The sequence below is a fragment of the Syzygium oleosum genome, unplaced genomic scaffold (genome assembly GCF_021117445.2).
Source record: "Syzygium oleosum isolate NSW1041296 unplaced genomic scaffold, Sole_v2.1 Sole_v2.15, whole genome shotgun sequence".
Classification (NCBI taxonomy): Eukaryota; Viridiplantae; Streptophyta; class Magnoliopsida; order Myrtales; family Myrtaceae; genus Syzygium; species Syzygium oleosum.
In genome coordinates this window covers 4325908-4444154 of record NW_026607499.1, presented here as the reverse complement: position 1 = coordinate 4444154, position 118247 = coordinate 4325908, and the positions used below count along the sequence as shown (strand labels likewise).

At 41.2% G+C, this 118247-nt stretch overlaps 12 protein-coding genes and 1 pseudogene across 31 annotated transcripts; 5 read left to right on the top strand and 8 right to left on the bottom strand.

Moving 5' to 3' along the window:
• Positions 1-22836: 22836 nt before the first annotated feature.
• On the top strand, positions 22837-28412 carry LOC115687788 (putative glucuronosyltransferase PGSIP8). The gene is made up of 5 exons (XM_030613456.2): positions 22837-23616; positions 26410-26668; positions 26858-27059; positions 27147-27294; positions 27590-28412. Exons 1-5 carry the CDS (start codon positions 23315-23317, stop codon positions 28128-28130), a joined length of 1452 nt encoding a protein of 483 aa, XP_030469316.2. The 5' UTR covers positions 22837-23314; the 3' UTR covers positions 28131-28412.
• An 847-nt stretch (positions 28413-29259) lies between these two features.
• Positions 29260-32078, top strand: LOC115687846 (steroid 5-alpha-reductase DET2). Of its 3 annotated transcripts, none has more exons than XM_056318525.1 (4): positions 29260-29934; positions 30586-30638; positions 30821-30856; positions 30950-32078. In XM_056318525.1, the coding sequence occupies exon 4, from the start codon at positions 31025-31027 to the stop codon at positions 31826-31828; it is 804 nt and encodes a 267-aa protein (XP_056174500.1). In that variant the 5' UTR covers positions 29260-29934; positions 30586-30638; positions 30821-30856; positions 30950-31024; the 3' UTR covers positions 31829-32078. The 3 variants fall into 3 exon arrangements, with proteins under 3 accessions (XP_056174500.1, XP_056174499.1, XP_056174498.1); XM_056318524.1 differs by having other exon boundaries at positions 30583-30638; XM_056318523.1 differs by having other exon boundaries at positions 29262-29934; positions 30821-32078.
• Positions 32079-33035: 957 nt separating this feature from the next.
• On the top strand, positions 33036-38702 carry LOC115687838 (asparagine--tRNA ligase, chloroplastic/mitochondrial). Of its 2 annotated transcripts, XM_030613520.2 has the most exons (15): positions 33039-33540; positions 33889-33957; positions 34178-34288; positions 34406-34510; positions 35647-35784; positions 35866-35946; positions 36096-36173; positions 36248-36316; positions 36413-36487; positions 36586-36669; positions 36793-36879; positions 37083-37178; positions 37357-37431; positions 38209-38335; positions 38435-38702. In XM_030613520.2, the coding sequence occupies exons 1-15, from the start codon at positions 33124-33126 to the stop codon at positions 38548-38550; spliced, it is 1728 nt and encodes a 575-aa protein (XP_030469380.2). In that variant the 5' UTR covers positions 33039-33123; the 3' UTR covers positions 38551-38702. The 2 variants fall into 2 exon arrangements, with proteins under 2 accessions (XP_056174481.1, XP_030469380.2); XM_056318506.1 differs by lacking the exons at positions 38209-38335; positions 38435-38702 and adding an exon at positions 37501-37612 and having other exon boundaries at positions 33036-33540.
• Positions 38703-39390: 688 nt separating this feature from the next.
• On the bottom strand, positions 39391-48401 carry LOC115687785 (protein transport protein SEC16B homolog). 3 transcript variants are annotated; one of them, XR_008818083.1, is made up of 14 exons: positions 45996-48401; positions 45428-45748; positions 44662-44790; positions 44451-44573; positions 44170-44337; positions 43729-43854; positions 43482-43616; positions 42003-42130; positions 41821-41929; positions 41380-41685; positions 41123-41272; positions 40728-41026; positions 39683-40428; positions 39391-39537 (listed from the first exon to the last, which is right to left on the bottom strand). XR_008818083.1 is itself a non-coding variant. In XM_030613451.2 (13 exons), the coding sequence occupies exons 1-13, from the start codon at positions 47853-47855 to the stop codon at positions 39909-39911; spliced, it is 4374 nt and encodes a 1457-aa protein (XP_030469311.1). In that variant the 5' UTR covers positions 47856-48401; the 3' UTR covers positions 39391-39908. The 3 variants fall into 3 exon arrangements, 2 of the variants coding, with proteins under 2 accessions (XP_030469311.1, XP_030469312.1); XM_030613451.2 differs by having other exon boundaries at positions 39391-40428; XM_030613452.2 differs by having other exon boundaries at positions 39391-40428; positions 41123-41233.
• Positions 48402-59083: 10682 nt separating this feature from the next.
• On the bottom strand, positions 59084-60145 carry LOC115687774 (zinc finger protein ZAT9-like). The gene has a single exon (XM_030613431.2). It carries the CDS (start codon positions 60143-60145, stop codon positions 59084-59086), a length of 1062 nt encoding a protein of 353 aa, XP_030469291.2.
• A 5929-nt stretch (positions 60146-66074) lies between these two features.
• Positions 66075-68276, bottom strand: LOC115687777 (WAT1-related protein At5g47470-like). The gene is made up of 7 exons (XM_030613435.2): positions 67966-68276; positions 67828-67893; positions 67576-67692; positions 66978-67197; positions 66691-66852; positions 66411-66562; positions 66075-66305 (listed from the first exon to the last, which is right to left on the bottom strand). Exons 1-7 carry the CDS (start codon positions 68163-68165, stop codon positions 66173-66175), a joined length of 1050 nt encoding a protein of 349 aa, XP_030469295.2. The 5' UTR covers positions 68166-68276; the 3' UTR covers positions 66075-66172.
• A 9397-nt stretch (positions 68277-77673) lies between these two features.
• On the bottom strand, positions 77674-80264 carry LOC115687856 (protein NONRESPONDING TO OXYLIPINS 2, mitochondrial). 7 transcript variants are annotated; one of them, XR_004006507.2, is made up of 5 exons: positions 79991-80263; positions 79715-79833; positions 79130-79167; positions 78332-78370; positions 77674-77963 (listed from the first exon to the last, which is right to left on the bottom strand). XR_004006507.2 is itself a non-coding variant. In XM_030613551.2 (4 exons), exons 1-3 carry the CDS (start codon positions 80155-80157, stop codon positions 78351-78353), a joined length of 306 nt encoding a protein of 101 aa, XP_030469411.2. In that variant the 5' UTR covers positions 80158-80264; the 3' UTR covers positions 77674-77963; positions 78332-78350. The 7 variants fall into 7 exon arrangements, 6 of the variants coding, with proteins under 6 accessions (XP_030469411.2, XP_030469413.2, XP_030469409.2 ...); XM_030613551.2 differs by lacking the exon at positions 79130-79167 and having other exon boundaries at positions 79991-80264; XM_030613553.2 differs by lacking the exon at positions 78332-78370.
• Positions 80265-81934: 1670 nt separating this feature from the next.
• Positions 81935-83648, bottom strand: LOC115687825 (metalloendoproteinase 1-MMP-like). Its single transcript, XM_030613506.2, has one exon. The coding sequence runs from the start codon at positions 83207-83209 to the stop codon at positions 82130-82132; it is 1080 nt and encodes a 359-aa protein (XP_030469366.2). The 5' UTR covers positions 83210-83648; the 3' UTR covers positions 81935-82129.
• An 864-nt stretch (positions 83649-84512) lies between these two features.
• Positions 84513-97109, bottom strand: LOC115687827 (uncharacterized). 3 transcript variants are annotated; one of them, XM_030613508.2, is made up of 17 exons: positions 96952-97109; positions 96741-96837; positions 93840-95455; positions 93585-93721; positions 93245-93512; positions 91962-92332; positions 91313-91782; positions 91074-91126; positions 90889-90996; positions 89066-90807; positions 88250-88358; positions 87512-87692; positions 87118-87185; positions 86922-87037; positions 85912-86769; positions 84929-85026; positions 84513-84849 (listed from the first exon to the last, which is right to left on the bottom strand). In XM_030613508.2, exons 3-17 carry the CDS (start codon positions 95443-95445, stop codon positions 84843-84845), a joined length of 6192 nt encoding a protein of 2063 aa, XP_030469368.2. In that variant the 5' UTR covers positions 95446-95455; positions 96741-96837; positions 96952-97109; the 3' UTR covers positions 84513-84842. The 3 variants fall into 3 exon arrangements, with proteins under 3 accessions (XP_030469368.2, XP_056174465.1, XP_030469367.2); XM_056318490.1 differs by having other exon boundaries at positions 84948-85026; XM_030613507.2 differs by having other exon boundaries at positions 96768-96837.
• A 3664-nt stretch (positions 97110-100773) lies between these two features.
• Positions 100774-102225, top strand: LOC115687830 (probable aquaporin TIP-type). The gene is made up of 3 exons (XM_030613512.2): positions 100774-100994; positions 101213-101463; positions 101571-102225. The coding sequence occupies exons 1-3, from the start codon at positions 100868-100870 to the stop codon at positions 101943-101945; spliced, it is 753 nt and encodes a 250-aa protein (XP_030469372.1). The 5' UTR covers positions 100774-100867; the 3' UTR covers positions 101946-102225.
• A 704-nt stretch (positions 102226-102929) lies between these two features.
• LOC115687786 (uncharacterized) lies at positions 102930-104723 on the bottom strand (annotated as a pseudogene).
• Positions 104724-106805: 2082 nt separating this feature from the next.
• Positions 106806-111111, top strand: LOC115687839 (VAN3-binding protein). Of its 6 annotated transcripts, XM_056318468.1 has the most exons (8): positions 108010-108246; positions 108439-108596; positions 108806-109178; positions 109532-109955; positions 110053-110229; positions 110364-110413; positions 110503-110560; positions 110644-111111. In XM_056318468.1, the coding sequence occupies exons 3-8, from the start codon at positions 108900-108902 to the stop codon at positions 110886-110888; spliced, it is 1233 nt and encodes a 410-aa protein (XP_056174443.1). In that variant the 5' UTR covers positions 108010-108246; positions 108439-108596; positions 108806-108899; the 3' UTR covers positions 110889-111111. The 6 variants fall into 6 exon arrangements, with proteins under 6 accessions (XP_056174446.1, XP_056174444.1, XP_056174443.1 ...); XM_056318471.1 differs by lacking the exons at positions 108010-108246; positions 108439-108596 and adding an exon at positions 106806-106827; XM_056318469.1 differs by lacking the exons at positions 108010-108246; positions 108439-108596 and adding an exon at positions 107765-108003.
• A 64-nt stretch (positions 111112-111175) lies between these two features.
• LOC115687840 (formyltetrahydrofolate deformylase 1, mitochondrial) lies at positions 111176-115386 on the bottom strand. Of its 2 annotated transcripts, none has more exons than XM_030613523.2 (8): positions 115095-115386; positions 114689-114801; positions 113714-113864; positions 113557-113630; positions 113317-113476; positions 113021-113119; positions 112832-112918; positions 111176-111548 (listed from the first exon to the last, which is right to left on the bottom strand). In XM_030613523.2, the coding sequence occupies exons 1-8, from the start codon at positions 115233-115235 to the stop codon at positions 111402-111404; spliced, it is 972 nt and encodes a 323-aa protein (XP_030469383.1). In that variant the 5' UTR covers positions 115236-115386; the 3' UTR covers positions 111176-111401. The 2 variants fall into 2 exon arrangements, with proteins under 2 accessions (XP_030469383.1, XP_056174448.1); XM_056318473.1 differs by having other exon boundaries at positions 113557-113594.
• Between the last annotated feature and the right edge of the window lie 2861 nt (positions 115387-118247).

The following is a 118247-nucleotide window of genomic DNA, read 5'->3' as shown; positions in this document are numbered from 1 at the left end:
ATAGGGCTGGCGACCCTCATTGGCCACAGGTGAGGGTGTCCCGACCCTTGCTGGCCTCGAGCATGGGCTTCGCGGCCTCACCTAGCCCCTCACCTAGATCTGGCAAGGGTTGCGACCCCCTCGCCTGTGGCCCCCGAGGGTTGGCGAGAGTTAAAAAAAAAACAAGTAAAGAAAATAAAAGGAAAAAGAAAAAATGATAAAAATTCAAAAAATACTAAAAGATTATTTAAAATGTCTACGTTAGCGTCAGCTATACTACATGTGACGGTTGGTGTACACATCAGCAATTCCTAGCCAATGGACTCAATTGGCAAAAAGTAAAAATGTCTATGATTTAATTGACACAATTAAAATGTTTAAAACTGAATTGGCATAGATGCAATAAGTTTATGATTTTTTTGGTGATTTTTCCGTTCTTATTGAATTGGGTTTCACGATGCTCGATTCAACATTGATGATGGATTGGTCGGCTCCACTTAGGAGTGCCCGGACGACCTAAAATTACCTGGGTATTGGCAGCTCCCACGCTAAGAAAAATATAGTGGCTGGGTTAACACCGTAGGATATTCGGTCCTAAGTAAAATCTTAAAAGGCTCAAAGGAAAATAGGAAAAAAGTAAAATCTTAAAAGGCTCAAGGGAAGACAGGAAAATGAATTTTTCGTTATGATAGAAGGATTTCTCTGTAAGTTATCTCAATATTTTTTCTCTTCAGGATGACAAAGATATAAAAGGAACTTATGGGCCTCTTGGGTGACTCTTGGATAGAGAAGGTAGATTTTACTTCAGTTTCGATTAATTATCTCTAGATAAGTAAATATAATAGCCTGCCACGTTCGCGGGGCGACAAAGAGGGAGCTTCGGCTCCTGCAAGCAAGCTGGCTTGTGCTACCCACAATGTCTACTTAACCTACCTGCCAGCCTGTACCCCTGGTAAAAAATGCGTAGCAAGATTTCACTTGCTCGATTCAACATTGATGATGGATGGGATTGATATTATTCTCTCCCTTCGCTTTGGAAGTATCACACCACGAAGCTTCCTGGAAATTTCCCGAGTGGTGTGTCCCACCGTCTCCTCCAGTTGGTACTGGGTTCCAATCTTTTCTTTGCGCCGTACATGGTGATAACCCCTGAAAAAAAACCAAATTTTCTTCATCTGACAAGACTCGAACAATTTCACGGAGGAGGAGACAGGTTAGACGCCTGCAAGGGGGACTCTCTGCTTTTACGTCTTTCCATGATTGGGACTCGCGTTGCCTTTTGAAATATCACCTCGCACTTGGGAAAATCAATCTTCATCCGTGAAAGCTTTTGAGCATATGGGCTCTGTAAAAGAAGGTCCTCATGATTGATAGGCCTGAGAAGTCTTCCATCTTTGAAATGGTTTTTGGCATTTGAACTAAATTCACGGTTTGGGTTTTGTTGAGTTTGAAATACTCGTGATCTCTTCGAATATTCAAAAGATTTAACATGGAATCGTGTATAATGATTTGATGACTTCTTTTTATACTTCTCTACGTATATTTTTTTTTTGTTTTCCTTTGTCGAATCTGGAGGGAAAGTCATAAATAGAATAGAAGGTGTAGCCAATAAGTGTAGGTAAGCGTCCAGAGCTCCGATTGAATCGGCGCGATCGCGTTGGCCATTCGGCATAATAAGTGTGGCTAAAGCTCATTAGGGACATTTTCTTTCTAGTAGATTTGGTCTAACAAGCCGGAGAAATTATTGGGCATAAAACATTGGTTCAGACTGATATGCCAAGATGTCATTTTTGTTTATTTTTGCTTTCTAAGATAGTCAAAATAATATGAGTCATGAGCATAAAAAAAATGAGAGAGGTGACATTACAAAGATATTGTAGTGCCTTGGACTAACTTGCACAATAATATATGGATTTTATAAAATCGACTAACAAATTATTTGTGCGAATCGAGATACTCTGTGCCCATGATGCGTTCCGTTTCCTTTCTACTTATCTCAACAATAAAGCGAGACCATTTTCGTTACAGGCTCCGTCTAATTCCCGAAGAATCAACGAATCGAAAAAGATTTTCCTAAATTTGATAAACAGAAAATATTCTCATTATCAATAAAAATGTTTAAACATGAATAATTGTTGATAGTAAGAAATAATTTTCATCGACTCGTTTTTCTAAGCAACAACAATAATTAAAGTTAGGAAAATATTTTCCAAAATATTGATTTTTTACCAAACAAACGGAACCTGATATTGTAACCGCGTTACCAAAATTCTGTCAAAACTAGCCGGGAAAATTCCAATTAAGGACCCCAAGTGAGGTCAAATTCTCAAAAAATGGTCCAAAGTGAACATTGTGTCAAATAAGGGCCTGAAGTGCTCAATCAGTCTCAAATAAGGACTGAAGTGCCCAAAAAGTCTCAAATAAGGACACGGGTCCCAGTGAAAAATACCTGCCGGCCGTAGAAAGACTTGTTAAGACGGGAACGGTGACTTTTAATTTTTTTTTATTTTCTTTCTTTTTTTCCTTTTCTTTTTTTCTTTTCCTTTTCCTTTTCTTCTTTTTTTTTTCTTCTCTTCCTCCGCCGACCTCAGGCGAGGCCGCCCTCGCCGGCTTCGGGCGAGGGCCGCCCTCGCCTGGGTTGGGCGAGGTCGGCCTCGCCAGTTACCGGCGAGGTCAAGCCTCGCCGTGTCGGGCAAGGTCGAGCCTCGCCGCTCGAGGCGGCCGCCTGCCGGCGAGGCCGACCCCGGTTGCGAGCGAGGTCGAGCCTCGAGCCTCGCCGGCGTCGGGCGAGGGCCGCCCTCGCCTGGGCTGGGCGAGGTCGGCCTCGCCGACGTCGGACGAGACCGGCCTCGCCAGTTGCAGGCGAGGTCGAGTCTTGCCAGATCTGGCGAGGGCTCGGCCTCGCCGGCCGTTGGCGAGGGTCGACCTTGCCGGCCTCGCTCGACGCCGACGAGGGCGACCTCGCCCAGCCCAGGCAAGGGCGGCCCTCGCCCGACGCCGGCGAGGGCGGCCCTCGCCTGAGTCCGGCGACCTCCGCCGGCCCCGGCTATGGCCGGCGGAGGAAGAGAAGAAAAGAAAAAAGAAAAGGAAAAGGAAAAGAAAAAAAAGAAAAGGAAAAACAGAAAGAAAATAATAAAAAAATTAAAGTCACCGTCCTCAGTCTTTAACAAGAACTTTCTGGCCACGGCAGTATTTTGGCTACGGACCCAGTCCTTATTTGAGAGTTTTTGGCATTTCTGCCCTTATTCGAGATCGATTAAGATTTACGTCCTTATTTGACACAATATTCACTTTGGACCTTTTTTTGAGAATTTGACACCACTTGAGGTCCTTAATTGAAATTTTTCCAAACTAGCTTATCACACTTTTGCATGCATGTGGGGCGTCCTTCAAAATTGAGAGAGGGACCATGCCCTCCAACCGAAATAATTAATGCCAAGGACGAGGATGGGCCACAACTTCTGTCAAAGCTTTCTTAGTAGTTAAGAAAATTATAAAGTGAAAGATAGGATCGAGGAATTTATATACAATTCGATATGTATAAAAGTGTACATGGAGAGCCTATTTATATATAGGCTTAAACGGAAAAAATGAAAAACAAAAAATTAAATGTGATATGTATAATCAAAACGGATATAGAAAGTTATAGGAAATATCCAAAATATTCTAATATTGCTAGCATCGGTATTGCCTTTTCCTCATCCTCGTAACATAGAATCGATCGGTATTCCAATTCAAATGCGCATCGAAAACATGCGACCGATGCTCGTGTCAGGAAATGTAAATGACGGATTTTCGTATGAAATTTGGTTGGACCCCATCAGATTTAACGGTGCACATGGATCCACAATGCCCATCGAGTCGGATCGTGGCCGATTCAAACTTCACAGGCCTCTCCCGTCTCCACCATCCCCTCTTCCTCCTCCTTCGCAAGAAAGCTTCAGCTCCGAGAGCGCATATGGGGATTCACGTGGTCGCTCTCGCGAAGCTCAACCACCTCATCTCCGCCGCCTCCCGGAGCTCGAGCCCCGCCGCGGTCTCGTGCCTGGTCTGGCCCTTCCTGCTCCGGCTCGCCACGTGCTGCGAGCGCGTCTGGCGCGGCTACCCCGACGCGGTCTACGCCTCCAGGCTCTTCTTGTTCCAGCTGAGACGGATCGTGCTTCCCCCCGAAGGCGGCGGCGGCGGCCGAGATCGCGACGCCGGCACGAGATGGGAGAGAGCTCTGCGGCTGGTCTGCCGGAGATTGATCGGCGGGTGGCAATCGACGGCCGTGCTGGTCGATGAGGATAGCTTCCACACTCTCTCCATTCTTGCTCTTTGAGCCCTTTTCGGTTCATGCTTCGCATTCCATGTAACTCCACTGTAGATTGAGCAATGGTAGAGATACGGACAATTTTTTCTGAGGTCACGTTTGTGTGGACAAGTAAGTCTGATCAGAGTAGCATGTCAGAACATTTTAATCAATCGATTTGAAAAACGCTAGTAAAGAGTAACGTGCAATTGATTTCAAAAACTTTCTATTAACATGTGTTAACGAACTCGGGCACGTGAACCCGACTGCACATGTTTTTCATACTTATCATCCGATGGGTACGATTGCTCGATCAGAAAATCTCGTGCCTTTCTCGTAAACAATCTTTCGCAAATGCACATCTTTTCCTACATTGACTTACCGAGCAATCTATTCTTATGTTTGCGTGATTTTGAATCTCGATTTCTTTAGCAGCAAAACCAATTAACCAATCAGATGTCAAAGGATCATGACCAGTCGTTAGTAGAAAGTTACATGAACAACTTGGCACGGACAAAGAAGGGAGTGTGCCACAGTTGCGGTCATGATCATTTGCGCAAACTTCGTGTCTTTTCGGATCAAGTCCAGCTTTTGAGTTCGTGTCTGTCTCTGCCCACAGTTTCCTTTTCATTCCTTGGGCCTTGAATTCAATTCGTAATCGACATTTCCAGGCTCTTTCCCAAGAGAGTACAGGCCCAAAGCCCAGCACTGATTTGTAGGGGCACGACAGATACCGTTTCCCACTTCTTCTTTTGATTAGATTGCATTTCAAGCATTGGATTATAATAATAATACTATGATACTTATTTTGCCTCAGCAAAGCATGAATTGAGCTTTAATACAGTGATGAGATCTGATTGAGTAGGATGAGGACTGTATGGGAGATTATTGGGTGCCTCTTTCATCGGGTCGTATGCGCAATAATTAACGAGAATAACGATAGTTTCTTTTATGTCCGATTGATCCGGTTCATTCTTGTCCAAGTTCTATGTATGTAGGACATTGCGGAACCAAGATCGAGGGGTCAAATTGAGTAGAGATCCGACCCCGACCAGACCCGGAAATCACTTGAATTTGTCGAGATGCATGTGTGAGGCGATGTTAGGTGAAGCCCCGCAATGGAGCAATTCGTATATCCTGATCGGTTATGACTCATTAACTTGAATTTTTAATTGACTGTGAGTCCAACATGATATTTTTAATGGGTTTGGACTTGATCTCCCCTCTTAGTTTCAAATTACGCCGCTCAGTTTACTACGAGTGCTATTATTGGTGCTGATGCGAAACAGTACCGTAAAGAGATCACGTTGCAGCTGCACCCGGATTTACATGGCTATCAAGAAGACTGCTCTTTAATGCTCTTTAATTTCACTATCCTAGGAATAAGAGAGCTTATCTAAAGAAGATCCATATGTTGACTGTGCCTTCACGTTCATTCTCATCTCTAATTGGATATACTCATGTGCTGGTTGCCATAGTTGAACAACCAAAGCTTTTAAACTCATGCCTAATCACGAAAGAACTCGTGAGCAAAAAATACTTTGTGAGTGTTGTGATTTGATAGATCAAGAACGAAACAGAGAAGGTCTCACGACTTGACATGTGACGACTTGATCTGGCCGAATCGGTTTGAACAATTATTTCTCGGTGTGCTTTGAAAGTTTCTGCTGAAGATGAGTGGATCGACAAATCAACTAATTTTTATTTATTTTGGGTAGGTAAGTTAATTCTTTCGTTGCTCAACCAGAAGAGATAATCTGGGTGGGACTAATTCCAAGATATAAGCTCAAAACACTATCCCATATTATAGTCCATCCACGGTTTATTGGGCCAATAGAAAGCAAATATACCAAAATTTTTCCACACTTTGAGGTGTAATATTAAACCCAACACGATTCTCGGCCGAAACCATAATATACTAACCCAAGAATCAACCTGATTGAAAATTTCACCCTCCCTCGCGCGCAAGCCGAACTCGCGGTTGAATCTCATCAGCAGGAAACCCACCGAGCGACACGGAATCGGGTACTCCCGAATAATCGAGGACGGACGGTCAATTCTGAATTCGCATAAATTCCACTAGAGGCCAATTTGTACTGAGTTCGTGTAGTGGTCGGGTCATATCGTGGATGCCTTTGAGATCTATAGAAAAAAGGCTTAGACCTTGGTTGTGACTTTAATTAATGTTTGTCTCGAAAACGTCCTTGTCTAAACGCACAAAGAAAACATCAACAACAAGGTAATGGTCTTCATACCACACGGTCCAATACACAACCGAGTCAATTTATCCGGGACGCAAAGCGACTCATCTGGTGAAGGGCTTTGCTTGACCCCATCACCAACTTGTCAGAATTTTGTCGATTAATTAATCAACCAATTAATTGCTTAATTAATTAATCAGTTGCATTTATAGAGTCGTGTATGTCTGATTAATTAATTATTAATCAGGCTTGACTCCATGTGTTGCCTCCTGCTCTATTCAGAAGTCTACATTCAAATAATACTAATGATAATGACAAACATATGGAGCTGTGCGTGTCTGATTATCATCAGGCTTGACTCCATCTTGTTGCCCTCCTACTATATTCAGAAGTCTACAAAATAATAATAATAATAAGTGAGATTCGATCAGCTGGACCAATTTTTATACCCTAAATTTAAGAGAATTGAATGTAAAGTTATGCAAATCTCTGCCCCCGAAGAAACCCCCAAAATAAAACCCTAAAATAGTCACGGACGGCACTCCCATTCCCATCTTTCGTTGACGAAAAATACTTATTGCTTGCTGATATTTTCTGGGTTTTTTTTTTTTTATCATAGACCAATGTTTTTTTATAAAAAAAAATTTATTCCAACTATCATTTACTCGATCCTAACAATGTCTGACTTATATATCATATTGTTTTTACAAGGTACTTGTCGTATTTTAATTCGTACGTATTCGGCCACCCCAGCTGCACCCTTAGCTTTCGCCATCAGTGCTGCACGAAAAACACTGGCGACGGCAGAACTGAGGGAACAGTAAATGTTTCGTGCTCGTGTGACTTATTTTAGGGATTGGTTGATAATTGGAAAATCAATTTTTGGTAACTTTGGTTTCCATCCGAAGGAAGGCTCTTGAAAAAATAAAATATTAAATTTGGCCCTCGACAGCTTGGGTAATAATATTGATAGTCTTGCATTCAATAACTTCATAATTTTGATTCAATTAGATTCCTGAATGTTTGTTCTGATTCACTCAATATGATCGGTGGCCATCGTGCGTGGGCATGTTCTTTTCTTTTTTATAGTCTTGCATTTAATTAGTTCGTAATTTCATCGTTATTAAATTAAAGTCTACTCGCGACCCAAAAGAAAAAAGTAAGGTCTACCCAACAGCATGACATGTCTTTAGTAGAAATTGTTATTGTTGATGTGTCAATAGGGCGAGTAATGGGTTGAATGAATAATCATTACGAAAATTCAAGCATGCAATCGAATCAAAATAATTAATATTACGTTGTGCCAATTGAGTCCATCTGGACAATTTAGGCCGAAAATTGCTGATAATGGACGTTGGCCTTCTTACGTTGTACAATTGACACTGACGCAAACATTTTTTTTCGAAATTTTGAGTTTTGTTTTTTTTTTCCTTTTTCTTTTCTTCTCTTTTCCTTCTCTTCTCTCTCTGTTTTTTTTTTCCCATCGTGAGGGTCGCCAAAGCTCGCCGGCCACTGGGTGAGGCCATGGCTACCTTCGCCTGCGACCGGCGAGATGCAGGCAACCGCCGACAAGGCCAGCCTCGTCGGCCGTGGGCAAAGGTGGCCCTGGCCTCGTCTAGATCTGGGTGAGCTCTTGTGACCCTTGCCGACCACAGTGGAATAATAAGAAAAGAAGGAAAAGAGAAGGGAAAAAAAAAGAAAAAATGCAAAAAAATATTTAAACATTTAAATAATTATTCACATCAGAGCCAGCCGTGCCACATAGAACGGTCGGCATCCATGTCATCATAGCAAAACGTGAAAAATTTTAATGCTAAATTGATTAAATTAAAAAGTTTAAGATTGAATTTATACTAATACAATAAATTTAAAGCTTTTTTTTTATACTTTTCCCGTTAACTTGCTTACTGCAAGAGATGCTTCCCCCAATGATTGTCACAATCAATCACAATTCCGACGCAGCCGTAATTCGATACCATTCAATATGATGATCCTCTCTTGATACCTTGCGTCCTTGATTGAGCATAATAATAAGCCAAGTTGGAAGCTGAAAGTACGATTTTTAGGTTGGGATTATCCAATTCTACGAAAAAACATGAATAACAAGTACACGAAATAAGCCAATTGGCGTCTTCTTGGTCACTTTTCCACTCCTAAACCCCATCAACAATTTAAAAAAGAAAAGAACGATGAACAAGGAAGAGCCAAGAGGCATAAACCATAGAATCATTCCTTCTTATCAAGTTCACCATTGTTCCTTGCGATGCTCATCCCCAAGGATTTAGAACTCTTTGAAAGTGATTCGATGATAGTCACGACGCACATCGTGTGTCCCAATCGGAAGGATTGCTCTAACGCTGTAAGCTTTTTCTCTAAATCAAGGGGGTTCAAATCAAATCACAAGACAGTGTTGATGATTTTGAGTTAGGGTAGCTTAAAACCCCTATTGCTTAATTGTTTGCGATTGTTAAATGCTTCCTAACAAGTCGAAAATGATCATCATCCGTCAAATGTAATTCATTTACTCTTATCAAAAAATGGCAATTGTTGCAAGTAAGGATGTGGCGGGAGCCGGGGGCAAAGCATAAAGCCTTTCGTATGGTCTCTCGCGAGGGACTGATCCGTCAGGTACCCAATTGTCCTCGACTGCATTTTGTTGGAGCTCCTGTGCAACATAACATACGACGCACACTTACAATAGGTATTCAATGAATGTTCAGAATCTGCCTACTAATGGTCCGATAACGACGGATTCCCGAGGAAAGGTTCATCGAGAAGAGTGTAGAAATATATGTGGTTGGATGGGGGGTGAAAATCCGAGTTGAATTTCGAGGGGAAATCAGATACGAATTTCATTAGCAATTTTATCGATTTTCCATTTGGAAATGGTGACGTGGCATCGTGCTTTTGGAGTGGTTAATGATCTTCTTGCGCTGGCGTGTGGGAGATGAATTAACGTGAGCACGACGACACACGAGTTCTCCAAGTGGGGCATTATCTTTATAAGAAGAAGCGTGTGCTGAGAACGGGGGGTCAAGTCAGGAGGAGGAGGTGGAGGAAGCTGCCTCTGCTGATGGAATCAAAACCATGCTGACCATCGAGAAGAAACCCTCCCTCCCCGCCCCCCCACGATTTCATCGTTAAACATATGTAAATTATTGAAGATGAGATGGCATTTCGTTGTCATTGATGATGTGTATGCCACATGGGGTTAGGATTTCGGTAGGGCAACATGTCAAACCTTAGACAAAAGGGAATAATAAGGCCATAAACCCAAAAGAGCTTTAAGTAAAAAAAAAAAAACGGTCGTCCTTTCCGAAATTTTATATTTCTATTTTCCTTTTCCTTTTCATTTTTTTTTATATTTTTCTTTTTCGGTTCAAAGGGCTGGCCGCCGGCCCCTGGGCGAGGGCGTGGCAGCCCTCGCCAGCCACAATGAGGGCGGGTGAGGGCCGCGACGCCCTCGTTGTGGCTCGTGAGCCCTCGTTGTGGCCGGCGAGGGCCACGACCCTCTCACCCGGCCGACAAGGTCTTTGTGGCCCTTGCCCAGGGATCAGCGGCTCTGCCCGCCTTTTGAACCAAAAAAGAAAATAAAAAAAATTAATGATTATTTATCAAAAATTGGCCGATAGACTCAATTGGCAAAATATGAAAATGTTTAGGACTTAATTGATAAAATTAAAAGGTTTAAAATTGAGTTGATAAAAATACAATAGATTTAAGAATTTTTGAATAATTTCCCCGGTCGGTGCATGCTCTTGCAATTGTACGCTCTTGAAAGATAGACTTCCATGATCTACTATTGATTCGACGCGAATGAGATGAGAGGGCCATCACGCTCGATAGTGTACTGTCAACTGACCCGGACACCTTAATAATGACGTCAAAGACTAATGAACCGGAAAATAATAAAAAAAACATAGAGTCGGACCGACGGTCTTTTGATTAATGTATATATGAGGATGAACCATAGTGTGTGAGAGCTAGGTATGGTTATTTTCCACACAGAAAATGGCCACATGGAGAGGTCCATACGTCATAGTCATATATGCCTATCTCGGCACTACTAGTGGGTGGATCATCCCCGGAGATAAGTAAATTCGCGTCTCGTTTGGTAGGCGGCTGTTGAGTCAAAGACGTCCTCCTTTGAACATGTAACGTTTGACTCGGTCTTGCGGATGTGTGGAGCACAAAATGGGGGACAACTCATGTCAAACGGATAATTGGAACGGAGAGGAGTGATTGTCCCCAAATGGGAAAACTGTACCAAAGGTGCTAAAATTATTGTACGACAATTAGCTCAAGTCTTAAACTTTTCAATTTGGCGAATTTAGTATTGAACATTCCGACAATTTAGCCGATTTGATCCTAAGTCTTAAGACGATTTGCCAATGTAGCTCTTCTGGCCACTTTTGATCGAAAATCGTTGATGCGGTGGTCTTGTCAGTGTCGGCTATCATACATACATCTTACGTGGCATGGTTGGAGCTGAAGTAGATGATTGTTGTAATTTAAAAAAAAAAAACTGTATGAATTTTATCCTTCTTTGCCTTTCCTTTTTATTGTTTTATATTTCCTATTTCCCTCCATCTGTCGCCAAGAAAGAAGAGAAAAGGAAAAAACAAAAAATTATGAAATTTTTTTTAAATTGCAAATCGTCCACGTCAGCGGCAGTCTTACCACGTAAACAGCTAGCGTACAAGTCAATAATTTCCAGGCAAAATTAACTAGAATGACTACATTGGCAAATGAGAGAATATTAGATAGGCTCGTCTTGCCACATAAGTAGTGCATCACTCCACTCATCGATCGTTGCGTGCTCATAACGAACCCACTTGTCAGATTTCTTCTCTCAATATGTCTCCTCCGTCACCCTCTCTCTAAAATCGCTCTTTGTAGCAACAATGATGACGACGTCCATGGACGACGTCGGCATCTCTCCCGAACTGCTCGTCCAGATCTGGCCAGATGATGGTGATGACGGCCATGGACGAGTATCAGCATCACTCGCGGCGTGGCTCTTCCATGACCGTTGACGTTGTTGTCCATGGCTAGCCGGTGATGCGGCTATCCACGATCACAAGCCAATATCGTCCCTGGCCTCAAAAAGCAAAAAGAAAACCAAAGAAAAATAGTGAGTTAAGAGAGAGAGTAATGGCCATGGACTAGCATTAGAGTCACTTGCCAACTGCTCTTCCAAATCTAATCTGGAGAACGCTAGATATAGCCGGACGATGATGACGATGGCCATGGGTTAATTAGTTTGGGATAAATTTATTACAGATATATCAGTTTGGGGTTTTTCGTAATGTTAATCATTTTTTTAATGAAAATGGTTGCATAGTTGTAGCTTGCAAGGTCCATAAAAATTCTCAAATGAGAATTTCAGTTTCCTCAGCAGCGGAAGGGAATGGGACCCAAATAGAATTTTGGAGGCTACACAGATGCCAATGGTTTCTGTTTTTCGGACTTCAGAATCGTTGACCCGATTGCCGTTTTCGCCGGTTTCAAAGCCGAATGTGGCTGACGAAAAGATCCATGTCAAACAGAGTTGAAGTCATCCTCCTCCCTTGCGTCGCCAAAAAATTAAAACAAAAGATGTCAAATTCTCTTTCTTTCTTTTCCCCTTTAGCAGAAATCTATGAAAGTGTGAAAAAATAATTGTATTTTTCTTGATAAACGTGGGAGCGTTTGGATAAGGATAGATTTGTCGTGATGTTTGGGGTCGTGGCAAAACCTTCTCCTCAAGATGGGGGTAGATTCGACTTCACGTGAAAATGAGCTACTCCTTCGCTAAAAATTACCAATTTTGATTATTATCAACATGTGATCGATAGAGTTAGTTTACGAGAGAATCGTTTAATAATTTATGAATAAAATTATCGCATATAAGCGCAATGCGAGCGCATGTTTGCTAGCAAGTATTGAACATATCTCTTAATACTTTTCTTAAATGGGAATTTAGCTACGTGAAAACCAATGACCGGTAGAGGATAAACATCCGTTCAAGAATGTCAAGAAAGAGCAATAAGGATATGATTTACTCACACCTAAGTTTTAATACCATTCCGGGCAACAATCTTCCTATAAGATTTAATTGTTGCAAACATCTTCATACTAGACAAGACTAGCGAAAATGGTACACACATAAGTGTATGCAAAGTATGGAAAATGTTATCATAAGGGAAAAGGAAAAGAAAGTGAGTTGAGTTTCGGAAAATATATTTAAATTATTGTGGTAGCAAGACAGTGACAAGTAATTTATATTTTGTAAGGGTGAGCACGGGTCCAGGGTAGAACTGGGAACCAAAGTACCGGACTGATGGATCCGGTTTGGCTCTCGGTTCTAGGGAGGGAGATTCCGATTTCCGGTTCCATTTTTTTGGGAACCGCCGGTTCCGATTCGATTCCCAGTTCCTATAGGAACTGAAATCAAAACTGAGAATCAGGAATGGAACTGGGAACCTTAAATCTAAAATCTCTAATTTTCTTAGTACTCATCACTTCTCACTTCTTAGTTCTCAAATTCTTATCTCCATCCGTATGCTCATTACTTTGCTTAACTTGTCATGTAAAACATTTCCTAAGGTTTATTTAGATCTTTGATATATTTGTGGTTTTGGAGTACCCACCATTCGCATGCTCATTGCTTTGATTAACTTGTTATGTTTGGGTATTCATTGTCATGTATCTATGCCAAGTTTTTGTTCTTTAGTGAGGAAGATTGTTTTCGTCATTCACATTTTCAAGAAATATCTTAAGCTTGATGGTTGCATAATTGGAACCATGGTGATAATAGATGAGAAGAAAAAGTTGTAGTTGCAGTTGCAAATAATCGATACGTGAAACTTCAATTTTAAATTTAAAACTATTATTAAGTTATCAATTATGATTTTTGTTTCTTTTGATTTTAGGTGGTTAGAATTTGGAACAAATTTTCATGGATGTTTGAGGACCAAAAGTTCATCTTTCTTTCCTTTTTCCCGCTTCCCGTTTTGTTTGTGGTCCTAGATATGGATATTGTTTTGATTGACATGCTAATCGCTTGTGAAATCTATTGCGTATCGATTCACACAATGACTTCTCATTTTAATTGTATTTATTTGAACCGTAATGCTGGGAAAACTAATATTTTGTATTCTCTTTGGTGAATGATAAGCTTATTCGGTATTGTTGCGTTCATTTTCATTTTGTTTAACTAAAAAAGAAAAAAAAAAGAAGAACCTGTTGGATTCTAGAACCTGTGACAAGATAGGTTTCAGGTTCCAAGTTCTGACGAGCAGGTTCCAGGTTTCAAAAAAATGAGGAATTTGTACCCAAAAGTAAGTTCCAGGTGAAATCTGGAACCGCTCACCCTTAATATTTTGAAATGACTAAAAGAGAGATACACAACCATTATTATGGTAATTCTGATTGTTATTGTTGATATGTTAATAGATGGAATGAAAATTTCGAGAAAAAATCAAGGATCCAATCATATCGAAATAATTAAAATTTAGATATTATTGGTCACACGTGTCAGAAGTTCGAGAACTAGCCTCGTCATTCTCTAAATTTAAAAGTACTGAAGTCTAGATAAAATCATTAGTGTGAAGTGGCTTATCCTAGCGAGATGCAATCAACCAAATACAAAAAGACACAATATGGAGACAGACGCAAGGACTTTGATAGGTGACGTCGCAACATCCAAAATGATAAGTTTATTCTAGTTTTGATGATAATGAATCCATCTTAGTTAGCGAATTGAAATTAGTGAATTGTTGCTCTTGTACTAGTTCACATCTATCGATTATTGATTGCGACGTCTAATATATATTACGAGTCTAAATATTGTAAAAAAATATTGGGTTAATGCCACGGAAAACCCAAACTAGTACAACTACGACAAAGTTATCCCAAACTAATTTTTTGACCACCAAAAACCTCAAACTGATATATCCGTGACAATTTTACCCTCCGTTAGTTTCCATTAAATTTTATCATCAAATTTGTGAGTTGAATGACACATGACAGTTGACGGGTATACCAGTTTAGGGTTTTACCTTCCGTTTGTCATAGGTGTATCAGTTTGTGATTTTTCGTAGTATTAATTCAATTTAACGGAGGGTAAATTTGTCACAGGTATACCAGCTTGAGGTTTTTTGTAGTCAAAAAATTATTTTGGGATAAATTTGTCACGGGTGTACCAGTTTGGGGTTTTTCATTGTCAAAAAGTTAGTTTAGGGTAAAATTGTCACAGATGTATCAATTTGGGGTTTTTTGCGGTATTAACCCGAAAATATTTTTAATTGATCGTAAATAAGTAAAATTATGCTAATCAATCGCAATTGAAATAATTTGATACCATTCAATATGTTGATTCTCTCTCGATACCTTGCTTCCTTGATTGAGCATCATCGCAATTCAAAAAATGATTGAGCAGCACACTAAATAAGCCAATTGGCAATCACCTTCCACTCCTACACCCATCAACCATTTTAAAAAAGATTAGAACGAGAAACAAGTAAAAGCCAAGAGGCATAAACCATGGAATCATTCCTTTCTAATCAAGTTCACTAATTTTTTTCCTCAACTATAATAAGAACAGGCGAAACTCTCCTTGCAATATTCATCCCCAGGGATTTTTTTTAGAACCTTTCTTCGAAAGCGATTCGATGATAGTCATATTCAAATCAAATCGCAACACGCATTCAATCGTTTGCCATCGTCGAATGCTTCTCGACGACGGTCGAAGAACCTCGTGATCGTAACGGGTAATCCATTTGCTCCGATCATCGAAGGGGAATTGTCGCGAGGAGGCATTTCGGTGGGGCGGGCATAGCCTGGGGGCCTTTCATATGGTCCTTGGGGTGCTGATCTATCATCGTACCCAATCGTACTCGCTCGAGTACGTTTTTCAACGAATGCTCGGGATCTATTCATCAATGGTCCGGTAATGACAAATTCCTGAGGAGAGTGTAGAAATAGCCGTGGTTGGAGGGGGGGATTTCGGGTAAAGTAAGGCCGAAAAAGTCGAAGACGAATCATATCGGCCCTTCTATTGATATTTTTTTTTTTCTCAAAATGATGACGCGATATTATTTTTGTTTTTGGAATGGCTAAGGATTTTCTTGCGCTCGCGTGCGGGAGAGATGACTTAACGCCGAGTACGACCCGTAAGTTCTCTCTAAGTTGTCATTATCTTTAAGAAGCGTGTGCTGAGAATGTATTCATTGTTTAAGTCATCAGGAGGAGGAGGAGGAGGAGGAGGAGGAAGCTGACTCTACAGAAGGACTCAAACCCATGCTGACCATCAAGAAGAAACCCTCCCTCCCCGATTCAACATTAAACATATGTAAATTAGCGAAGGCAAGATGGCATTTCGCCGTCGTAGGGATAAGACTTCCGCTACCTCGTATCGATTCGACGCGCATGAGATGGGAGGACCGCCGCGCTCAATAAAATATACCCGTCGACCGACGCCGGACGCCTCAATAACGAGTCAATGACATCAAGAATTGATAAACTAAGAAAAGGGGCAAGGCCGGATGGACGGCCTTTTTAAATTATTTGGGTATGTGAGGGCGGACCATCGTGGATGACGGAAACGTCGGAAAGGTATGGTCATTTTGCTCCCAGAAAAATGGCCACAACTCGGAAATCTCTGGCACGTCATGCCCTTCTCGGCACTGTTCTGTTAGATCATCCAGGGAATTTAAATGGGATCTGCTGCGTCAAAAGACATCCCTCTTTGAACGTGTAAAGTTTGACTCGACCTTGCATACACATATGGAACACAAATGTCGAACAGATAATCCGACGGGAATGGAGAGGTACGATTAACTAGGGCTCTCGACGGCTCGGTTCGGTTTGAATCTTCGGTGATATCCGATACGATTTGAACATGAAGGGCGTGTGTTTTTTTCTTTTTTGGGTTTCCTAATCTGTGTGTCGTGAATGTTTTGGGTGTTTAATGAACTTTGTTTACTCTTATCGTCTCGGTTCTGAAACAAGTTCAGTGATGTGTTTTACCGAAACCGAGACCGAGCGGTCATAAGTCTGTACGTTGTTCTACTTATTACCCAAATCGAAGGAAAACCCGCCATGAAAAGAACCAAAATTTTTGGTTCGGTTTGGTTCGTGACTCTTTTCGATACCCCTCGATTGACTCAACCAAATAACGAGAAGAGGCGGCATTCGAGAAACATTTATCGGATGCTTTAAAATTTCGCGGGGACCATTCTTAGAAAAATCGAGGGCGGTCCTACAAAATCTCAAAACTTAAGAGAGTGCACATGGCAAGAAACAAGAGTCTCAAATCCATATATTGAGTACGATAGCTCACCATCTATTTGGGGTCGGGGTTCTACTGGGACTCGGAATACGTCCGTCGGACTCGCGTCTCATGATGTTTAAAGTTCGCAAAAGGTTCGACGTTGATGACGTGAGAAACGCGAATTCCTACGACCCCTTCGAAGTTCCAAATGGTTGTCGTTATTTTCACGAACAAACGGGGCAGCCGATGCGATTCAAACCTAATCCACCTATCCCTGAACGAGTTTATCCACCGCGTCCGGACGTGGAGTGCGATTCAATCTTTTGTCTTTGGGGCCGCGAGATTAAGGATTGCGATTGACAGTTGCTGCAGATTTTGCAGCATGGGAAATGCCACCCTAAAATATACGACGCTTCGTGGTCGGCCAAAGGTGGCATGCAAGTGCACGCTTTCTGCGCATCATTGACTCGAGAAATTGCTGAAATATCCCGCGTCGCTCGACTCTTAGACGGATGCGGTATTTAATAGCATGATTTAGTTTTGGAAAGTTGCGAATATGAAGAATGGGATCCTGCCGTAGTTATGGATTAATGGATCGATTAAAAATAAGCAAAACGAGATATATATCTCTTTAGCTTATTTCTCCAATAACCACGGCCTTGCCGGTTAAAACTAGTTCGAGAGAGTTCAAACTCTTATATTTACAACTAGATTGAAAAAAGAGAGCTCTTAGATCTAATCGGGAGAGAATAAAAAACAGGGGAAAAAAATATATTTAAACACAAATAAAAACAAGGGTCAATACCGTGAAAAATTCCAAACCGGTACACATGCGATAAATTTATCCTAAATTAATTTTTTGACCACAAAAAACCTCAGAATTGATACACTTGTGACAAATTTACTCTTAGTTTGTTTCTGTGACGAATTTTACTATCGTTAAATGACACCCGGCAGTTGATGGATGTACCAATTTTATGTTTAACCCTCCGTTTGTCCAGTTTGCGATTTTTTTTTGTATTAATCCAATTTAATAAAAACTAGCGAAGGGTAAATTTGTCACAGGTGTACCAGTTTGTGGGCTTTTTGTGGTTAAAAAATTAGTTTGGGATAAATTTGTCACAATTGTACCGATTTGGGGTTTTTTGTAGTCAAAAAATTAGTTTGGGATAAATTTATCGCAAATATATCATTTTAAGGTTTTTCATGGTATTAATCCTAAAAACAATAAGAGAGTGAGATTCTGTCCGGTAATAGATGAAAATTCTCCTAGCATAAAGTAATTCAGAGCAGCCGGTTTCAAAATTTCTTAGCAACGAAGGGACCCGAATTTGAAATTTTGGAAGCTACACAGATGCCAAAAGTTTCTGTTTTTGGACTCCAAAGCCATTGAACTGATCGCTATTATCTCCGGTTTGCAGACGATCTTTGCTGAAGAAATATTCCAGTCAAAGAAAGTCGAATTCATTCATACTCCCCTGCCTTGGCCAAAAAAAAAAATAATTATTAATTTTTCCCCTTAATAAAAAATCTAGTTAAGAGCAAAAAGGGTATTTTTCACGATAGATTGGGACTTCTTAATCAACGTCGCAAGATGTGAAAATGAGCAAATATTTATCGCATTTTATTTCCCGATCACTATATAATGAAACATCGATAACTTATCCACGCATCGAATTATTATTTTCTTGCAGCACATTTTATATTTGGAAAGATGCGAATATGAAGAACGGTATCTTACTTACAAAATCAATTTATCGAATGCTTGATTGATAAGAAATCCCAAACATATTATGTTAATTAAGAATATCTGCTCTCCTCACAAGATAGCCTTTATGATTTTTTTTTTTTGTCTCGTTTCACATGGGGTCCCGCGAGATGCGTTGCATGTTTAGTATGATCTATCAAAATCACATTTAGCTTTCCATATGATGATTTCCGTGGCATGCTCGCGCAGGGTACTTATTGAGCTCATGCTAATAAACACAACAAATAAGGAAAAAAACGGAGAATTTATATAAGGGATAATGCCACCAAAATATCCCGGCATGATATACCCGTGATATATTTATCACAAACTAATTTCCATGTCATTAAAAACGTCAAATTTGATATGTCCCACCCTTCGTTAACTTGGGACTGATATTTTTCATCAAATTGCCGACGTCGAAACATACGTGTGTAACAAGCGACTTGTTAGCATGGATCCAACATGAGTATTCATTATAGATGGCTTCTTTGAATGACGTCGTCGTGGGGAAGAGATCCGAAGAAAGTGAATTCATGAGATTGGAATTATGAAAAGTTGAATACTTTTCTCTCTCACTCCAAAATCACCAGGATCAAAGGTCAGAATTAGGGATCTCGGCGGATTTCCGAAATGCAAGGGAGTTTGCTCTCGGGAGGAAAGCTGCTGGCTTGCATCGAATGGACCCAACTAAACTTTTGGAAGTTCTCTCTGCTCTCTCCATCTTCTTCAGCCTTTACCCATGTGGTGGAGGGCTTGAATTAGTCACACCCTCCTCTCCCTCTTCTGTTGATTTTGTTTGAGTTTTCTTGTTGTCTTCTTTTGTCTTGTTTCTCTCCCGATCTACATTTGAGAGCTCTCTTCTCCCGGTCTAATTTTACATTTGAGAGTTTGAACACTCTTGATCTAGTTATAGATCTAAGAGCAATTCTCTTCCGATTTAGATCTGAGAGTTTAATAAATTTTTTGGGGATTCGATATCCCATGTTCTATTTGTGTGCAGGTACGTTGCCTCCCGTTTTAATGGTGATCAAGAGCTATGACGTCTCACTACACTACGAAGATTAAGCTAGATCCGTGTTTATTTAACATTTTTTGACTGTTTTCGTATGGAGACAGTGCGGAGAAAGTCGAACCTAGGCGCACACCGCCAACTGACAACGCCGAAGTTATTGGCAAATGAATTTCCGGCGTATACTTATCACTAACGACGATACGATTTCCGGTAATCGGCCGCTCATTATTTTGCTTGACAGATCCGTTCTTATGGAACAAGTGCGTGTTTAACTCTGTCGGTGCTCTGTTGATCCTCTTTGTTTTCTGAATTTGGTTTTGTTTCGTAGTATTCTTAATTTTGCTCTACTTCGATTTGCTTTCCCATGAAAATTTATGTACTTCTTATATATTCTTTTGAGCAATGAATATAATTTTCTACCTGTCCGACGAAAGATTCAAGTCGAGCAGAGTTTGAATTTATCCTTCCCTTACCTTGACAAAAGATACAAAGTAGTCCGGCCTTTTCCCTGTTTTCTCTCCTCTCTGTTTTCTTTCCGCCCTTCAGCAATAAAAAGTGTGCAGAAAGAAAGTAATTTTCTTGATAAACGTGCGGGCAAAACCTTCCCGTCAAAACGGAGGTAGATTTGGACTTCCAAATCAAGGTCGCAACGTGCGAAGATGAGCTAACACTCAAAATTTTTAATATCCTGAAAATAACTTGATATCAAATCTCGAAATATTCGAACCGTTTCACGTAAATTTATGTACTTCCCTTGCCGTTGTACACCATGGCAATAATTTCTCGATTATTTAAACATTCATAGATTAAATAGGGAAAATGACACAAATAGTCTCGAACTTTGACCCATGTGCAATTTGATCCTCAACTTTTAATTTGTTCAATGTAGTCTCGAACTTTAACCTAATGTTCAATTTGATCCCCGAACTTTTGATTTGTTCAATGTAATCCCGAACTTTTAATATGTGTTCAATTTAGTCCTTGAACTATTTGAAAATGTTCAATATAGTCCTTCCATTAATTCAAGTGCAGGGACTATATTGAACATTTTTATATAGTTCGGGACTAAATTGAACACATATAAAAAGTTCAGGGACCACATTGAACAAATTAAAAGTTCAAGGATCAAATTGAACATTATGTTAAAGTTCGTGTGGACTACATTGAACAAATTAAAAGTTGAGGGATCAAATTGCACATTGGGTGTCATTATCCCGATTAAATAATAGAAGGATTTTAATGTCTTTTTTTTTTTTTGGCATATACGCAAAACCCATGCGCGCATTTACTCGGGTTTATTGAGCATACCTCTTAATACTTTTCCTTGCAAGTAAGCTAATCTTTCCACGTCATCTTATGAAAATGTGAATGTAGCCACGTCGAATCAATGGCCAGTAGAGGGTGAGATCCATTCGAAAATATTAGGAAAGACTTCCGAGGATTTAATTTTACTCACCTAATTTTTAATACCATCCCGGGCAACAATTTTCCTAAAACAATTTAATTATTGCGGACATCTTCATAATATGCAAGACTAGCAAAAACGGTGCGCACTTATGCGTATGCAAAGTCTGGAAAATACTATGATAAGCGAAAGGAAAAAAATCCTACACGCTTATCAAGAAAAATGCTAACCGAACTCGTGATATCGTGAAATGGCGGAAATAAATATGACTTCTTTATGATCAAATGAACCATTTTGGTGGTGGCGATATCCGGATATGCATACAAACAAGGTGGTCTGTTTCGAGGCTGCCCAATTTTGTTTTTCTATTATTTTGCTTCCAGATTATGGTCTTATTAATAAATCACCCTATAGGACAATAATTGAGTTAATTAAAATTATTAATCACAACTTTTCGAGAGGTTTGCTGGAATTGAAGAGGCAAGTATTTCGAGAAAGCTATTGACTTCAAATGAAAAGTTTTACGCTTTTTCCAAGTATGTCCAATGAGACTCAATACGGAGAGAACTTATATGGGAGATTCCATTCACCACACCATAGAGTTCCTTCTCTATCTCTCATCGAGCCTTTTAAGAACTTGCTCGGGTCCACAAGATAGCTATCTACTTCATATGAAAAGTTTTTACAGTTTTTCCAAGCATGTCCAATGAGACTCAGTAAGCGCTGTAAGAACACCTCTTTCAAAATTTTCCGACACGTTTACTTTCTTTTCTTTTTCAATGGATCACTCGCCTCTGAATAAGAAAAAATAGGGATAATATCGCAAATAGTCTATAAACTTTGGCTCGATATATAATATCATCTACAGAATTTTTAATCTGCGCAATATGGTTCGTAAACTTTGACTCAACATGCAATGTCGTTGAACGAATTTTAATTTATTCAACGTGGTCCCTAAATTATCGATAAATGTTTAACGCAGTCCTTCCGATTGTATCATATTTATGTAAATTATGGACTAAATCGAACATTGATTGATAATTCAAAGATCATATCAAATAAATCAAAAAATCGAAGACCACATTCCACGTTAAGTTAGAGTTCGAGGATCACGCTGCGCAAATCAAGATTCCAAGAACGCCATTGCGCGTTGAACTGAGGTCGATCCACCACCATCCGTTGTAAATTTTTTCTCAAGACGAGAAACCAAGCCACTACTGACCAGTCAACTCTCCTCGGAAAGGGACAGAGGAGAGGGGGAGGGGGGGGGGGGGGGAGAGCATCCGAGGGAAGACCCTTCGGACAGGAAACCACGTGGCACGTCACGAGCACATCCCGATTCCTCCTTCTTATTTTCCCCCTTTCTTTCCCTCCAAAATTGATTAGATTAAATTAAATCAAAATCAAAATCAAAATCGAGTTTTTTGCTTCTGCAGAATCGGCAGGGGCCCCACGCACGAAATCCCCCTCCCCCCCACCAAGTACTTTGCAAAAGTCGCTAAAAGCAAAAAAAAGGTGTACCATACCCGAGTACCTTCGCGCTCCAGATATTTTATCGCTAAAGTCTTTTACGAATAATAAAAAATTTCCTAAATCCGAATATTCGATTAATTATTTCCCCGAACATTAAAAAATAATCCCCTTAAAAAGCCCCCCCACCCCCCCAAAAAAAGAAAATATTAAAAATTAATTTCCGGGGACCGTTACTTGTACAAACTTCACCGGCTTCCACCTAATTTCTTCCGTTGGAATCCCGCGGCCCGATCGGGACTCCTCCTCCCAGATGCGCCCTCTCTTTCTTCAAGTTCCGTTATCTTTTCTTTATTTTATATTTTCCTTTGTTATTTATTTATATTTGTTTATATATATATATATATATATATATATATATATATATATTGTGCGATGGAACCCGGAAGACCTAGACAGGAGCAAAGGAGGGGAAGGAAAAAGGAGGCAACTTTAAGGGGCCAAATTGCGTTCTCCTTTTGAGATTTCTTTCACAAACTTCCGAAAGGAGCAAATTCGGAGAGGAAAGCCTGGCTTTTCCGTTTGTGCTCTGCCTTTTCGAGCGCCTTCTCCCCTCCCCCACTTCGTGTCTCTGCTGCTGCGGCTGCTCCTCTTCGTCCTCCTCCTCCTCCTCCTCCTCCGAGCCCCCCAGAAAATCTCTCTGTTTTTCTCTGTTTCGCTCTGTTTCTCTCGAGCGTTTCCCCGTTCCCATGGAAGCTTGAACAGGGGACGGAGGGAACCGAGAACTTAGCTAGAGAGAGCGAGAGAGAGAGGCGAGGAAGATACGCGCGTTCTTCGGGCGTTTCGACGGCGCATTTTCTGTGGGCTTTTTTGCGCCTTCGTATGAGCAGGGAGAGGGAATAAGACGGCTTCCGGAGACGCAGAGACAGAGAGAGACAGAGCGGTTGTTTGATGGGTTGGGAGGAGGGGCCGCGGACATGCAATGGTGGCGGGCTCCTGAGGCGGCTCCTGTTGCTCTCGCTGCTGGCGGCGGCGGCGGAGATGGCGGCGCCGCAGGACGCGGGGCAGGGGGACGGGGCGCCGCGGCGGGGCCGGAACGCCTACGCGACGATGATGTACATGGGGACGCCGAGGGACTACGAGTTCTACGTGGCGACGCGGGTCCTCGTCAGATCGCTCGCGAGGCTCGGCGTCGACGCCGATCTGGTCGTCATTGCCGCCAACGACGTGCCCCTCCGCTGGGTCCGAGCTCTGTAAGTCTGTCCTAACCATATTTCAGCAGACAATAATTACTGCCCTTCTTTTTAACATATCTGCGTCGAGTTCATGTAAGAATCGTAATAAAATAAAAAGCAGCGATTTTTAACCGGTCCGAAATATCTCCACTTCACCCAGTCCACATTCGTTTCCCTGAATCGAGCCGATGAACAAAAATATCGTTCTAGAAACCAAAACAAAAGCTGGATGTTTTCATGGAAAGCGCGTTAGCTTCTCTTCATTTTCTTTACTTTTCTTTTGTTTTGGCTTTTGCGGATATTCTTGCATAGTTCTTTCGTTTTCGTCTGCATTCATGTGGGTACTAAACATGAGCCCCAAGTGGACCAATTTGGACACCTCTGGCAATGATCCCCTGCTCCCGAGTGCGCCGTGAGCGTGGACTCCCGCGTCTTCCTTGCTGTTGGGTTAGCGCCCACTTGTGTATTGTGTCCCACGGTGGTGGATCTGGGGTGATCGTTCGGGGTGCCTTCCGGCGATTCCCTTGTGGAGTTGAGAATATGCTTTTGCGTTTTCAGTGAAAAGAATCGGTTTTTCCTTTTTTTTAATAGTGTGGGGTGTTTAATGTTACTGTCACTTCATTACTTGGCGTGAATCAACGAGGTCTCTTAGATGAGAAAATATATGGCAGGTGGCTTTGTCCTGTCGGAAATTCTAGTTTCTTCTCCGAGTTGGAGGGGGGCATGAGGGGAAAGAACCAACCTTTAGACAACCATCGATGCACTTCTTTCGTATCTGTCGTTCTTCTTGTGTTGGACTCTGTCCTCGGGGCTCGTGACGAAAGTCGCGTCTTTCAGACATTCAAATTTTCGAAAAAGAAGAGAAAATGACCGACCTTCGTGATTCATGACGAGTCTATGTTGAATTTGGCTAGCAATCGATTTTGTATTGATTTGGGGTCGGCCAATGAGCTGGTTCCCGCATGAATTGCATCGCAGAAACGCGGCTCAAAAAGTTATCTTTTTGTTGTCTGTCCCTCCTGTTTCTTACCAATTGATCTGTTCTTGTTTTTTTGTTTTTTGGGGGGCCAGCAAATGATCTGTTCATATGTTATAATAAAAAAAGATTGGGTTTTTGGTGGAGGGAGAGAGACATACAGGATAAGACCCATTTTTGTCTTGTTCATGCTGAGGTTTGGCGGTGTAGGTGGGAATGAAATTCTAATCTGATGGATTCGCAAAACGTAAGTGGGCGACTAGGCCCACGAAGATGATGACTCCAAAAGATCATTTTATGTGCTCAGTGAAGGTGGTCAATTTGACAATATCCTTTATTTTCAAACGAATGCGAAAAGCTCCATCCTTTGAAATTGTCAGTCGCATCTCTTAGGGTAGGCACGTCGCGTGTCTGATGTTTTGTTTGTTTGCGAAGGAGAGAGAGAGATGGAGTTTGGTTCGGGAAGCGATACTTGCTTAGGCTCGAACTCCATCCGTGGTTTTAGATCAGATCAATCTCTTGCAGAGCATGTGGTTTTGGAAATGTGATGAGGTCATTCGTACAGAGCATGTGGTTGGTTTTTCATAATCAAATGACTTTCCACCGATCTACGCCGGCCTCCCCGCAATTCACGAGGAGGTCAACGCTGGACAGAGCACATGCAAGCTAGCAAGCACCAACCCAACCCACAAGCACCACTGTTCTATTGGCGGAATTAACTCCCTCTTTTTTCTCTGGCAACTTGGGACTTTTCCCAACGTTTGTTGACGATCCGTCTGTGCAATTCAGGCACGTCAGATGTAGATAGTGGGCATAGGGAGACTAGTACAGATTTCTGAGAAGAATTGCCGGCGAACAGCTAATTATGTTTCTGGAGTTGATTAGTCTTGAGAGGGCTCATGTGGAGTAGGCTGATATTGGGCAACTCTTTGACTTTCAAGCTTAATGCTAGTGCTCTATGAATCATTCAACGTCGGTTGGTATCAGTAAATTATGGTATTTAAGTGTTGCATTAGAGGACGTCCTTTGCTCCTTTGGTTGACTTTGAGGATTTAAGTAGACCCTACTTCAGGATCTTCGAATCTCATTTATAGGCCACGGCTTCTGCTTTTGATTGGATGAAGCATGTTAGTTAAGGAATAAAATGGGAGAGTAATGAGAAGTACAAGCCGTTTGAAGAGCTAATAAAGGTAGAATCCGGCGAAAGATTCCTACTTGCGTATGCTTTGGGCTTTGCTGAAGTCAACTGTGATTTCTTTGATATCAAAATGATGGTGAAAGCCGTCATTTGTGTAAATTAAGATAGTTAATTGCATGTAAACATCTAAATAGATGTAAAATCTGAAGGCACAGTCAAATGCGCAAAACATTCTGCATGGGTTCCGAGAAAAAAAATCGCAACAGAAATTAACTTATGGATGCAAGTGCTGCTCGAGGCTCTTATTTTAAATTTAGGTGATTGAACGGATGCGAAGCAATTACTTTGTCTTCATAACCGCATTAAATTGAAGTTATCTGCCAAGCATCTGATGCTGCATGGCATTTTCTGGGGAAATAGGAGGGTGCGTGTGGCGTCCTCCTCTGTGAATGGAGTTGGACATGTCAAGGTTCATCTTGGTTGGACCAAAATTTACATGGGTTTGTACCGGTACTGCTTAGGATAGTGGCTTATAAGTACATGCCAAGTGTTGAACTTCATATGTTCTGAGTAAGGAGGCGAAGCTTGCGTCTTGCAATGTTCCCTTCCCATTTTGGCCTCGCGTTTTTTTGCAATGTCGCGTTTAGGATCGAAAGCGACTAAACTAGAAGTAATTGTGTGTGTTTCTATAATCTAGGGAACAGGAAGATGGTGCAAAGGTGGTAAGAGTGGATAACCTCAATAATCCGTACAAGAATCAGCCTCATTTCGATCGCAGATTCAAGTTGTCCCTGAACAAGCTCTACGTGTGGAGCTTGGTAGACTACGAGAGGGTTGTCATGCTCGATGCAGACAACCTCTTCCTTCGAAAAACTGACGAATTATTCCAATGTGGCCAGTTCTGTGCTGTGTTCATCAATCCTTGCATCTTCCACACAGGCCTCTTCGTGTTGCAGGTAGAATTTCGCTCTCGTCCTTCATCCAATTTAGAAATTCGTGTGGCTATCGAAACATATGAGAAAAAAGTTAGGGAAATGATTACCTGCTCATGTCAATATCATTATGAACTTTTTCTTCTAATTTTTACTTTGCAAAATTCTGCATGTAACATTTTTCTAATAGTCCTTATGAATGTGTCTCTGCAGCCGTCAGCTGGGGTGTTCAAGGACATGCTTCATCAGTTGGAAGTTGGTAAAGAGAATCCAGATGGTGCAGACCAGGGTTTCATCAGTGGTTACTTTCCTGATTTGCTCGATCGGCCCATGTTTCATCCGCCTGCGAACGGCACTAAGCTCGACGGAAATTATAGACTTCCATTGGGTTACCAAATGGATGCTTCCTACTACTGTAAGTTAAAGGAAAATAGTCTTTTAGCACAGCCCGTGGAGCACATTAATTTATTGGCCTTAATTGCTCTTATCCTTTTGTTTTCAGATCTTAGACTTCGGTGGAACATCCCCTGCGGTCCAAACAGTGTGATCACTTTCCCAGGCGCGCCGTGGTTGAAGCCATGGTACTGGTGGTCGTGGCCTGTCCTTCCTTTAGGAATATCTTGGCATGAGCAGCGGCGTCGTACTCTTGGGTAAGATCAGGAGGATGAGGAACTTCCTTTCAATGATCTGTCGCACTTCTGTGAACGTCAATACATACTAGCGAAAGAAATTAAGACCACCGTCCTAAATTTCTGGTCCATGTTATTCTGTCGATTTCAACATGATATCGTTTCCTTTTCTTGAAATTTGGAACGACGGGAGAACAGAACAACTCAATTCTCTTTCAACGTAGCACGTTGAACCAATCTGTTATAAATTGACATGTTGCTACTGCGATATCGTGATTTTGCAGAAGCTGATCCACCCATTTGTTCCTATGTGCAGTTACAGCGCAGAAATGCCGTTCGCGCTGATCCAAACTGTCTTTTACCTAGCCATGATCACAATGACGCGTTTGGCACGGCCAAACTTCTCCAAGCTATGCTACAGGCGGACTGACAGGAGCACCTCCTTAATCCAGACGGCCCTCAAATTGGTAGCCATTTGGTCAATCCTCGCCGCCTACACCGTCCCGTTCTTCCTCATCCCTCACACGATTCATCCCTTGCTGGGTTGGAGCCTCTATTTGCTTGGGTCCTTCGCTCTCTTGTCCATCACCATCAATGCCTTTTTGCTTCCTGCACTCACGATTTTGGTCCCATGGTTCGGGATAATCGGAACCCTCGTGGCCATGGCATTTCCTTGGTATCCGGACGGTGTTGTGAGGGCCCTCGCTGTGTTTGCCTACGCATTCTGCTGCGCACCTCTGGTGTGGATATCCTTCGTGAAGGTCATGACGTGCCTTCAGGTATCGCTCGAGAGAGAGGGGTTCCTCCCGAGATTGGGCGAGCCATCCCCAGCCCCGGGGTTCAACAAACTGTACTGAAGGCGCACGTTCTGGACAAACACCTGATGTTTATATAGGATTGCATCCAAAAGGGAATTCCGCGAGGAAAGAACACGGGTTTGGAAGCCGCCAGTCGGAGTGGAGATCAATGGGGGGAAGTTTGAAACTTTTTGCACTCCTGCATTCTGTACCATAATTTTTTTCAAGATTTATTGAAACAGGGAAGATTGCTTCATTTCTGTTGAAATTACTGCATTATTTTTCTTCGGCGAACCGTTCCTATGGGTATTTATTCTTGGAAATGACCATTCATTCTTGGAACTGTTCCTATGGGCATTAGTGAGAACAGGGACACAATACATGGAAGGTTGAACTTGAAATGACCATCTATTCTTTCAAACTTTTAACCAATGTTACTCCCGGAGTGTGCTTTTTAGCCAAATATTTTGCTGCCATCGCCAGACACTCACTGTTCATATATGTTCCAGCAAATGGCTGGAGATACAGACGTTGCATTCAAGCTAAACAACTATACGAAAATCAATTGGTGAGTCCATTTAACTCGGTTCGACCGACCCCATTGGAATCTACCTATGAGGGAGAACATGTACTACAGGCTTATCAGGATTGATCGCTGAAATAGAAGACGAACTTTTGGTGAGTCGGACATGGGGTCGAAACAACACCCTGTTTCGCACACAAAACTTTCCTCTGACACAACCTTAAAACTAGCAATCCTTGATCCAACACGAGGATTTTCTAGCGTGTCTCAATCCGACATGAACATCAGGAACAGAGGAGACCATGCGAATTTTCATTCCTTGCAGCTCCCAAGTGATAAAATTTTAGCACACCAAGACAGTATAAAGGAGTACGATTCCAAGAATTCATCTTTCGCTACACCACTTTTATTTGCAGTGTTTTAATGCTCCATGCTTGGACCTAAGCAGGTCCTCAAAAGGCTTCATTTCCAAAGATTTCTTCTTTGGCTTTTGGGGATGTAAAATGTAAATGGGATATTCCCTTTTTATGGGGATGACCAATATCCAGGGGCTTAGGGCCGCCGAGACATAAAACAAAGTAAGTATGCTACAGGTCAGCCTCTAGTAGAGTTGGCCTGTAGCAGGTTTGTGTTCCATTTAACATCAGACAGCAATAGCTGTTGTTGATAAGAGTGATCAATTTTACGATGAGCCGTTTTCTACCGTGGAACTGAGGAATGGTCCACTTGGTCCTGGAAACGGACCTATCGGACCGACCGGTCCGGTTCCCGGGCAAGCCGAAGGAACCGGTGGAAATTTTCCAAAAATCGGGAGGTGAATAAGGGACGCATATTTGATTATACGATTGGAGAGATTCGTGCCCAATTCTCGGGGACAAATCCGAGCCGAAAATCAGGGATTGTAGATCACCAATCGAATTCTTCGAGGAACGAAAATCCCCACAATCACGAATTCAAATTTTTCGCAACTTCGAATGATGCGTGGGAGAGATGGAAACTTCCAGCTCTCTCTTTTCAAGTTGTCGGAGAGCAAAAAGGAGGTTCTTTTCTCTGAACTCCAGGGGTGGAAAAAAAAGAATAGCAACATCTTGATATCCATCTCGATCTAAAAGGATCGATTTTGATAATTCCCCTGAGCTGAATTCCAAGAATTACAGCTACTCTCAGTCTCCAGTATCCATTGAAAGAGCACCAATCTTTGCTCTCTTGCAGATTCATGGAGTGAGAAAGGGCACACTGATGATGCAGATCCAAGCGAGACCCCACGTTGGGTTCTTCGTCCCGTTTGCCCTGCATCGATCCCTCTCGTCGCTTCCTCCGCATCCAGCCGCCTGACCCACGGTACCGTTTCCGAGCTTGCTCGCTATGTTGTTCGAGCTTCAGTACCCGTACTTCACTGGATGCTGATTTGAGTTTCTGTGTATCTTACCTGCTTGTTGAAATGTCTCCGTGAAGAAAAAGGGGGCTCTTTTTTTTTTTTTGTTTGCTCTAGTGGTTCAAGCGCGACTGATACGTTTGGATGGAGTGGTAGTTGTAGTAGTTGCCAATTTCTTGGGAGTGGTGAGAGAGTGTTCTTAGTTTATGGCACAAACTCAATACAATTTAGGACATCGGCATACGTTGATAGCATATGGACACAGCCACTACTGTTTCATCGACGAGATGAAAGTTTGCTACTACCTTTTGGCTTGACGAATTCCATTTACAAGAAAATGTTCTGGTTACCTTTTCTTTTCAATGTTACTGAAACCACTTTTCTGTAATTTTAACTTCTCTTATCATTGAAGAAAAATGCATTCAAATTCCTAGTTCTGCATTAGGCATTATCTGCTTGCAAATTATGCTCTGATCACAGTGGATCCAATCCTATTTTCGAAATCGTTGTTGTTTTTGTTCTGTTTAGCCGTCTTTTCTTGTATGCTTTTTACTCGACGGATGAAAAATGAAATCTTAGGACTTGTTCTTTTTCTTTGTCTTTTCCCATCATAGCAGGTTCACTCAGTGTGGCATTGACCGGCTTTCTTGTTCTATATGTCGATTACAAGGTTAGATATTTTACCTGACTATCACTGCTCTTTCTTAAGGAAATAGGAGAACTTACTAGTAATTGAGATTTGAATGCAATATATACACCACATGTCAATTGTAGAATGAAAGTTGTAATCTGCCAATTATTTTTCTTCCTCATCCTAAATGCCAATGACAACAATTTAACCTTATCTGGCAGCTACTATATGGAAACTAGCTAGGCACCAGTACAGAGGTATCTGCTTTGGCCAATACTATCTCGATTTGTCAGATCCTATTTATTGCCTGCTTTCAGATTCATACATTAAACTCTCAACTCTTCCCCCAGTTACCACATTATCAACAAGCAAACACATATTCCGACCAAAAAGAGAAAACAAGCAAACACATTCAAAACTCAAAGATGCTCACCATCTCAGACGAGAAACTCTTCCGCACTTGCCTCCTCACTCTCTACCTCATTGCACCACCCACCTTCATCTCCCTACGTTACATCCAAGCCCCTTATGGCAAGCACCACCGCTCGGGGTGGGGCCCCACCATCTCCCCGGCCCTTGCTTGGTTCCTCATGGAAAGCCCCACTCTTTGGCTCACGCTTTTGATATTCCCATTTGGCAGAAACTCCTCCAACCCCAGATCCCTCATTCTCATCTCCCCTTTCCTCTTTCACTACTTCCACCGAACGATCATATATCCTCTACGTATCCGATCAAGCAGTGGACAGAAAAGTACTCAACCGAATGCCGCGAATCGTTTTCCAGTCGCTGTGGCCCTCATGGCATTTGGGTTCAATCTCTTGAATGCTTACGTTCAAGCCAGGTGGGTGTCTAATTACCAGAGTGATGGTGCTGCCGGTGGGTGGTGGTATTGGGGGAGATTTTTGGTGGGGTTGGTGATATTTGTGAGTGGGATGTGGATGAACGTGTGGTCGGACATGGTGCTGGTGGGGTTAAAGAGGGAAGGGAAAGGGTATAGAGTGCCAAGAGGAGGGTTGTTCGAGTTTGTGAGCTGTCCCAATTATTTGGGAGAGATTGTGGAGTGGCTGGGATGGGCTGTGATGACATGGTCTTGGGGCGGGTTCGGGTTCTTCCTCTACACGTGCGCCAACTTGGTGCCTCGGGCTCGTGGAAACCACAGGTGGTATTTGGATAAGTTTGGGGAGGAGTACCCAAAGAGTAGGAAAGCTGTCATTCCATTCTTGTATTGATCATTCATGAGGATACTTGCAAACAGGGGAATGAAAGATATGGATGAAACTGGGAGTGATTTGTACCCAGCGTTTCTTCTTGTTAGAGCTTTTCCAAGAATGATTTGTAATCCCCCTAAATAAGGGAGTTGATATTGATCAGTGGATATTGCTTACTATGTTGTGCAATTCTGAAGTATGAACACCATTGGCAGCCTGATTTTATGTAAGTAAGAGTTGAATCTGGTCATTATTACACCCGATTTTGTTACATGCCATTGTTTTAGTTCTTGGCAAAAGCCAAAAGAAATAATTGCCATGAAATCCAATGCCATGGACTTGAAGATGGTTAACTGCCGTTTCCCTTTCTTTCTGTTTTTGGGTGTCGACGGGTCGGCGATTTTTTTTTCTTTTTCCACTCACCTGAGACTCAAATTGGAATCATTCACCTACCTGACTCTTGTGATAGAAATGGATACAGGAATCAGCATGTTGAGTTCAAAAAAGAAAAAAAAGTGACTTTCTGAGTCTTTTGGCAAGGATGATGTTCGACTTTTTTTTCTCTTCATTCTTCGCATCTAGAGGAAACTCATGCGAAAATTTATTCACACTATCGTCCTAAACGTGAGAAATAGACTGTATTCAGGGGAGATGAAAACACACGCACGCACAATATAGAAAGGAAAGTGGAGTATCCATTACTAATGATGAATATTTTGTCATATTTGCACAACATTGTCAACTAGTCGGTAAAATGATCAGAGTGTTACATAAAGATTCGTCAATTCAAAATGCTGTGTTCCGCAACGAGTTCCCTAAATCAATCTTTTACATTGGTTTAACAAAATGCCAGAAATGAATCCAAAATACTATCTCGTTGTGAATCAAAAAGAAAAGGAAGAGTCTTTTTAACATATGCCATGACTCGTACGACACTTATATAAGCGCTAATATAAATGGACAAATTGCTATACAAGGAGGGCATCATTTCACTTTGCATATGAAAGCTGCACATACAAAAAGCAAATCTCTTTTCCCCCTTACTTTAATTCGATAAATCACGTAGCGTAGCTTAATGCATCTTTTGCTAATTTAGTGTAAATCTCCTCTTCTTTTGACAGAAACTTACATGGACATTGAAATAATTTCACTCCAGTTAATTATACTTTGTGTGGGGGGGGGGGGGCAAAAACTTCACTCCTAATTTGGTAAAACTTCATACATCCTTCATAGGCTCTCCTCACTCCTCTGTGGTCAGAATTCCAACACACGCACGCGGACGGACAAGAGGCCGAGCTCCGAGGTCTCTCTGTCCAATGGCGTTTCCCTTATCGCCTTCCGCCTCCCTCCGCCTAAAACCCTTCTCCACCCTCCGCATCCTCTCCCTCTGCTCCAGTTCCTTCTCAAAGTCCCGGCCTTTCCCTCTCCCCGCCGCCGTCGCCGCCGCCCCCCGCCGCCCCTTCCCTCCCTCCGCCGCCCCGCTCCGGGCATGCTTCTGCACCGCGATCGCCGCCGCTCTCCGGTCCGGCGAGGCGGTCGAGGCCAGGAAACCGGAGCCCGCGGATCCTCCGAGGGGCGAGTTCGGCGGTAGAGTCGGCGAGTTCAGGAAAAGGTTGAGGATTTCGGAGATTAAGGGCGGCGCCGACGAAGGGTTGGGCCTAGTCGGGCGGACGCTGACGGTCATGGGCTGGGTTCGGACCCTTCGTGCTCAGAGTAGCGTCACGTTCATCGAGGTAATGAATGATTCCGTCGGTGAACTTTTGGTTCGTTTCATTGCTTGTTTATTTTGTGGGAAATGGGAATGTTGAGTTCCATGGAGTATTCTATCATTGGTGAATTGAAGCTTTAGTTATTACTTTTTCTTATAGCTAAGCTCGTAAAGCACAGCATTTGCAGGATCACTTCAGAAGGAAACAAAAGGAGTTTAGTATCTCGGATTCTATTAAAAGATTTATTTTTTAAGCTAATATATGATAACATCATAATGCTTGAATCCATTTGTGCCGCGGATGCTTTGTATGGGTTAAGTGTTCAGTGTAATTTTGATGGTGAATTGGTTTTCTCTTCCATTTCCGATGTAGGTTAATGATGGTTCCTGCCTCTCAAATATGCAATGTGTTGTGGATTCGGATGCTGAAGGTTATGATCAGGTAGCCCCACAAGCAATAAAATTTTTGGTTTACATACATTGTGCTAGCTTCATGAGATCGGGAAACTCTCATGCTTCATTTTATCGTGCAGTTATTTTCATGATTATGCTGCATATTTTTTTTTAAAGGAAAAGGTTTCACATGAGACTAGGGCGATATATGCACTTCTTTAAAGGCATCTCAGAGGTGTGTTTGGTTAATTTCTGGGGTAAAATCATAGGTAGAATCTAGCTTGGTGTCAACCGGTGCATCAATATGGATACAAGGGATCCTTGTCGCCAGCCAAGGATCAAAGCAGAAGGTGGAATTGAAGGTCAAAAAAATTATGTTGGTATGGAGCTATCAGAATTCTTTAATATGTTATATGTAAAGTGATCCAATTTCATCACTTCTGCTCAATTTTTTAGCTAAATCAGCGACGCTGTTGTGCTCATAGTTTTCTTGACAGCTTGGCAAGAGCGATCCTTCCTATCCCATTCAAAAGAAAAGGGTTAGCAGGGAGTTTCTAAGAACAAAGGCTCATCTTCGCCCCAGAACAAACACATTTGGTGCGGTAAGAATCTGCTTCTTGTGATTAATAATGCATTATAGCTCCAAGCTTACTGCTCGATGTAATAGCATGTAGAAAATTGGCAGATGTTGTAATGTCCTCCTATCATTTGTATTCCCTCTTCGGTTCACTTTTTTATCGTTATCCGCCCCGTGAGTTCCTCTCGGCAATTTCCATACGGTTTTTAATATGGGTTACTTTGGATCTCTTTCTACTGCTTTTTTATTCAGCCTTGAATTTATAAAAATGTACTTTGGAATTGATTGGGCTGAAAGCATCATTCTCTGTGGTATTATGATTGTTTGAATTTGTATCAATAGTAGATTTAGTACCCATTTTTGTAGAATTCCATTGATACTTTTGATTTTCGAGAATTATTGGGATGGGACAAAACTTTAAAGTTAAGAGCTATAGAAGCAATGCACCCCTCACTTCCTTCTGGGAAGTCGACTGCACCTCCTGGTTTTTAAAGTTTGCTAGATGTTCTGTTGGAATTTGTGCAGCTTTTTTAACACAGAAGCAGTGTCGAAAAGCACATCAAACATGTTATTGCAACTACTTTTCATTTGATTTCTCGTTATAAATTAGTTTCTTGTGCTGCACGGTATCCTTAAAACAAAGATAGTTGGTTATACTTTTTGTGAGATCTCGTCCAAAACATTTGGAGAAAAGAGTGATTTATTCAAGAATGTTCTAAGAACAAACTTTAATCCCATTGGGATTTGCTTGTTTTAGCCACACGTTTAGGATTATGTCGATGTTGTTCCTTGATTTCCAGTTCAAGATGAGAATGTTCAACTCCATTGATGATGTCAAATATAATAATTCCGGTATCGTGATCAAGTTCCTTTTTTAAAATAGATACTTGATATAGGATGTGCTAGTTGACTTAGACAAACTATGAACTAATTTCTTTAATTCTTAGATATTGATGTTTCACTTTTGCAAGAAGCAAGCTTTTATTTTTCTTGTCTACTCTTGTTGAATATCTTGGTTTCAATCGAACTTGATGGCATTGATATAGTGAGATCTTGCAATTATTCAATTTCATGCTCTTACATGCATCATTTGACTGGAATTTATGATGTTGCAAATATTTTAAAGCATCTATTTTCTTCTTCAACTCTCTCCGAGTCTAGGTTGCCAGAGTCAGGAATGCTTTGGCCTATGCTACGCATAAATTTTTTCAAGAAAATGGATTTGTTTGGGTGTCAAGTCCCATTATCACAGCTTCTGACTGTGAAGGAGCAGGAGAACAGTTTTGTGTCACTACTTTGGTATGTATCCTTCTTTAATATTTCGCATATTACAAAAATATGTTCTGCAGTTTATAATGTTATTGTCTATTGCATCCACAGATTCCAAGTTCAGGAGAAGCCACCGCTTCTCCCATCGATGTCATTCCAAAGACTGAAAATGGTTTAATAGATTGGTCACAAGTGAGTTGACTTGCTATTTGGAGATAATATTTTGAAAGGGCTAATCAATGCCCCAATCTGTGGCATACGTGTTTGTTGTCTCCGTATTTGCTAAGTGCTTTCTTTTTTAGCATGATTCTTTCTTTTAATTTCCTTGTGCAACATGTCAGGATTTTTTCGGGAAGCCAGCATTCTTGACTGTCTCTGGCCAACTCAATGCCGAAACATATGCTACTGCTCTCTCCGATGTATGTTTTCATCCTCTCCTCCCTATCAGCATTAAATTTGCGGAAGTAACAGCATGTGTTCATTATATTTGTAGGTGTATACATTTGGACCCACTTTTCGAGCTGAAAATTCTAACACGGCAAGGCATTTGGCTGAATTTTGGGTGAGAAGAGTCTGTTTTCGCTTTCCATTTGTTATTGGAAACAACTCTTTAAGATCATCTTTATTAATAGCTTTGAAATTTGTGTCTGTCCTGTAGATGATTGAACCTGAACTTGCCTTTGCTGATCTGGATGATGACATGGCCTGTGCAACAGCCTATCTCCAGTATGTAGTATGTTACCTTTTCACTTGCCTTTCCTAGTGGGAGCTCTTCTATATGAAGATTTTGTTTCTGGATATTCCTCTAACGAATGCTTTTATCTGTTAAAGGTGAGGCATGTACTTGAAAATTGCCAGGAAGATATGGAATTCTTTAATACCTGGATTGAGAAAGGAATAATCGACCGACTGACGGTATGAGTTATTATTGATGAAGACATATTTGTTTTTCGTGTAGATTTGATGCATTTGATGGTGAAGTGTTTCGGACTAAGGTGTATGGTCTGATGTGTAGGAGATCAATTCTTTGCTTTGCAGGATGTAGTTAATAAAGACTTTGTGCAATTGACTTATACTGATGCTATTGAATTACTTGTCAAATCCAAGAAGAAGTTTGAATTCCCGGTAATTCTCTTTCTTATGCTAAAATAGATCATATTTTTCCATCGTTTAGCTTAACTGTATCTAAAGAGTTTAAAAAAGTATCTTCCCTAGTTAGAAAAGCTTAGCATCATGGAACTCCTTTTTCTTTTAAAACTTTTTTAAACTGAAACACTGCAGAATGATCTTTTCTTGTTATAGAGTGGTTTCACTTCGCTGTTTTATAGGTGAAATGGGGATGCGATTTGCAAAGCGAGCATGAGCGTTATATCACGGAACAGGTCTTTCATGGATGCCCAGTAATCATCAGAGATTATCCGAAGGCATGAGCCATATTCCCCCTGCATTCTTTCTGCTTAAGCATACCCCTGCCCCGCCGGCCCCGCGCCTCCCCACCCAAAAAAAAAAAATCACTTTTCATCCTGCATAATTTCTGTGCATTGTGTTTGCCTATGAAATGAGCATTAATGCACCGAAGTTTCTTTATACTTGATGATTTAGGATATTAAAGCATTTTATATGCGGCAAAATGACGATGGAAGGACAGTTGCTGCTATGGATATGTTGGTTCCTCGGGTAAACTCAACTACTTCCTTTTCTCTTCTATCATATGCCCTTCCTGATTTAAGTCTGCTGGGGGACCAGTTTTAACAGGCATGAGGTGATGAGCATGGCTGATTAATCCACGCAATGAAAATGGAGCCATTAAGGGGTTGGCCCACAGAAAATTGAGATAAAAAGAAAAGGAGGAGAAAAAGAGAACCAAGGCCAAGGGTTCCTCAGTTGCTTAGAACCACCCTTTCCTTGGCCTCAGTCCTTATGCCCAGGTCTGAGTCTTACCATTAGATTTCCCACCTTTACGTATTTGAAGGGAGAAAAGTGAAAATAAGTTAGTTTCTCTCCGTAAAATAGAACCATCAGTTATAAAGTTCTCTAAAATTCGGATATTCAGGAAAAGTGACTTGTACCACCTTACCCAAGGATCAATAGGTTATTCGTGTTCCTGCAATTCTAGCACATTTCTTGTTTCGTAGTTTAAGTGACTCTTGGATGTGTACTGTAACTCGGATGACTAATCAGCATTTCCATTGGAGAGAACACATGAATGAATTTTAGATAATTTCTGTCCACATATCACTAAGTCTTAGCCAAGTTGATGTAAAATCAGCATAAACCGATATGATTACTGGAATATATATAAAACAAATGCCAACAATGGGTCATTCTACAGCCAAATTTTTTCCAAGCCATACCTCTTCACAGATGGGGGTGGGTATAAAGTTGTTTCTGAGCTTTCATGTCTAGTCTAGCTTTTCCTCTTTGTAGTCTCATTAAATGCCGACTCTTTTGCAGATTGGTGAGCTTGTTGGAGGAAGCCAAAGAGAAGAAAGGCTCGAGTATCTGGAAGCTCGTCTAGATGACTTGAAGCTGAATAAAGAGAGCTACTGGTGGTATCTTGATTTGCGCCGCTATGGTTCAGGTGAGTGAGTTTCTGTTTAATCATATATTCTGATGTCGAAAGCAGGCAATTTTAATCAACCATGATTGAAAACTGCGGCTTTTCATCCTCATGTGGCAGTTCCTCATGCGGGATTTGGGTTGGGCTTCGAGAGGCTTGTGCAGTTTGCCACCGGCATAGAGAACATAAGAGATGTGATACCTTTTCCTCGGACGCCCGGTTCATCCGAGTTCTAGCAGGATTATTCTTTTCTCGTGTTGTTACCGAGTTGGAGCTCAAGTTTCTCTGTTTTGACTTCTAAACTAGATAGTCTTTTTGAAGTTTAAACTTGAAAGTCGTTGTATATATATCATTCTTTAAGTGGCCTACCGATGCCATGTTCATTGCATTTGCAATTGCAATTTGGCCCTAGGCTCAATAAGGGTGAGGATCTCTGTAGAGGAAGTGCCCTCAGGAACGTGAATTATCTTTTGCGTCTGACCATTATAATCCATTCCGTTGAATTTAGGCCAAAAAGAAAAGGCTAGCCTCGTTTACTCTTAATCGCCTGCTTGGTGATTAGTCGTCGGCAGACATCAGTGAGCTGATCCTCATAAGCAGGCTTGTGAAATTGTTGTCAAGCATGCAGTGAGTATTAAGTTAGCACACCATTTGCCATTTATAGTAGGCCTTAGATACGCTCGATTATGTGTTCGGGAAGACGTAATTTCAGATCTGACAGATGTTTTTTGGGTGGGTGACGCACCACAATGGCGAAGACGGGTGATGTTGTGGTAGGAGGGAAATTGGCCCCTCTGAGCTTGACTAAGATGCATCATGATGTTTTCGCCTGTTTGAAACTTTTGCGTCTCTGAAACCAGCAAGCAGCGAAGCAAGCTACCGGAATAAAAGAAATCAAAGTTTCAGAAAAGTGACGAAGAGAGCATAAAGAAAGTACCTGATGCGCAATTAATTTGGTGCATCAATCTAACTACGAGAAAATTCTGACTAACATTGGCTAAGCAAAACAAACTTAAGATCTGTGTTACTTTTCTCTCAAAATGAAAAGAATAGAAAAAAGAAAAATACAGCGTCTATGGCAGATCGACTCTATATTTCAGTAGAGCATCGGAATAGGCCCAAAAAACAGTTACAAAAGAAGAAACCACCAAGCCATCTTTACGCTTTTACAATTCAGCAAGGCTCTCCTTCCTCCTTGTGAACTATCTCCTTTCAGGGACTATCTGTTTCCAAATAAATGAACAAATGAACTATACAAAGCCGCCCCTGCAGACTTTTCTATTCTTTGTATATATAGAAACCCATCCCTCGTGCTAATATCAATAGATAATTAAGGAAATTTATCAAGCCTTTAACTGTGAAGAATACCTCGGTATAGATCCACTTTGTAAAGTGCCGGCGTAGGTGGTCCAGATCCAGTGCTTCGAACATCTAAAGCTATTCAAGATACTACAGGAGCTGGCTTGTGTGACCTTTCATCATTTATATAAAGATGAAGCGGCAATGGAACTCAGATTGATCACACAAAACAAAACTTGAATATTTACATGTTCCAACTCTCTGCTCAGAGTTCTTCCAACTGGAAAGTTTCTGCTCAAAGTTCCACTTCGTGAAGGTCATCCGCAAAACCTCCACCATTCATTGGCATGGGCATCGAAGTAGGATTGCTCGGCACATAAGCCGAAGGAGGCATGCCCAATGCCTCACCTAGAGGTTTTACCCCCACATTCTTAGGTGGATGCAATGCATCGTTGAAGCTTCCACTCCATGATGCTGTTCGGCGCGAGTGAGATTCGAAAGAACCGTTTTCATTTGACGTAGTCACTTTGCTTGGGATGTTACCCATGCTTGGGAACCTTTGCATGGCTGTCGAAGGAGGTACAGAAGTCTTGAATAAGTCATAGGCAGAGGATGTCGAAGGTTCTTCCGTAGTTGAGGTTTCCTCTTGTGCACTTTCAGCTATGGCCTCCATGGTATGGTCACCTGATGATACTACTTGGGTTGGAATGAAAAACTTTGCATTGGCAGCGACGGCAGGTTTAACCGCTGGCACAGATGGTGACTTGAATAAGTTTGCAGGGCTACCACCACCTTGGTTGAAGGTGTCAACATACCTGTCAAATCAACACAAAAAGGTTTTACCTGGTTGTTATAAAAGTGGACTAAAAGGAACGAAATCCATCAGTTTCTAAAGGCCAAAAAAAATTATCCATCAGCATTCACTGTCCAGAATGATTTTACGTGAAAGAAACAATGATGAAATATCAACCACACTCATTGTTAGAATAAGATAGTCATCCAACAAACTCATGTCCTCTGACAACAGCAATAACATTAAGTCGTTACAAAAATGGTCCGTTCAAGAAAAAAAAAGCACTGTGGAGTAATCATTTATATATAACTAAGAAAGTACCTTGATCTAACACCCATACGCCCTCGAGCTGAGAACTGATTCGAGCTGGGTGGAATAGGCGGAATTCCTGAGGTGTGGTCTGAAGGTGTTGGACTTGTAAAGTCTGGACTTCCGTTGGGGACAAGTCCTTCACTCTTCAGTGCTGACTTCAGGTTGTAGTCAGGCATTCCGTTCTGGAATGCTGCGGTTGTGGGAGGAGGAGCCAAGGCAGGTTCCTCAGCAGGAGGATCAGCACCTTCCTCTACCCATCTCTTTAGCTTCTCGTCATAGTAAAACTTATTCGTTTCGCCCAGTTTAGCCTTCAGATTAAATGGCAGACGACAGAACAGTCAGATCAGTTGCAGATATTGCTAATACAAAAGATTTAGCATGACATTAGTGCTAAACCAAAGTACCTGACGATCTGAGCGTGGTCTCAACACTAGCCCCACAGTCTTCTGTAAAAGCTGCGAGCCGAAACCAAATCTACCAAAGCGGGATGTCCTCTCTGACGCTGAAGCCTTGCCCTGAGCATTAGCCGAGGTTATTTCATTTGAGGAATCAACCTGATCAGAACTTAAAGTAGCATCAGAAACATTGCAACTTCAACATTAACAGGAGATTTGAAGCAAAAAGCAGAACGCTCCAGAAAGTTAATTGCAAATACCCAAACCTGTCTTGGGGTCCTCCCAAAATCTGGTTCTGAGACACTTCTGTTTTGCATTGTCATTTTGCTGCTATCAGCCGGCCACTCCATTGAAGCAGATGGTATTAAAGATGACATGGTCATTGTTGATTGACTACTCAAAACTTTAGTAGCCACTGGCTGTTGGAATTGTTCAATACCTTGAATACTTGCTTGAGACGTTGATGGTGCAGGGGGTGGTAACCCCCCAACAACCCGATGCGCAGTATTGTCAAAAAAATTGAGCAATTTACCAACTAACTTTGCGGGAGCCATGTTTGCTGAATACCCACCCTACAAACAGGTTGTCTGTCAAAATGGTGATCGTGATAAATAGCCATTACTTACTCGTAATTTAACCAGTCGATGAATGGGACCTCGGTCTATTAACTAGCTATGTGGTGTACGGTCTAAACTAACCAAACTCACCTGTTGATGGGCTCTAATCCTCTCCTCAAGAGATAAAACCGCTTGCTTCCACATATCTACTTCAGGGGCTCGCCCAGTTTTCAGAGATTTCGATAGCGCTTGGCAGTACCTTAAAGACCGTGCTACATTAGACTAAATGCTGTTAAAAATGTTAAAATAACAGGAAAAGGTCCGATGCTTACTTCAGTGAGTCAGAAACTTTTCCCACTTCAGCTAACATATAGGCATATATGAGCTTATATGGCTGGAAGGGTAGCAGGATAAACTGAGAGTTTCCTAGCACTTTTGAATATTCATATAACTCCGTCCTCTGTCCAAAAAACATGGCATGATAAGCTTCACTCATTAAATTCAATTTTCTCACGCTGACAAGATAAAGCAGAGGTGCAAGACTTAGTGTTTATGGTTACATAATAGGAATCTATTTGTCACGACTAATGATTCAAAATCGTCTTAGCCTCCTCTAAGAAGCGCATCAGATCAACTCTGATCTAAGGCATCACAGGGGTAGCAGCCTAAAAAATGTTCATCTCTCCCACAACATTTGTTGCACCAACATCTAAATATCATAATCACAAAGATAGGATCAACCAACGCATTCTTATATAATAAATACGATATCCAACAAGTTCAGAGCCACAGAAAATGTAGCAATGGCTGCATCTGCATCAGTATTGTTGAAAATTTGCTCAAACTCCCCTCTAAACAGCCAAAAGTCAACACTTTCTGAACAGGCACTACTCAAGTAAACAACAGGGCAACAGACAAACTCAAGATGAGCAATGCCATGCAAGATCTAAAAAGGATCTCGAAGCATAAACAAGCCTTCGCCTTGACCATACCTACTGCTTTTGTTAGAACTCTCTCTCTCGCTCTCTGCCCATTTTACATGCCTGCCGACTGTTTTTGTGCGTGCGTGTGTCCTATACTTCCTACCTAATATGAACCACATACAGATAGGCATTAGAAGGAAACCTGTTCCATCCACCTCTTATTCTACCACAAACACATCAAGAAACACAGTGGAGTTCACTATTCTAGGAAATGATCAACATTTCTCATTTCTACAACTGTCGGAATGCATAAATTCAAATCTCTCCTTTCTGAAACAAGATTAACACTAGTCCTGTAAATCAAAGCCCAAGCAAGATATTATGGATGAATAACTAAAAGTAAAAATCACTAGTGCTATGCAAAATTCTCGTCAAAATAGTGCAAGAGATTCTAGTACCCTGATTATATCAAAAGCCAGGAAAGACAAGGATTTTGTGCAAGTTCCAAGCATCTTAATCATGATTTCTTCTGCCAATAAACCTCAACATGGCATCACATTTGTTTAAGGTAGATCTAACAAGATAAAATAGTCAACAGACCTCACAAAAAAAGCAAACAAGAAGAAGGTGGGAAAATAAATAAATAAGCTGCATAGCATGCATATGGCCAACAAAGAGTACAAGACTAGAGACTGAGGTAATCTATTAGTCATAAGAAGTTTATACAGCAACATCACAAAAGATCACCAGTACGCCTGTACCTCCAAGAATTTATGCAACATCATTTCCAGAACACTCATTTAAAGAACATGCAGTCCACTGAATGAATCATGGCATAAAAAAATGAAACAACAATAAAAAGCTGACAGCTAAATGAGACAGTAATACCTGTATAGACCCTGGACTAGCGTAAGTTCGTGGACATTTCCAGTGATCTGCTCCCACAAGGCACAGTCTTGCAGTATCTGAATATGACTCAAAATTTGCTTCGGCCACAAGATAGCATATATGTGCTGCAATAATCTGAACCATAGTTCTTGTGTAAAGGCTCAATGGCAATGATTCTTGCCTAAGACTCAATTGTAAATCTCTCATTCCTGTATGCAGGGAATAAAAGAAATGCTAACATGCATACCTCACTTTTTTCCTTCCATAGGGAATCCCCAAGGTGAATAATCACAAGTTCGTCATCTTTGGTTCTGTTTGCAGCAATTACAGCCAGATTTTCCTCCCAGTCCTCAAGCATTCCATTGGGCCGAGGCTGCAGAAGAAAGCAAAATATGAGTTAATTTTGTACAGATCATAATTAAATTTATAGAGTCAGTTCCTTTTTAATTGCAAATATCAACAGATATGATGCCCATGTCTCCCAACAGAGATACACTGTCAACTGTGAAGATATCACAATGAGATCAATTCAGTCATAACTAATCCAAGAGCATTCGCTCTTTATAATGATATAAATTAGGTGCATTTCCTACAATAAAAACTAGGAAAATTCACCAGACACAAGGTAAAAAAACATGCATAATAAGTTTCAGGACCAACTAAAGATAGAATAACCACCCAAACACACCTGAGCAGGACGTTGAGACATAATCGTGGTAACAGGAGCACTAGCGGGGGTGGTGTCTGCTGAAAAGACTTCAGCCGGTTGACCTGCAATTAGCAAGCACAATGTCCGCAACGGTGATCCAGGTACCATCTGTACGAGTGCCATTTGCTTTACAGTATCAACGTAAAACTGCAAGAAGCCAATTCCAATCCAAGAACCAGAAATACAGCCAAGCATTAGCCACCCAAGATGTGCATCAGTAGAAGAAAGAAAGGAAAAACAACATGAAAGGACCACCTCACCTGATCCCCCAATTGTGAGGCAAGTATAAGGGCTGGTCCCCACAACTGACCTTCTTGTGCGCACTGTAGAGCCTCTTTTTTTCTTCCAGAAACAAGAAGATTCTGCACCTCAGAGGCAGTCGCCTACCAAAAACATCCAAGATCATTTAAAGAACATGAGATTGCTGCTCAAGGTGGAAAAAATGAAAAAAGGTTTGAGAAATTAGCACACCTGAATTTGTTCAGGAGAAGGTAAAAACTGCAAGCAGCGGTTTTCAGAATTATAACCTCCAAATGGTCCATTAGTTTTCTTAGAAGACGCAAAAAGTTTGGCAACTGCTGTTTCAGGACTATCACCTTCCTGTTAGCACGAAAAGATTGACAGGTACCATCTTAATTGTCCAGTATATGATAACACTGAAAATGCAAGGACCCAAAACAGAAAAGAGGAAATATAAAATCAAAGTTATGAAAAAGAACGAGAGTGATAACATTCTCAAACTATGCCACAAACTTCTGATTGAGCATTCCCATCTCCCGCTCAGACTTCTCAGCAAATTAATCACATGAAACCATGTCTAGATGAAAGATATCAATATTTGGAAATTTTTCCAGTAGAGAAACTGACTAAAAATTTAAGCCAGAAGATATGCCATTTTTCTAAATAAAAAGGAACCAAAGCATGGAATATGTACGTACATAAAAACCCTACGCAATGTATTTCTTTAAAGTATACCTACTGCGTCACATGAGATTTAGTTGCTTTTAGAGGAAGCGAGACAACCAATTTTGAAGATCTCAAATTTAAAGAAAAGCTGCCAACCCACAGTTGATCGAGAGAAGAAAAAGCAGAGCAAGAAGCATAAACTTGAAAATACTTTCTTCGTAACAATTTCCTGGCAAAGTATGTAAAGGATGATGTGCATAAACTTCATAGAAATGATAAAATTATCCAAAACAAAGAACTAAAGTTGATAGCAGGTCTGAACAAAATTTACCTTAAAGGCTGTTTCGGTGCCAAAAGGAGATCGAAGTTTACCATAATGCTGACAGGCTATCTTCAGCAAAGACAGAAGCAACTTCAAAGCCTCTGCTTTTTTGTAATCCATATCTGGAGATTCACAGTTCGCAATCCTTTCGTCCATCCATTTGTTCAACTCTTTACTTCCAACACTTCCACCAACTAGAGGACCAGGAAAGGATTGTTGGCACAAAGCATGCAAATAGTTGCAAGCACCAAATCCATTGCCAGAAGCATCATTCTTCTTTTGGAATACTTCAATTATGTTGAGGACAGCAATTGAGCTCCCAGAAGAATCCTTCACACCAAAACGAGGGAAAACAACAAAAAGTGAGTGCTTTTTTCAAGCGAGAGTAGCATGATATTAAATATCAAACTATATCTGAAGGATCTCTAAAATGAATATACTTCAACAGCAAAACACAATCCAGAGGAATTTCAGGAACATAATTTTTCTTCAAAGTATAGAACCATAAAAAAGAGGGGTAATATCCCTTTCAGCTTCCCTAAACCAAATTAACTGAAGGAGAAGTCTAAAGACAGACCTGGCCTCCATATGATGGATTACTGGCAAAAGTTGCATCTTTCATTACTATGAGTTTCCCACCAAATCCAAAAGTAACTAACGCATGGGCAGGACGCCCTGCCGAAGATAGTCCTACGTTAGACGCTGGAGTAAACTGATGAGTACCCTGAAAAGATTGCTGGTAAAAATTTACTGGCTTCTGATTGGCATACAAATCATTGGAGAAATGCAGTTGATCATGCTGCTCAACCATTGCCTGATTGAATGGTTGACTGGGGATAAAGCTCTGTGATCCAAAAGCCCCCTGAACCTCACTCTTATTCCAGCCCGATTTTCCATGTGATTCAACTGCCCCAAAAGAATTAAATGAATTCTGTGGATTGATGTGGTTGTTTGCAGCAACTTCGGAGCCATACAGAGTGTCGAATTGCTGTTGTCCTCCAAAATTTGAAATTGCATCGCTTTTTGCGACTGTTCCTAATTGCCGTGTATCATTCCTGCTCGGTTGACTGTATTCACTATATGACCCATCCCAATGACCATCCTGGCTTTGACCAACATTAATCTGTGACCCATAATTGTTAGCCTGCCCGTAGTCACCATGAACACTATTATGAGCTTGACTTGTTACATCAGTGGCAATCGATCCATCTTGATTCTGGTAACCATGACCTTGACCTGATGATTGTAAAGAAGAAGTATAACTCTCTAGTGTACGCCATTCTTGGGCAATCATATCATAATACCAACCAGGGTACTGAGGATCAAATACCATATGATCCGGATAGCCGTTATTCCCCTCCGAAACCTGATTCATACTATAGACACTCTCAGTTGTCCCAGCCTCCGCAGCAGTTCCCACGATAGACTGAGCAGTTTGTTGCAAATAAGAAACCTCTGATGTTCCATCAGAACTAGCAGGCCATTCCTGAACTGCAGTATTACCAGAGTTCCCTTGGAGATTCATATTGGGGTTGTAACCATCCACTTGATACCACTGTCCGGTATTGGAGTCATATTTCCACCCCGGATATAAATTTTCCCAATACTGACTACCACTAAGATCGTGCACATTAGCGGTTTGGTCATCACCAGCCCCATAGCCTTGGTCCTGCTGATACTGTGCATAATGTGCAGAGTTTTCCAATCCATCGGCCTGATTTTCGGCACTACCTGCTGCAATTACTGACTCATGGTTTGAATCCTCCGGAAAATTACCAGAGAACTCCCCACCACTATTGTCCAAGCTAGTGAAAAAATCGGAGTAGGATCCAAACCCATGGCCCTGGGTATGCTCAACGGCCTCTGCATGAAATGAGCTCCATCCCACTTCCTTGATTCCCTTACCAGATCCACCATCCTTTTCCTTCACTGGATCAACCAAATCTTGAGACCCAGTGCCGTTATCATTAGACTCGATCAGACTGTCAAACTCGAACGAATTGGCCGATGCCAATGCACTGCTCTCACCTGCGGCCACACTCAACGATCCTGAAGCGGCATCCAAATGATATCTGCTCCCCATTGCATCGTGCCCACTTCCATCATTCAAACTCTCCACGGCCGCACCTTTGATCGGCTCCGCACCAACTGCAGAACTGAGATCAAACGAGTTTGGAGGCAGAAGAGCCTTCTTCTCACCTGCAGGTGGCGCGACCTGATCCGCCACTCCAAAATCGGCAGAATCCTCTCTATTCAGCTTCGGATCAGCTCCTTCGCCCGAATCTACAATGCTCAAATTAGAAAATTTCCTCGCCGCATCGGAGCCAGAGGCGGAGGCCGATCCCGGAGGGGCAAAATCATCGTCATCATCCACCAATTTTTCGAAGAAGTCCTCGTCGGTCTGATCCTCCATCTCAAATGGAGGATTGCTAGCCATCGAACCCAAACAAGGGAAACCCTAAACCTCGGCGATCCCCCTCAATCCCCCACCCAAAAAAAACAGGCCACCACCCCCGCCCGAATTACCCTCGGAATCCGGATCGAAACGGCGGCTGCCCCGGCAATCAGAAAACGTCGGCTTCCGGGGCCGTAACGATCGCCGCGGCGGCGGCGACAACCCCCGAGATCCAACCGGGCACGCGCAATCTCACCTCGGAACCGACGGATTGCGATCGCCCGACACCGAATCGCGGGCACAGGGGACCTCGAATTGGGAAGATCTAGGGCTCCTGGAGGCCCTCCGATGCCGGCGCCGTTTCCTGACGGGACGCCTCGAGGATGCGCGGGATCGGACTTGAGATCAACGCATTCAGCATGACGCCCGAAAAGGGGAAAACGGAGAAGGAAACCGAGAATTCAGCTGACGGGAAGAAGAAGAAGCAGCAGCAGCAGCAGCAGAGGAAGAAGAAGAAGAAGAAGAAGAAGTCACTTCATTGAGGTTGAGACTCGCAGAGAGACGGAGAGAGAGAGTTTCGCATTCAGCCAGCCCCCCCACCCGGAAAACCAAAAGGCCTCCTGAGTCAATTTTTTCTTTGTTTTATTTTTTTTTTCGGGTTTATATTCGTTTGATTTTTGGAAGGTATATTTAATTTTTTTTTATTTCTGCCCCAAATTTCACTGCGACGCTGTTTTTTGACCTTCTTCTTTTCTTTTTTTTTTCTTTTCGATAGTCCTAAAACTTACCGTGGAAGTGTAATTGAGTCCTCAAGCTTTCGAAATGTACAATTAAATCCTAAAATTTGTTAGTATTTTCTATTTGTCATATTAGACGGAGCTAATGGAAGAACTCGATTGTGCCGACTTGACAATCTTTAGGACTTCATTGCACTTTTTGAATGATTTAGGACTCGATTGTATTTTTGTGACAAGTTTGTGGACTTTCAATACACTTATCCCTTTTTCATTTCATTTTTCCCCTTGATTTCTTTCTCTACTTACTTTTTCTCTTCTTCTTATTTCATTACTCAATTTGTCCATTTTACTATACCCACGATCAGTTGTGCCATACCTATCTCAATTAATCCTCAACATGACAATCTCTAATATGATACGCATCGGTTATTAGGTAATCATGTGGCCCCGAGAGGATGAAGGGATGATGTTAAAAAATCGACGATCAACAAGTACAAACATATACCACTCGAGATTTCGATTCCTCTTATTAACTAATGGCGAATCTCAAATCGGTTTGAGTTGAACGATGAACGATGAAGTAAATAGCTCAAAATTCAATTATCTAAAGAAGAAATTCACAATTTTCGAACAAGTAAAGTAATCTCTCAAGGGTCAAAGACATAGTAGGTTTGGAAACTTTTCCAACTATCTCAAGTCATTCTTGAACTTTTTTGTGTAATCGAATCTTTAAAGGATTTTTGCAAACAAGTCTTTGTGGGGCAGTTTTTAAATCTTCAAATAACAAAAATTCTTCATCTTCCAAGTACGGTTCTTCTAGTACTATGGATAATCAATGACTGAAAATGTACATCTTGTTATTATTATTTATAGTTAAAAATAATTGAGAGTATTTATTAACACGACTCTTTTTTTAATTATGTGCTTGTTAGTCCGATTATGTTATCCTCTCTTACATGAAAATGATGACATGATCGTCCTTCCAAATCAGCATGTTACTTTAAGTAATTACTGATGTGGAATGAACAAAAGAAACAAAAAAAGGACAAAAGAACACCGATCAGAGAGGGAGGAGGGGGAGATGGGGAAGAGAGGTTGAAGGGAGGCAGATGGCTAACAAGGACCAGCAATGCACGGGCACATGCTTCCACCTAACAATGAAGTTGAAAATTAATTGCATGCATTTGGCATTTTCCCATGTTGTCTTGTGTATATTAGGTGCTTTTGTCTTTAATAAACCTAAAAAAAAAACTTCCATTTTAATGCGTTAAAACATGTTGTAACGAATTATAAAAATTTAAAAATAATTCATATATCAATTATCTTCCTCACATTTCACTGTCATGCCACTAACCTCCTCTGGTTTTATAAAAAATACAAGCTTTAGCAAACTTATCCACCTAATTACTGTAATACCGTTTCCCTTTCTCAAAATACCCTTATCATGTCCCATCCGCCAACAAACAAATCCATTCCCCATATCCGACGCTCGGCCCATTAGTTTATCCAATGCCCCGGATGGCACGGGGCGGGATCGATCTCACAGATGTTGCTCGTGGACCGATAACTGATGTTATCACTGCTCTTCCTGCTTGATTCGGCTCTCACTTTGTTGGAGCTCCAGCCCCCGTGCGCCGGATCGTCATCGACGAAGACGACGTCAGTGGCGTCGGAGGAGGAGATCAACGAGTGGGCTGAGGATGACAACTTGGTCGTGAGTGAGTCCGCTGTTTCGAGGGGACTCGTGTGACTTAGGAGTATGTTTCGGAACTCATCCTCCAGTCTCGCCATTGCAATTCGGACTGTGGAGCTGACCTTGTCACCCTGCTCGTCGCCTCCTCTGCTGTCCAATAAACTGACCGCCAACATTGAGCGGTGGAGCTTGTCCACAGCGCAAAGGTTGCTGTCGATCTATTCGCGATTGACCTCAAAGATCATCTTCTCCCTAGTGTCCTCCCCGGAGGCCATGCTTCAGAACCAGGTCCTATAACCGAGTCACTAGCACTCGACTCAGGCCCATCGAGGCCAAGCTCTGTTCCTTGATGGCTCGGTCAATGTCCACAGAGGCTGGCCCAAGTCCCTCAAGGCTAAGTTAAATCTGGATGCCTGTGCCCGGGTTCCCGCGGACATGCCTGAGTATCTGACTCTCGTACCCACGTCATTAGTGCCCGGCTCGAGTCCATCAAGACAAGCCTATGTACATCGAGGATGGGCCTATTCCTTAGTGACCAAGCCCAAGTCCACAGAGGTCGAGCCTAGGTCTCTCAAGCTAGAGCTAAACCTTGGTGCCCATCCCCGACTCCTCGAAGGCCAATCCGGGGTCCCTTGAGGTCGATCCTTGTTGCTCGGCGATGGGCTTGGGACACCATATGCTCGAGTCGCCAATGGCCATGCTCGAGGTACTCAACTCACATGTCCAAGGCACTTGTGACCAGCCCAATTCCATCGGGGTCAGGCCTAGTTCCTCGGTAGCTTGACCCAAGTCCAAGCTCCTCGAGGTTGGGCCCAAGACCTTGGTGCCCAAGTCCACAATGGTCGGGCTCGGATCCCTCAAGGCTCGGCCCTGGTCCCAGGTTCCTTAAGGTCAAGCCCGAGACCTTGATGCCCAAGTCCACAGAGGTCGGGCCCGGATCCTTCAAGGCTCAGCCCGAGACCTCAGTCCTTGTGCTCGAGTCCCTAGCGGCCATGCCTAGCTACTCGGCTCTTGCGTCCAAGTCACTAGCACCTTGTCCGATCCATTGAGGCAGGCCTAAGTCCAACGAGGCCAAGCTCGGTTCCCTAGCGACAACCCAACTCCTCGCCAGAGTCACTAGCGTTCGACTCAAGTCCATTATGGCTGGGCCCGATTCCTCCCCTCCACAAAGAGAGGGAGTAGGTCCCACAATACTGGGCCTAAAACTTCGATGCCCATGCCTAAGTCCACAAAGGCCGTGCCTGGGTCCCTTAAGGCCGAGCTCGGGAACTTGGTGCCTATGCTCGGGTTGCCAGTGACTATGCCTAGGTACCTAGCTCCCTCGCCCAAGTCACTGGCGCCCTAGCCCATCGAGGCCGGACCAAGGTCCAAAGAGGCTTGGCCCAAGTCCATTGAGGTTGAGCCCGAGACCCTAGTGCCCGTGCCTAGGTCCCTTGAGGCCGATTCTAGAGCTTCTTATTAAAAAAATATATATTATCGCAAACATTAAGAATCAAAGCATGGTCTTCAACATGAACACATAATAACATGACCTAAAGACATTTATATAGTGAAATGGTGTAATTTTTATTTTGTTTTATAAGAATTTGATTTTTTACCCAAAAACATAAAATAGGCCGGTTTCCAAGTAGAAAGAATCAAAACGGAACCCAATGATTCCCAATTCTAAAGCCTCTTTATATTTGTCCGTTAGCATGGTGCTCACTCACGTCTTTCACGTTGCTCATATGCCACACCTACTAGCCCATGGCCCAATCTGAGCACTTGAGATCCGTCACTGATTGATAAGAATTGGAGGTCGGGTTGGGTCCGAATCGAGTCGGATATGACTAAAATTATAATGTAAAAAAATGGATCGATTCAAATTTGACCATTTTTTACCCGATCCACACATTTTTTTTGTCAAAACCCGATTCACCCGATCAATGGGTGTAATGTGAGATGGTTTGGGTTGTGGATGGACTTGTTTCACAGTAGAGGCTCTTTTGGTCAGATGTAGTTTTAAAACTCTGAGGAAGGTGAGTGAAGTGTTGAAGCGTGGCAGGGTAATTGGTATTTTCCCAAAATTTTATGAACATATCCAGATCGTTTTTCCTTTTGCACGAGATCGGCGTAACGACGGTTGAAGAACTTACGTAAAATTAATAAAAGAGAGTGCACTCGAGATACTCGAATGAGTATAATATGGTATTTTGCTACATGACCATGAGTATCGACCGCTTGGAGTTTATTTAGAACGTACTCAATAAGTAAATAGATTTTAATAGTACCTTTTAATTTCAATTTGAGATTAGACGATAACATAAACACCACGGCTCTAGTTCACCCCAATTGGATCAGCATAATTCAGTAAAAGTATGTCTGCGATCTCTTTCAAGTTTTCGAAACTCAACAAATAGAGAATTTGCTGGATAATGACATGGAGCCAACAAAAGTAATCTCGCATTAATTCCGACCAACAAAAGAAGAAGTAATCTGACATTAATCATTTGCTGGCTTTTCCACATTTGGAGACAATTGTTAGGAAGCGATTGACAAATATGGTGAACATAAGTGCACCTCGTTAATTTGGTAGATAATAATGGTCATCTCCATGCTTCGTTGCTTATATAAGAGCTTTCAGTGCCGGAGTCTCTCGATTGTCCGATGGGTCACGAGTCACAACATGTATGGTCGTGGTTATGGACATTCGGGACACGTTTGTCCCGATTCCTAACACGGTGCAAGGATCGTTTTGCCGAATGTTTTATGTGTGATTTCGATGTGCATCGGGCTTGTTTTCATTTTTGGTGGTTCACATGCATCACTGTGGCGGCTCTAGTTTTTTTTTTTTTTGGTCAGTATGCCGGCTCTAGTTCAAGAGTAGTTGCTTGGCCAATATAAATTAAAGAGTGGTTGGTAGTTGAAACTTCACACTACGCGTCACGCCATCGCTTAGTCAAATACTCCCCGTCAATAAGTCAATTCTTCGGCCTTTTTATATATTTTGCGTGTATAAAGATTTTCGTGGAGAAAAAAAATCACCAATTCATTCCTCAACACATTTTATTGATGCCAATTCAGTAGTTTAATGTTTCGATGATATTTAGCGTATCTTTTTAAACTTTAATTCACTGATTAAAGGAAAAAAAATCTTGCAGGTATGTCGGAAATGTACAGAGTGAGACCGCCCATCTTATAACAAGAGATTAGAATAGATCACGAGTTAATTCTCTTTTAAAAGGCCATGGTGACAATTGTGAGATTTGAAAGTTTGATTTAATTTTTTTTTTTCTAAATAACCCAGGGACACGAGCATAAAATCCCGATTATTGGGAGGCCCATAAAACATCATGTAAGCTTCGTGGGCCGGTTAAGTCCCGATCTTTGGCCTGTGTAAGTATTTCTGATCCATAGCGATTTGCAATGTGACTATTCAAACGTTGAATCTGATTGACTAAGTTTGTCAAACGTTGATATTAGGATGCAAAACAATAGCCGCCACCAGAAGTAGTGGGACTTTTGTGGACTTCTTACTAGAAACTATTTGAACTTTGAAGAAGTAGAAGGACGGCTAATGTCCAAGCCTTTACCCAATCGAATTGCCTACCTTTGTACAATAATTTAATATTGGTATCCAAATTCAACAACTACGTTGTCTGAGCAATTATACACAGCCGTGCTCTACAGAAAGTTAGACTTGTGGCCACCAATCTAATGATAAGGGGACTATTTATTGATGTTGACCCGAAATCCTTTTTGCTCTTTATGTAGTATTAACTAAGATGACTACGCACATTAAATATAGGAGAGAGAAATAAATGTATTTTGACTGACTTTTTTTTTCCTTTTGAAGGGAAAAACTAAAGTTAAAAATAATTGTTGCTTTTGATTATTCTTTTTTGAGGAGTATTACAAGATACTCCAAAAGTGCATCTTAAATGTCTTACATTCAACACGATATGAATTGGGTAGCTAAGATCCTTAAAATGAATTCCCTTCCATCTTTTTGGGTAACCCGCCCTTTCAATCCCTTTGTGATTTGCTTTGTTTGGATGCCCTTTCGACGGGTTTTTTGTTTAAAAACTCTTACTATCGATATTATCATCTTTTTTCGATCAAAAAAAAAAAGCACGATATGAATCTCTTTACCATTTTCTGTTTGAATTTTGGAAAGAACAACAATTACATTAACTAGCTAATTAATTGATGAACAGAGATAGTGATTCTTCTCGCGATCAATTGCGGGGCCAAACCTCTCTATAATTCAAGCCAAACCCTAGAAAGGTCTAATTGTGCAACTAACTATGCGTCCGTGCATTTTCGTGCAGCTTTGAAAAGCTTAAGGTTAACTTAACATTATTCTTTAGTACAATTATCTGTCTAAACGCTATCCTTTTGCAGATCAAATGAAGAAAACAATGCCATATGAATTCAATTAATAAGCTTGAGAAATGGCAAGAAAATGGGTAATCACCTGTCGATAATTTCTTTTCATGAGGAAATAGAGTCAAAGGAAATATTGAGCACTACATTAATCCGTTAGACTCATATTGAGTCGAAATGACAAAAACATACAAGTCTCATGATTTTCGGCATTGCCGGCACATATCTCACTTGATTTTACCTATAAGTCGATGAGAATTCCAAACTCATCGAGGCTTCTCGGATACTGATCATCAGTCACCGTCACTTATTTTTGTTAAGATCTCTTCTTCTAACCGGAGAAGATCCAAAAAAGCAGATCCAGATGATGAAGATCTTGTCGCATCAGTGTTGATTTAGTGAGCCATTATCGATTTGGAATGACCCTCTTTGATTAAGTTCAAGAAAGCTGGTGGTTCGAGAGCAAGCATCGGCGTTCAAACAGATCTGAATACACACGCTTCCCTTTCCGCCATTAATCCCGGCACATAATTTCTTAATTGTCTCAGAAAAGTCCCCCAAAAGAGGGCCAAAAAAGAGCGGAAAGAACAGATCCGTGGGGACATATTTGTTAATGTTAGTAGTGCATGCATCTTTCTCTACGTGCCAACAGTTGTCACGCAAAGCTAATATTAATACTTAAAGCGTTGAGCATGGCAAACATTCATTGCCCGTGACACGAGGATTAGGGTTTGCCTCCTTCGGCTAATGGAGGTTGGATTTGCTTGTACCCAAAGGTATCTCCCCACGCACATGAAATCGAGGAGGCTAATTAAATTAGTGCTCGGAAAATGAAATGACATTTAGAGTTGATTTGTGTCGCGGGAAATGAGTGATTTAAAAAATATTTTCTTAAAAATAATCGTGTGTGTCACTCGAAATGATTAGTCAATGGAAAATATTTTCATTACCGACAACAATTTGTGTATAAACATGTGCGTAGACGATGAAAAAAATTTTCGTTCATTATACGGCATTTGTTCTTTCCTCATACATATATTTAGCCACTCACACTTTAAAAGTTCTTCATTTAAAGTGAATTATGACCCTTAACTTTTGCTCCCAACTCTGTGAAGTTTTTCTAGAATCAAAACGAATACAACTATAAATAAATTAGATGATTTAAAAGCTATAAATCTCATGTGATCAAGCATTTGATCCAATCATACACTTTGGGAAATGATCATGCCCTTGATTTGTCCTAGACTTTTATAAGTTCCAACTTTTAAGTCTAGTATGTGGGGCTAATGTCAAGTTGAACTATATATGTGCAAAAAAAAATAAGTAAAGAAACATACAATAATATTATTGAGAAAATTACTAAAATAATCATAATGTGTTGTACGGATATCAATTTCGTTCAAAAACTTTTCAACTTGGCAAATTTGATTCTAAACTAATTTAACGATTTATCAATGTAGTCCTTCCGGTCAATTTTGGCTGAAAATCACTGACTCGGACGTTGACCATCCTACGTGACACGATCAGCACTGACGTTCACGATTTTTATAATTTTAAAAAAAAATTCTAAATTATTTTCTTTTTTTTTCTTTTCTTTCCTTTCCTTTATCTTTTTTTATTCTATTTTATTTCGCTGGCCGCCGACAATAGGCGAGGGGCGGCACCAGTGACGGTGCAAAGGTGGCGAGGGTCTAGCAAGTGTCGCCCTTGCCAAATTTGGCGAGGCCAACCCTCGCTAAAGGTCAGCCCTTGCCCCTGGCCGATGGAGGTCACCAACCATCGTCGAGGCGCGGCGACTAGTGAAGGGAAATATGGAAAAAAGAAAAAATTACAAAAATTATCCACGTCAGCGTTGACCATGCCACATAGCCACATAGGATGGATGGCAGATTGGACCACCGCATTAGCAATTTCCGGTCACAATTGGCAGAATCGTCAAAATGTTCACGACTAAATTGGATAAATTGAAAAACTCTTCACTGAATTGGCATTTTTACAATCGGTTTATGACTTTTTTTTTTGGGTAGTTATCCCTAATATTTTCAATGGCACTAAGAGGGTGAATAATAAATTTTTTTTTTAAAATAGCTCGATTATTTCGCGGAAAATTTGATTGTGTTGAGAAATCAACGGCCGAAATCGTCTGGGAATTCGATGGTGTTGCGGTGAGGTGAGAGGGAAGAGAGGTGGGGCTGGGCCACCGGCTGCTCCGAGAAAGGATGGGAGGAGGAGGGGGGGTTGACCAAAATTCCCGGTCATTTTGCCAACAAAGTCCCGGTTGCCTTCTCGTGAAGGGTGCCTCCAGTCACGCTGACTGAATCCTCCCCCCCCACAATTTCTCAAATTCCATTCCTGCCCCCCCTTCCTCCTTGTCCTTGATCGGCAGAGGGAATGCAAAGCACACATTTGACCCGTTCCTTTCCTATTCTCGAGAACAACCCCCTCGTTCCCTGAACTCGCTCGCTCGACAGTTTCAAAAGAATGGACAACAGCAAAAGGCCAGTCCCCTCAAATTTTCATTAATTCCTTTTACGAAACAAAGCTGAATCGCGTAAGGCCAAGTCATCCGAGTAAATCTCGATCGCGGAAGGATGACAGGGGGTTTCGATCGGATGATAAAGTGAGTCGAGTCATGATATTCTTGATCGCGCCGATCGGTTGAGAAGGGAACAAGGGAGGACACCGATCATCTAGAAGATAAACACCATCGCAATGTCTAGTACTCATCTCTCTTTGGCACGACACGTCCGCGTGAACAGTAACTTTATGCGGGATAGTAAACTGATCCTTGAGCGTGTACCGGGGGAAATAATTCTAGTATAACCTCGTGTACCGGTTAGGAAGCACCGAGTCATCATGTATGGACGCTTCATCAGCCCTAAGCTATTGTACCCAAGTGTTATTTTCTGCAGGAAGAGGCTCTGGTTTGGCCATTGACTGGCAAATTTATCAATATGCTGATAGATACTCCAAAACCATGTGTAATCTCTTTTCCTTTTCATGAACCCTTTGGCCTTTTGAAGGTTCCAAAGAGAGATCCTTGGGAATATGTGATGGCAAAACGGACGATAGTGTCGGGAAAAACTTAAAAGAGCGCTTAAAAATGACATCTTTTTGTTTCTTTCGGGCCAATCCATCTGATCATCGAGGACCTAACCAAGCCCTTGGCTTTGTCTTTTCGCTTTAACTCAGTGATTATCTCTCTCAAATCCCCCAATCTTTATGTAAAGTGAAAAAACAGGAGAGACAGCATATTATCTGAGGATGGAGCATCCCTTAGGAAGCAAGATTCATCACATGCAAAAGGGAAAAAGAATACCCACACACCAACATGAGATGGACGAAAGTGTCCCCAGAACCAAAGCAGTACTGTGCAGTGACTTGCCTCATTCTTTGTTTCTTTTTTTCTGGGGGAATCAGATTAATATAAGCCCTGACTGATGTTTCCATGGGAATATTTACTGTGACAGCTCTCTCTGTCCCTGCCAGCTTACAATGCTTCGTTCTCTCCGAGGCAAACAGCGCTGGTTTAGTGGATCTTCCAGTTCAGAAATTGGAGGGACTCTGCATATTTCTGTCATTCTCATTCGCAGTGGAAGATGTTAACCGTTCTGTTTTTCAAAAAAAACCTTCCTGTGGAGATGGGGGTTATTTGTGTAATTCCAGTTTGGAGCTTCTTGTGGTTCATGCTCAAATGATTGATTCCATGCTTCACGCTTTAGCAACATTAGCTTAGACGGTGGACAAAAGGAAAAGAGCGAAACGGAGAGAGACGAGTCGAGTTCTAAGTTATTTCCAACTAAATTGATGCAATGAGATACCAAGAATTGTATGAGTACTGAATGATGGAAAAAGTTTCATTGAAGAGGTGCACTAAAACAAGAATTGCAGGCGATTGGTAACAGAGGCAGAGCAACACTGCGCATTTCCAGAGCAGAGACCACCATGTCCTGGTCCACAAGCAATCCCCAAATGTACTTACATTGTCAGCAAAATTGCGCCTAACAAAAAGCAAAAAGCCAACCAAAAAGAAAAAAAACAGAGAGAGAGAGAGAGAGAGAGAGAGAGGAGATAAAAGAAACTTGATCGTACTGTTACTTTTCTGATGATGAGGTCCCTCTCAGCCTCTCAGCGAAACGAGCAACAGTTTGTTAGCATTTTCCACAGAGAATTAACTGCTGTCTAAGAGGTGAAGAATATCAAGAAGCCATTTGCAGTCGAAGTGAATGAACTTCGTTGCAAGAAGACGCAACTCGAGAACTAAAAAAGCACCTGATCATTACTCCTAAGTTCTAATGTATCACCAGAAGAGCAAGCAAAGAACTTTTCTTCCTAACCATGACCAATGGGCAAAGATCAAAGGAAATGGAGTGTCAGTCACCTAGCAAAACCAATGATAAAAAAAATAAAAAAATTCTTCTCCGATCTCTCTGTCTCTGTCTCTGTCTCTCTCTCTCTCTCTCTGCGCGTGTTTTTCAATTCTTGATGGTTTGGGTGAATTCTCCATCATCAGACACCACACTGAAGTCGTCCTCCTCCACCGGAGCGGGCAGGTTGAGATCTATCGAATTGGCTGAGACTTTAGACTTGGAGCTCTGAGCACCATCACCATTACCACCGACACTTGATCCTCCTAATCCCATCAAGTGAGATCTCTTGTGCCCACCGAGAGCCTGTCCATTCCCAAACACTCTCCCGCAAAATGGGCACTCATAGACCCTCTCTTTCTTGCGCGCCATAGCCATGTCCTTGCTCGGACCATCACGCCTCGCTCTCTCATCTTCTTGCCTCTTCTTCTCACAACCCATTGACCCAGCAGCCTTCCTGTGAATCACTCTGTGCCCACCCAATGCCTGCGAAGATCTGAACACTTTCTTGCACACCTCGCACTGGTGGTGCTTCCTCTCAGCTTCGTTCCCCAACAGATTACCTTTTTGGCCCTCCTGAACTTCTTCATGATGATCATCATCTCCATCTTCGTCGTGGTGACGTTTTCTTCTCCACCTGTCCCGCGAGAGCATCATGAGGCACATGGCGACATCTTCTTCAGGCGAGGTGTCCGACACCGAGCTCACTGGCTCCGGCTCAGCCGGCGAGCCCGGCTGGCTCGGCTTCGGCTTCGGCTTCGGCTTCCCCTGCTTCTCATCCTCTGCATTGTCGTTGCAGCTGCCCAGCTTTCTTGGGGTCCTCTTGGATCGCCTCCGAGTTGGGTTCCTCGACTCGGTCTCGCTCTCCCGGTCCTGCACGACGACGAACCCGGAACCGCCCGAGAACGAGAACTCGGGATCTGCACACTTGAAGCTCCTCCTGGGGTTCTCCCTCAGTCCGTAAATCAGGGACTTCTCTTCGATCTCCTGATCCCCACGCGACGACTCTTGCTCCTCTTCCCCGGAGGAAGAGGCAGGAGACGAGGTGATCGACTCGACGACGTGGGGTCGGTGAATCTTGAGGCTGGCCAGATGGGCCTTCATGTGGCCACCCAGTGCTCGGCCATTGGCGAAGGTTCTGAAGCAGAGCTTGCATCTGGGTCTCTCCATGGAACTGGAAAACGAAGCCAAGATCAAAACTGTACGAAGCTCGGGTGTTGAACTACTGATCTCTGTCCCTCTCTCTCCCTCTCTCCCTCTCCCTCTCTGAGATGGTGGAGAGATTTGGGAACTGAAAAATGAGTAGGTGACAAGCATTCCTCCACCAAAAAGGACACACACACATTTGTTAAATTTTTCTTGGGTTTTATAAAATTATGTTCGAAAAAGCAAAATGTCGTGTGCCACAAAAAAGATTAATGAAAAAGCAAAAAAGGGGGAGCAGCTAATCTGGCAATTAGGCAAGGATAAAGGAAACGAAAATAACTGATCATGGAAATTGGAACGAGGGACAAGGAAGTGACATGCAAACCTTGCCCCGTTTGGGGGGTACTGAAGCCTTTTTCATGCCTTTCTTTTCATTTGGGTGTCCATCAAATTTCGGCCAATTTAGCAAGGAGGTATACACTAACCTTCAGACATTATCACAAAATTAACACCGTCTCCGGAAAAATACACACAACCCTTGTATCATTATTTGTAAATTTAACACCAATTTTGTAAATGTCTTTGGGAAAAATACACAACCTTTCGCCTATGTTACGAATTTGACGCCGGTTAATATTCTGTATATTCTCGCCGATGTCTCTTTCGCGTGTTTAGTAACATGATCGTTGCTGTGATGACGTGCACGTTAACAACGCGACCCCTCAAGACCACACCGAGCAACTCTATCTAGCCGGCGAGATTAATTTGACAATAGGGCTAAAGAAGACAGGAAATCGGAGCCTAGGGAGAGTTTGGGGGCGTTGTGGGTTAGTGTTGGGATTGCTGCGAGTTAAAGTTATTATCTATATTGGACACCGATAAAAGTAGGGCTGACAATTCGTGTTCACGTCTGATATTCGGGGTTCGTAATCATACCAAATTTTATTATTGAAAAATAACATCGTTTTGTTAATTGTGCGGTAAAACTTGTATATATTAAAATGGTGTCGGTTCATGATTAACATGTGGACGAGATGACGGTGAAAATGGATGAAATATTAATGGATGCCAAATTTGCAACATTTGTAAAAGGCTATGTGTTCTCTCTTTTTTTTTTTTTGGAGATATTTTGTGTTAAATTTGTAACAATGATTATGTTGTGCATTTTTTTGTAAGAGGTTCTAAAGTTTGTATTATTTTTTCACTAATGGTAAAAGTTCTGGTACTTTTTTTGCGAATTGGCCATGAAAATTCTCAGATGGATGAAGGTGTTAGTACAGACAAACGTCTGAAATCCCTCTTCTTTTTTGCAAGCTTTAATCTTGTTCAATAATTGGTTGTAGCCCACAATTGGACTTGAAAGAATAAAGGAGTGTGGTACTTGTCTTCTACACAACTTGAAATGATCAGCTTTCCTTGCCACTATCATGACAAATGCTATTATCATATCCCATGTTATGGCTCTTTTATTATTTGGTTGTTAGATCTTGAAATTTGTACACTACAACTAATACAACTTTGCCAATCTGAATTTTCATCAATCGACCTGATTAATAATCTGATCATCGTTTTCGATAAACGAGTTTCACGAGCTATCAATCACGGTATTAATTTGAGGTCAACAGATTACTAAGCATCATATGACTGTGATACATCCTTTTGATTTTGTTCCTTTAGCTGTTCATCAGAAACTTGTAGGTAAGTTTTGACCTTATTAGAGATTCAGAAGGTTCAAGGTAATTTAAATAAGAACCCCCTCAATGAAGGAGATAATATTTTTTTCATCTGAAAATTCCCAATTATTGAAAAGCCATTTACAGGAAATAGTTAAAGACAAATTATGAAAACAAATTACTACACAATAAAAGCAGAGATAGAGATGAGTGTCTGATTGCTTAGTTTCACCTCATATGGATTGTCTCATCCTGTGGATCTGCTCTGTCTAATATCTTCACATTTCATTTCACCATAATAAAAACTTATTTTTCCGAATGCTATGTTAAACTTTGCTACTATATGAATAATTATATCCTGTCTTCTTGATTTGCATGTAAATTATTTAATTTCTCCAAAAAGAAACTCCTTAATCAACTGCCAAGCATTAAAGCACAAATGAGGCAAGTGGGGACGATGAAATCACGGACATTGCATGAGAGCCCCTATAGCTTTTTCAATATCTTTCTCTTGCCTCCTATGATTATTGACTCAGCCTATGTGAAAAACCAAGCTTAATCACCATTTTAGTCAATTATAATCATGTTATTAATGTACATATCCTACCATATGTCTCGACTTCTGATCGCCGATAGCAAATCCAAATAGATTCGACCCGTCGGATCCAAAAACGAAAGTAAGGTCAATACGCAAGCTAAGTGGGTCGGATACTTTTGATCCACTTCCGGTAATCACAGCTTGTGTTGTGTCCACATAAATAATACAGCATTAATAGCAACTTAGGGAAATAAAAATGGTTAGGTATACCAATGCATGATCTAGGGAAATGATAGTGGCCCGGTTGTTTCCCTAGCAATTGTTAATGCGATGTTGATCGCACAGCAAAGCTAATTAAGAAATCTCTCAATTTTTGCATCCAATCATGGAGGTTAATTAGTAAATTTTCCCACTAATTTCCAATTATGTAGTTGAAAGTATGCGATGGAGCTATGGAGGAGGCAGAACAAATTTTTGGAAATTTTTCATTAAATTATTCTGGTGAAGGCAATTGGAAAAGTGGCAGTGGCTAAATCGAAACACGTGGCGTGGGGAGACAAAGTCAAAGCATGGTTGGGGTTGGTTGCAACGAAGGGGGAGTGAATGATACGATCGCATGGCATGAGAAATCGAAAGCGGAAGCCACCCACAAATTAAATTTTCCTTTCCTATCTAGACATTATTAAATTTAATATAAGTCACACAAGTTTATAAAGCTGCTTATAAGTTTCCAAGTAATTGTAGTTACTCCTTTTCTTCTTTTCCCTCAAGGAGAATGCGGATGAGTATTCGAGAAAAGTAGCAAAAAAGTCCTATTTAGTACCAGTTTGGTCCTAAACCTTTCAATTGGATCAATTTAGTCCTAAATCTTTTCGCGTTGTGCCAATTGAGTTCATCCGACTAAATTAGATAGAAATTGCTGAAGTGGACGTTGGCCGTCCTACGTGGCATAATTGACATGGGATTTTTAAAATAATTTTTCTTCTTTTTTTTCCTTTCTTTTATTTTCCTTTTCCTTTTGCCGGTGGCTGGTCACCGGTGAGGGCTCTCCTTGCTAGATCTGGCGAGGCTGAACCTCGCCTAGGCCAGGGCAGCCTTGGCCAAGTGAGGCTGACCATTGCCTGTGGCGAGCAAGGGCGACCTTTGCCGGTCATGGCCTGTGGTTGACGACCGGCCACTGGCAAAAAGAAAAGGGAAAGAGAAAAAGAGGAAAAAAAAAGAAGAAAAATTATAACAAATAAAAAAAATTATTAACAAATTATAAAAAAAAATTCCACGTCAGCGCCATCTATACCACGTAAGATGCCCAGCTTCTATGCCAGCAATTTTCGGCCTAAATTGGCCGGATGGACTTAATTGGTAAAACGTGCAAATATTTAAGACTAAATTGGTACAATTGAAAGGTTTATGACTGAATTGATACCACCACAATAATTTTAGGACTTTTTTAGTACTTTTCCCGTGGATCTTAACTATACACTTATCAAACTATTGGCCACTCCCTGCTGTTCCAAACTGGCCGATGATGCTGCACTACAGTCCAATGTCTAGGCAAAATTAGCATACAGGTAAATCCCAAGGTCTTAGCCAGATTGGGGAGATGCCTTAAACTTTTTATCTTTTGAGGTAAAGTCAAAAGAAGAGAGTGACTTGTCCTGAATCGTTTAGTGCAAAGAAGCATGATCAGAACCTTCAGCAGAACAAACATTGACTCCTCTCGAACCCGAATTGTCATTGTCTACATGGCGCTCATGTAAGTCAGCTCCGCGCGAGAAGTCCAATGGCGACGGTGGTCACTCGAAGACTTCGTATTTGAACTCGAACCCATGAATTTTCCGGGGTACAGGTTTGGAATTTCAGGTTTCGAAGCTCCCGTTACTTGCCTGCACATGTTCTGCTGCAAGTTGTTGAAAAGATACACGGGCTTGGCGATGCTTTGGTTTCTGTTAAACAATTAGTGTTTTATATGGTGATTTTTGTCACACAGCCGAAATAGAAAAGGTACACGAGTTTCTCCCCAATTGCATTGCATTTACACAGTGAAATGTCAAGTGTGCCATCAAAATACAGTTTTAAAGCTTATTCAATCCAACTAATCGTCGTAATAGGGAAAATGACACAAATAATATGTGAATTTTGGTCCAATGTGCAGTGCCGTCCCTGGACTTTTAATATGTTCAATGCGATCCCTAAACTGTTGGTAAATATTCGATCTGGTCCTAAACTAAATGAAAATATTTAGTATAAAATCATTATGTTAATTCAATGTTCAATGTGGCTTCCAATCCGTTAAATTTAAACGGTAGACAATAGATAAAAAAGCTGCATGTGGATTATTCAAATAAAATATTCGTCTCAAATCAAGATATAATAGTTTGCGTTTTTTTTTTCCTTTTTCTAAAATAGATGGATAAAAAGATGGATATGTTGCCTTGTCATTTTTTTAAATTCAACCCAACATTTAATAAATCACCTCTTCAACTGACGCCCGATTTGTTGTTTGAGCAAACGAAAGGATTACAACAAACATTTACCAATAATTCAAGGGTCATATTGAATAAATTAAAAATATAGGGACGGCATTACATATCAAATTAAATTTTATGAATTATTTGTGTAATTTTTTCCCTAGGGCATTGTTAGCAATACCCAGGAAATTAATGGCAGCAGAATTTGAAGTCACTTGAGGCAATATGATTGGGGTTGAAAATTTTCCCTGCTTTTTGGCAGGCTGGTGCAGTGCTTTCGGCAGATATGCTGCTTCTTCACCCTTCACGCGACAAAGTTCTGATCAGTTTTTGTATGTTGCATCTCCTGAGTACGGACCATATTCAAATTGGATTAAATTTCTCTCCTGTTTCCCATCATAAGTTGTGCAAGAAATAGATGGAATTGCCAAAAAAAAAAGAAAAGAAAAAAACTGCGTTTGCAGTCAAAGGCCCATCATTAAAAAGTGGCGTGGGAGTTATTTCTTTTAAAAGAAAGATCGATGTCTTGAGCTTTACAGGTGATAGACGAATTCTGCATATGTTGCAACCGGCTACATTATTTCAAATGCCAACAAGGGTTGGTTGATCTAATTCATTTAGGAAATATAGCTTCGTCTTGTAATTTGGTACGATTTCCGATTCAAAAGTGTCCAATCAAATTCCATATCGACGTGGATCGACCCAAACTCGATCATAAATATGACAATTCGACTCATTCGATAAGGATGGGGCTTAGATGAGTTCGTTTATTGGTACGTCGGAACATCGTGAGATAGTTCGGTTCGTATCTACTGTTTGGTGTTACAGCATAGCAGAACTTGTTGGGAGCCAATCCTAAGAGAGGATTGAGTTGGGCCAACTTATCGTGTACATCTAGTCATGCATAGCAAGCGAATATTTATCTTCACTTTTTACTTTTTCCAAGAAGTGCGTGCCTGAACAAAAGTTTCCCTTCTCGAGCATCTTGTCCCGGAATTTCTCTAGGAACGTCTTATATCCTCTGGCCCAATGCCGCGCATGATAACGCCGTGGCCAGACCAACCGGCTTAGCTTATCGGCGTCCCACCCCAGATTCGCAAATCGATCATGTCCGAGATGAATCCAAGCAACGACCCTTATGAATCAGTCCCTCACAAAAGAACAGATTCTTAAGCAACTCTCTGTTAAAGATTCATGAAGGAGGTTACAGTAGAGCAATTGCTGGTACCGAACCACCAATGTCTACAACATGAGGTAGATACATTGACATGCACAGATGGGTTCTGTCACATGCAAGAAGCTGCTCTTTCTTTCTTCAACCAAAATGATGGAGAAAAAAAGATGCTTTCGCGAAAATCCGCATCTGTATTACTCAACTCAAGAGAGGCTTCTCTGCATGCAACCCACTCTCGAAGCAATCTTCTTCATTTGGCTGATAACCCTCTTTCACTTTTGCCCAAAGCACGGAATACAGGCCGGTGAACATGAGGACCATGCCGGCGAGACTGCATTAGCGGCTTGCATCAGCTCAATTCGAACCAACATGCAATTTTAATACGTTTCAGATGAATTCTATGGGGGGCTACTTATTTCAGTGCTATAGATCTCACCTTGGCATGTTGATCGTGTCTCCCAATCTTATGGCTGAGTATATAACCGAGCAGATGGTTGCGATGGGGTTAAACATAGAAGGAAGGACTGCCCCTCTCTTTTTTATGGCCCAACATGTGAAGCCTATGCACGATCCGCCGATGCCACCTCCCTGTGCATTTGAGAATTTCGTGAAGCCCAACGACAAAAGAAAGCGCAGAAACAGAATCGGGCAATGCGTAATGTTTGCATATGTTTCCGAGAAGTATTCAGTGAGAGAAGACCAAAGTTTCATCTCACCAGAAAAGAAAAGGCGACCAACTTGCCGAAGCTCAAAAACGGCCAGCCATTGTCCAATTTGTGGTCTTCAAATAACTGTACAGCTGCAGTCATACTTGCACCAATCAAGGACATGATAGCGCACATTGAGATTGGTGCTGGAAATTCGGCCAAAGCGACTGCCTGTGAAGCCGCGGAAAGCAAATAAGGAGAAAAAGATGAGTGGGCCAATTCGCAATCCTTTTAATTGTCAGAGGATCGAAACAAATGTCCGTCGAAGTAATCAACTGCACTTCAGCAGAATATACCTGCAGGATGGAATTGCTTGATAGGGCAAGGACCGCTGCAATAAGATAGAAGCAACCGATGATCTTTTGTTGGTCGAAAGTCGTATCTCTCGCGAGAGATGAGTGGAAAGCCTCTTCAGCGGCACTACATAGGCTCATTGTGACGGCCCCCGAAACACACAACACCGTGCCTAATATTTTGACTTTGCTGTACAAGCAACTTAACTTAACTTTCTCCAACCTGCATAAGCACGAGCATTTCCAATTGAATAAACACAGAACATGGTAACGGTACCGAAAGCTGCAATATTACTTCACATAGTCGGCCCAACTTTCAATATCCACTAAGCGATCGTGTGCACGCTTAATCCACAAGATTTAATACTGTCTTAGAACTACTTTCTGTGGAATTATTTTGCTCAAAGATGGATTAAATCTATGTTTTGACAAGAACCCGAGTGAGAACAATTTTCGTAGAACATACAGTGAATTGTGATAAAGTGGTATCAGCAGCTCCAGTTAAAGCAACTAAACGAGTAGCCGAAAAACTAATACTGGAATCAGCGCAATTGAAGCGTAAGAGAAAATTGCAAAAGAAACCCCAGGTACAAGGTAGTACCGAGTAATCCATGCGATGACGAAGATAAGCCCAGGAGCAAGGTTCAGCATGGCGGTTGCGATGGCTGGTGAAGTCAATTTAACCCCCTTCACGAACAGAGTTTGGAACAGAGTCACCCTGACCCAGAAACAGAAAGATAGAAAGAAGAAAAATTAAAAGATTCATTAATTTTTTAACCAAAAAAAAAAAAAAGATCATGTAGGTGAAATATGAACTTCAAGTTGACATGCAATCGCAAAGTTGCCAAAATACCCTGAAAAGGAGATGAGAACAAGTTGAACCATCAACCTCAGGCTGAGCTTCTTGGGCCACATGCTCCTGCGACATGAACAACAGGAGATCAAGCATCATTCTCACAAGCGCAAATGCGCACAGAGAGCAAGATGATACCTTTCAAACGAAAAGGCAACGGGGGAGAGAACAAGGAAGGTGGCAAAGGAAGAGAAGTAGACAAAAGTGAGAGGGTTGAGGCCAAGGGACATGAGGTAGCTCAGCATCACTGAGTTGCTCGCATACAAAAATTGAATCACGATCAAACCCCCAATCACTCCCACTTCTTCCACCACCTCTTTGCTCTTGTACCACTCCATTAGTCTCTCTCTGTCGCTCTCCACAACAATAACGAAGAAGAAGAAGAAGCTACAGTAGAAAACTGTTGGTAAAGATGGAAAAAATAAGAACTCCCAGGAGACAATAGCCTCTTTGCTCCTCCGCACAGGATAAATAAAGGGAACAGGAACAACAACCAACTTCATAGTTAAAAGTAAAACCCAGCAAATAAATGGAAAGAAATCAGATGTTTTTTGGTATGTTTTTTTTTTTTTTTGTGATTTGAAGAATCACACAAAAAATCCTCTCTTTAAGAGCTTAATCAACGATAGCTATGGAATATACTACCAATAATGGCTATGAAATTCATTATGGATAAGTGCACTGGAAGTCTTAAAACTTGTCACGAAAGTGCAATTGAGGCCTAAAACTTTCAAAAAGTGCAATCAAGTCCTAAAACTTGTCATGAAAGTGCAATCATGTCCTAAAACTTTCAAAATATACAATTAAGTCCTAAAACTTGTCACGAAAGTGCTATCAAGTCCTAAAACTTTCAAAAAGTATTATCAATGAAAGGACTTGATTGGATCAATTTGACAAGTTTTAGGACTTGATTTCTTTTTTATTAAGTTTTAGAACTCAATTGCACTTTCGTGACAAGTTTTAGGATTTAATTGCACTTTTTGAAAGTTTTAGGACTTAATTGCACTTTTGTAACAAGTTTTAGAACTTCCAATGTACTTATCCAAATTCATTAAGAGCTTAATCAACCTCTCTCTCATCACAACTTTGCAATATTCTCACCTTAAGAGGGACAATAATTTTTAATAGTGTATCATTAGATCAACAAATGACTTGTGTTATTACTCATATAAACCTAATTCATGGTATCGCTAATCACATAGGTTAGATTACTATCACTGTTAATTTCTTCAACAGGCTTACGTTCCATCCCCCTCTATATAGTAAGAGGATCGGCTGAATTCACTTCTGACTTCATATAATCAATGAATATAGTTCTATCTTTAAGCAGTTGCTTTACCACGTCACATCTCAATCAGATATGTCTCTTTTTACCATTGAAAGTTTCATTCTTTACAACGGATCACAATGCCTAGACACAAAGGTAGCGCATGATAACCATTCTGGTTCTGTTCAGAACTGATTTTCTGTTCCCAGAAATAGCTTTGAATCAGAAACTCGTTTGGTAACGCAATTCCATTTTTCTATTTCTGGAACAACTTTTTGTTCCAATACCGATTCTGAACCAGAAATCAAAACCAAAAAAAAGTAGGTTTTCTATTTCTAGACAAAAAATGAGAATCATTTATGAGAGAACTCTTTCTTCAAAACACATGTTCATCTGGAAGTCACGATCTTTGAGGTGGGAAAAAAAAGTAAAAAATCAAAAACTTCAAAACTTCACAGAATGGTTTAAAATATGTGGCTACCCACTTTGAGCGAAATTTAAATTTTTTTTAGGTGCCGAAAAAAATAAAAATAATAAAATAATAAAAAATTTCAAAATTTTACAAAATGGCTTAGAATACCTATGGCCACCCACTTTAAGCGAAATTTAATTTTTTTTAGATGCAAAAAAAATAAAAAATAAAAAAAAAATCTAAAATTTAAAAACTTCACAGAGTGTCTTAGAATACCTGTGGCCACCCAATTTGAGCGAAATTTAATTTTTTTTAGATGTCGAAAAAAATTAAAAAATAGCAAAAAATAAAAAATTTCAAAACTTCACAGAATGGCTTAGAATACCTGCGGCCATCCACTTTGAGCAAAATTTAAATTTTTTTAGGTGCTGAAAAAAATAAAAAATTGCAAAACTTCACAGAATTACTTAGAATACCTATGGCCACCCACTTTGAGCTAAATTTTTTTTTTTTAGGTGCCGAAAAAAATAAAAATAAGCAAAAAATCAAAAATTTCAAAACTTCACAGAATGGCTTAGAATACCATGTGGCACCAACTTTGAATGAAATTTTATTTTTTTTAGGTGCCGAAAAAAAAAAAAAAAATCAAAAATCAAAAATTTCAAAACTTCACAGAATGGCTTAGAATACATGTGGCCATCCACTTTGAGTGAAATTTAATTTTCTTTAGGTGCCGAAAAAAAATTAAAAAATCAAAAATACCATTTGGGCACCTAAAAAAAATTAAATTTCAGTCAAAGTGGGTGGCTAGAGGCATTCTAAGTTATTCTGTGAAGTTTTAAAATTTTTTATTTTTTCATGTTTTTATTTTTTTTTCGGCAACTAAAAAAATTTAAATTTCACTCAAAGTGGGTGGCTACAGATATTCTAAGTCATTCTGTGAAGTTTTGAAATTTTTGATTTTTTGCTTTTTTTGTCACCTCAAAAAATTAAAATTTCACTCAAAGTGGGTGGCCACAGGTATTCTAAGATATTCTGTGAAGTTTTGAAATTTTTGATTTTTTGATTTTTTTGGACACCTTAAAAAATTTAAATTTCACTCAAAGTGGGTGGCCACATGTATTCTAAATTATTTTGTGAAGTTTTGAAATTTTTGATTTTTTTATTTTTTTTGGGCACCTAAAAAAATTTAAATTTCACTAAAAGTGGGTGGCCACATGTATTTTAAGCCATTCTATGAAGTTTTGAAATTTTTGATTTTTTGATTTTTTTTAAAAAAAATTCAACAAATTTCCTATTTTCCCGAAATCTGAATTTTTTTTATTTTTTGGAAATTGTGATGAATTTTTCTAGAATTTTTCAATTTTTTTTGGATTTTCTGAATTTTTTTGAGATTTTTAGGAATTTTTTGGATTTTCTAATTATTTTTATTCCATTTTTAAAAAAATGGAGTTTTGTTCCTGGAAATAGAATTTTGTGTTGTTTATCAAAAGGGTTTTTGTTTCAGGAAATAGAAATTTTGTGCTGTTATCAAACGGGTTTCTGTTCCAGAAATAGAAATTTTTAGTCGTTATCAAACGGGTTTCTTTTCTCAGAAACTCATCCTAGAACCAGAAATAGAAAAATCTATTTCTATTTCAGGAACTCATTCTGAAATAGAATGGTTATCATTCGCTACCAAAAGGTATTAATTTTAAAAAAAAATTCAATTACTCGGCCTCACTTTTAGGTGTGAGTTTGAGAAGATTTTTCTCTTTCCAAAGAACTTGAGTATCTCTCGAATCATCAAGATAAATAATCTCTTCTCCTTCCTTACTAGAGTGTAGGATAATAAACATGTATGGTAGCACCCGAGTCTACCATCCATTCTTTCACATTGGCCACAATATTGGCTTGAGAAATGATCGCAACAATTATTGCATCGAAATCATCTGCTTCCAACCAAATTAATTTTTGATTTAGCAGGATTGTCAATTCGTCCACAATTTTGTTTAGCTGATTTCTAAGTTACAGCACCTCCACCATGGGTGAACACATATCCACTAGTAGATTTAGCATCACTATATCATTTTAATACAGAGGAAAATCTACTATGTATGATGCCATAGTTCATGGTTCCTCGAATAACATGAAAATCCAATCCAAGAACCTCTTACCCAGTGTATTTCTAAATAAAAATTGACGTGTTCCAACAATGGAAATACAAATATTCATGGAACAGGCTTGATTCGATAAAATCACAAATTCATGGAATATGCTTGATTAGATAAACTCAAATTCAAAGAGAAGACACGCGACAAGAATTCACTAAAAACTCACTTACAAGACGTCGAATTTCAAAAATTGGAACGAAAGGATCATGAGCTATGTGTGTTCATTGACTTCAGGTGCCATAACAATGACCGAAAAAACTTGACCTCATTCGTTAACGGTAGCCATATTGCTAAAACACTTTTATATTTAACCTAATCTAGGAATACTTGTTTCTTATAATTTTTTTTTTAAATTATACTCGCTAAAACATTTTATGCAATACAAAGCTAGTGAAAAATTTTTATAATTTTTTTAAAATTGAGGTTCTGTTTGTTTTACGAAAAATGCGACATTTCTAGAAAATATTTTTCATAAAGTCATTATCCAAGAAAATAAAAAATTAATATTTTTTATTTTTTAAATCGAATTTTAATTATTTTTTATTTTATTTTTATTTTTTCTTTTTCCTTTATTTTTGGCCGATCGCCGACGACCGACCACAGTGCAAGGACGAGCTCGCCGGAGGCCGGCGAAGCTCGTTCGTCGATCTGCGAGGACGAGCTCGCCGGAGGCCGCGGCTTCGTTCGTCGATCCGCAAGGACGAGCTCGTCGGAGGCCGGCGGCTCGTTCTCGCCGATCTGGCGAGGCTCCGGCCTCGCCGATGCGGCGAGACTCGAGCTCGCTGGCCTCGGCGAGCTCTACCTCGGGCCTCGGCCGAGGCTCCACCTCGCCAGATCCGGCAGGTAGAGCTCGCCCGAGGCCGGCGAGCTCGAGTCTCGCCAGATCGGCGAGGCTCCACTCGCCACAGTCGGCGAGGCCGGAGCCTCCGTGAGGCCGGCGAGCTCGAGCTTCGCAGCCTCCGGCGAGGTCGTCCCGCCCTGTTGGCGGTCGCCGTGGCCGACCACCTACTGGAATAAAAAAAAAAAAAGAAAAGAAAGAAGAGAAAGAAAAATAAAAGAAAAGGAGAAAAAATAAAAATAATTAAATTTCGATTTTTTTTAAACATCTTTATAAAGAAGAAGAGAGTGTGTGATGGATCAGTGGGTGGGTTGGACATGCCCAAACTCAACCCATTTAATTCCATTTATCTTTAAGCTTTAAAATTTAAAACCCATTTAAGGTTGACTCTTCAAAAATAAATGGGTCATATATGGGTTTAAGACCCATTTTGACACCTCTAGTTAACGGCGGACTTTACCAATTACCATCATCGGGAGAGAATTCACTTATCTGAATTAGTGATATCACCATCCGACAAATCATTTTACTCCACCTCCCCATCAGTGACCTCTTCGTTGACGCTTTCGTCACAATTGCTCTCCATTGGTTTCTCGTTCGTGTTATTGCGCGAACGACAACCAAAGCTCACCCATGGTTTTGCTTGAGAAGACATACAGAAGCATTGTATAAAAATAATGTAGCGAAGAAAATCTGAACATAAAAATGATTCTAAAATTCAAATAAAACAAAAACGACCTGATTATTGGCACTCTTAATTATTCTTAAGATTTGCTGTATAAAACTGTTGGAAAAGATAAAAGAAAAAAAAAGAAGAACAAATGTCTAAGACGTGTAAGCGAAGTACGAAACTCAATGTGACAAGCTCTAACGGTTATCCTTTTAAGATATAACAGATTTTCGTCTTTACTCCGCACAGAATAAATAAAGGAAATAGGAACATAATCCAGCAAATAAATGGATATGTTTTGATCGTGATTTGGAGATTCTTTTACGGTTAATAATACGAGAAACTCCAAATTAGTGCATTTGTGATAAATTTACCCTAGATTAATTTTTTACCACAAATAACCCCAAATCGGTACGCCTGTGATAAATTTATCATAAACTAATTTTTTGACCACCATAAATCACAAATTGATACACTTGTGACAAATTTACTCTCCGTTAAATTGGATTAATACCACAAAAATCATAAATTGGTAAACATGTGTATAACAGAGGGGTAAAATCCAAAACTAGTACACTTATCAACTGCTACGTGTCATCCAATTCACCAATTTGACTGTAAAATTTAACGGAAACTATCGGAGGGTAAATTTGTCAAAGGTGTAACGATTTAGGATTTTTAATGATCAGAAAATTAGCTTGAAATAAATTTACCATAAGCGTATCAGTTTGAAATTTTTCGTCCTAACGATCTTTCTTTTTTATAGGTACTTAGATGAGAGGGTTAAATAAATTAAATCAAACGGTAATAATGATGGGTGTGTCCAAAAACCCTGGCTTCTCTTTTCATGCGTCAAGCTTTTTGAGTGTGTCTTCTACTTATTGCTCCCTGATTACCGGATGATGTTGACGGGACTGCTGGTGTTTTTTGTCCCTCCTACTGTTTTCATCTCCCATTTTGCTTGCGTGTACGTATCCCCGCATCTCTCTCTCGGTTATGTATCTAGATACCAGACAAATTTGGTCTAAAAAATTACAAACTTTGTTTAATCGAAATTTTAACAAGCATCTCAAAACTTTTTTCAAATTCCAATTGGAGTTTTTGACGATCGAGACTAAAAGCTTTTAAAACGGAGGTCGATCGGCATTGGAAAACCAACGACGAATGCATGCTAAAATTTCTGTGTCACATAATACCATCTCGAGGAACTTTCCAACCGATACCAACTTCCTTCAGTGTCGCCATGTAAATTGTAAGCCAACCCATGAAATTATCTTATTATTTCCAAAAAGTTACAGAATAACGAAATATAAAAAAGCAGTCAAAAAGAAATTGTGCACAAGCGAATAAAAATGGCCTTAAATTATTTGAATCTGACAGATCTCAACTCAAGAAGTGTTGGATTTTGGCATCGGTTTTTTTTATTTTTTCCGAACAGACATGTTTTGTTAGGAATTAATTAATTAATTGATTTTTTTGGACAAACAAACATGTCTGTTCATGAGGTTCGGGCCGCTTCGGTTCGAGTGAGCCTTCGCGACTGTTCACGAACCGAACTGGTTCGAGTGAGTCTTTGCTACTGTTCACGAACCGAATGGGAACCGCAAGCGAGTCTTCATTACTCGCAACTCTTCATTTTCGCCATTGATATAACCGAACAGTTTAGTTTGGTCCGGTGAAACTTCATGACATTTATATTCCCGCGAGACATTTTCCCGACGCACTCTAGACATTTTCATTTTTCTGTTTCTTCATCATTGTCATTTTGTGCGATTATTCTGCGAAGTTGCATTCGAAGGTTTCCTTTGAAGAAGTACCGCCTCATAGGAAAGGCGATCCGTTCTATCCTGGGAGGCAATTGTTCAACAACCTTTGGGTACCGGTAAAGGGGACAAATTGTCTTAAGGATACAACGTCAATTCGTTGGGCTCGGATCAATTGTCAAATTCGAATCACTCATTTCAGGTTTGTCGAATAACTTTACTTTATTTTGCACATACAAACACACGTATACTTACAACAAGAAGCAGCACACCCCCTCTTTCATAATTCTCACCCAGTTCCCTATCCAATTCAATTTGGTGCTCGACACGTGTCGAGTTACCGAGTCGGGCGAAAAGGTTCTTACGCTGCCAGATTGTGCTGCTGCCAGGTGTTCCGGTTGTCGGTTCCCGCCGTGCCATCCACCGATTGCTGCTACCTCCTAAATATAGAAACAAACAAAACATTATTATAATTATTCGGGAAAAGTGTTAAAAAAGTCCTAAATTTTTTGTATTAGTGCCAATTTAGTCCTGAACCTTTTTTTTGTGTCAATTCAGTCCTAAACCTTTTGTATTAGTGTCAATTTAGTCTTAAACCTTTTTTTTAATGCCAATTCAGTCCTGAACCTTTTGTATTGGTGCCAATTTAGTCCTAAACATTTTGTCTTTGTGCCAATTCAGTCTTTCCGGCCAATTTTGGTCGGATTTTGCTAACGTGGATGCCGGCCAGCCGGCAGTCGGTCATCGGCGCTGACGTGAACAACTTTTAATAATATTTAATATTTTTAAAATATTATTTAAAAAAGAAAAAATATTAAAATATTATTAAAAGTTGTTCACGTCAGCGCCGGTGACCGGCTGCCAGCTAGCCGGCGTCCACGTCAGCAAAATCCGGCTAAAATTGGCCGGAAGGACTGAATTGGCACAAAGACAAAAGGTTTAGGACTGAATAAACACCAAAAAAATGTTTAGGACTAAATTGGCACAAATGCAAAAGATTTAGGAATGAATTGACACAAAAAAAAGGTTTAGGACTAAATTGGCAACAATGCCAAAGGTTTATGACTTTTTTTATACTTCTCCCATAATTATTCTATCCGCCATACATAAGTTTTTGTGTATGCATGGTTCAGTCGTGTCGGGACGATGGCGAAGCTGATATCTACAAGGATAAAGAGGATCTTTGACATCCCTGAAACGCAGTGACGAGAGAGGATGTTGCAAGTGATGGTTTCGATTACCTTCACAAGTGATGTTTCCATAAGCATTCAAGGCAATATAATCCTAATGTAAAAGCCATCTCATCTAATTTTCAAGCATTAAGATCCGTTTCGGTCGTGAATGAGTATCATAACGCATTCTCCAATTCTCATATTCCCATTCTTTCGTGATGAAAAATTCATGCTTTCAAAGCTTTGGGGTATTCGATCGCCGTCTAGTTAAAAAAAACACAGAGCTTTAAGATTGTCCTCGGACAACATCTGAGCGGCTTCGCCGCTAAAGCGAGGTGCTACGGATCACAGACGATCACCGACGACTCGAGGAAAGGTCGATAAGAGAGGAGGGTCAAGATCATTGAGACCTATTGTCGATCACGTTTCATCGGCACATGAACCAATTGGGACCACATGAAGGAAGCACAACGGGAGAAAAAGAAGAGTCAGATCCAAAAAGAACGAGTCAGAGAAAAAAGAAAAGCCACAGGAAGATGCCGATCGTCTTTAATATCTTGCTCGGTGGAAAAGGATATTTCGTGGACGAGTCGAAATCAAAAGGAGACCAACTACCTAATTTTCGATTCCCCGTCCTTTTTGTTCCATATCGAATTCCCACGAAAGAATCTGGACGTACCCACCAACGCTCCTTCAGAGTCTGCGGCTTGTCTTCATTACTCACTTTCGATTCGTTGGTCATTTTTCTACCATCATACTGTGGAATGACAATGAATTTCTCCAACTTTCAAAAGACTTGACGGCGAAGGGTCGTTTAGATCGATTTCGGATGCCAATTCTAGGTTGAAGATTGATCGGTCACTGAGCGGGACCCAGAGAGAATCGAGTGCCCATTTATCAACGGACAACATCAAATCGAAGAGAAATCAAAGAAGCACCGCCCTCAAGAAACAGGAAGAGCAAGAAAACAGAACACATCAAAAGGGCCCCTATCATTCCAAAAGCCAAAAGGGCTGGAGCTTTGACACCAATCATCCCACTATGATAGCAGGCTTGGAATAGAGATCCGCTAATAGATAGAAATAGGAAAGGCGGCGATCACAATAAGGAACAAAACTAACTAGCAAATTCGACAAGCTTTCTCACAGTGCACAGCACCACCGGTTAATTATTAGCCGTAGCACTGCAAATCTCGCATATAGTCGAATGGTTTATGGCAGCAAAGTGATCCAAAATATTAAGTTGTCTTTCTATTTTCGGCTAGGCTATTAAGTTGTCATAATGCTGCATTTGTTGCCCGCCCAGTTACCCTGCAGGTCACATAAGCAGAGCTCTAAAAGCATAAGCTAAGAGTGGACATGTAAATCGAGCAAACTCACAAAAGTGCAATAAAGATCCTCTCAGCACCATCACATCATTCTCGTTTGTGCTATAAAACGATAGCTAAGTACTGAATCTCATCTGACATGCTTGGGAGTGATTTCAAAACTGCACGGTCCCTCTAATATTGCAATTTCTACTTCCACATACTGAAAACCCCATGAAACTATAGCAACTGTATCAGAAAATCGTAGAAGAGGAAATCGCATCTTTCTTCATCTGTACTTGAAGGAAATTCAATAGCATGATGACATCGAAATATAAACATCAGTAGAGAAACAAATACCATCTCTAATTACTTATTCGAGGCTTTTCACTTTCTGTCAGTGAGGGGAACAAAATCAGCGAGATTTCAAAAAATATCTCATAGGAAGCAATCGGTATTTCTAAAGAGAATTCCCTGGATTACAACAAAAACTCACTTTCCAATCACAAGTCTCTTCTTCAAGTAGAGGTCACCTTGGAACTGATAGACCGAGCACTAAAGAAAGAAAAATAAAGACAGGTATCAGAGCCCGTTGCAGGAACTAGGCACACTTAAATCAAACGTTAAAGAAAAACATTAGAATAGTAATTAATATCAGATAATCCCAAGGGTCCTAAGGTTGAGCATGTTATCCAAGTTTGCTCAAAAGTAACAATCGTAAAATTATAAGCATCTTATCATTAATATCCCAATGTTGAAAACATTGCCAAATGGCTACAGAGTCCTCTAATATCCCATGTTAAAAGCATTGCCAAATGGGTACAGAATTTTCATCAAATATCTGTAAACTAACAAGAGGAAAATCTAATATTCCGAGGATCATCATTCTCAAAATAGCGAAGAATAAACAAATGTGGGTCCACCTCTTGAAACAGCATGCCTTTACGTACCATCAATTCCATCTGGGAAAAGGAGAACTTTTTGTCACAGGAACTAGAATACTAAGAACTCAATGTATGAAAGTGCCAAAACTAAATCCGCAAATCATTACATAGCCACTCTAAATGCTAGGCCACTACATGAGAGACTCCACCTACAGTGATCAGTTGGTGCTTTGCTCATTCTCATTGTGTGTTCTTTGTCCCTGTAATTAAATCATCATCAATCTGAATTACCAATGTAATTTTTTCACTATCCCACATTTAGCTTACCAATGTATACATCTATGATCTTGCGCCCCCCCTTCCCCACCCAAAAAAAAAAAAAAAACCAAAAACACAAAACCCCCCAAGTTAGATTTGGGCTTTGGTTCAACCAATCCTTCATCAAATCCTTCAACTGCATAAATATTCGCATATCCTTTTGAAAAGACTCCAAAACTCCTCCATGAAGAGGGTCGTGATACACGATAATTTCCTAAAATCTATTTGAGAATGAATTCTTTTAGTCAAAGAATACATAACCATAGTAGGAAGAAAGAACTGGATAAAGACTCCAAAACTCTTTCATGAAGGGGGTCGTGATGCACATTAATTGCCTAAATTCTATTTGAGAATGAATTCTTTCAGTCAAAGCATACATAACAATAGTAGGAACAAAGAAGTGGATGAAGCAAATTCCATTGTCCTTCACCCCAACTATAACAGCAGGTGCAGTCAAAATCCTACAAGCACTATTGTGTAAAACAACAAAAGGATCGAAATGGGCAAGTTCTGAAGTACCATTTCTTTCAAGTTCAACCATTCAGAACATCATGTGCCTGCAGGGACCAAATATTCCAATTAGATGCTATAAGTATCCTATCCATTATTTAATGCGCATCTGCCTGAGAAATAAATTAATCTACTCTCGAAGAGTTCATCAAAATTCCAAGAAAGCAAGAACGGCTTAATCATTTGTCTCTCAAGCAAATGAAGACTGAACGCCACCGAGAGAGGTCGTTACTAGCACGCTACTCTAATTGCTTCATCTCACGAGAACGGATTGGTCAGGCAAAATCACGATTTAGCCGAATCCTAACGATCCCAATCTCCACAGTTGGCTACCGTGATACGAATTCTACTCGATATTATCTAGTCTTCATTACCCAAATGCTATTAAGGAAAATTTCCTAGTTAGAGAAGGCATGACTAGTATCATCAGAGACTAAGGTATATAACCTGACGAACAACCACCACTCGAGAACATAAAAAGCATCAAACATTCAGAACAAATAGTAGGAAAAGCCAAAGGAAAAAAAATGGCCACTCACACGAAAAAAACACAAAATTCATATTAGAGCCCTGGAGAGGTGCAGCAAAGAATACCCTGTGAGAGTGCCCGGCAACTCCTCGACGTCGTGCTCAGGCACGACGTCAACCGGGCCGCCGACACCGCGCTGTGCAGCGGCAACAGCGACTGCACGCACGCGAGCTCCGCCGGCGACCTAAAGAATTCCCACAACAAACAGCAAATCGAACAGCGATCAAAAGACACCCAATCAGAACGAATTGCGCCCCGCGAGGAACGCGTAACGAAGCAGGACACGCGATGATTCCACGAAACGAAATTTCTAGAGAGAGAGAGAGAGGGGGGGGGGGGACCTGGAAGAGAAGAAACGGCGGAGCGGAGAAGAAGTCGACCGGGCCGGGAGAGGAGATCGGGAGGAGGCGGCGGATCCGAGCTGCGGAGACGTACGGACGCTCGACCTGAGGGCCGGTCCGAGGGACGTCGAGGCTCTCCGCATCGCTCTGCTGCAAGCGGACGCCATTGACGTCGAGCTTCGCTGAGGGAATCTACGGCTTCGCGGGGTCGAAATCGGTGGGAAATGGCGGAGGACTCTTCTTCGTCGCGGCGGGAGGGGTTTAGGGTTTTGGCAGATTCGGGTGGAGCAGATGGGAACCGAAACGGGCTGGAGCCGGGCCGGGTCGGATAGCCGGATGTTTGGGTTTTGTTACGATTAAAGTGGTTTTTTTCTTCTTGGGAAAATTGGTACAAACGGTTCTTAAATTTTGACTAACGTGCAATGTCGCCCTTGGACGGTTATTTTGTTCAATGTGATTCATGATCTATTGGTGGATCTGTCAAAATGGATCATGAACCCATTTCTTAATCCATATATCAATAAATAGATTAGTTATATTAACTAAATAAGTCATAAATTGGTATAAGCATAATATGAGTGTTAAATATATTGTAAATGGGTCTACAACTTATTTAAACTCAACTCATCTCTCTCGCACTCACTCAATCTCGCGCTCACTTATTCCGCACTATCATCTCAGTTTGGGTATAAGTTTTCATAAATTGAGTTAAATATGAAAGTATTTTAACAATACGGGTCAAGATAAGGTATGGGTCATTAGATTTTCATTACATGAAAATGCGTCAAAACAAGTTAAATGGATCTATTTGGGTCAAACCATTTTTTACCTGACCCAATCCACCCATTTGACAGGTTTAACTATCGGTAAATGTTTAACGTGATCCTTCTATTTGCTCTTATGATAAATATGACATTATTTGATAATGTACATTAATATATCCAATGTTAATATATCTATCGTTATTTGACGATGTGAATAATTATATCCTAATTATAAATGAATGTTTTACTTAGATAATCCATGTGTAACTTTTTTTGGGTTGCTTATGATTCAAACTTCGTAAATTAAAAGCCTAGATTCCTTTAACTCGGGGAATCAATAGAATGATGATATTAAATATTTTCATATGATCTAAAGATTAAATTGAGCATTTAAAAATAATGTAGGAACTACATTGAACCAATTTAAAAATCAAGAACGACATTATATATTGAACCCAAATTCATGGACCATTCGTGTCCTCCCTTTATTTTATTTTATTTTTGTTATGGTCGGAGTACATAATGATGGTATTAATAATATACCTTGCATTGAGGTCGCTTAGGGGTATACGGAAAAGCAAGGCTAATTCGTCGAATTTGTGCGCTCACATAGGGAAAACTGATGTGCCTACGTTTTTTATTCGCACGATTTCTCAAGGGGGGTTTCATGACTTTGAAAGGCTATCTAAAAAGCTCGTAAATGGTTAATTGTTTGGCATGGCAAAATTGTGCAATCTTTTGCATTGGCATTATTCTTATCTATCTATTTGTTGATAATGACTTCATCAATTAAGCTAATGATGGTTGAAAATATGAGATCAAATATATACACATACACACGAGGAACAAGTTTATGCATCTAGCATCATCAATTCGCCAGATGCAGTCCCAATCAATGACCGTGATATCGTTTTGCAATAGAATGACAGATTTGGTTAATTTTGTTAGAGACATTTGAATAAGGATGATCGATGGTCGCGTCCCGCTTCGGCCCCAATCAAGGGACCGAGACCGTATTCGCACGCAACCCGAGCACAAGGGGCACATTCTGTCGAACTCTTCTTCGGGAGAAGAGGTCACTATATTCACGAGAGGAGTTAAGTTGAATATAAAGTTTAACGGGTCTAAACGTATGATGAATACTTAAGACTAAACGTTACAAATCATAGAATCCGGGGCTAAAAAAAAATGGTGTATTCATTAATAATAATGGGAGAACAAATTAGGGAGGCCCAAAGCATTCTCTCACCTCCACATATGTGTGAAATTCCTCCTAGTTTTTTTCTATACCCCGTAATGTCAAAACGAATAATGAGATTCCCCCAAAGAGAAAGCAAAGCAAAGCTAAGCTAAGCTAAGTGGCCACAGATTATCTTCAGCACAAGAACAAGACGAGCACCGAAAGTGGCAAAGAAGTAGTGCTCCACTTGGACAACCTCATCGTCCCCAAGCCAATGGAGGAGCGGTCGGAGGGTGACTTCTCGGATTCCAAGAAGGAGCTCAGCTTGAAGTTCGGGTTTGACCCGTACAGGGCCTGCACGCCCTGCACGTCGTCGATCCTGAGGTCCACCTTCCTCGTCCTCGGGCTCAGGCTCGGGTACATCACGGCCTCCTTCACCGAGGAGTGAGCCAGCCCGAGCACGTGCCCGATCTCGTGCGTGGCCACCGATTCCAGATCGACCGCCACCCTGGACCTGTCCCTGTCGAAGTCCACCGCCCACGTCTCGGCCGCGTCGAGGTGGAACCGCCCGTTCTCCGGGGAGAAGGCGTGGGCCAGCACCCCCAGCACCCCATCGAAGGGCTCGCCGTCGCCGTGGTTGCCCCGGTAGAAGCCGATCCGGACGTCGGCCGCCCCGTAGTCCTCGACCTCCTCGAAGCTCACGGGGATCACTGCAGCCCACCTCGCGAAGGCCCTCCTGAAAGCCCCCCTCACCTCGCCCATGCTGAGGTAGCCTATCATGTTGCTCGGTGAGAACGCGTAGGTCAGGTTCGCGGGCGCTCCGCCGGCCCACCTCGGCTTGCCGTAGAAGTACGCGTAGTGGCGGGTGGCGCGGAGCGCATGGGAGGCAGCGGCATCACTGATGCCACACCTCGGCGTCGTGATCGCAGACACTGTATTGGAGTCGAGCTTCCCCGTGACCGGCAGCCCGAGCCTCTTCTGGTACGCGATCAGCGCGGATTGGAGCTCGCCATCGAAGACATCGGTGAAGTTGGAATCTGGGACCGAGAGGTAGCCGAAGAGGTTGAAGTACTTCTTGAGCTCCGACATGCCGGGGACTTCGGCACCCTGGCCAACGTCTAAGAACTTGGCGAAGCCTTGCCACGTGGCGTTCTCGGCGTCATCAGCGATTAATTCGGGCACGGGGTCCGAGAGGATTCTGGCGGCATAGCCGGGGTGAGAGAGTAGAAGGAAAAAGAAAGCGAGGGAGGCGACGTGATTGAACGATCGATGCATGGTTTTTGGATCTTGGATACGTGGTGTTGTCTTGTTGCTCTTAGCTTTTGTTTGGGACTTGAAGGGCTTGGGATTGCATGAATGAAGAATCTTTTGTTTATTATGATGTGATGAATCTAGGGTGACGCTTTGGTAGATGAGAAAGAAGCACAAGAAATTGATTCAGAGAGTCTTTAGAAAGATATCCGGCTCTGAGGGTGTTGGTGGTGGGTCAACCACTCGAGTCTCTGATCTGCTCTTTGAGAATTTTTTGCATCCATGGAAGACTTTGAATTGTTGTCATCTGAGCCTTGAGATTTGGACGTGTTTTGTGCGTTCAAAGCCCGGGAGAAGTGGTCGTGTGTGGTGATTTAGGATCATTTGATTGGTCAGGTTTAGTTGAGGCTTACTACGTTGGTTGACCAAATTTGGTGGTTCCGATATGCATACATGTCCTGTTTTCATTTCCTTAGGGGAAAACGCTTTCAAGTGAGCATCACGTCGGGCGTTCAACTTGTAACTCACGACAATCCCTTGATCTTTGACTTGCCTTGCGCGCATATGATGAAACGGAAACAATCATTTACTTCTTCAGGAACTGGTAAACGCAGAGACCCGTACCATGGGTAGAGACTCCAGTCATGCATGATCTTCATGGTATTCACGCGAAAACCTCTGTTATTATCTTCAGGTACATACGTCTTTATATATTTGTATCTACACATAAGTTCGACCTAATATACTAAAGTACTTATAAACTTCCACTAACTAGAATTTACAAAATCATCTTGTGGTATGAAGCGCAACTTCGAAAACCAAGGCATAATGTATACACCCTTTCGACAATGATCCCATTTTAACGCATTATCCTATCAACAAAAGCATAGCATTTCACCCTATACAATCGTCGTCCTTGATAAGCATATTGAACACGAAATTGCATAGAATATATTAACTGCAACTTGTACTGATACATTTCAACAGCATCAGCTCATTGATGATAGCTGAGAAAGGTCTCGGCATTTTTACTCTGCATAGTTACTTGGATATGCTAGGACCTTGTGAATCTTGAATGATTTCTTCTTCCACAAGAACAACGTCCTCGTCTACTCAACAAAATATATACACATAAGGTTTCACGAATCTTACGAGGTTGAGCCATTCGGGTAAGAGCTATACATGATCGCGCCATATCAGCAATCATGCATCTAAACAGAAACAGAATGGCTCATGTTTGAAGAAGTCAAGTGGCAAGCCGAGGCAATCGAAGAACCACCAACTTCTGGCTTTGTCCAATGTTATTTGTAGATACAAGAGAAATTGCAAAAAAAAAAAAAGGGAAATGTCATCACCATTTTATGAATTCGTACTACAGTTACCAACAATACTACCCGGAGAATCAAAACAACCTATTCATAACCAAAAAAAGCTAATAATAGTAAGCATGAAGTCGGAAATTTCACAGCGACTAGCATTCACGTAACATCTGCTAAGTACTAGCTTTCCACTAAGGCACTAGATCTCAAACTAACTTCAAAGAGCAATTGTCGTTCCCTAGCTTTCTACCCACAATAAATATACACAGAGCATGTGCTGTATTGTATAGAGAGAACCCGATTAAATCTTGCCATCCTAGAGCCTTCCTTAACCATGGTCATTCCCTGTCACAATCAAGCGGTCAATTGAACCATTCATATATAATAAGAGAATAGAGCCAAACGCTGCGTGCGAAATTTTCACCTTTTACCGGTGCCCTTACTTTGACTTCTGTGGCCTCTGTCATGTGAAGTAGAAGGCATCTTGGTAATTATCATGGAACTCTGAAGGCCTTCCAATAACTGCAAAGGAAAATATATAAATGAGAAAAGATAAGACAAATTTCAAAAACTTCCCTTTCGGGGCAATCATTCTGAATATTAGCAGACTAAATCATATTCTGAAGCAACATGCGCAATCTATCCTACCCGAGGTACCAATATTGTTAAGAAAATAAACACATCGTTACGCTTCCACATCAAAGTGAAATATAGTACCTAATTCTTTGTTCTTTCATTTTATGCCTATTGGTGTTCCAAAAGTACCCTTTCGAAGTCCTGGAGAGGAAGATGCCTCTTGGGTTGACGTATTTGATTTCTCGTACACAGCCCTCTTTAATTCTAATGGGTTTCGAAGATAAAAAAAACCTTTCTACTGGCATACTTCACTAAATCAGTCTAAGCCGGAAAGCCGTCAAGCAGGCAAAGTCTAGCTGCCTATTCGATTCCGAAAGTCCTGCTAAGATTAGCAGCTTTTGCTCGAGCAGCGGTTACACGTCCTTCCACCAAAATGAGTTGAAATGCCCGTATGCCTAATCTATGCAGAGTAGGCGCTCTATTCAGCAATACGGGATGCCCCTGCATCACTTCTTGCTAAGCCTTTTCATGAACTCCCAGCCCTGAAAAGGTTATCAGCATTGCTAAAGGCATACTTTTTTTTTTCCAGATAATCTAAAGGCACACTTATTAGCAGCAGAATGCATGAATGCATATATACACATCAAAGTAAAGGTATTCATGTGTTCCTTCCCTGCAACTATTAGTAACATATGACCTGTTCCTTCCCAGCAAGTATTAGTAAAATATGACCGCGGAAACTCATCTAGTCAAATGAAAAGTCACAAACAAAAAAGCGTTGATAAAAGGACCACAATGCCAATAAGAACAGAGCAAAGACAGAGCAATTACTCTTGAAGTGGGCTGAATTCGACGATTAGATCTTCGAGGCTCAACAGATTCAGAGGTTGCATTTGTGGCATTATTATTGAAAGATTTGTCCTCACGTGTAGCCAATTTGCCACCAGGAACTTTTCCTCTATTAGCCCTTTCAACCTTTGCACTGGTTGTGAAAGTCCTTTTCAGAGAACTAGCATCCGACGAAGGAACTAGAGAAGAGATTGGACCTTCTGTCAACCCCTCACTATTAGAAAATGATCCATGTTCCGTTGAGTTGTGCTTTTCCGATGCATTTTCCTCATGGTCAGATGAATCCTTGCTCTTAATTCCAGGAAGTGTGCCATAGGAAGAACCAGCAGTTGTCAAATTATTCTTCTGCGGGATTGTTCTACTTGAAACATTTTGTGATCTTCCAGACCTAAGAATCTTGGGCTTAGATTCAACTATTCGTTTCTCCTTCGTATCATCTTTAGAAAAGATTTTCCATCCACGAGGTCCACTTCGCTGAGGCATCAAATAGTTTGCAAGTTTGACCGAGTCGTTCAACTCATCAGTCTTCTGGTTGCCCACATAATGTTTGCTTACTTCCATGAACTTCCTCTTTTTTCCTGGTTTTGGAACACCAATTACCACTCTTGAACCTTCCTTTCGTGAACCAGTCCTTGCAGGTTTTAATCTGTCGATCCTACTTTCAATTGTATTCTTCTTGCCGATATTAAAAGTTTTTTCTTTGGCTGTTAGATCCAAAGATTCAACCACTTGAGGGTTCCCCGGTTCCACAACTTGAACACTCTCCTCTACCTTGTCCTTACCTTTGGATTCCAGTCCAGGAGTTCCCAACCTTGCACGCTTTTCCTGAGGCATATCCCCCTGGAAGCTCAAGGTTTAAATTAATTTACTTTAGGAAGAAGAAAAGGCAACTTTAGCTGGAACCAGATTTCATATAAATTTAGAAACATTGAATTAGAGTTGAAAATATGCCACAAAAAGAGTTTGATCACACAAAAGGACAAAAGGCACACCTCTCGATGCGTCTGAACATTCTCTCTCATACTTGACCACTCAATCCACTCCCCATCCTTCCAAATAAGAGAAGGCCGAAGCTGCCATGTTCTAACGACAGAAGTCTCTCCGTGAGCTGCATTCAAAATAAAAAAGGTTACATACAGGAGGCCACAGTGACTCGGTACAGTGACAAAGAGAACTTGAAAACCATGCCTGGAAAATGGACTGTTACTGAAGTTCCATCTCTGTTGCTTTTCTCAGTGACATCTCCCTCCCACCAGCTGGGGAAAAAGATGAAAGAAAGTTGAAGTGCTATAGTGACAATTCATGTCAAATGGAGATGAAAGGGGACCATTAAAAACTATTTCTAATGAGAAATGACAATCATACTTCCTTGGCCTTTATCAGGAAGCATATATGCAACTAATTATCAATGTGGCTTAGTACCAACCATAAGGAGGAAAAATAAATTATAATTAAGCATTAAAGGAAACACTATAAAAGAAGAAAATTCAAAATACTGGCATTTAGAAAAATGAGCATAAAGGATGTATCATTGTAAGAGCATCACGAGGTAAACATTCAACATCCAAAAGAAACTGCAAACCTGTCTCGGATCCAGGCATCAACTTTATCTCCAACAGAACAAGTAAAATCACCCGTGGCTGCTCTGCGTCTCTTTCTGGTTCCTTCAGATTTCAAGGCGGTCATAGGATGAGCAATGCGTACTATGGGCGCCTTATCTCCTTCACTTCCGAGCTCCACCCATTCCTTAAGCTTCCCAGTACCTGAACGTTGGCAAAACTGAAGAATTAAAAACATTGAAGAATTGAAATCAACATTTACATATCCTTAAGTAAGCTCTTCAGGTAAATCACCTATAGCAGTTATTACCAAAAAAGCTCCAATAACTATGTGAATAGAGCTCAAATCGGTCATACTAATTCCAAGGAAGCTTGCTCAAACATGAAAAGAAATCCAAATAGGCATAAAGCTGTTCCCAATGCCTACTGATAGACCAACCTTCAGGCATAAGATGACTATGTTAACTGATATCATACCAACAGAATTCATCTCTTTTATATTAGCGTATATGAAAGTCATAACAAACAAAGCAAGCCTAGGACATTTAGGAAGCCATGGACCTAATGGGTCAAGCAAGACTTTTACACAACATAATCACTGTCAAAAGATCAAAATACTTCTATAAGTAAATTTAACATTTCAAAGCAAGATGTAGCGACATGTCCATATGATCATCATTCACCATGCACTTTAAACTCAAAAAAACAAAAAGTCAGAGTTATCCACAATCATAATTTTTTTAAAAGGCGTACTAGAATACCTTCATTTGATGGAATCTCAGAGTAACATATATAGACCTTCCCATCCTTCAAGCTCAATACATTGGCCGAGAACCATGCAGCTTTGTACCCATCCCCATCTTTAAAAACCTACAGGTGAAATGATAGTTGATCAAGAAAACCCTTGAGCTGATGTCTAAGAGCAAAACACCTTCCTAGGAATGTTCTAAATTTGTGTCCTATCAGCCTAACAATGCTTTACCATAACCAACAGTCAATTAGAGAGACAACAAAAAATTGGAGGGTCATTTATACTAATTGGCAGAAGAAACAAACTTTTGTACACCTAACTTGTTTTCAAACTCCCATACTGCTTAAAGCAGGAAACAAAACAATTAAGACAGGAAGAGTTTTAAAGATTAATCTGTCTTTTCCCAAAAAGAGAAATCATAGCTGAAAAGTTAACCTTTTTAATATCACGGGACAGAATTTGAAAGGGAATATAGATTCAGAAGAGGGGAGGTTTTCATATTAGAGTCACTCAATTTCCTTTTAAATTAACAAGGCTCCATCACTCGTGAATTGATTTACATGAGTTTCGGCTTGGAAAAGAATTTTATTGAGGCGCAAAGCTGGCTATCAAAACAATCAGGTCTTGTTAGTTATGATTATTTTTAATCAGTAACACAATTTCCTGCCTAAAAGTTTCTGCTTGCGCCAACACGTTGCTTCCAACAATCAACTCCTCGTACTTTTATAAAAAGAAAAATCCTCAATGCACAAAAGCAGATTTGCGTAGGAGGCCTGTTTCCACGTGGGTAACACACTCAATCCCTTCCAACACAAATTCAACATACCTCCACTTGGGAGCCTTCTGCAATGCCACTTTCCTTTGATGTCCTCAAGGTCTCGTCAATCTCTTCATGACTAACAGCAGATACATGATTTCCTCCGGTAGTTCCAGCCAAGTCAGATGCCTTGCGACCCTTCAGTCCTCTAAAATTCTTTCCATCAGAGTTGACCAAACTTGAGACTCCATCCATCAAGCTCCCATGCTTTTCTGACTTATCCCTCAAACTTTCTCCTGAAGTAGGTGGTAAAGCATGCTGCATGCCACTTGCTCCTTTATCTTGGACAGGTCCTGCCAGTTGTTTGCCAGAAGCATCTGGTTTACTGTAAGCATTATTGTTGTTCAACTGCTCCCTGTTTCCATCATGCAGTTCTGCCCCATGATTAGAAGAAATCTGAGGCAATTTCCAAAAACCATCTGGTCCAGCTTCTATTAGTTCAGATATTGGTAAAGAATCCCCCATTGTAACAACTTTTCCAGCTTGTGATATAGCTTCCGCAGCCAGCTCAGCAGCTTTTACTATGGCATCTAGATTTTCAGCTCGTAATGAAGCAGCCGAAGCAGCTTCAATCCTTCTCCTGGCAGCCTCCTTTGCGGCAACAATCATTGAACTAGAACTTTTTGTTACTCCAAGAGCAGAGAGAGAAAATCCATCATTTGAAATCTGATTATTACTGCTAGGATTTAATGCTTCCTCAGCCATAAGTTTCGCCTGCAAAGCTGCATTTGATGCAACGCTAGCAGCTGCAGCTGCCGCCTTTGCAACAGAAGCAGCAGCTGCTATTGCAAAAGCTGCAGAAGCTAGTGTGACATCTGCAGCTGCTACAAGACCAGAATCCTTCTGCTTATTCAACTGATTCCACATTTCTTGACTGTGACCAATAGCTGCAGCAGCGAATGCAGCAGCATCCTCTGCTTGCCGTCTGGCCTCTTTGACTTTAATAATGGATTCCTCAGGTAATACACTCTTTTTATCCTGCTCTCCTGGTTTAGAATTACCAAGTGGGATTGGTGAAGGTACAGACACGTTATGTTTTCCCATGGAGGTCTCAGACAAAAAGCCAGTAACATTTGCTGCAGGGACAGGTGCAGACTGATGGCTGGTCAGAGTAGCAACAGAACCCATTTCCACTAGAGATTGGGAGTGGGAGGTGATCTGGCCGAGATCTCCAGAAGTTGATGCCTTTTTTCTCTTCCTGGGTTTCGGGTCGGTAGAAGGCTGACCAGGAGATACTGCCACCTTTTTGGCGTCAAGAGATGCAACAGAACTCCCAGGGAGAACACTAGCCTGAACTGCATCCTGCATGACTGGACCGGGAGCAACATTCTTCATTGCCGAAGAGAGAGAGACTGGAGACTCTTTTGCAGGTACTATTTTAATGGCTTCGGTCATAGGCAACGAGGGGAACCGAACACTCGGGTCAAGTACAGAAGTTTGAGGAGAAGCGGACCAGGGCGCACGGAATGGGGTCTGTGACATCCAGCTGGTGCTATGTCCAAAATAATTCCCCAGAGGTGGAGTTTGATTGAGATGTACTGGTGAAAAAGCATGCTGATAATCCCTAACAGCTCCTTTAGGCAAAGACTGCAGGGCCTCAAATGAAGGGGTGGATATATTCCAAAGAGGAGAAGAAAGAGGTAGCACAGGGTTTGTGGCAGGAGAAGGTGTACTCTTGCTACTGCCTCTGCCAACAGGTGAAGGAGTAACTTTGTTTGAAACGATATTCTGTTTAGTTGACTGATCAGAAGCTGCATCAAGATCATAACATCAGAGCATAGCTCATGCACCTAAATTAAGAGTATAAAGCATCTTAAATTACAAAATAATACCTAAACGAGATTGTGAAGGGGTCTCGACGCTTGCCGGATGAACTGTTTGACCAAGTATCCTTTCTCTACATTTACGCCATGCATTCTCCCACATGCTCCGACCACCATCTGAGAGAGAAAATCTCGTGAAATAGCAGTAAATTGTACCTGTGAGCAAAGGGAAACTAAATTCTAACCACACTCACCGAATCCCCCAAATGCAGACAACATGTGCGCCTCCTCAGGTGCAACTTTCGAACTGCAGCAATAAAATGGGATTAACAAATAAACAGTATTCAACCATTCTCATGAAAAAAGAGCCACGGAACTTCAACCACAATTTCACAGGTGGGAATCGGGTTTAAATGAGTGATGGTAGACTCAGAATACGAAGTGGATAGATATAACTTAGGTAAAAAGAAAAACCGCAACAAGCAATGCTCACATCAAAGACCCGTAAACAAAGATCTGTGCCCGCAATTGCACTTGTTGCAGGTCCGTGAAGGGCTGCTGGAAGACCACATTTGCGAAAGCTGAAGTGTTCAAATCGGGCAGACTAGAAACTGCCGGACTGACACCAAATGGCTTGGCATTAGTGCCATCAACCTGCCCAAAGTGCTGCATCTCATTAGACTGTACAACCTGGTAAATTCCAGAAGGGTTCAAGGACCGGTAGCTTGACACCCCTGCTTCTGATTGTTTTAAAGCAGGTGTTCCCTTCGCAGAACTTCCCTTTTTAGCACTTTCCTTTCCTGCTGCCTTACTTGATGTTCTCCTTACTTTACGCTCAGGTGTGTCTTTCATATGTCCTCGTACTGTATCCCTTGATTTTCTAGGACTTCCAGTGGTATTCGGCTGCAAAACTTTATTCTCCACTTGGACTAACGCTGGAGTTGAAGGAGATCCCTCTACAATCTTCAAAGGAAAAAAATCGTGGTAAGGACTATTATACTTTTACTTCAGATGCATATTAAAGATCCATCTAGCATCTTGTGGAGACAATATGACATGAATACATTCAAGCACTTAAGCAAAAATTATCAACAAGAGGCCATAAAACAGTATTAAACAACAAAGAGAAACAAGTAACATACGGGAGATAATTTGGAATCTTTTACAGCAGGAAATTGTTGCCATTTCTTGGATCCTTCCGTTGTCATCAAAGCACTAACATCAAAGGTAAAGCTCTTTTCATCTTTGGCTGCATCTGTCCCTTTTTGATCCACCAACACATTTGAATCCTTGACATCAGAAGATGGAAGGTTCTGATGTGAAGAATTCTTATCTGCTTCCTCTATATTTACATCTTGAGAAAGCTCACTGCTACTTATAACAATTGGGGAGCTGCATTCTGCTTTGCTACTATCTGCATTATCAATTTCATCTTCCTGTGCACAAGATCTCACATGACATTCACTTAAAGGAGAAGATTTCATACAGCTTTCTGACGCTTTTAAAACATTCTCTGCAACATGAAACCCATCAGTCAGAATACGCAAGGTAGAGAGAGTGCACCAAAAGTAAGAAGATGACAGTGGTTTCCCATATTATATCTGAGAGCAGATTTATAACTCCATTATTCACACTCCTCAATTAAGTTGTTCTCCAAAAACAATAGGGAAAAAGAAAAGCACGAGTGCTAGTTCACCAGGAAAACTTCCTTTCACACTCAAACTCTAAAATGAGATGCTATCATCTGTGCACAAAGGCTTCCAAAGAGATAGCTAGATTGTTACTTTAAATTCCCCACGATAAAATTTTAGACCCTAGTGACAAATGCTAGTCCAGGAATAAAAATCAATCTGATTCTTACCTGATTACCATTTTCACCAGTGATCCTGTCCCCTACAGTTCAATTGTCCAGGTGAAAAAAAGAATAATGCTTATGAATTTAACTTTCTAGCAAAAATTTCATGACTGAGGTAGCTTGTAAAAGATATATACAATCATTTCCTCATTTTCTCATCTTCAATATTCCAGCCAAAAAAATCTTCTACATTTTGAAATGCTTAAAAGGGAACACAAAGAATTTAGAACCCAGGAGCGTGAGTTCATTCATTATGAACTAAAAAGTGTAAGGCTGATTAGTAGCCTGCTTCCTGTAATATTTATAGCTGTCTACCGGTATCGGGTCATCACTCTTCAGAATGAAGATTAGACAGCGCTACATCACAAGAATGGCAATTGGAAGGTATGACCAACCTGGAGAGTGATGTTATACGTAAAGTAGTACCGCCACCGAAGAAAAAAAAGATTTAACACCCCTAGGATTCATAGTATCTAAAGCTTCAGATACAAATATTCTGCTAAGGTTCAGCACATATTGGCTAAGGAAAAAATATAGCAGGATGGCCCATATAAAGGTGTTTCCGATTACCTGAATCCTTAAGATCCTTCTCAAATTTTTCTTCTGTAATCGTGTCCCCGTGTTTTTCTGGAACAGCTTCGATATGATCACTCTTATTCACCATGGGCTCACAAGAATCAAGACTCGCTTTGGGTGCCTTCTCAGTTTCATGATTAACCACCGTAGGCATTGTAGCTTGAGATGCATCAAGAATATCTGTACTACCAGTGTCTGGGACAGGCTTGACCTGAGAAACTGTTTCAGATGACTGCTGTCCAGCAGTTCCAGAAGATGCGTCCTTTATAGATGCAAAAGGTGGAGTCAGATCAGTACGTATTAATGAACCTAACAACAAGGTTGGCAAACTTACCGCATGCGTTCGAATTTCACATTCTTCCAAGTTATCTATTGCCATGGATTCTAATTCCTGTCCAGATGACTTTTGAGTCTCCTTATGATGATGAACGTCTTTTCTGTCATTATCCTCTGAAGACAATGAAAAATGACCTGTTTAACCAATTATTTATCTTACAATTCCCGTGGCAATTGATGATTAAAACCAGAGAAATAATGACAATCAAACAAAGAATAAACTCCATGACTAAACGGCAAACATTCAAATCACCTGGTTCACTCTCTCGCTCTATTTGTTTGATTTCAACTGAAGAAGAAGACTGGCTGCACTTTTCACCGCTCGCATCTTGTTGACCAATTGTACTGTCAGCATCTTTAGACGAATCGCTTGCTTGTGTTTCCTCATGCTGTCTTGGCAAAGAGCTTACCGCCATAAGACCGGAAACACCATTAATTCCCTCGCTATCTTTCTCAAGAACTTTGTCATCGTCCACCTGCAGCAATGATGCAGCAGAGCCCTTGGCTAGCTGTTCATTACAATCTGATTTATCATCGTTCTTGTCTATGGTATCAGTCTGCATTATCATCTCCTGATGGTTGGAGTCCATTGACTGCTCTGATCCAGAAACTGCCGGCTCAACAATTACTGCATCCTTTTTGCCTTCAGCTTCCAACTGTTCAACAGTTCCTGCATCTTTAGCAGAAACAATATCCTCGCTTATACTAGCTTGAACAGAAATAGGTGCATCACCAGTGCATCCTTCCGTAACCTGTGGTCTGGTAGTAGAAGGCTCCTGGCCTGTACTGACACCAGTTTCGAGTGCATTTCCGTCCTCCTTATATTGCCCCTTCAAGCTCAAATTGGCATTACAGTCCAGATGGGAGGTTGGAATCTCAACTGCACTGTCAGCTGATATCTCGCTATTTCTTCTTTCCTCCATGCTTACTGCAAGTATCTCCCCCCCTTGCACATCACTGTCTGTCTGTAAACCATCAACGTTCTCAACAGTGACATTTACCTGGCTTAGAGCAATTTGGCTTTCCACTCCGTTACTGCTCATCACAATGTGATCTGTGACTCTAGCTACATTATCACCTTGCACATCCAAAGAAGAACCAGCTTCTTGAGCACTATCATTAGAAGGTTTACCCTGCAAACTATGAACCTCCCCTTGAATTTTATCATCAGATTTGTCACTATTGAACAAACTCCCTTCAGCTTTAAAAGCTCCAGAGTTTCCATCCAGAGCACTTGGATCCACGTCAACTGACATTCCACCAACAAATGATTCACTATGAGTCCTTGATGCAACTTCAACTTGAGATAGCTCATCTACCATGGCCTCCTTTATAGTTGAAAAGTTTCGTAAAATCTCATCCGGTACTAAAGCCGACTGTGGGTTAACAGTTTCCTCTGAGTTTTCTAAGACACTATCATCATGTGTCAAAATAGGTTCCATTTCTTTTGTCGAGGTAGCTGGATTACAGGCATCTGCTGCCTCAATGGTAATTTGATTGAGTGTAGTTTCTTCCTGCCCAACAGATTTTAATAACATTTCAACAGACTCCGACGAGGTTGCTTCAGACCACACATTGTTATGCCTGGTTATTGAGCAAGGTGCTGTATCACATGTACTGAATTCTATACCACTATTTCCACGAGAGAAATCCTCAATCCAATGATTATCTACGTTATTTGCAATTCCAAGAAAAACCTCACTTTCAACCAAACTGTCGAACCTCAGATGCCCTTGAAGGTTGTCGTCAAAATCAAATTTGGAAAGGGCATATGGCTGTAATACAGGAGAAAATTTTGAATTCCCCTCACCAGCTAAATGCTGATTCTGGCTCTGAAAATCATTTTCATCATAATCCATGGGTATAAACCTAGACAAGGAAAAGCAAGGAGGGGAAGAGAAAGGGTAGAGAAGGCGGTCACGTCACATGTAAGCTGAAAATGATGAGAAGAATAAACATGCAACAACTAACATTCCAGATCATCATAACCATTTACTAACAAAACGAATAATCAAGAAGATATTTCCAGCAAATCGCAAGCTACAAAAAAAGAGTTCTCCCTTTCCCTCGGAAAAAATTCACGAAACATATAGATTCACCAGCTGGCAATATTAGCCAGTACGCATACTCCGACAGGAAAATGTTGTTGCGCACGTGAGACCAAATAGAGTTAGTTCGGCCCTCTTAAGCTAGTCTGACTAGATGCCAAGCTAGAAATATGCTACTTAAAAAGTCCATCACCTGTACACTAGTTCGAAATTAGATTAACACAAGATGCCATACACAGACTTAGAGGTTGATCAACAATGGAGCGGCAGTGCAAATTGAAACACAGAAAAGCACATCTATCTCAAGAAATTCCGTATTTCCCAGCACATCTAAACAGATCTTTCGAAAAGCACAGACATGTTCGGGAGGATTGTGACCAATTCACCTAAAGCATGCAGTACATGATGCCCATTCTGACTGTTCAATTAATATTTAAGTGCAGATTAGCGAAAAGAGTGACGTAGTTGAGAAGAAAAGTAAGATATCCGAGTCAACAAACCAATGACTCTGCATCTCTTGTTCATTATGACAACAGGTACCATTCCTATAGTAATCATCTCGAACATCGGGAAAGGTTATGCCGCTGCAAATGATTAGGCTGAGGCACAACCAACTGGGTAAGAAACAGCTCAAACACTGTCGAGGCCCAAGCAAAAAGCCCCCGTTCTATCGCAAGCTGGAGAAGAGAATTTCCCCTCCGCCGGAAAAATTAAACAGAGATGACAGATATATCAGCTCATTCGAGCAGCAAGCGAACTGCCCCCACAACTCCTACTTCGGCCCAATGATCAAATTCAGTCGTCGGCGGCACGAGAGAGACACATAGAACCTAATTTATAATCGCAAAGCCAAATACTTTCCACGGACACGGTGGGACGAAACCACAATTTCAGGCCGCTACCACCGCACCGAGAGACAAGGTCCGAGGAAAAAGAAAAAAAACACGGCAATTATCAAATCCAAACACGAAAAGCCAACCCGCGGACGGAACGGGAAGACCTCGCGCCGGGCAATTTCAAGCACTTGTCAACAAACACAGTCAAAAACAGGTAAAAATCTCGCTGCTTTAGCCTTTCGGGTAAGTAAGGTAGGAAATGAACAGTACCAGAACAAGTAAGTCTAGAGAGGCTACCTCCCTCCATCCGGCGAACGAATCCAAGCCACACCGCTCAATCCTCAACTCTCGCTAATCGTACGGTCATCTGAACACGAGCAAAACGAAACACGTCAGCCCCCCACCGCGCAACAATCAGGAACCGAGCTGAGAGGAAACGAACCAGCCTCCTCCGAAGAAGAAGAGGAAGAGACGGACTCACCGGTGGATCAGTATCTCCGGCGAGATGGAGTTAGGGTTTCGGCGACTCAACGGCGAGGAGGAGAGAGAGAGGGTAGAGAGAGAGAGAGAGATGGGAAAGGTCGAAGCTGAAATTGAGAAAATACAAAAAAAAAAAAGTCAGTGTGATAGGAAGAGCGCATGAGTGAAGTTTGTTCTGTTTCGAGTTTTTTTTTCCCCCTTTTTCTTTTTAATTTCTTTTTTCGAAATTTTTTATTTTATTTTTTTGCCATTTTCCCCACCTGATGCTCGTTTTCAGCGCGGGGGGGCCGGAAAAAGAAAAAAAATTGTGCGGACGCGATCGAATTTGAAACGGGCGGGACCCCCCCCCCCCCCGGGCGCGGTGAAGATCGGACGGACGCGAGCGGGGGGAAGGGATTCGACACGTGGCGGCGGGCGATTCGCGGAGGGGTTGCGTCCGCGGGGAAGGGGAGTGGGAGGGGCGCGCGGGGCTTTGTTAGGGATACCGGCCGGTGGGATCAAGAGCCGTGCGATGGACGGCGGTGATGGGGTGCCTTCGTGGAGTCCCCGGTCACAGCCCGAGTCTCGCGGCTGGCCGAGTGGTCCCTTTTGGCCAATGAAAATGTGAGGCTGCGCTTCGTGACGACACGTGGCGTGGGACAGTTGGATTGAGAGTCAGCAAAAGTTTGTGGGAGCTTTTTCTTTTCTTTGTTGTTTTTTTTTTTTGGGAGGGGTGGCAGTTTCTGCTCTTATCCTGAAGCCGAGAAAAGATTGGGCCGACGAGAGGACTTCTTTATTGGGCCCGGTGGGCTGTGTGGCCCAAAATTTTTGGCCCCATAAAGAGAGCTTGGCCGCGGGACCGTCGCGAATGGCCCGTTGAGGACCGTCTCCGGCGACCCTCTTCTTGTCTGAGCATATCGGTGGCGACACTTCCGTTGACAGCTTGTTTTGTTTTGTGGCCTCCTTGGCAGCGCGGTCTTGATAAAAGGTACGTTCGTTTCATTGAAAACTTCGTGATAAGGGAAAATATTTTCCATGGAAATCATTTTTAAAGAAAACAGTTAGTTTTTATTTATTTGGTATTTTAGCGTAAATGATTCCCTTCTTACCGGGATGGGAAGTCATGTTCCTCGATCTAACCCTGTTGTTTTCATTTTTTTTCTCTCAAAAAATAAACTTATTATTTTCAATTCATGAAAAACGTTTTCCGTAAACCGATTAGTTTTTCATCATCCAAACACCGTAAAATCGAAAATTAATTTCTCGCAAACAACTTTCCTTCAAACAAATGGACCCAAGGTATTAATTAGCCAAGCCTCCCTATAATCCACCGCAGTCAAATTACTATTGCTTTACAAATTACTACATCAAGATATAAGTTATGGTTAAATCAAATTAGAGAATCCACATTTTTTTGTAGAAAGAAAATTTCATTCATTTAGTAAGATCAAAGAGAAACATAAAAAATCTTCGAAGTTTAAGGAAATCCCAAAGAGGTACAAAACAAAAGAGTACAAGCTATAGCTTTGAGACGCTCTCATCCCAATATAGCATAAAAAAACAATCAGTAGTGGATCACAGAACCGTCATTGATGTACGCCAAGATCTTCTCCTACAAAAACTATGACTTGCAGTGTGCGCCTAGGTTTAACATCTTCAACACCATCACCATGCGGAGACAATGACAACAACAACAACAATAAGATGTTGAACCACTATAGATCGAATGCCTCTAAAGAACTCCCATATCTAGATTTAGATGAGAAGAGAAAGCTCCCATGCTTATATCTAAACATCAATTGGGAGAGGAGAGCTTTGCCGAATCCAGAGAAGTCATAGAACCGCGTCCTGGACATCCTGCTGGCTGGACTGAAGACAACGTTCTCACAATGTTTTCAACGGCAATCAAATTTATTCACCATGATGAGCGAAGTAAAACAACAACAATGAGAGAAAGAAGATGCCAAACGAGGTGAAAAAAGGCTCCCGGATTAGATTAGGAGAAACAAACATGGAAAATCCAAGCCCAAGAAAGAAAAGTAGAGCAAGGCGGGCTCTCACCTTCAGAAAATTGAAGTCGAGAGCAAGTGAAGTTTCTTTGAAGGAGAATTTTTTGGGAGAGAGAGGTTACCGACAAAGAGATTAGGATTTTTGTCAATTAGAGGATTCCGCATTAGTTTCGAGATAAATGAACGAAAAGATATAATAATAAGCATTCCACCTTTTTAGGCAGTGATAGAGCACGTACACTGATAAAAGCACACTAATTTTCCCACCGTAACTACTATAAATTTTCATTTTCGGCTTTGACTGCGAAAGACAAACGTGCTTCTGATCATCCTCATGCTTAGAAATCACTAGGTTTTCTATACAAAACGAAACAGGCCTAGACGGGCCAGATAGACAAGTTAGGCTTGGACAGGAATCACTTGCCCAACTGGCCCACTTTGCCCGATCGGGACTTGGGTAGGCCCAAACAACCGCAAGGTATCCGCCAATTGATCAAGTTTATTCTTCACTAACAAAGGATATTTAGCTCTCATGAGCCGGTTGATTGAGAACCGTGAGTTACGCATGCTAGTATAAAGTTCGTTGACTGGTACTAGATGTGTATGATAAGTAAATGGGGAAAATGACACAAATATTCTATGAACTTTGATCCAATGTGTAATTTGGTCCCTGAACTTTTAATTTGTTGAATGTAGTCCACCGAACTTTAACCTAATGTTAATTTGGTCCCTGAACTTTTGATTTGTTCAATGTGGTCCCTGAACTTTTAATATGTGTTCAATTTAGTCATGAACTATTTGAAAATGTTCAATATAGTCTCTTTTAATTTAGGGTGCGGGGATCTATATTGAACATTTTCAATATAGTTCAATTGAACACATATTAAAAAGTTTAGGGAATTGACACAAATTCAAATTAACACAAGCGGGACTTAAGTAAGTCGTTAAAGACTTAAAAGCAAAACAGGACTAGTCTTTCAAGTAAATCTAAAAACAAAACACTTAAGTAGTCTTAAATCTCTAGCTCGTTAAGTGAAAGAAGATCCTCTAAGATGAATCATTGCAGCCCATTCTTCCCTTTGCTAACCACATGATGTTTGCTTCATAGGCAAGTCATTCCCTCGCTCTGCATAAACTACTATAAATTTTCGCCTGTCTTCGTGTTACGTTTCTTGATCACGAGCATTAACGTGGGACGTCGAGTCAAGCAAGACGAGATATCTTCATGCCCCGGAGGTGAAGACGAGATAGAGAAACCGACCGGACATGGATCGGGACGACAAACCTCCAAGAATGGCGACCCGCCCCGCTCCATTCCATTTCCATTCCCATTCCCATGACATCTTCATGGAAAGTTGGTGGATGGTCATGGTGCTTGTCTCCATCGTACCTTTTGCGCTATTTAACTAACGCAAATGCCCCTTAACATATTCATTCTCATATTTCACGAGGAAAATGACATTAGAACACTATTAAGGTTGATGGGGCCTTCGCTTCTATGGATATTCTCCCTCTATTGCATAAAATAATCTCCCCGAAGAGCGACCAGAATTCGCGTGTCTTATTGTACGTACATTACTAGTTAAGTTGGTTGTCTTTATGCCCATTATCACCAATTATTACATGATTAAGAATTCATCGGCGGTTGGTCGGCACCCAACCACGGCGTGCCATTTGCATTTATGGGTCCCGTGGCCGGTGCCGGCTGTGGCCCTCCTTCATCTCTAGCTAATATATACTTAATTAGTCTAATGAAAGATTAAGAAATTAGTTAAAATAAGAAGACCACTATTCTAAAGGATGCTATCGGGACGAGTATATATGTGCGTCTTCCTCATCGGACCGAAGCACAAGCTCGCTACTGTCAAGCAAAACTGAGCGAGTTCCCTCTCTCTAAGTGGTTGATATAGTTTTTGATTTTGAGCAAACATGGTGAAGCTAGCATTTGGGAGCTTTGGGGACTCCTTCAGCGTAGGGTCCCTGAGATGTTATCTCGCCGAGTTCATCGCGACCCTCCTCTTCGTGTTCGCCGGCGTCGGGTCGGCAATTGCTTATGGCAAGTACACCATGACCGGCCGTTTCTTTTGAGGACACGTGTTCACGTGATGTTGTCGCGTCTTTAAGCACGTTCCATTCTTAAGTCGCATGTGTCGATGTCAAAACACACGAGTGTCTTTCTCGAGAAATTTAGTCTGTGTATGTACTGATTGTTTCATTCTGTGCTTCCGATAATTGGTTGGTTTTTGAAGGAATATGTTTTGTGTGTTGTCTTAGGCAAGCTCACGTCGGATGCGGCCCTGGACCCGGCTGGACTAGTCGCAGTGGCCGTGGCCCATGCGTTTGCACTGTTTGTGGGGGTATCCATCGCGGCGAACATCTCCGGTGGCCATCTGAATCCGGCCGTCACGTTCGGATTGGCCGTCGGGGGCAACATCACCATCTTGACCGGCATCTTCTACTGGATCGCCCAGTGCCTCGGTTCTATCGTTGCCTGCCTCCTCCTGAAATTCGTCACTAGCGCCGAGGTACGTACTCTTGCACAGGATCATAAATAAATCCTAGGATCAATGTTTTAATATGATTTGGCTAAATATTGAAATCCAGTACATAACTATTGAAATCCGTACTGTAGAGCATACCAACCCATGCTGTTGCTGCTAGCATGAGTTCAATAGCAGGCCTAGTTATGGAGGTTGTCATCACTTTCGCACTGGTCTACACCGTGTACGCCACAGCGGCCGACCCCAAGAAGGGCTCGCTAGGGATCATTGCACCCATCGCCATCGGCTTCATCGTCGGCGCCAACATCCTGGCCGCTGGCCCGTTTAGCGGCGGATCCATGAACCCCGCCCGCTCTTTCGGGCCTGCCGTGGTCAGCGGCGACTTCTCGGAGAATTGGATCTACTGGGTCGGCCCACTTGTCGGGGGAGGGCTTGCCGGGCTTGTGTATGGTGACATCTTCATTGGGTCCTATGCCCTAGTACCCCCTTCTGAGGACTATGCTTGAGAGAGACAAAACTCTTGTGCTTTGTGTTTAAGTTTCAGTAATTGGGTTTCCTGTTGTTCGTGACGGCGTGTTTTGCTTGTTGCTCCTGTGGGCTTGCTCTTGTTAATAAACCTCAAATGTACAGCAAAATCACTTCAGATTAAACGCCAGGGAGAGATATTGAAGTGATTCTACACTACCGTTGCTTCTCACATTGAATTACCCGCTTCATACTACACAAATTTTAGATGCGAGACTTCTCTAATATCATTCACACATGAGCCTGAGTAATTCTCAAGCCTTATGCTCATTTGCAGTGACAGGGCTACGTTGTAGTAATTGAGTTTTTAACTTATGTACCGTTTATTTCGAGGAAAATGAAGGATTTGAAAAATATTTTCCTAAAAATGATCGCTTGAAATAACTAATCAATAGAAAATATTTTCATTATTGATAACAATTTACCTCTAAACATCTTCATAAACAATAAAAATATTTTTCGTTCATTCGTTTTTAGAAACATTACAAGCAATTATTTTTAAAAAAATGTTTTATAAATCATTCACTCTTAACCAATTTGAATCCGTCAAGATGTCGAAGCAATGTCGAAGCACCCGTCGTGAGGTGAAAAGAAGATGTGGAAATAATATTATAGAGTCGTCCATTATAATCGGTAGTTTATACAGCGAAAGGGCCCATGTATAGCACACCAGGTCAAGGCAACAGCATGCTACAACTAAACCAGCTTATTTCGGCACACCAGGTCCATGCCGGTGCGCAATGACAAGGCACAGCTGCCCTGTCCTCACCAAGGCCTTGACAAGGACCAGCAACCCCCACCAAGCCACAAGCGAGGGCTGGCGACCCTGGCTATACCGCGACTCATCTAAAAACATCACAGAGAGCACAGTCCCACTTGCAAGAATATAATATCTGTCACTGTCTCGTCAGACCAATGGCAAACATAATGCTAATTCTCCCAAAGAGATAAAATAAGAAAAAGAAAAGAAGAAGTGCATTTGATCTCATCAATCCAACTAAAATTGTTTACACAATTCGAGCATCATTATTCGTGCGAGAAAATATACACCACGTAGACATCCATGACTGTAGAATGTGTTGGTTCCAATCAAGCCCCAGGAGCAACAATTCTTTATTACGACACCAGCAACCCACCTTTTTGCTCATTTAGCAAGAAACTTACAACAATTCATGAAGATTTTTTTTACAACATGCTAAAACCAAAATTCAAGCGAATTGCACCATCTGTATAGCAAGTACCAGCTAAGTATTCGGATGAAACTTGAATGCCATCCTGCAATTCTCAACTCCATCAGATGGCTGTAATTTGTCAAGAACCATCTCAGCAAAAAGTCCAAAAATCATAAAGTCGTTAATGTGAGTTACTTTACCCATATAGCTCTCGACAGAGGTTCTATGTTGGAGCTCTCATTCCATCGTTGCAACTCGTCCAGCAGCCTTTATTTTCTCCATTATGTCATTTGCCTCTTCCTTGGTGACACCCTATTTAAGCAAAACAGGGGCCTTCTCGACAAGGTCCTTAGCCTCCTTCAACCCCAAATTTGTGAATGCCCTGACTTCTTTAATCACTTTAATCTTTGCAGCTGTATCAAATTTCTCCAGCTTCACATCGAATGCTGTTTTCTCAGCCTTTTTTTCCTCAGCCTTGGCGGATCCTGCACTTGCTCCACCTTGTAGGCCTAGATCCATGCCTTCAATAGAGATCGACTGCATCTTGGGATGCCTTAGTCTCTCTTGAAGAGCGGGCCCAATTTGGGCACGTTCTTCAGGTGGCATTCCAGCTATGCGCTCGGCAAGCTGTATGATTTTGTCCGAGGGTGGAGGTCTAGGGCCATATGGATCATAAAAAGCCAGGTATTTATACCTCTTAGGCTTGCCTTTGGGATCTTTGGGCACAAAATCATGCTGGAATGAGTGCGATTGCAAAGGTCATGTAATGCCCCTGAGACTGAGCCAAATATACGCAGATCTGACAACTAAATCAAGCTTCATGCTTTGCAGTCTTAGTGAAGACGACAATTCATGTAAGCACAGCCGAAGAGAAAGCAACTTGCTAAAACCACGAATTCCTGTCTCATGGGAATACCAATCTCAGCGTGACATACATTTTTCCGCCTCTGCCGGATATCAAATTCGCCTCCAGTCTCCTCGCCAGCTTCTTCTTCGGACAAATGAAGACTTCTCGATGAGTTTCGACATGACCAAACCAGATACATGAGATAACATTGCATGCAAAACACACTAAATCGATACCCACAAATAGTTGAACACTTGAAAATCAAACTCTCGTTCAAATAACGTTGCAGAACCAAGCAAATCCACAGTTATTCTTCTAAATCTCCATCTACCAAGACCCAACACACTCCCAGAGTCAAGCAAACCCGCGCTACTCAACTACTACGTCTCTGAGCTACCGGCACTCACCTTAGCTCCCTTTCTCCCACACACACACACACTCAGTACATCAACAGACGGACAAACAGTTCAAAGCAAAACACGGGATAACGCAAATGCACACGCAGTCCAACCAAGAATCGATCTTACCCGATAGATTCAAACACCCAGAAACGAGAAGCGACGCGCAACAGAGTCGAGAGAGAGATCCTTACCTACGAATCCCAAGCAACTCGATGGTTGAAGATGAAGCACCGGCCGGAGACTGGCGGCCGAGGAGGACGAACCAAAAGATGAAGAAGACGAACGGAGTAGAAGCTGACGGAGGGTTTGAGGGTTAACCCGTTTTTATCTTGAACCGGATCTAAGAGGCCGGGTTAGCCCGACCCAGATGGTTAGAACCAGCCTGGCCCATGGGCCATGGGCATAATAAAAGATGTGAAGTCAATTTAAATCTGGCCTAATTAAAAAGGCCTTTTTTGCCGCTCCTTCCCACGGAAAAAAAAAAAAAAAATGTGGCAGCGGGCCACCGCCGCGAAGGCTGGCCGCCGCTCCTTCCCGCGGGGGCGGCCACCGTCGACGCCCGCTGTTTTTTTTTTTTTTCCGACGGATTTGGACGGATTTTTAACGGGAGGGCAGATTTGAGACTTAGATAAAAGTTTGTGGTTTTTCTTGAGACAAAAAAAAGTTCAGGGTATATTTGGGACAAAGTGTAAAGTTGAGGGTTTTTTTTTTAATTGGGCCATTTAAATCTTGTAAACAGGGAAAAAAACCAAAAAAGTCATAAACTCCAAAATCTTTCAATTGGATCAATTTAGTCACAAAATTTTTCATATAGGTACCAATTCAGTCCATCCAACCAATTTAAACCGGAAATCGCTAATGTAGAAGCCGGACGTGCTGGGCGAGGGCTATACCCTCGCGGCCTGGGGGAGGATCGCCCTCGCTAGATCCGGCGAGGGCCGCCCTCACCCTCTCTAGCCCTCGCCTGTGGCCGGTCGTGGGCTGACGACCGGCCATAAGCCCAAGGAAGGAGAAGGAAGAAAAAAAAAAGGAAAAAAAGGCGAAAAATATTAAAAATTTCAAAAAATATTAAAATATTATTAAAAATTATCCATGTCAGCGCCAGTCATACCATGTAAGACGTCTGGCGTCCACGTCAGCGATTTCCGGCTTAAATTGGCCGGATAGATTGAATTTGTACCAATATGAAAAGATTTAGGACTAAATTGATCCAATTGAAAGGTTTAGGACTGAATTGGTACAATGCAATAGGTTTAGAATTTTTTTGGTACTTTTTCCCCCAGTAAATTTTTACCCTCCAAAATGAGAATTGAACTTTTTAGTGATAGCATGTGTCCTGGGGTATGCAACGCCTATTCATGAATAAAAATTTATTCGTTCATGGAAAGCCTTTTTTTATGATATATATATTCAACTATTTTTGACATAATAAGATACATTTATCAAATGATGAGTAGCCGTTTTATTGAAAATTGCGGGAAAAAACAAATTAAGGGACTCGTAGCAATGACGAGTGACGAGTGTCTCATACAATCTTCAATTTTCTTTCATGGCTACGATTCTACGACTCTCATTTATGAGAGCCACCAGCCCCTGCAGTGGCTCCAAAAGGCCGTGCGACTTTGTCAATGGTTGATGAGAGCCAAGATCGAGATCTATTTTCATATATGGTACCTTTTCTTTTCAATTTAGAGGTTCTCTTATCAGTTTAGCTTTGTAAATAGCGTAGCTTATAACTTTGAATTTTTCAATTACGAAATCTGAACCAGTTTCTCCATGGCAAGATTTTTTTTTTCTTTTGTAAATTTGATACTAGCGAACAGCGCGAGCATGAGATTAGTACAGAACATTTGTAATCCATTGAGCTACAAAAATAAAGGTATATTAAATTGTGTTCAGCAAGAGCAAGCAAATGTAAAGAAGCAGCTTCGAGTCTATCTGATAAATTAATCTGAGATCATTTCCCAGTTCTTCTTCTTTCCAATGAATCTGAACTTCAAGCTGAAAAAGCAGAAGAAAAGAGGGTAGAAAGAAATGTCGACTCAGGAGAAGAAGCCTCACAGAGCAATAATTGCAGTTAGGACCAACTTTTTCTTGATGCCCTCGAAGGATTGAAAAGAAGACAGAGAGTTTAGTTACGGATCAGGAAAAGACTGATAAAAAGGTTTGTCTAAAGGAAGATGCTTTTGTTTCCTATCAAAAGGTGCTATCTTGGAGATGGAGATATGGTCGGGGGGAAGATGGATAGGCATAATTTGGACGCTTTCGTGGGATCAATCATGCCATCTTTCTATTTCACATGTTCGCCTCTTTCTTTTTGCCCTTTCCGCGGCAGAAAAGAAGATAAAGAATAGGGCTGTCTCGAGAGTAAAATCCAGGATGCTGAATGCTCTTTGCGAAGCGGCATATCCTTAAGATCGGCTAGAGAGACGAACTAGTTGAGGTACGCGAAAGCTAACCTTGATTATTGTGTGAAGTGCATTTGGAAGAGGTGGTTTTCCTGGCTTTTACTTGTCCCGCGCTACTAGGAAAGCTCTCTTGTATTCACTTTACATGTCGATTTGCTTTACTAGCTCGGTAATGGCGAAAAAGGGGGTATTCGGCTCGCGCTCGTGTGCTCGGTTCGAACCAAGTGTAAAGTTGAATTTTGAGCCATGAATGATTGATATATCTCGATACATCACTTACCATATAAATTTAGCGAATAGCTATAGTATTCCCCACATTTTCTCTTTAGGGTATATACAACTTTAATTTCTCAAATAAGTGCTTCTCTATAAATTATAAGAGTACCTACAAGGGGCACGATCAGTCGGTCTATCTACCCGTCAATCCCAAAATCAAATCGAAGATTTTGACCCAATTCTTCTTCTTCTTCTTTTTTGGGTTGAAAAAAGGAAAAGAAATGGGAAAAGGCATAAGCTAGAACGGAATGATGCAACCAATGCATAATATATCAGGTTGAGGAAAAAGGAAGAAAACTAGCATCAATCTACTCCTTCAAAAACTGCCTTCAACGCATTGCTTTGCTTCACCAAACTTCCAACCCCTAAGCTTTGAAAAGATCATGCTTTGGACTAATTTAACAGGATTAAGACTAATAATCCACTGAAAGGAACTTGTAAATTAACGCTTTGCGCCTTTCTTTGCGGGGTTAGTTTTGGTTGTTAAGGCGTCCACATCTGACTTAGAATCTTAATACCCTCAAGTATGCTTGTTCAATGCCACACAAAGACACGGCATTTGTACCCGTGACATACAAGACATTGGAATTTCGATACTGTCTGTGCACGACATCCACCAGAACATGCCTACTTGACACTTACGTTGAGTGAGAAAAGTGTCCCCTGGCTCGTTAAACCTCTGTACGAACAGTGCAAGGTAAAAAGCCAACAGGCTGTACAGTCCCTAGATAACACGTTGAAAGATCATTAGTTCTCTTCTTAGGGACAAAATGAGCAGCTGCAGGATTGGTCCCCCGTGGCCCGGGTGAAATTTTTTACGTGTTTTGGAAAAGTTACCGTCCAAAAATCATGTCGAAAAAGAATTTTAACATTCTTGCTGTTTGTTCCGAGAGCACGAGAAGAAGGGAGAAATCTTTCAGCAGTCCGGTTACTGGGTAAGGTTCATGCACAGCGACTTTTGGTCGGCATTGCACGCACTCTTTTGGGACTAGACCCAATCCCCCGAAAGCCATTGATCTCGTTACCCGCAAAGCATCATGCAAACCCGCCATTAATTTAACGCATCGCTCCGAGTTGTCTGCTTCTCGCACTGATGTTCCCCTTAATCAAATGTTTTGTGACGGACACCCGCCCGTTTGGTTGTACCGTCGTGATGAAACAGCCCCCGCTAATCCTGGGTGCGTCCTTAGTTTATGTTCCTTGATTTGGAAGTTTAATCGCCCGTTTCGAGTTTCGCGAAGCGGGTTTTGTCTGGTTCACCCGACCTTAATCCGGGGCCGTTTCAAAGCACGAGAAATTGATTTGTTCCTCCTGCTCATCTGTTCCTTCGTTCCCTGTTTCTGGCCATGTTTGTTTATGCATATATAAAGGGTTGAGTCTTTTCTTGCTTTGAGAGATGGTGCGTGACATGAGTGATTGCTGAGAAGCCGCTTGGTTCATACGTCTGTGAGGACCATTTCATGTGTTTGGGTCTCTTTCTCGAGCTTTTCATGTGCGAATGAAAAGGAGTCTCCTTTCTCTCGATCAGGTTAGGCTCCACATTCACATGCGAAGAATAAGGTGTCATTTCAGTCCTCTGCTTTTCCTTTTACTTTTGATTTTGTTCGGCTCAGTTTCTCGAAGTTTCGCAGCGAGTATTCGGCAAATCTCTGTTTGATGAGAAGTTTCTCTTCTTGAAGGTTTACCCTTTTTCCCGAGCGCTGAACTCCAGCTGGCTTTTTACCTTGTTTGTTGCAGGAGGAGTGGCTGAAGCAGTCTGAATTGCAGTTGGCGAAAGCTATATGGTTCTCAGAAGAAAGACAAACAAAAAGGCATAACTTTCAGGATTGTTATGGATGGTGTGCATCAGTTCAGTTGGAAGTTCAACTCTTCACTCAAGCTGGAAAACGTGGAAGAGGATGAGGAACTGAAAGGAGCGTCTTCGTTGCCATCAGTGCCTCAACCACAGACGCCGAAGGAGCCGATGGAGTTCTTGTCGAGGTCGTGGAGCCTTTCCCCATCGGAGGTTTCAAAAGCTCTGGCTCACAGAAAGAACGACATACACACAATACAAAACGAGAACCTCAATACATGTCCACAGCCACAGGCACCTGTTGCTCCTCAACTTCTTGTGAGTCACGGTTTCCCTTCTTTTGTCTCCGCAGGTCATTGTTCACGTTCATGATTCTGAATAGAGGATAAGACAGCGACTTATGAATTAGGATGGTGTTCACGAAACACAAAACCAAAGTACCAAAAACAGATGTACATTCTCTCTGATAGCTTTCACTTGAATTGTCAAGCATGTTTCAAATTCTACACGTGAAAAGTCTGTACTTATACCCATGTGGTCCAAACAGAAATTACACTCTGCCAATCGAAATTTCCCGTGGTTCAAATAGTTTACTTTGGCTTTGGTCTGAAACTTGGTTGGTTTACAAATTGTACCCGGCAACCCTGCTGATCCACATTTTTTTTGTACAGGCGGCAAAGGTTATGAATTCAGTTCATGCTAGGAGGACGGGGTCTTTTGGGAAATGGTTCCACCACCACCTCCACCACCACCTCCATCACCACCACCACCAGCACCATGGTCATAAGGAGCACGATAGGAACGCGATGAAGAAGAAAGAGAGCATGCGCATGGAAAATGCGCATGTGCATTCAGCTATTTCTATTGCCGGGCTAGCTGCCGGTTTGGCTGCTGTGGCTGCAGCACAAAGCTCCAATTCAGATTCAAAGATGAGTGCGGCTTTGGCCTCAGCCTCAGAACTACTAGCATCACATTGCGTTGAACTAGCTGAACAAGCCGGAGCTGAGCATGATCGAGTGGCATCTGTTGTCCAATCAGCTGTGGACATACATAGTGCGGGAGATCTCGTGACTCTCACAGCAGCCGCCGCTACAGGTACTGCAATCAATAGATTTTGTGTACGGTCGAAGTTCATGTGAATCAGTACACAAAGTGGTGATGTTTAGTTGAATTTGGCATTGCCTTGCTTCAGCTTTGAGAGGAGAAGCGGCGCTGAAAGTAAGAAGGAGAAACGAAGCAAAGAGGAACGCAGCGATAAGTCCCTATGATAAGGGAATGACAGAACCATATACCATCATGACTCTTAGCAGCCACATTGAAGAAAGCAGTACTCCATGCGAAGGCGAACTTTGGCAGCACACAACAAAAGGTAATATTATTATCTGGAGGAGGATAGTAGCTTCACTGTATAAAGCCACATCAACGGTTTGACTTGTCTTATGGCTATGAGCCATTACTGCTATGAAGTCTGATATTTGACTTGTATTCCATTGAATTTTTCAGGATTATTTCAAATGAAGCATGCGTCTGTGTACATTAACAAGAACTCCCAGGTAAATAGCTTTCCCTACTGCGGAGTTGACACAGAAACTTACGAAAAGAAAGAAAGAAATGGCACTAAAACTCTTATGCGCATTGTCAGGTCATTCTTAAGCTAAAGAGCAAGCACATTGGAGGAGCATTCTCGACGAACAGTAAATGTCAGTACCTTATCCTAGCTTTTTCCATTTGCATATATCCTCTATTGCCAACTCGGTGTCTGACATTTCTATACTGTTACCAGGCATAGTTTATGGCTTATGCGATGAGAATTCCGCCTGGCCATACAGAACAGAAAGAGACAACCCCGAAGAAGTCTTCTTTGGTCTTAGAACTGCACAGGGTTTTCTAGAGTTCAAGTGCAAGAATCAGGCCCATAAGCAGAGATGGGTTGATGCAATACACAACCTTCTTCGTCATGGTAACTGGGTTGAAGCTGCTGAGTGCTCTCCAGAGCTTCTAAAAATCAGTAAGAGCATCAGTATATGAGTTTTTGATGGCGTCTGTTCCAGAAACAGGACATGAAGAAACTCCATTAATGAAATCAGGAGTCTGAATTGGATGCCTGTTTATCTTTTGACAGTAAATATCTTTTTCCCCTCTTCCGATGTCCTAATGCATGTAGAAAAAGCAAGATAACTGTCCGCACAAGCTTTGAGCACTGTACTTGGATACTTCTCAGGAGCATGGTATTAAGAAACACTTTTTGGTATTGCCCGTTTGCTTCTAGATCACTCCTGTGACCCAAAATGAAACCTTGATGACAGTGCTTCTCAAGATAGAAATAAGCAGCTCTTATATTTGGATCTCATAGCAACAATGAATTTACAAATCAGCTTCACTCAATTTTCATCGAAGTGAATCGTAAAAGCAAGTGTAGTGACGGCAACAGATGTGGAGATGTCTCTAGTACTCTTTGCTGGATTAGAGGTTTGTCGTAAAGAATTCTCAAGTGAGCAAGTGCACAGACATTGCAGTTTCCGTGAACTGTGCCTCCCCTTGTCAAAATACAACAGTCTTATTCTTCTCGTAAGGTAATACTCGCAGTTCGCAGTATGATTTTATTGCCTTCGAAAGACATTGTTTCTCGAGGTTCTCTGACTTCCGCACAAAACTATGCAAGTTATCTCTGTGAGATACCCTCTCAACCTGCAATTAGAGAGAAGAAATATTAAAACCAGCTTACAATTGAAAAGGTCCAAAAAGTTATTAGAAAGTGAGATTCATTAGATGAAGAACCTTTTTGGACAAGTAGCGGATTAAGACTTTTAGACATAGTTTGCGGACAAAACTGTCTTAGCTTGACACGACTAAACAGATAAAAACTGGACGTATGACAAAAATCATTATTGATGTTGAACACAATATAACAGCCAAAGCTGACGGACACAGCTGATTGCCTATGAAGATGATCAAATTGAGGAAAAACAAATCACAATTCTCGTTTCCAGTATGAAAACCTTATGCCATGAAATATTCTAAAAACATCAGGTACCGGCTATAGCAGGTAATAAACAGGCCAAAGCCCAGGTGGGTAGGTTCGACTATGTGATTGCTTGTACTTGATACTGTGCACAATCAACCTGGTGTAGTGCATCTAATGCATAGGCACATGTCTATTCCTCGACCACTCAGCCAACCTTGTGGGTAAAAAATATTTTACCTTCATAAGCGAGTCTTCAATTTCCTTCCAAATCCTTCTTTCTTCGACCAAGAGAAGAAGGGAACAGAAAAATGAAGATCTTAAAGCAAATGTCCAACAAGGCATTTTCTAAAAACACTTAAAAATCACAACTAATACTGAGAATCTCTATAATCCGATGAGAAAATTCTACGGGCAACAAACATAGAGATCTTGGATCTCTATATTTAAGGTTTAGACATGCTCGAACTCAGTGCTTCTCTACTCATAATATGCTCAAGGTCTTGGATAAATAATTGCAGAGGACAGCCAAATAAAGTTCCATTCTGCAAAGCTTTGCAGATTTCTTCTTCGCCTTCAATAAAGACTTCATGGCTAGTATTTAGTTCAAGCAAAACCTAGAACCATTAAGATGATTATATTTTGGTGACAAAAGCAAGCTGAGAGTCTAATGAAGTCTCTAGGGATTGTCCCTTACATTTGATAGGTTTTACATTGAAAAAGATCAAAACACTGTCATATGCAAGAGAAAGCATAGGCACAAAGAAAAAAATAAAGCAGAAGGCAAAATGGATTCAAGATTCAGTTGATAAAAAAACTACTGACATCCATAGAAACCTGTGTATGCAGACTTCAGGTAGTTAGGGGGAGACCAAGTGCCTATTTTACGCACATTAAAGTCCTTTTGAGCACAAGAAAATATTAGTCGGCATTAACCTTAATCTGTCAAGTCTACTGAAGAATATTTGGAGGCAAAAACCCATACCAGGGGCGGAAAGTTAGTGCTTACCATTTGCTCAATAATGGGACCTGCATCAAGTTCTTCTGTCACAAAGTGACTTGTTGCTCCAATTAATTTGACACCCGCATCAAAAGCCTGATAATTTTTTCAAGCAAATCAAGGAAAAACTAAAATCACAGAGGATGAAACTGTGAAATAATTGAAAATCATATAGCTCCAAGTTAATAATTTTTTAACCTGCTTAGACGGATTTCCTCCTTTAAATGATGGTAAAAGGCCGTGGTGAATGTTAATTATATCCTTCCCATAGCTTCTCAAAAAGTTTACAGAGAGTATCTGAGGAAAAATTTCAGCTGCACATTAGCAGTGACTAAAGAAGGACGATTGCATCAACAATTGATTCTGAAATGATGAATAAAAGGAGAGATGCGTGTTATTTCAATTGCAAATCATATAACAAAATCATCCACAGAGAGATACTTTCTACTTTAACTTCAGTGTGATAATAAATCACAATACACAAGCTTAATTACCTGCATATACCTGGCAAGTACTATAAAGTCGGTGTTCTGGACCAATTCCAACATCTCTCCCTCTCTCTTGTTCTCTTTGGTCGTCTGCAAATAATGATATGGAATGCCATGCCTCTCGAGGAATCGTATCACATGGGTGTTTGGGCCTCTATCGTGGTTACTGTTCCAGAAAACAACCTCATTAATACAAAATTTTAAAACAACAATGCAGATACGGTCAAACATAGACAAGAAATTCACCTTATCACACAAGTTATTTCCACAGGAAGTCTCCCATCCTGCCATCCATGCAATAAATCAACCAGGCAATGGTCCTGCAATTTGATCAATACACAGCAAATGTGAAGATATGTGGATCAAAACAGAAGATAGAGACGATTAGTCTCGTACTACAAACCTGCTTTGAAGCAAGCACAGCAATCTTGTACTTGGGATCTAAAATTGGAACACGGACAACTGATCTCATTGCATTGAACTTCTTGGACAATTTGAGGAAGTCCTCATCCATTTGCCCCCGTGGCCACTTAATCGGGTCAAAAATGAACTCACTAATAAGTTTGAGGAACAAAAAAAAAAAATGGTGCTCAGAATTCAAGAAGTGATAATCAATACATACAGTGCCTATCAAGAATGATAATAAGTGCACTTGTAATGGGCCCACAGGCATATCCACACACATTACACGATAAACCAACAACAATTTGATCTACAATTTAAACTGACTAGAGAGACTCAAAGAAAATATAGTGCTCTAAAGAGACCTGAATGATTTAGCTCCATCCTTGTAGATTTACGTGTATCAGAATGAACAAACCGAGGATCATTTGCGAAAAAAACTTGCATTTGCCCAGTTCCCGAAGAACTAATTTACTTGATTCATTGCGGTAACGTTAACATTCCATTAGAAAGATACACGGGTGATAATTAAAACAGATGGTACCTATCAGGAAAGATGATAAAAACACCCATTATCAGCCTCCAAATATAACCCATACTTATTACATGATTAACCAGCAATCGTCCCATCTTCTAAATTGACTTAGAGACCCAGAGAGGGGTAGCCTAGCCATAACAGAAAGAGGGAACTGATCTGATTGAATTGTGAATAACTTTGCTCCAAACTTGCACATTTACGTGTATCAGAATAGGTAAACCAAGAATCATCTGCATAAAAAACTTGCACTTGCATTCAGTTCACGTCACGAAGAACTAATTTACTCACTTCATGGTGGCAATGTAACAAACAATTTAGCACTTCTTCCTTTTTTTTTGGCCAGAACAGTTTCACACTTCACCAGAACCCAATGACAGAAAAGAAAACCAACAACAGAGAATGCATAACAGAGAAAAGCTAAATCAGCAAGACATGTACCTTCTGGAATAGAAGACATTCTCGTTTTCGGGCACAAAAACATCGGCCCCGAGTATATTCCCGCCTCTGGAAGCGATACAATCCGATAGTTTCGCCACGATTCCAACGTCATCCTGTTACATTCATAAGCCATCAAGCTTCGCACTCCTAACTCAATACCCAATTCAGCAAGCACAAGTCACCAATAACCATGAAATCCACAAAGTTTCGTGAAGGGGACGAAACCAAACAACCAAGAGTCCATGACACATCTTAAAAATGCTCCAATGCCCGAACAACATCAAAATCTCAGACCGCAAAACAAGAAAAAGGTGGGAGCTTTCTTACGTGAACTGCAAATGATGACAAAGTTGATAAAAAGAGCTCGCGGGTAAGAAGAAATTGGAGGGATTGAATCGAAACTTACGGGGCAGTGGAAAACGTGGACTCCGTGGGCAAGAGAAGTGAAAGACCTCGAATCAAGGGACTGCCCAGCGAATCTCGAGGACTTGAAGGACCCGTTAGCAATCACCCCCAGAACTTGAGCCGCCTTCTTCGCGAACGCCATTCTCCTCTCCCCCTATAACACAATGCCCGGCGGCGATAACCACCACCAGCCGCCGCCGCCACCGCGAAAAAGGCGGTTCCTTTTTGGGTGGGGCGCGTTACCTATGACGAGTGGCTGAAGCTGCCATTCATGGGCATCACTCAAATCTCGTGGAGATCTTAGGCTGCGAATGATAATTCCATTTCTACATTTACTGTTAGGAAATAGGTTTGGAAGTAAATCCGTTTATAACGATTTTAATTTCTATTTCGTAACAAATTTTTGTTCCAAATAGATTTGAAAGAAAATCGGTTAAAATTTTTAGCTTTCATTTACTGAACGAAATAGAAACAAAATTTTTTGTTCTTCTCATCACTTTCCCTCACTACTAGTCGGTCGCTCACCCGCCGCCATCGCCGGCCGCCGATCACCCGCCGACCGCCGCTACCCTTCATTGGCATTGCTACGCCGCGCTCCACCGCCTCTGCCTCCCTGGCCGCTTTCCCACCACCGGCCACCTCTCGCCACCATCGGCGCCAGTAGCCTTCCGCGACCCAAAAAATTCCAAAAATCCTTAAAAATTGAAAAATTCCAGAAAAATTCATAAAAAATTCTAGAAAATAAAAAAAGTCAGATTTCGGGAAAATAGGAAATTTGTTCATTTTTTCCAAAAAAATAAAAAAATTTCAAAACTTCACAGAATGGCTTAGAATACTTATGGCCACTCACATTGAATAAAATTTAAATTTTTTGAAGTGCCAAAAAAAATATAAATAAAATCAAAAATTTCAAAACTTTACATAATGGCTTAGAATATATGTGGCCACCCACTTTGTGTGAAATTTAAATTTTTTGAGGTGCCCAAAAAAATCCAAAAATCAAAAATTTCAAAACTTCACAGAATGACTTAGAATATCTGTGGCCACCCACTTTGCGTAAAATTTAAATATTTTGAGGTGCCCAAAAAAATTTAAAAATAAAAAATTTCAAAACTTCACAGAATGGCTTAGAATACCTGTGGCCACCCACTTTGCGTAAAATTTAAATTTTTTGAGGTGCCCAAAAAAAAACCAAAAAATTTAAAACTTCACAGAATGACTTAGAATACTTGTAGCCACACATTTTAAGTGAAATTTAAATTGTTTAGGTGCCAAAAAAATAAAAAAAAATAAAAAAATTAAATTTCACTCAAGTGGGTGGCTACAGTATTCTAAGCCATTCTCAAAGTTTTGAAATTTTTTATTTTTTGATTTTTTGGGCACTTCAAAAATTTAAATTTCACTCAAAGTGGTGGCCATAAGTATTCTAAGCCATTATGTGAAATTTTGAATTTTTGATTTTTTTGGAAAAAATGAACAAATTTCCTATTTTCCCGAAATCGACTTTTTTATTTTCCGGAAAATTTTATGGATTTTCTGAATTTTTTAGATTTTTAGAATTTTCCGATTTTCTAATTTTTTTATTCTATTTCTAAAAGAAATGAAGCGATTGTCCGCCGCCCGCCGTCCACTCGCCAGCCACATGAGAAGGAGAAATTTTGTGCCGTTATCAAACAAATTTCTGTTTCTGAAATAGAAATTTTGTGTCATTATCAAACATGTTTTTTAGCTTAGAAACTCCTCCAGAAACAGAAATAGAAAAATCAATTTCTGGTCAGAAATTGATTTCTGAAACAGAATGGTTATCATTCGCAGCCTTATCTAACGAAGAAAGTATATATCTAATCTATTCCCATTGCAAAGCCGAGAACGACAACGTCGGGGTTGGTCTGGTCGTGCCACGTGGACTGGTGCGGCGAATGAAAAAGGAGGCAAGAAATCCTAAGTCCGGGTCCGGTCAATTTGGAAACTTTCGTCCTGCTTCGATAAAAAGATGGGAGTGTTTGTTTTTTTTCGTTGGCGAAATTTGTAGATTCATTGATGGATCGGTAAAACGAGAAGCAGTTTTCCGGTGAAAAACGGGAAGAAGCAATCAGCTCTTTAGCTTAACTGTCGAGTGTCGAGTGTGTTCCGGTCATTTCCGAGCTCATTCATTTGCATTCCGAGCATGAACCGTGAAAAATGGGAGGACCAAGATCCTCTGTTTTCGTATCCGGACTCTCGTTCAAGTCCTCACTTGATTCAATTATCCCTTTCGCGTTGGTTAATGATTGAAATGACTGAAATATCGAAAAGTACCGACATGAACTATTCGTTACGATCGAACGTAAAAGAGTTACTAAATTAGTGGTGGTCCAGCATACCGGTGTACCATAAATAGTTCCTGAGTCTGAATTATGTATATTCACTTGACTTGGATGGGTAGTTCGGTGAGTTAGCCAACACCTACGGTTATTCTGTAAGAAATGAAGGCATTTGGACGGAAAATTTCGAAGACTCCTCCGCAAAGTTCCTCTAAAGTGGGATTTGCTGCAAGAAAAAAAAACTCCCGAAGTGGGCCACCGTGTCTCAAACAACCCGTGGGAGTACATCGACGGTCAATTTGGGTGCGTATGGTAACGTTTCTATTTCTGAAAATAATTTCTTTTCAGAAATAATTTTTTCTATTTCTATTTCCTAGAAGAGTTTCTGAGCAAAATAATGCGTTTGGTAACTGCACAAAATTTCTATTCCTGGAATAGAAAAAGAACAGAAATGCGTTTGGTAACTGCACAAAATTTCTATTTTCAATTTTTTGCGTTCAAATCTATATCTTTTATTTAACTATAATTACAAGTTATAAGTGAAAAAAATCAATAAGCATGATTTATTGGTTTGTCTAATCCTTTTTAGGGGTTTAAAATCCTTTTTAATCCCTAAACTAAGGAATCTTCAAAAATACCACTTGGGCACCTCAAAAATTTAAATTTCACTCAAAGTGGGTGGCCACAGGTATTCTAAGTCATTATGTGAATTTTTTTATATTTTTTTGGGGTAAAATTTATTAAAATTTTTTACTTTCCCTAAATCTATTTCTTTTTATTTTTTCGAAAATTTTTTATGAAATTTTTTTAATTTTTTCAATTTCGGAATTTTGCAAATATTTAAGGGTTTT

Coding starts and splice junctions, on each gene's coding strand:
- LOC115687788 (XM_030613456.2), top strand. CDS start 23,315: ATGGGTTGGGAGGAGGGGCCGCGGACATGCAATGGTGGCGGGCTCCTG. Junction 26,669..26,857: donor CAGGCCTCTTCGTGTTGCAG/GTAGAATTTCGC, acceptor GTGTCTCTGCAG/CCGTCAGCTGGGGTGTTCAA. Junction 27,295..27,589: donor CAGCGGCGTCGTACTCTTGG/GTAAGATCAGGA, acceptor TCCTATGTGCAG/TTACAGCGCAGAAATGCCGT.
- LOC115687846 (XM_056318525.1), top strand. CDS start 31,025: ATGCTCACCATCTCAGACGAGAAACTCTTCCGCACTTGCCTCCTCACT.
- LOC115687838 (XM_030613520.2), top strand. CDS start 33,124: ATGGCGTTTCCCTTATCGCCTTCCGCCTCCCTCCGCCTAAAACCCTTC. Junction 35,947..36,095: donor GTTTAATAGATTGGTCACAA/GTGAGTTGACTT, acceptor GCAACATGTCAG/GATTTTTTCGGGAAGCCAGC. Junction 37,432..38,208: donor TGGATATGTTGGTTCCTCGG/GTAAACTCAACT, acceptor ACTCTTTTGCAG/ATTGGTGAGCTTGTTGGAGG.
- LOC115687785 (XM_030613451.2), bottom strand. CDS start 47,855: ATGGCTAGCAATCCTCCATTTGAGATGGAGGATCAGACCGACGAGGAC. Junction 43,855..44,169: donor TGTCTCAACGTCCTGCTCAG/GTGTGTTTGGGT, acceptor TTTCTTCTGCAG/CCTCGGCCCAATGGAATGCT. Junction 41,027..41,122: donor GACCACGCTCAGATCGTCAG/GTACTTTGGTTT, acceptor TTTAATCTGAAG/GCTAAACTGGGCGAAACGAA.
- LOC115687774 (XM_030613431.2), bottom strand. CDS start 60,145: ATGGAGAGACCCAGATGCAAGCTCTGCTTCAGAACCTTCGCCAATGGC.
- LOC115687777 (XM_030613435.2), bottom strand. CDS start 68,165: ATGGAGTGGTACAAGAGCAAAGAGGTGGTGGAAGAAGTGGGAGTGATT. Junction 67,198..67,575: donor GTCATCGCATGGATTACTCG/GTACTACCTTGT, acceptor GTGCTTATGCAG/GTTGGAGAAAGTTAAGTTAA. Junction 66,563..66,690: donor TGGTCGCCTTTTCTTTTCTG/GTGAGATGAAAC, acceptor TCAAATGCACAG/GGAGGTGGCATCGGCGGATC.
- LOC115687856 (XM_030613548.2), bottom strand. CDS start 80,157: ATGGCGTCCGCTTGCAGCAGAGCGATGCGGAGAGCCTCGACGTCCCTC. Junction 79,834..79,990: donor CGCCGTTTCTTCTCTTCCAG/GTCCCCCCCCCC, acceptor GGAATTCTTTAG/GTCGCCGGCGGAGCTCGCGT.
- LOC115687825 (XM_030613506.2), bottom strand. CDS start 83,209: ATGCATCGATCGTTCAATCACGTCGCCTCCCTCGCTTTCTTTTTCCTT.
- LOC115687827 (XM_030613508.2), bottom strand. CDS start 95,445: ATGGATTATGATGAAAATGATTTTCAGAGCCAGAATCAGCATTTAGCT. Junction 92,333..93,244: donor GAAGGATCTTAAGGATTCAG/GTAATCGGAAAC, acceptor TTCATGTTGCAG/AGAATGTTTTAAAAGCGTCA. Junction 87,038..87,117: donor AGTAACAGTCCATTTTCCAG/GCATGGTTTTCA, acceptor TTTTGAATGCAG/CTCACGGAGAGACTTCTGTC.
- LOC115687830 (XM_030613512.2), top strand. CDS start 100,868: ATGGTGAAGCTAGCATTTGGGAGCTTTGGGGACTCCTTCAGCGTAGGG. Junction 100,995..101,212: donor CGGGTCGGCAATTGCTTATG/GCAAGTACACCA, acceptor GTGTTGTCTTAG/GCAAGCTCACGTCGGATGCG. Junction 101,464..101,570: donor AATTCGTCACTAGCGCCGAG/GTACGTACTCTT, acceptor TCCGTACTGTAG/AGCATACCAACCCATGCTGT.
- LOC115687839 (XM_056318471.1), top strand. CDS start 108,900: ATGGATGGTGTGCATCAGTTCAGTTGGAAGTTCAACTCTTCACTCAAG. Junction 109,179..109,531: donor CTGTTGCTCCTCAACTTCTT/GTGAGTCACGGT, acceptor TTTTTTGTACAG/GCGGCAAAGGTTATGAATTC. Junction 110,230..110,363: donor TTGGCAGCACACAACAAAAG/GTAATATTATTA, acceptor TGAATTTTTCAG/GATTATTTCAAATGAAGCAT.
- LOC115687840 (XM_030613523.2), bottom strand. CDS start 115,235: ATGGCGTTCGCGAAGAAGGCGGCTCAAGTTCTGGGGGTGATTGCTAAC. Junction 113,477..113,556: donor GAAATAACTTGTGTGATAAG/GTGAATTTCTTG, acceptor TTTCTGGAACAG/TAACCACGATAGAGGCCCAA. Junction 111,549..112,831: donor GTCCCATTATTGAGCAAATG/GTAAGCACTAAC, acceptor CTCTAATTGCAG/GTTGAGAGGGTATCTCACAG.